We start from the raw sequence: 144,179 nt of genomic DNA on the forward strand, positions 1-144,179 counted from the left end.
TCGACATCTGGCTCTCTCCTACTTGAGTGAGCATATATATGTATGTATGTATATGCGCATATGTATATAAATTCACATATTTGCATTTGCATATGCCTTCTTCCTCTGTGCATGGTAATGAACCATTTCTCTGTTGAGAATAGGACGATGATAGGGAAAGTAGGAAATGAAAGGGGGTGTTTCGAATGTAATGTGTCTTGAAAAAGTCAAATCGAGGATGCTGCCTCTTAGTGTTGATGACTTATTAACGTCTGATGCACAATCCAAATTGAACATATCTTTCATGAATTTGATAAATGTTTCGTCATTTTTCACGTTTGTGTAAATGTAACTTGACCTATTCCATTGCGATTCCATTTACCGCTCCTCTATATCCATACAAAATATCTATCAAACAAATAAAATTAAAATTTTGTTTTGAAAAATGCAACCATTCCATCAGTATTTTCTTATGACGTTGTCACGTTAAACTATCGTCAGTAAACTGACTTTACAGACAATCTCTTTTTTTCTGAGAGCCACGGCTTCTTTCGGGTTTTGCATCCTTTTAAATCTGCTTCCAGAAGCCTTCTTCTAGCTGTTCGAGCGCACTAATGGATATTTCAATTTCTTCCGACAGGGCAGCTGCAGGGGCAGAAGAGGATTTTATACGTTCCTTGAGAAGCTCGCGTATAAATTTTCGGTCTTCCCGTACACGAGTGAGGCGTTTTCTTCCCATCAAGAAGCAGTGTAAAATTGAAACACGAAATTCTTTTGTATCCGTTGTTTTGAAAATGGATGGCAAAAGTAGTGTCACTCTTAGCACAAAAACTGAGAGCTGCTCCAGTGCTAGTTTACTAGCCGGCAGCCCTTGGTCGGGGTTAGCCCGAGACATTCCGGTACGTAGAACCAGCTACTATGTACCATTTTTGCAGTAGATACTATTGGCTTCTTGTAATTATTATTTTTTTTTTTTTTGATAAATGAAAGATTTTTATTGAGATATGAATTGTTCATTTCAACATATGAAAAAGAAAAACTAGAAAAAAAAAATGATAGAAATTCAACATAGTTAGTCTGAGACTTAAAATAAACCAAAATTATATTCAACTAAATAATATTAAACATATGGCACGAGTAAATGCTTCGCTTATCCTGCGCTTATTGTTGAACAGCATACAATTTTGTACTCCATCACTTTATTTTGAGGTGGGGGAATACCGTGGACTAGTGGAACTGACGGTTCTGTGAGGCGAATATATAGGACTCGTAGGCTGGGATGAATCATTATTAGGACGACTAAGTGGTGAAGGAGCCACCTCCGAGGGCGAGTTGGCTGAATAATTGGGACTGGAGGGTGAGTAACGATTCGAATGTGAATATGCTGGGGATGTGGGAAAATATGTTGGGGATGCGGGAAAATATGTTGGGGATGTTCGTGAATATGATGGGAATGCGGGAATATATTGTGGCGAATATCCACAATTTGTTCGGACCCAAACAACTCTCGAGTGATTGGGACTAGAGTTAAGTGTCGAAGGTGAATAACGCGCAGTTTGTGCAACAAAGTTTGGACTGGATGGCGAATAGAGAGTGTAGTTTGGACTTCTGGGTGAGTAGTGAGTGTAGTTGGGACTTCTAGGTGAGTAGTGAGCGTAGTTGGGACTTCTGGGTGAGTTGTTGTTGTTGTTGTTGTTGTTGTTGTCGTCGTCGTCGTCGTCGCATAAACATCGCCCGTATACTATGCGTGTGCATGTTGCATTGCTTGAAGGGTTAGCATTATTTTCAGGGCTAGCATTATTTTCAGGGCTAGCATTATTTTCAGGGCTAGCATTATTTTCAGGGCTAGCATTATTTTCAGGGCTAGCATTATTTTCAGGGCTAGCATTATTTTCAGGGCTAGCATTATTTTCAGGGCTAGCATTATTTTCAGGGCTAGCATTATTTCCATTTTCACATTTGGAACCACTAGTAGATGCTGTTAATACGTCTTCAACTAAAGAATCGGGGGTGTCCACTGGTGAATAAAGCGAGCCATTGTTGCTTGCTATCGAATTCGGTGAAAAGCTACTGCCGGCCTTATTTGAATCCATAACGAATAGGAGGGTGAAGTAGGTGAATAATTAGTTTGTGGCGAGTAACCAGGCGAGGTTGGTGAGTAACGCGAAGAACCGGTAACGCTGCTATACGAAATTGCAGGACTGGCTGGCGAATAAAAGGTGGTGCTATTATTTGACAATTATTGTGGTGAATATACTTGATAGTTTGGTGGGAATTCCGGTGAGCTTGTCGAATACTTGTGAGACCCGCATTAGGGTAGTTAGTAAATCATTGCCACACGGCGACTAAGCACTACCACTCAAAGAATTTGGCAAATTAACCATACCTTTGCCATTGAAATAGCAAAAAATGCTTTGTTCTATTTTTGGTTTGTATCGAACAGCTGTAAGGAGGAGACTTAATTAATGTTTTTGTTTTACACACATACATACACACATACTTACTTTGATATTTTATTCCAAGATTAATTGCAAAATTTATGATTCACAATATCTCTGCTTGGCTTTAGATTGTTTCGCTTGTTTATTTGATGACGTCGTTTTTGGCAGAAATGTTTAATTTGGAATTCTTGCTTTGACGCCAACTCATTGAATATGAATATGAAGCAATGATACTGTGGGGACACGAATGTGCCACACATAACTTCTTTATTCAAATAAAAGATACAAACTATAAATTCAGTAATAAAAATGCTTTGCGTGTTAATCGGTTCAAGGTTCTGAAATTATCTATGGCTGTATGTCGTTGATTTCAACGGGGAGTCCCCTTTTTATTTTCAATGTTCATATTTCATGTCATAGATGACTAGATGTGAAACTCTTTTTCTCGTGAGAGCGCTGAAAAATGTGCATTTTTTATAACATTTTCCAATATTTCCACACCGGTAGAAACATGAATTGGGTATTTTTGAACCAAAGGTCTGGAATATTCAGTTCCCACACCACCATTGAGGTTAGTATTTAGTGTGCAGCTGCCCAATAGCCTTATATCAGTCGTAAGTACCTACATATACTAAAAATAAGCACTATCCGTATGAAATATGTACATAAATAAGCCAAAAATTTAAAAATTTATGTGTATATTAAATTATTTAAAACTGATATACATAAGTAATTTAATAATAATAAAGTTATGAACCCGAAAAAAATAAGTTATAATTAAAAACATGACTTATTGCGATTTTTTAATATAACACAGAAAGTGGGTAACAAAAAACAAAAATTCCCAAACAACGAACAGAATAAGTTAAAGAAGATTACCTTTAATTTTTGTAAAATATCTCAAACTCAAATTCAATTCCCTTGCCTACGCTTTTCAACCATAGAATATTTACGTATATACAAATTTACATAAACCAACACACAGTTTTCAATAAAATTACATTAAGTACATAAGACTAATTAAAAGTAGAAGTCGAAAAGGATATAACGAGCTTTGGATTCTACAACTTACATTTCAGTTGAATTAATTTTAAGACAAATAATTATGAACATTTCAACACGTCATTTCTCCATTAAGCAAAAACGAACTGTTTTCGTCTGTTATTTTTGGCGCGTTTCTTCTGGCAGTCTGCCATTTCGCCTACCAGCTGTTCAAAATCCAATAATGTGTGAGTGCTGCCAAGTTTTGAAACGTCCTCATGGGCGCGCTCACTCTCAAAATGAATAAGTTTCACATCTAGTTATTTATGGTTCTGAAATCTCTGGTGTCAGTTAAGAAAAATTATTATTCAAAAAGTTCTTGCAAAAAAACTGCGAAGAAGAAAACAAAAAGGAATTCGTGAGAACTTCCTTTCGAATACTGGTGTTGCCACATTGGATTGTTCAGTGTGTTCCAAAAATACTATTTTTGACTGCGACTGGCATAGATGACTAGATGCGAAACTCTTTTTCTCGTGACAGCGCTGAAAAATGAGTATTTTTTATAACATTCGACAGTAATGCCACACCGGAAGAAACTTTGAATGGGTATTTTTTTAACAAAAATTGGGAGTTTTTAGTTTCCACACCGCCAATGAGGTTAGTATATAGTGCCCGGTTGCCCAGTGGCCCATTATCACCCATATACACCTACATATAATAAAAATAAGTGCAATCACCATAAAATACATAAATAGGCTAAAAAATCAAAAATATTAAAAAGCATTTATTCAAAATTGAAATACAAATGCTATATAATAATAATAAAGTAATGAACTCGAAATGTATAAATAAATACATAAAATATTGCAATGCTTTAATGTAAGAAGCAGATACCTTTAATTTTTTATTACTTAAAAATAGTTAAGTATGTTTGCAAAATATTTCAAACTCAAATTCAATTCCCTTACCTACACTTTTTAACCATAAAATGCTTACATATATACAATACTAGACATAAACCAACACACAGTTTTCAATAAAATTACATGAATGTAAAATGTATTCAGATATGTACACAAGGCGAATTAAAAGTAGAAGCCGAAAAAGATATAAAAGCTTTGGAAAATTCTGCAAACTCCCTTCTAATTAAATTATTATGTTGCAATTAAATTAATTCTAAGACAAATAATTATAAACATTTCAATCGCGTAATTTCTCCATTGAGTAAAAACGAAGTGTTTTCGTCAGTTATTCTTGGCGCGTTTTCTCTGGCAGTCCGCCATTTCGCCTATCAGCTCTTCAAAATCCCGTAATATGTGAATGCTGCCAAGTTTGAAACGTCCTCATGGGCGCGCTCTCTCTCAACATGAAAAAGTTTCGCATCTTATTATCATCCAAGGTGGATTTATTAAGGTGACAGCAAGGCGAATTTATTACAGGTGACAGCAAACACATATAAGTAAAACCCTACATGTATTTGTTGTTGCGTTTAGTCCAAGCATCACGTCAAAATCAGTAATCAAATGTAAACATACGAATGTAAACATACCAATACATACAAACAAAGCATATCATTACGACGTAAGCCATACCTACGGCGAAAATTCAGCTGGGTGAATGCTGTCACCTTAATAAATCCACCTTGGGTGACAGCATTCAGCCAGCTGAATTTTTCGCCGTAGGTATGGCTTACGTCAAAATGATATGCTTTGTTTGTATGTATTGGTATGTTTACATTCGTATGTTTACATTTGATTACTGATTTTGACGTGATGCTTGGACCAAACGCAACAACAAATAAATGTAGGGCTTTTTTTATATGTGTTTGCTGTCACCTGTAATAAATTCACCTTGTTATCATCGGATTAATCCTTCTTCTTCTTAATTGGCGCGATAACCGCTTACGCGATTTTGGCCGAGTTTAGCAAAGCGCGCCAGTCGGCACCAGTTGGACACACCAAATGAAGCCAAGTCCTTCTCCATCTGATCTTTCCAGCGCAAAGGAGGCCTTCCTCTTCCTCTGCTACCACCAGCTGGTACCGCATCAAATACTTTCATAGCCGGAGCGTTTGTATCCATTCGGACGACATGACCCAGCCAACGTAGCCGCTGGATCTTTATTCGCTGCGCTATGTCTATGTCGTCGTAAAGCTCATACAGCTCATCGATCCATCGCCCGCGATATTCGCCGTTGCCAACGTGCAAAGGTCTAAAATTCTTGCGCAGAATCTTTCGCTCAAACACTCCAACCGTCGCTTCATCGGATGTTGTCATCGTCCACGCTTCTGCGCCATATCAATATCATCGGCATACGCCAACAATTACACTCTTATAATATATTGTACCTGAGCGATTAAATTCTGCTCGTACGATCCTACCCAACATCAGGTTAAAGAAGTCACACGACAGCGAATCACCCTGTCTGAAACCTCGTTTGGTATCAAACGGCTCGGAGAGGTCCTTCCCAATTCTGACGGCGCTGCTGGTGTTGAGCAACGCGATCTTGCATAGCCGTATTAGTTTTGCGGGGATATCAAAGTCAGACATCGTGGCATATAGAAAACTCCTTTTCGTACTGTCGAATGCAGCTTTGAAGTCGACAAAAAGATGGTGTGTGTCGATTCTCCTTTCATGGGTCTTTTCCAAGATTTGGGGTATTGCACATATTTGGTCGATGGTAGACTTTCCAGGTCTAAAGCCTCACTGATAAGGTCCAATCAGTTGGTGGACGGTGGGGTTCAGCCTTTCACACAATACGCTCGCTAGAACCTTATAGGCGATATTTAGAATACTAATCCCGGGGTGATTGCCACAGATTGCAGGATCGCCCTTCTTATAGATTGGGCAGAGCAAACTTAAATTCCAATCGGCAGTCATACTTTCATCCAACCATATTTTGCATAGGAGCTGATACATGCATCTTACCAGCTCCTCGCCGCCACGTTATCATTATTCTCCCCTCGTCATGGTCGGGTACCGGAACGACAATTTCGTCGACGACGATTGGGGTATCGGGATCTTCACATTCTCTGGGACATGCGCAGCTGTCACTATTTAACAGGTTCGAGAAGTGCTCCCTCCATAATTTAAGTATGCTCTGGATGCTAGTCACCAGTTCGCCGTCTTTGTTCTTACAGGAAACGCCCCGGTCTTAAAACCTTCTGTAAGCCGCCGAACTTTCTGGTAGATATTTCGGGCGTTGTTCCTGTTGGCCAGCATCTCAAGCTCTTCGCACTCACGTATTTCGGCCTCTCGTTTCTTCTTTCGGATAATACGTCTCTCTTCCTTTTTTAGCTCTCTGTAGCGATCCCACATGGATCGCGTTGCGCCCGATCGCAGCGTGGCCCTATTGGCGGCATCTTTTCTTTTTGCGGCAGCATGACATTCCTCGTCGTACCAACTGTTTTTTCGGGTTCGCCGGAATCCGATTTCTTCTTCGGCGGCGGTACGTAGGGAACGAGAAATGTTGCTCCATTGCTCGTGCATGCAGGTTTGTTGGGCAGTGCTCTCTGAGAGCAGGAGTGAGAGTCGAGTGGCGAATCTTCTGGCTGTCTGTTGTGATTGCAGCTTTTCGATGTTGAACATTCTTTGCGTAGGTAGATGTACGTTTTTTGCTGCACAGAGGCGTGTGCGCAGTTTAGCTGCAACAAGGTAATGATCCGAGTCGATGTTGGGTCCTCGGATCGTACGTACATCTAATGCCCTAGAAGCGTGTCTTCCATCTATCACAACATGATCGATCTGGTTTCGCGTTTTTCGATCAGGGGCCAGCCAGGTAGCTTGGTGTATCTTTTTATGCTGGAAGCTGGTGCTGCAGACTACCATATTTCGGGCCCCGGCGAAGTTGATCAGCATCTGTCCGTTACCGGATGTTTCGTTGTGCAGGCTGAATTTTCCGACTGTGGGACCAAAAATTCCCTCCTTGCCCACCGTGGCCTTGAAGTCACCAAGCACGCTTTTTATGTCATAGAAGGAATCTTTTATTCGCATCGTCTTTCTTTTCAGTCGCGGCGTGGGCGCAAATTAACGAGATGTTAAAAAAACGGGCTTTGATGCGGATTATTGCGAGACGCTCGTCCACCGGAATGAACGACAGTACTTGGCGACGAAGACTCCTTCCCACAAAAAATTCGGCACCGAATTTGCGCTCTTTTACATGGTAGCTGTAGTAGACGTCGCAAGGTCCTATGGTTTTCTTACCTTGCCCCGTCCATCGCATCTCTTGAATGGCAGTGATGCCACTCTTTACTCTCCCGAGGACATGAACCAGCTGGGCAGAGACACCTTCACCATTAAAAGGACCGGACATTCCAGGGGTTTGCCCTCAAATCAGTTGGCCAAGATGTCTCAACCTTCTCCATGTTATAGCGCTGCATTCCAGGAGAAGATGCATTGGAGTATCTTGAGATTAGTCACAGAAACAACAAGAGTCCGTAAACCAAATCCCGATCATGTGTAGATGACTACGCAGTCTGCAGTGGCCTGAGAGAATACCCGTGAGCATTCTCAGTTTATCTTTGGGGATGGTTAAGAGTTTTTCAAACTTCTTTTGGTTGTACCCTCCCAGTAAGGATTTCGCCAGGCGTAGCCTCATAGTTTGGTGCCAGCAAACCTCCCTTCGCCTTAGCTCTTCCCCCTTAAGCTTCTCCTTGATGGAAATGTGTTGTCCCATAGAATGGTCAGGATCGGGTCCAATTAAAGGTGATGTCGCAGCCTCTCCAGCCAATTCGTTCGCTATTCCGTTCCCAGTTATACCCCTGTCTCCTGGGACCCAAATTAGCCGGATGCAATTATGAGCTTGGCGTTCGAACGACCGGGATTTATATTCGACCAAGGCTTGCCACTCCAGCAGCATTCCCCAGATACATTTGAATGGGGAATGTTTCATCATCATTCACAGCATTACAACGCGGGGTGCGTCAATGCTTCCTTCAGAAAGCTCCTCCAAAGTGTTCTATCGCTTGCTTTTCTAGTTGCGAATTCCCATTGCTGTGAAATCGCTTCCTACTGCGTCTATCCATCGGTTTCTCGGTCTTCGCTTCGCCTTCGCACCAATTATCTTTCCAGTCATGGCTTTCCTTACAGCGGATTCAGCAGGCATGCGGAGCACGTGACCTAGCCACCGCATACGCTGCGCCTTTACAAAACGCACAGCTGTCTCGTCTTGGATAAGTTCGTTCAATTCCGAGTTGTACCTAATTCTGTAGCTGCCATCTTCATTTTTAATGGGTCCGAACACTTTCCTTAAAATTTTGCTTTCGAAGTTAGCAACAAGCGCACTGTCATTAATTTTCATAGTCCACACCTCGTAACCATATGTCAAAATTGGTCGTATAAGAGTTTTATGCATGGTCAGCTTCGCAGATCTAGATAAAAGACGAGACCTGAACAAACTAAGGTGTGAATAGTACGCTCTATTGGCGGCGTTGAGGCGATCTTTGATTGCGCGTGTTGAGTTACCGCTACAAGTGAACATAACACCTAGATATTTAAATTGTTGCACCGCTTCAAAAGCGGTATGTTTATGCTGCTACAACAACAACAACATGAGCTCGGCTTAACACCCAAAAATGGTGTTAGCGCCAATTATATGTATACGAGGTGTGTTCAAAAAGTATCGAAAATTTTGCGTTTTTTCAAAAAATATTTCATTTCATTAATATCTATTTTGTCCCCTTCAAAGTAATCCCCATGAGATATTATGACTTGTGCCAACGTTTTTTCCAATATTCGAAACACTTCAAAAAATCATTTTTTTTCTCTTGTTCAGCTCCTCCTTCGATGCCAAGAAAAAGTCACAGGGGGTCAGATCTGGGGAATACGGTGGCTGTGGCATCATTAGTGTGTTGTTTTTGGCCAAAAAGTCGCGCACAAGCAACGATATGTGAGCAGGGGCGTTTTCGTGACGCAAGAGCCAATTTGGGTTCTTCCACAAATCCGGGCGTTTCTGGCGGATTGATTCGCGCAAATTGCGCATAACTTGCAGGTAATATTCCTTATTGACCGTTTTACTCTGTGGCAAGAACTCATGATGCACAACGCCCCTGCAATCGAAGAAAACGGTAAGCAAAACTTTTACATTCGACCGAACTTGTCGCGCTTTTTTCGATCTTGGTTCGTGCGGCAGCCTCCATTGAGATGATTGAGCTTTAGTTTCCACGTCATAACCATAAACCCACCTCCCGTCACCAGTTATGACCCTCTGGAGCAAATTTGGGTTGTCGCGGACAGAGTCCAACATCTCATTAGCAATGTTCATGCGATGCTGCTTTTGGTACGAATTTTGCGGCAACCCGTCTCATTGCCACGAGCCAATCGATATGTCTAGGTCCTCAGTAACTTCTCTAATGGTGATTCGACGATTGGTCAATACCATTTTCTTCACTTCAACAATTTTTTCTTCTGTTGTTGAAGTGCTCGGGCGTCCGGCACGTTTTACATCTTCTCGGCCTTCTGAGAACATTTTGTACCACCGATACTGTTGCTTTGGTCCAAAGTAGCTTCTCCGTATGACACAGTCAACGTTCGGAATGCATCCGCGCACTTAATTTCGTTTTTCACACAAAATTTGATTCAGGTTTTTTGATCCATCTGTTTGAATAGGTAAAAATCGAAGACGAGCCGAAACACGTGCAAGCAAAGCAACTATCAACAATTAACTTAACATTCAAAATGGCCGAACTCGTCGGCATGAGTGAGAGACATGAGTACCAACATACCGCCACAAAAAAATCGAAATCGCGATACTTTTTGAACACACCTCGAATATAATTGTGCGTTCCTAGTAGATTAAGTTGCTCGATACACTCAAGGACCAGTGAGGAGTTGATCTCACAGGAAGATAGGGCTTTCAGCGCTCCCCAACTGTCGCTCAGAATGGCAATTCGGTCATTCCGGAAATTTCTGTTTAAATTTAATTCTGCACATAGACAGATGTCATTCATCTCCGCTTGGAAGATGCTTGGAAAACTACTCATCGGCACAGAGCGTTTGGTTCTGCGGCCTTCGAGCCATCTGTGTACTGGTGCAGGTTAAACCCATGGAGCTTCCTTTCGAATGCAGTTCCACTCTAGTTTAACTTACCGGCCAGTTCATTTGTTTCTTCTTTGAATCCACAAGCTACAATCAACTATTTTACTATATCAACAATAACCAACTGAAATACTCGAAAATTTTCAAAAAAAAAAAAAAAAAATAGTGTTTTTACAATTAACTTAAATTCTTGAAAGTTTTAACAAAAACAAGAATTTTTCTACAATACCCTGGTCAAAGGGGGTGCCTGCATTAATTACAAAATTTTTAATTTTAAAATATGAATCAATGATATTTTATTAATAAATGAAATAAAATAAAAGGAATTAGTGGTAGATACATTAATATTTAGTACCTTAACCCTTTGCTTCTCTGGGCCATATTGCGTAGAAGCTTTGCACATTCGGATGCACTTACGGCATTCCACTCGTGAATTAAAGAATGTTTCGGGGTTGCTTGCGATGTTACGCTGTGTTCCTTTACCTTACGTTTTGAACAAGCACATGTGCGTTGCTCTATGGGGTTTGGATTTGGAGACTGTGTTGGCCAACTCTATCTAATTTAGTGTCGCCGAAAATGCGCATTAACTTTTGACTGTTCATGCGACCCTCGCAAAAGAATATTTCGCCGACATTATCAGCTGCCAAACAGCCCCAGATCATAATGCTGGCTCCCTGCATGCTTAGCGCAATGTGGATGGTATTCCTCGGCAATCCTCATGCCGCCTCACGAATGCCACTCCAGGTATTCCAAATACCTGTAGGAAGGGAAACAAAATTGTTTTATAAGATTTGTGTTATTTCCTTGAAATTCGACTAGGGTAAGCAGCTATGGTTCTTGATATTTTTAAATGATGTAAACTAAGCCTCCATCGAAGTTCGATTCATCAGACCACAAAACATTCGACCAATCTTCCTGCATAAAATGTTGTTATCGGTGAGCTCATTCCAAAAATCTTCCCCGTTTTTGATGTGATAAAGTCTCATAATTCGATTTAGCCGGCTACACGGACGAAAAAATGTGTCGTTATCTTGCTCAATCGTCGTGACCTTGCTTGAACTGCAAGCAAAAGCGCGGAATGAACAACAAAGAGCACAATCGGCCCCCGCGTTCGGCAACGTTCGACATCTGGCTCTCTCCTACTTGAGTGAGCATATACATATATGTATGTAAAGGGTCCGCCATATAACTGTACGGAATTAAAAATGCTATAAAAAAGAAACTACTCATTATTTTTCCAAACTGTTTTTTTTTATTTTGAAGCACAATCCTTCCGGTTAATGACGGAACACAACTTCATTCATATGGCTGTCTCGGCTAGCCATGCACCATCCCATACGGTCGGTCCAATTTTTCAACACATTTTTCGATTGTATGCGGCTGTATTTCAGCTATGACATCGCGTATGTTGGTCTTCAGTGCATCAATTGTTGCTGGTTTGTTGGCATAACACTTGTCTTTGACGGCACCCCAAAGATAATAATCCAACGGCGTCAAATCGCAGCTTCGAGGCGGCCAAACGATATCAGAATTTCGGCTGATAATGCGATCTTCGGAGACAGTGCGCAAAAGATTGATCGTAGCATTCGCTGTGTGGCAAGTAGCGCCATTTTGTTGGAACCAAATGCCACCAATATCCTCCTTTTCAATTTCTCGGAACAAAAATTCGTTCAACATGGCCCGGTAACGCTCTCCATTGACGGTTACGGCCACTCCTCGCTTATTTTCGAAGAAAAATGGACCAATGATGCCTCTCGACCAAAATCCGAACCAAACAGTGACTCGTTGTAAATGCATCGGCTTTTCTTCGAGTGCGTGCGGACTTTCTGAGCCCCAATTGCGGCAATTTTGCTTGTGAACATACCCGCCGAGATGGAAATGAGCTTCGTCGCACATACACTTCATTCGGTGCTTTTCTTCTTCCCATTGCCGCACATAATTTTCGTACACATTCTGCAACATTACCATGAGTTTCAAAGTAATGTCGCAATATTTCCCAGCGTTCTTTGAGCGTATACACAACCATTTTCGTTCAGCGGAAGACTACAACTAATTTTCTGTCAAATCAGATGACAGCTAAGTGTTACCATTCTTCAAATAATACCTAGTTCAAATCCGTAACGATAGATGGCGGGCCCTGTATATGCGCATTTGTATATAAATTCACATATTTGTATTTGCATATGCCTTCTTCCTCTGTGCATGGTAATGAACCATTTCTCTGTTGAGAATAGGATGATGATAGGGAAAGTAGGAAATGAAAGGGGGTGTTTCCAATGTAATGTGTCTTGAAAAAGTCAAATCGAGGATGCTGCCTCTTAGTGTTGATGACTTATTAACGTCTGATCCACAATCCAAATGGAACATATCTTTCATGTATTTGATAAATGTTTCGTCATTTTTCACGTTTGTGTAAATGTAACTTGATCAATTTCATTACGATTCCATTTACCCCTCCTCTATATCCATACAAAATATCTATCAAACAAATAAAATTAAAATTTTGTTTTGAAAAATGCAACCATTCCATCAGTATTTTCTTATGACGTTGTCACGTTAAACTATCGTCAGTAAACCGACTTTACAGACAACCTCTTTTTTTCTGAAAGCCACGGCTTCTTTCGGGCTTTGCATCCTTTTAGACCTGCTTCCAGAAGCCTTCTTCTAGCTGTTCGAGCGCACTAATGGATATTTCAATTTCTTCCGACAGGGCAGCTGCATGGGCAGAAGAGGATTTTATACGTTCCTTGAGAAGCTCGCGTATAAATTTTCGGTCTTCCCGTACACGAGTGAGGCGTTTTCTTCCCATCAAGAAGCAGTGTAAAATTGAAACACGAAATTCTTTTGTATCCGTTGTTTTGAAAATGGATGGCAAAAGTAGTGTCACTCTTAGCACAAAAACTGAGAGCTGCTCCAGTGCTAGTTTACTAGCCGGCAGCCCTTGGTCGGGGTTAGCCCGAGACATTCCGGTACGTAGAACCAGCTGCTATGTACCATTTTTGCAGTAGATACTATTGGCTTCTTGTAATTATTATTATTTTTCTTTTTGATAAATGAAAGATTTTTATTGAGATATGAACATTAACGGTCGAGTTCTATTGAACAGAAGAAAATAATAAATAAATACATTTAAACTCAGAAAAATTAAAAAAAATTGTTCATTTCAACATATGAAAAAGAAAAAATAGAAAAAAAATGATAGAAATTTAACATAGTTAGTCTGAGATTTAAAATACACCAAAATTATATTAAACTAAATAATATTAAACATATGGCACGAGTAAATGCTTCGCTTATCCTGCGCTTATTGTTGAACAGAATACAATTTTGTATTCCATCACTTTAATTTGAGGTGGGGGAATACCGTGGACTAGCGGGACTGTCGGTGCTCTGAGGCGACATTGGCGATTCACTGTGACTATAAATAGGACTCAAAGGCGAGGATGAATAATTATTAGGACTAAGTGGTGAAGGAGCCACCTCTGAGGGGGAGTTGGCTGAATAAATGGGACTGGCGGGTGAGTATTGTGGACTGGAGGGTGAGTAACGATTCGAATTGGGTGAATTTGGTGAATATGTTGGGGATGTTGGTGAATAGGTTGCTGAGGAGCCACTTGAATAGCGTGGGCTTAGTAAAGATGCTAAATATTGTTGTGGCGAACGTGGTGGAATATAACGTGGCAAAGAGATGGTGGGTGAGTAACTGATTGTCGGGCTTAACGGCGAATATTGAGGAGAATTTGTTGAGAATGACGGGCTAACGGGTGTGTAACTGGGACTAGAGGGATTGTAGCTAAGTGTTGAGGGTGAATAACGCGGAGTTTGTGCAACAAAGTTTGGACTGGATGGTGAGTAGTGCGTGTAGATGGGACTTGTAGGTGAGTATGTTGCATTGCTTGAAGGGCTGGCGTTATTTTCAGGGAAGAAATATGGCGTGACACGATATTTTTTAGGCTCTACACATTTGGAACCACTAGTAGATGCTGTTAATACGTCTTCAACTAAAGAATCGGGGGTGTCCAGTGGTGAAGATGGTGAATAGAGCGAGTCATTGTTGCTTGTTAGCGAATTCGGTGAAAAGCTACTGCCGCCCTTCTTTGAATTCATAACCATCGGTGAATAGGAGGGTGAAGTAGGTGAATAATTAGTTTGTGGCGAGTAACTAGGCGAGGTTGGTGAGTAACGCGAAGAACCGGTAACGCTGCTATACGAAATTGCAGGACTGGCTGGCGAATAAAAGGTGGTGCTATTATTTGACAATGATTGTGGTGAATAAACTTGATAGTTTGGTGAGAATTCCGGTGAGCTTGGCGAATACTTGTGTGACCGCATCAGGGTAGTTAGTAAATCATTGCCACATGGCGACTGAGCACAACCACTCGAAGCATTTGGGAAATTAGCCATGGCTTTCTCATATACTGGTGATATGGGCGAATAGTACGAAGCGCCACCATAGTACGATTTGAGCGACGATGATGATGGCGATAAATACGGTGAGCAACTGAAATCATCGGCTGTCAAGGTGGGCGAACTCATATTCGATAGAGGCGAGAAGCAGGCGGAGCGTGTAGATTGTGGCGTCAGATCATCGCTCAAACCAGGCAAAAACTCGATTATGCCACTACGTCCACTGCCTGGCAATATATTTGGCGTAAACATTGAACCGTAAAACAATGCATTATTATTATTGATTGAATCGACTTCCATAGCGGATTTGCATTTAGTAGCATCGAGTATCATATCGAAACAACCGGTACCAATGCGCGGAATTTCACCCATGATAATGTTTTCCGACACACCACGCAAAGCGTCGCGTTCACCATGTGCGGCAGCGTCCAATAAGATATCAACCGTTTCTTCGAAAGAGCAACGCATCAACGGACCAGTTTGTTGTCGATTAATGCCATGACGAGTGATGGCCATGATGTGTCCTTTGGCCGTCATAATATCGCAGAGTAACGCCAAGTGGCGATAGTTGACATACAAACCTGGAAGATTTTGATTTTTAATATTTTTTTGATTTTAAAAATAATGTTGAGGAATAAGTTCAAAGCATTTTTATATTTTCTTTTATTTTACTACGATTCGTTTGCTGTTTGGCAAAAGGTAAGTATTCATTCGGTAGAACTCTTTCTACTCTACATGCTAATTGTATTTTTGAGTTATTTAATTTTTTATTAGTTTTGAGGCTTAGAAATGGAGTACCCAGGAAGCAAAAATCAACATTTTCGGCACCTGCTCTTCTTCGCTTCTCATCGAGGCCAAAAAGCTGCCCAAGCCGAAGCAGCCCGTGATATTCGGTGTCATAGGCGAGTTTACAGCACGAAAATGATTTGCAAAGTTCAAAACTGGCGAAGGAAGGCCTTTTGAATTCGATGAAGAACGTCTCAAATCACTTTTGAAAGAGAACGCTCGCCAAACCAGTCGTGAGTTGGCGGAAAAAATGAACTGCGATCATAAAACTATTCTCAATCACCTACCATTGAATGCGGTTTACCGAAAAATAGAGAGCCTGGGGGCCTCACGATCTCAACGAGAAAAACAAAGAAAGTCGCCTTCAAATTGCTTCTCCGCATCTCGTCCGCCATAGAGCAACACGCGTTCATAAACACCACTTTTTGTACCGAATCGTCACGGGAGATGAGATGTCTATACATCAATATGAAGCAGAGAAAGAAGTGGGTGGCTCCAGGAGATACGCCAAAGCCGAGAGTCAGGCCGGATCTTCATCTAAAAGAAGGTCATGGCATGTACATATTTGGTGGGACTGGGAGGGCATGGTGCACTGTGAAATGCTCGAAAAGTGTGCCACGGTCAACAAGGAGCCCTACATTGCTACAAGCTACACCGCGTGAATGAGGCTATTCGACTGAAAAGACCTGATTGACATGGTCAAACCATACTCCTTCACGACAACGCCAGACCCCATGTTACACAAGTCGTCAAAGCCGCACTCCACGAGCTCGAATGGGAGGTCCTTCAGCATTCACCGTATTTTCCGGACCTTGCACCCACCGATTACCATTTTTTCTGCTCCCTGTCAAACTATATGAAGGGCGTACCTTCGATAATAAGGAGGTTCTTAAAAATGGGTTCAACCACTTCTTTGGTACCAGACCAGGTGATTTTTTGCGGAAGGGCATCAACAAATTGGTCGAGGGAAGAGGTTGTAAACAGCAACGGCGCATATATGTATATATTTGATTAACTTATTGATATAATTATTGCTTCTTTGTTTAAATAAAAGTCTTCGATAAAAATGCTATGAACTTATTCCCCACCCTAATACATATACACTATGATCAAAAAGTACCGGGAAGGTGATGTTGACTGTTTTCTTCGATTACCAAGGCATAGTGCATATACATTCCATCGGGCCAGACAGTCAATAAAGAATATTATTTACCCGTTTTGAGGCGATTGGGAGATGCTGTACGTCGCAAATGGCCGGAAATGTGGGCAACCGATTCTTGGATTTAGCATGATGAAAACGCGCCATCGCACCGAGCCCAAATTGCGCTGGATTATATGACGAAATACCAAGTAAATACCATCGTGCAAGCACCGCCTTCACCTGATATGGCCCCGTGCGACTTCTTTTTGTTTCCCAAGTTGAAGTTACCACTTCGTGGAAGGAGATTTCACTCGATAGAGAAAATCTAAAAGAATGCGACGAAGGAGCTGAAGGCTATCCCTTCACCGGCCTACCAGGGGTGCAAGGAGGACTGGGCTAAATGTTGGCAGATATGTGTTGTTTCAGACGGGTCATATTTTGAAGGGGATAAAATAAATTTGCCTGAAATTTAACTCTGTTTTGTTTTGTTTAAACATTCCCGGTACTTTCTGATCATAGGGTATATATAATATATGCACATTTGTACACATTCGTAAGAAAAGTTAGGTGTATACACCTATTTAGCAAGAAGTTTAAAACTAACCGTAAAATTGTAGCACATTATTCATTTCTTTCTCAATGGACTTGCGCACCGCCTCTATGCCCAACACAGTGAACATTTCACAAATGTCATTGCTGCATGTACGTGTTTCGTCGACATTTCGTTCGCTTAACACGCGCATGAGCGCTGTACCATCGGTTTCCAGCAGCCACTCGGCCACCGATTTGAATTCACCCGTTTCGGTGATGTAGATGCGCTTCTTATTTGTCTGTTGCGGCAAATGCATGTACACTTTCGATATAGATTCGATACCCTGCAGTGTCATGTCGGACAACATATTGCTCTCGATGCAGCGCAAAAACATATTGTCATCCAAACGAGTGAGCGAGGCTTCCTCTTCGTCCAACTCGTTACCTTGGAATTTATTCTCGTGATTCGAGGTGTTCATAATGCGTATGCGCATTATCAGACGTGGTGCATTGTCGTCGTTGAAAATACACTTCAAGTCATCACCGAAAGAGGCGGCGATGCGTTCTGCAATATGTTCCATGGTGAGCTTCTTTTCAGTCATATGCTTGCGATCGAGTTCTATGCGTAAGAGCCACGGTGAAATTTCACCTGCAAAGAAAAATCAAAGCAGTAGTAAAACGAAAAAAATATTGTACAAAATTTAATAATAATAAAAATGATCAGATTGGATCAAGGCGAATCTATTAAAGGTGATAAATCAGCTGATTTATTTTTTTTTTATCGCCGTGCTCATGTGGCTGTCAGCACAGAATGAAACAAGGCGAATTCATTCTTTTTTTCTACTTTCCCAATACTTTGCTTTGACAATCAAACGTACAAAACATTGTTGTTGGTCTAGTGCCACCATATTTAATGAATGTGCCTTGGATTGGAGGCACTTTTTCCAATAGGCTTTTTTTTTGACAGATCACGCGTGGCTACTGTCAAACTAAATACATAATTTTTTTTCAGTATTCATTGACATTTCATCATGGAAAGACTTACGCCTCAACAACGTTTACAAATCGTACATTTGTATTATGAAAAACAACGCTCTCTGAAAAGTGTTCATCGTGCGCTCAGTGCAACTTATGGTCCACTTATAGCGGCCCATTTTTTGCCTTAACGGCTACGTCAATAAACAAAATCGTCCTATTTGGGCTGAAGACCAACTCGAAGCCATTCAAGAACAGCCATTGCGTCTATTGGAAATAACCGCTTGGTGTGGCTTATAGGCTGGACGAATCATCGGCCCATTTTTTTTCAAAGACGAGGCTGCCACCAATGTAAAAGTGAAAGCGAACACTATCCCGCCATGTTAAGCGACTTTGTGACGCCGGAAATTGAGGCCCGTGATCTCCAAAAAATGTGGTTCATTGGTTCCAGCAAGACGGCGCCACTTGCCACACAGCTCGTGAGACTATGGATTTATTGCATCGTCATTTCGGTGGGAAATTTATCTCTCATCTCGGACCGGTGCACAGTGCGGCCGATTCCCAAAAAGCTGGCCAAAAGTCGAAAAAAAAAGTTTCTAGATAAAGTTTTTTTGTCTTTGGGTTGGCTACAGTAATGCCTTGAGTAGTGAAAACCGTTCATAGCAACGTCCTGTACCCTAAGTATCCTCTGTATTTTCAGTCGCAACGTGGCCTTCGTTTGAGCATCGTATTACTGTCGATGAATAGTGAAAGTTGTACACATTTGAAAGATTTTGTAATGGAGTAAATTGAACAAAACCAAATGGAATCATCTTCGGAAGGTTAGTAAAATACGAGAAATCTTTAGTACATATCAATACCTCGACACAAAATTTTTAGCTGCAGCAATACGTAGATACATTTTTTGCAATTTTTTTATAAAATTTGAGTTTTCAAACTGTATAGTAATACAACGCCGTCATATGCTGCTTTGAAACCTATTAAAGCTAATCAAAAAAGTAATGGTTACTGAATAAAACAAGATTCAGCTGCTACCACTTGCTAATCAGCGACCCCGAAAACATATAAATTTACATGCATCTTGATTATGTTCTAGAATATACGCTTTTTCACGTGAGGGGGTGGCCAATAGGGGTGGAAGGGGGTGGATTTTCAAAATTTTAAGATCAAATTCGTAATCAGCGACCCTGAAAACATAAATTAACATGCATCTTGATTATGTTCTAGAATATACGCTATTTCACGTGAGGGGGTGGCCAATAGGGGTGGAAGGGGGTGGATTTTCAAAATTTTAAGATCAAATTCGTAATCAGCGACCCCGACAACCCCCGAGTAAGAAATTTTGAGTCAAATACTTAATTTTTTGAGTTTTGGCCAGCTTTTCGGGAATCGGCCGCACTGTGCGGTGGATTGGCCACCAAGATCGTGTGATACGACACCTTTGGACTTTTATTTGGCCGGGGGGTATGTAAAGTCTAATTGCTTTGTGGATAAACTATCTTCGATTGAGGTACTGGAAGCCAACATTACTAAAGTTATTCACGAGATACCGAACGAACTACTCAATCGAGTCATTCAATTCATTTGGTGTTTATGGATAGCCGAATTACATCGCTGTTGCTTCCAACATTCGATCAAATTTTCTTTAAAAATAAATGTCATGGCTAGTTCTTTACAAAAATAATAAAGATTGCCCAATCAAATTGAATTTTCGTAGTTTTTTTTTTAATTTAAAATCCGATATCTCTGAACTGATCACCCTTTATAAATGAAAACAATACGCACCCGGGTCAAAATCTGGTATTTCATAGTAAATATTAACGAATTCTTGATCTTCCTGCACTACGGTGTTCATCGGATCGGGATCATAATAGATGGCTGTATTAGCGGTAACCTTTCTAAGCGTTGTATGCTCCAAACGACATAAAACATCTTTGGCCTTCTCGACATCACGCGCTGGCTTGCCTCTTAAGAAAACTGTCAACGATGGTGAACGCGGTCGTTTGGATACGTTGATGATCTCCTTCAAGCGCGGCACACCTAAAGTAACATTTTTTGCCGAAACGCCAGCGAAATGGAAAGTGTTGAGTGTCATTTGTGTGGCTGGTTCACCCAGCGATTGGGCAGAGAGTGCGCCCACCATTTCGCCAGGACAAATTTGTGAGAGTTGAAAACGTGTAGCGATTTCGCCAAGTAACATCTCAAATGACTCTGGCGTTAAATGATGATCTTCGGCCACTACCTTGGAACAAAGCATGGAGCGTACCAAGCATTGAAAAAGGAAAGTGGCGTTGTCGTTGGCCTGCTGTGAAATGTGATCAGAGCCGGCTACAATAACACATTGTTTGAGCAGTTCGCGCACGCCTAAAGAAAAATTGATAATTCTTAGTAAGATAATTAGTTTTCTTTTTAAAAGGTAATAGCGGCGGCACCTTTCATCACGTCCAATGGATTGAGTGTAGTGGTGGCGCGTTTGTCAACATGAAAGACTTTCTGCACATTCCAAATCATGCGCTGTAAATTGCATGGCAACACTACTTTTGAGTCGCCGGTGGGAAAAATCTCACGCAAAGCTTCGCGATCACGACACAATTGGTCCCATTCTACCTCCAACTGTGCAATAATCTCCGTGGATTCGGTTATATCGCGCACTGTCTCTTCGCTAAAGTATTTACGTAAATTGCGTGTCTGTGTAACATCGAATTTGAATTGCTTCTCAAATGCTTTGTTGGACAATTGTATAGTTGGGAGTGTTTGAAATTCCACCGACTCACCGCAGAGTCCGTCTTCGCCATATCGTAATTGAATAATTTGACCTTCAGCATTGCGTACAGTGCCATCGTATTGCACCATTACCGATTCCATGGCCTTGATGAGACGTCGTTGTATATAACCGGTTTCTGCAGTCTTAACCGCAGTGTCGATGAGTCCCTCGCGTCCACCCATTGCATGAAAGTAAAACTCGCTAGGCGTTAACCCTGCCAGGTAAGAGTTCTCGACAAAACCGCGCGCTTCCGGGCCATAATCGTCCTTTATGAAGTGCGGCATTGTGCGCTTACGAAAGCCGTAAGGTATACGTTTGCCCTCTACATTTTGTTGACCAACGCAAGCAATCACCTGGGAAATATTGATGTTAGAACCCTTGGAACCAGCGATTACCATGGCCTGCGACACATTAACGCATAAATCATTGTTATTGTGGATTATTATTTTAATTCTACACCCTGTTTTTACCTTCAAATTATTGTACTCTGTGAGTGATTTCTTTGCTGAGCCTCCTGTCTTATCGCGCGCATCGTTCAGTATGCGATTGACTTGATTCTCGAAAGTTTGGCGCAATGTGTTGCCCGGTGTTGGCTCCAATTGCATGTGATGTGCCTTCTGTATGACCAGCATGACATCATTTTTTGCTTTGGCAATAGCATTTTGAATCTCCTTGTAAGTGGCTGGATCGGCAATGGTGTCGTCAATACCAATGCTATGACCTTCGATTAACAGCCAAGCATTGACAACCTTTTGTATATTTGCATAAAATTCGCCAGCAATTTGATGGCCGAGCTCGATGTAAGCGATGTGAAGGAGTGACCCAGCGGTGGCACCCAGAGTGCGTTTACATAGAATACCCATAATTAGTTCGCTGTATTCGACCATGACCTGGGAATAGTGAGATAAATTGAGAATTTTGTTAAGATCTTATTTTGTTTATACTCAAGCTTAAGAATTTTTAGAAACTTTTTTCAAATAACAAGGTTCCAGGAACCTTACAGCTTACGTCTGTATTATTTTTGGAGTGGGGTCATCATTTACCACTTCTTAGAATGAGACGGCATACCAAATCATGCACCTTAGGTGCGAGATTGTCTCTTCCTTCTCCTCATCTAGACAACTTCTATAGCAGTCCATCCTTTGGGTGTGTCTATCTATTGGGCTTAGGTGTGTCTACCTTAGACTATGCTTATTTTGGCTTAGCAGAGATTTTGTATGTTTAGCATTGAGAGTCGGCCACAGTCGTCGGACGATTCTGCAAGTGGTTTCATTACTCCATCTTACGTTCGCTGCTCTTACGCTTTCTTCAAGGATAAGTAGCTTGCATGTTTGTAAGGGTATCCCTATGTCAATGACATGTACTCATCGGTCAATATGGGGCCGAGTCTCGCTTTGATCAGTAATGGGGGAACTTCAAAGAATTTTCATAAAAATGCTACTCTTGTAAAAAGTTGGGCTTATATTTAAGTATGGAGGAAATCGGCCATTAACGTATTTTTCAAATAAAGGTAAGTTTTACACATGCGAAGTTGTACTATTTAAAATATTTTAAAAGAAATAATCTTAATATGAAATAATAGAAATTATTAGAAATGATGGTACCAACTGGTTGCAGGTAAGGGGGCGTCCATAAATTACGTGAGATCTTTAAGGGGGGAGGGGGTCGAGTCAAATCTCATCTAATCTTACGTTGGAGAGAGGGGGGGTCTCGGCAAATATCACGCAATTTTTTTTCTGATTGAAACAAAAAAAAAAACACCAGTCTAACGGTTAGACGCGATAGAAGTGAAACCTTCCGTAAAACAAACTGAGAGAGAATAAGACGAAAGCAGCATTAGGAGCAAGATAATTATAGGTTCATTATAATATTGCTATAAAGTTCATATTTTATTTTCTTCATTTTATTATTATTCATCCTCAATGTTTTCAATTTCAACAAATGATATGAGTGGCTTATGATAGCTAAAATATGATACAAATGCTTTGGTTTCGATGTTGTCAACATGTCTTTGAAATACCGCGTCAATGGTTGTTTTTGATCGTGTTGTCGATTCAGTGCGATTGTTACACATTTTTAAATTGAATGTTGTATTGAGAACGTCAATTAAAGGAACCGCTGTGTCCAATGCAAAATTTACGTTAAAATCGCCACTTAAAATCATTGGAACTTTATCGTTGTCTTTTCTAAGTGTCCGCGATACTTCTGGTGTATACTTTATTAAATTTTCGTGAATGAATTCCGTGATGCTATTTATTGATTTTTTTTTCTGTCGATATTCACGACACTTTTCTGCATTATTTTTCGGCATAATTGCGGTAAATATTTAAAAATGAAAATATTTACGAATATAAAAATACACACGCGGTTGCTATTATGAGCGTCCCCAGCAAAACCTGCGTGACCGAAACTCTAACACAATTACATTTTTTTGAATGTTACAAACACATATGCACGCAGGTTTTGCTGGGGCGTGACCGAAACTCTAACACAATTACACATATGCACTCGTAGTTGTTTGAAAATCGACTTTTTTTTTTTGGTTCTCCGTCACCTTTGGAAAATGTGTAAACAGTAAGCAAACTTTATTCATATATTTTTCCTCATTTTTGCATCAGTAAAATTAAACAAACGCCGTTGCCGGATGGGTTGGTGCGTGACTACTATTCAGAATTCACAGAGAGAACGTCAGTTCGAATCTCGCTGAAAACACCAAAATTAAGGAAAACTATTTTTTTTCTAATAGCGCTCACCCCTCAGCAGGCAATGGCAAAACACCGAGTGTATTTCTGCCATGAAAAAAAGCTCCTCATAAACATATCATAAAATAAAAAAATAAAATAACTGTATAAAAAAAAATTTTTTCTTGTGATTCGAACCAAGGATTTTGGATCGGAAGCTCACATTGCTAGCCGCTCGGCTATCGCGCCATGCTGTCGGCGCTGGCCTAAAAGTTATTTAGTTCGTCGCTACGTGTATATGTAATATTCGTAGCCAAGAGTGTCGCTTTTTTCGTTTCACTTTTTCTCAAATCACTCCCAACGATTCTAAAGAAGTTTTCACTTCAAAAAGTATACTATTTTGGTCCATTATCCAGATTGTACATGCTTAAGATTTAATCTTAAGCGTAATAGTACAATAGTATGATTAAGATCATTCACTAATTCGTTCGAAAGAAAATAATTTATACTTCGACGTTATATGTACATTACTACTGTCAAACCACCATATTTGTTTTATACCAAATAGCTCAATTTAATCTGAATTTACGGTACAGTGTAGCCCGTCGTTTGTTTTCGCGCCACTATCAGCCGAACGCGCGACTCAATGAACAAGAGCGTACGAGCTGAGTGGCAGCGACACACGGACAGGTTCCAACCTTCTTTGTTTATTCTTGTAAATGTTTTACTCGACTCAGTTCTTGCTCTTACTAATTTAAAATGAGTTATCAAGATTTTTATAACGCATACGTCAAAAGATACGCCTATAAGGCGAAGAAGTCCTGCCACGACGATGTGATAAAATAATGAAGTACTGCGAAGCAAAAATTCCCGAAGAAAGAAGAGTTAATACATCACATTAAACATGAGATTGAACGGTTTCTCAGTGAATCCACTGAGAGAAAAGTTCGGTCTACTTTAGCATTCCTTCAAAATGTAGGTTAAATATATATTTTTTTAAGAAAATACTTTTTTTTATATAAAATTTATTGTTACAATTAACTGCTTAAAAAAAACTTAAACAGTGAAATTCTTGATAAAATATGCTAAAATCATAACTACAAAATATTAGCGCGGTCATTTCGTTCACTGTTTTCACATAATTCAAAATCAGCTTCTTGTGATCAGCGATGATGTGGATGAAGCTATGTCGAACACTACACCATCTAACGTACGTCCCACTCCAGCACAAGATACTATGAAGAAACAGATTGCTAAGCTGAATATGGAGCTTGACCTAAGTGCTGCAGCGCACGCCGGAGTGATCTGCATATGATTCTTCACGACCGTTTTCTGCCACCTCCATACCCTATCACTCAGGTTGATGGACGTTTGACAATTTCGGACTTTAAAGAACATGACGGAAAGTCATTCGCTCCATTTCGAATACGCCTACCGATTCAACCGCTGAATGCCTTCATCAGCACGCCTTATGATCTCTATTGCCCAAGTATACGTGATAATTTAGAGAAAAGATGCTGCAGTACATGCGGTATTTACTTCGCATGCGGTATTAGCTCGCATTGCACCAGCTAAGCAAGCGCGTATGTTCCGCAAAAGTGCGACCCTCACAGATTGTCACAAGACGAGCTAATGAGTTACTGTGCGCAAGCGTCAACGGCTTAGAGTGGCTAGATTAGAACGAAGTTGAAGGAGCACATGATTTTACTGAAAATCATATGGACATGTTGGTCCCAATAGTCTCCCTTGAAACCGCGCATGATTCTCCATGGACTGAATTAGAGTAGATATTCTTTTTTTAATCGCAGTAGTTACGATTTAAGTCTTCTATTGTTAACTTTTTATTACACTTATAGCTCTCAGCAATATTGATTACTAGTCTTAACTAATTGTATTTTTTCTCTCTTTTTACAATAACAATACAACGCGTTTACATAAGAAACCCACATTTTGAAAAATCTCACGTGAGATTGGGGGTTGGGGTTGAATAAAATCTCACGACATCTCACCAGGGGGGAGGGAGGTATAGAAAATTAAAAAAAACACCTCACGTAATTTATGGACGCCCCCTAACTAGGTTTGTGAACAGCATATAAATCACTAAATACAGATATCTTTCATCACGCTTTGTTGTCCATTAAAAACTTCTAATATACTTCAGGTTACTCTCTCCCTAGTCTCGTTGCATTGAAAGTGCTACCTTCCTTCAATATAAATATGTAGCTTAGGCCTTCGGTCATTCAACCTTGGCCTTGTGCGCTTCCATCTCTGTTTAGCCACAATGAATACAGGGGAAAGGAGAAGGGAAGGAAGAAGAAGTCTTGGGAATAGGGAATGATGGCCATGCACTTATGATGACGCCGACGGTGGCTGATTTACGTTCGTAATTAACCGCATCAAGCTACTGATGAACTTCACCATATGTATGACTTATAGACTCACTATATCCGCCGGCGTAGCGAAAAAATGAGAGCCCAGATGTCCAAATCTTTGGCAGCCGAGAGCAGGGCAGCTGAGAAGAAGGTGTCGATATGATTTCACCTCGACCTCAAGACAGCTTCTGCAGAACGCACTTTAGGTAATCCTGGTAATCCCAAGTCTCACCGCATGGCCACCTAACGAACAATGTCCGGTAAGGATACCCACCAAACTCGAGAGCTGGGGCTTTGCTAGTCTTAGGAGTTCCCTCGATCATCCCCAATCTACCCGTGGCCAGAAGGACCTCGTGACCTTGCACGTTTGTGCGCTAGCGCTCGCTGAGTTAACTCGAGGTCCATCTTTCCAGGAGCAGCCCACACGTTCTTAAGGAAACCCCAATCCTCCCATTTTGCGACGAAACCGTCTCCAAGTTTCCTGTCTAGCCAGCTCATACGCCCAGCAGTTTCCCTCTATGCCGCTATGACTGGGAACCCAAATGAGCCTGATATCAAAGTATTCGGATGGAATCGAGAAAGAAGCCAGACATTCCCCGACCAATCTCAAATGCACAAACAACGAGCCTAAGGCCCTAATTGCCGCTTGGCTATCGGAGTAAATATTTACTTCCTCAACGGTAATTACCGAAGTAAGCAACCAATCCCCTGCTTCCTTAATTGCGTTTATTGTGAGTGGGTCTACTTAGTCTTGCAATAAATTCTGTGACAAATTTTTTAATGCATATGGCCAGAACCATTATTGCCGTTATTTTTGTTTTTGTTCGTATACATTTTCTACTCATAAATTATACTGCTTCGTGGAAAATTTCGCTTGTTAACTATGGAGTTGGGAGCTAAGGAAAATCGCATTGCAGTGATTGCAATACAGAAGTGTGGTAAAAGTCCAAGTGAGATTTACAAATTACTGAAAAAACTTAATATTTCAAGACTTTTCGTTTACCGCACGATCAATCGTTTTTCCGAAACATCGGAAGTGACAGACGGAAAAGCAGTGGTCCTCCTCGCGTGGTTCGAACTAGTACAGCCATAAAAACTGTTCGAGAAAGAATTCGCAAAAATCCCCGTAGAAAGCAGAAAATCGTGTCCAGGGAAATGGATGTATCGACCAGATCCATGTCAATGCGAATTAGAGATTATCTCCACACGAAAGCCTTCCGTCGCTCAATTGGTCATCTTTTAACAACGCGCGTGAAGAAAATTATAGTCGACAGATGCAGCTTCTTCGGTGGCACGCGGTCAATGGCCATTAAAATATTCTTTTCACAGATGAGAAGATTTTCACTGTTGAAGAAGTAAAGACGAAAAAAATGTTGTTCCGAGGGTTTAGCGTGGCCACCAACCAGCCTCCATAATGGTTTGGTGGGGAGTGTCTTTTAAAGGGGTTACATCTCTTCATTTCAACGAAAAAGGGGGTAAGACCGTGGCAAAATTGTACCAGGAGTATATTTTAGAAGACGTGGTGAATCAATTATTTTTGGCTCCCTATTTCGGGCAGTGATAGTAAATGGTTTTTTGAAAAATCCCTACACAACCCAAAAAAATTCCCTACTTTTCCCTACGCTTACAACAAATTTTCCCTACGAAATTCCCTACATTTTTTTCTCCTGTGTTTACACTATAATGAGGCAATTGCAAAGTCCAAATTGAATTGTTTGCTTAAGATTTTTTAAAAATTACGTACAGAGCTTCTGCAGTGTATTCAGTTCTTATTGGAATTAGATCCAGCAGCTTAACCACAAGCGGCTCGCTTTCCTCGCCGAAAAATCTCACCATGAGACACATAAGCTTATTGAGTCCGATATCTGTGCTCTCATCGATCATTATGGAAAATTTGTTTACTTTTAATTTTTTAACTAATATAAATTGTCTTTTTCTTCTTTTGCCCATTCATTTTTTATTATGTTGGTGCACTTCTTTCTTCCGAGCTCAGAGTTTTTTATTATTTCAGAATCAGGCACGATTTCTTTTAAGAGTGGGATTAAATGGTCCATCACTTGCAGCGCAACATTATGCTCAGCGAAGAACTTGCTAAGTCTTATTTCGAAATTTCTGGAACCATTTGGTTTACTCGCCTTTTCTAAAAAAAGCTGTTTATTTTAGATGTCTTTTTAATTGCCTTCATATTTTTTGGTGCATTTTTGTTTCGGCGTGCTTCTGTTAATCAGACTTGCTCGTTAGCCACAGCTTCAAACTAACCACTAAAATTTCGTCGTCAAGCCACTTGTTATTGAACTTTTGTTTCCGATACTTGTATTGTTTTTCCTGGTGTTCCTCCGGAGAGTCAGTCGAAGAGGAGGAGCTCATTTCTGTAAAATATATGCATTTTAAATATAAAAACAACCAAAACTAAAATAATTTTAAACTTACTTCACCAGAAAACGTAGGACAACTAACAATTTCCGCGCAAAGAAAAAATCGTGCTAGCTTTAACGAAGAAAAACACGGCAATGTTGCCATATTAACGCTTTTTAAAGTATGCTGCCATAAGGAAAAGAAGTCTGGCATGAAATCTTATTGCGGATTTTTATTTTAAATGAACTTTTTTAATTTTACCCCGCTATTTAAAAATTGTTTCTGCCCTTCTTGAAAATTCCCTACATTTACAGAATTTAAAAAAATCTGTCCTTCTTTTCCCTACACCCACATTTTTCGACAAAAATCCCTACATGTAGGGAATTTTCCCTAAATTTACCATCACTGATTTCTGGACGCCCGCTATTTTGTCTATCAGCTGTTCCTCAGCCTAGGGATTGGCAGTGCTGCCACGTACTCAAATGAGTTACAGAGCGCGCTCTCACATAAAGTGAGAGAATTTCGCGTCTAGTTATTCATGCTATTCAGGCTAGACTTTAGACTTCACCTAAGTATTGATGCTAATAACGTTATCTATGCTAATAACGCTTGCACAAATAACTGCCATTTCGGATGGTCCTTATATGAATGTGAAAGTTGAAAAATTAATTTACTTGTATACATATGTGTATATAATTGGCGCGTACACCCTTTTTGGGTGTTTGGCCGAGCGCCTCCTAATATTTGTGGCGTGCGTCTTGATGTTGTTCCACAAATGGAGGAACATACAGCTTTAAGCCGACTCCGAACCTCAAATAGTTTTTATGAGGAGCTTTTTCATGGCAGAAATATACTCTGAGGCTTGCCATTGCCTGCCGACGGGCGGCAATTAATTTTGGTGTTTCACCAAGATTCGAATCTACGTTCTCTCTGAATTCCGAATGGTAGTCACGCACCTACCCATTCGGCTACGGCGGCCGCCTAATTAATTTACTTACGTATTCTATAATAACATGAATGGGATTTTATGGAAAAATATTTATTTATTTCTTGAACAAAGCCGAAAACTTTAACTGCATATCGCAACACTTTTTATAAACCGGCTAAAATACTTCGAACAGCTACGAACGCCTAAATTCTTCACTATATATAAGTAGTACATACCAAAATTAAACGTATTTTGGCGCAGTAAAGTAAAATTTGATTTAGAGGGAACAAAATTTTAGTTCCTATAATCTGTGAATGGTAAAACGGGATGCATCCTGAAGGAGATGAGAAAAGAAGTCGTTTCAATCAAATGCATGAAATACAAATAAAATGTTTTACACCGTCATGACGCGTCAGTCTCGTGATATAATAGTCACACCGTGCAAACGCAGTGTTTATATTCTCCATACTAACAAAGCAATCATACAAAGGTATACAAAGAACATAGACAAAAATACATACTTTTGTATCACCTGGCGAAATCCAACGATATTGACTCTCATCTTCTTCATCAGGATGAGTCGAATGTGTGCGTATCATATTCAAATTTCCAGGAATGATCAACGAAAAAAGTTGCTTGCCCGACCACAAAATAGCCGGTTTCAAAATACACGGCTTTGGCATGACACCATCCCAGCACGGCATGTGCATCAACAAATTCATCAATTGTTCGTGTGTTATGAAGATATCACGTTTCGTCATCTTGCACACTCCCGTCAAGCAATCCTGCACTATGCCCATTACCGGCTTATTAGTTTGCGGTGTGACAATTTGTCGCGGTGTCAAATGGATATTTTCAACTTCGGCACGTGTTTCCATGCTCTGTGGCACATGTAAATTCATTTCATCACCATCGAAGTCGGCGTTATAAGGACTGGTACAAGAGAGATTCATGCGGAATGTGGACCAAGGCAGTACTTTGACACGATGACCCATCATTGACATTTTGTGTAATGTTGGCTGACGATTGAAAATCACTAAATCATTATCGTGCAAATGGCGCTCCACTTTGTAGCCAAGTTCTAGATGTAAGTCACTGGATTTGGGGTGGAATCGCAAATCGATACGTTCACCATTGTTTCGTATTATATACTTGGCACCGGGAAATTGGGTATTGCCGCGTTTTACAAGTGTTTGCATGAGCTGCGGATAGATAAGTGTTTGATGTAAACTATTTTGATAAATATATTAAAGTTATAGAAATGTTTGGGTCTTGGTCTGAAAATGTCGATTCTGGTTGATCGATCACGGAAAAATTCAATGACATTAAGGAAGGCTAACGAAATACCAATACGTAAGTATATAGTCATGACGTTGATAGGAAACTAAATTATCATCTTCAAACCGTTTGGAGCCATTCGAAAAGGACTAGAAATAGAGAGAAGCTCGATTTGTGAATGTCATATGAATTAGAAGTGAAATGCACCAAGTCTACAACTGTGAAGCGTGGAGCAAAATAGAGCTATTTTTAGCACACTTTTTTATTATTTTTTTTTTTTATTTATTTTTTTTTATTGACAATTGTATTTATAGTTAACTATAAAATACAAAAAAAGCTATGGCTACTGTGGCCTTAAGCTAATATACTGGGTATATATATATATATGTGTATATAGGGTGTTAGCTAAATTTCATTTAAGATATTACAATATTTTAAATAGTTTATAAGTTTAATATTGTTCTCTGTAGAATTGTTTAAAAGTAGATCAGTAGGTTTTGTGTTGTTTAGTGATTTTCTGTGGTTTGTAAAATGTGTACAGTCGTCTAGGATGTGTTTGATGTTTGGAGCTGAGGTATTGCAGTATTTGCAGATATTTAGGTCTTTCTTTATTAAATATTCGTGTGTTAGTCGTGTGTGCCCAAGTCGTAGTCTAATTATTTTTGTTATTTCCCTTCTAGTTATGTTAGTATTATGTGTAAATGTGTGTTCATTGATTGATTGCTTCTTTGGGTTAACAAATTTGTACCAACTTGTTGTTTGTTCGAATGTGGAGTGTTGTGTATTTTTGAATATTTTTGTTATATGTTTTTTAATATCTGTGTGTAGGAGGTTCAGAGACATAGTTAGGGGGCGGTTTTGTGCTTCTTTTGCTGCTAAATCTGCTAGTTCGTTGCCCTTGATTTTAGCGTGTCCTGGTATCCATATGAGTTCGATTTTATTTTTGAATTTTAGTAAGCAGTTTCTTATGTAGTCTGTATAATAATTATTATTGTTTATATGTTTTACCATCTCTAATGAGGCTAAGGAATCGGAACAAATTGCAAATTTTCCAGGTGTTTGGCTAGCATATTGTACTGCTTCAAATATGGCTATCGTTTCTGCAGCAAAATTTGTGCTTTTTTATTATATTTTATTAGCTTTGAGCTTAATTTTCACTGACTTCTAAAAATTATTTTATTATTAGGATTGTCAGGATTAATATTTTCTTTTTTTACCTGTGGGCAAAAAGTAAAGTGAATTTGGTTGTAAAATGAAAAATCTTTATTTTAACACACTTTTATTAGCTCGGGTTGTATGTATGTATGAATGAATGTAACGGAATCTTTGAGCTTAATTTTCACTGGCTTCTAAAAATCTAATCGGCTTGGAATTTTGCACATTTATCAAGGACCGATGACAATGCAATAATTTGATAAAAGTTTTCCATTATTCTTATTAGGATTGCCAGGATTAATATTTTCTTTTTTTAGATCTTCTGTAGAAGAGTAAGAAAGACAGCGCTAACGCGCGGTCTGCGCATGCCTGCACTCTCCGAGTTACTCTTACTTATTTCGGGAGTCCACGACTTACTCTTTCGAATTCGAACTTGCTGGGGCACGCGGCACTGTAATACGAATAGAAGGCTAAAACGTTTTCAGGGTAGTTGCATTCTCACTTTGTATAGTCTTTACACATGCGTACATACTACAAGTCTCATACACGCAAATTTACTCTATTCAATGTTCATATAAGATAAAATAATTTTCATATAAGATGTAATTTTGTTAATTACAATAAAATAATCAAAACATAAATTTTGAAATTATTTTACGGAACAAAATTTTGGCAAATAAAGAAGGAATTTATCATTACCATAATTTCATTTATAAAATTTTATCGATTAAAGTACAATTCACAACAAAAATTAACTAAAAAAAACCAAACTGGAACTTTACATCTCGTTTTGATTGTGTCAATATAATCCACGGTCTCCTTTTTCTGTGCTGAGAGTATCTATTCTGTGTCAAGGCCAATGCTGGCCTTTCTTTGGACACATTGTCGGTAAAGAAGAAATTAAATATAACACAATTAAATCGGACTATAAATCACTGACTAAATGAAAACAATAATTTTCTTTCAGAAAAACAAGGCTCGACCTTCAATCAATGATCTATATGGGTAGTATGTAACATATTGATTATGTCAGTATATTTTGTTGTTACCTCTCCGTTTCAGGAGTGGGGTAGCCGTTTCTCAGGCTCCCTCCACGAAAAAAGTTCTTCATCCCGATTACTTCTTTATCACAGCCGATAACTGCATAGTTTTAGACTCACAGTCGATAAGAAAGGAATTAAATATAATATAACACGAATATATTGAATCATTAATTCACTGAATGCAATGATAACAATAATTTTCATTCATAATAAAAAATAGTTAAAAAAAAACTAAAAAACACGCTTTTTTTGCTAATCGAACTAAAAAGTAGAAAATAAATTTTAATGACAAAGAGACCTATAATGAAGTAATAGCAAATCGAACGATCAGTCATAGTCAACTACCTCAGAACAGAATTATAACAAAAATTAAGATACAAATAGAATAATTCAAATTAGAGTTAAAAGCGTGGGATGCATTTTGCTTCACTTTCATAACCCTCTGTACATAGGTAGTTAGTTGCCAATAGAATTATTGTAATATTTACTATGTCAACCGGGCGACCTATTGCCTTAAATGTCGATAGCAACATTTCTTTGCCTTTGCTCCAAGTGCTGCTGGCAAGCGATTTGAGGATCTTGTTGCTATTCTGGACTTTAATGGCAATTGCGGTTGTGTGCGAAGAGAAAGAAAGTAAACTGTCGAAGGTAACTCCCAAGATTTTGGGGTTGTTAACAGTTTGTATTGGTGTGCCATCGAATTTTATCTTAAGTTGCAGATTGACTTCCTTTGTCCAGGTGGTGAAGAGGGTCGCCGTGGACTTCGTATGTTGTCGCAGTGTTGTAGGTTCCTCGTAGTGAAGAAGCGAGAAAAGCAGGCGAGGTAGTCGTTTACCTTGGCACACAGGCCATCAATGTCATTGCCCGACGTCAGTATCGTGCAGTCGTCGGCGTAGGAGACCAGGGAGACTCTCTCTGGTGGCGGGGGGAGTTTCTAAATATAGAGATTAAAAAGCAAGGGTGAAAGGACACCACCCTGCGAACTTATTTTCCTCTGTTTTGCGATTTGCTCTCGAAATTACACCGACGAATGACCGAATGACGACCACTCAGGTAGTTTGCGGGCCACCTCTTCAGCCCTGGCGTGAGTGTCGACTGTAAAATATCATCGAGTAGCGTAGCACGGCTGACTGTGTCGAAAGCCTTTTTTAGGTCCAACGCTAATAGACAGTTCTCTCGCAGGGGCGGTTTTGGTTGAGCTCGCGGTTATCTGAGTGTTAATGACGGTGAGGGCTGCGGTGGTACTGTGCACTCTTCGGAAGCCATGATGGTGTGAGGCTGGAGTCAGATTTTTCGTGTAGAGTGGGAGTAGAAGGGCTTCAAGAGCCTTCACTACTAGAGAAAGGAGAGTTATCGGACGATGAGAGTCCCCTTGGTTGGCAGGTTTCCCAAGTTTCAGTAGTGAGACCACTCTCCCTGATTTCCACTTGTCAGGAATAATGAGAGTGGCCGAAAGAATTATTTTTATTTTTTACTCTTTTCAGATAGGACATAGACGACTACAACTTAAATCAAGATACGAAGAGAAATGCAGTTTTCGTCGCTAAATGTGCAAATCATACCGATTTAAAATCTCTAATTTACTTAATTGCGTCCGTTCATAAGGTTCGCCGTGAATTGGTAGCAGTCGACAGCGATGCAGAATCTGGTGCAAAACGAGAAAAACACAAGGAGCATTCTCACACTGTGAGATCTGCAGGATTTATTCAATAAGTGGAAGTTATCATTGACGAGGACCCTTTAAAATTAATGATGGCATTTGCGAGGGAGCTTGCACCAATGCTTCTGAGGATCTTGTCCGTCGAGTTGCCCATGAAGATCTCCGGCACAAATCCTACAGAAGCCAGTTTGGGTCGGAGCAAACACAAGCAAACAGCGAGTTCTACAAAATGAAAATTAAACACTCTGAACCGCCTGTGATGTTATGGAGTTTTTCTGGCGAAATAAATTTTAACCAAGACCCGCAACAAAGCCCAACCGCAGAAATTACAGCTACATATGTGCACACGAAGTTTGCAGCCACTGCTGTGGTTTTAGGTGTTGTGAGCAACAAAGGACATGCCGTGACAACCACACTTCTTTACTCAAGGATTTCAAGTGAATTCTGATGCATATATCGGGGTCCTGGATTAATAGTGTATGCGGTGACAGCCAATACAAATCTCAGCAAGAATCTGCTCCTTCACACAAAGCGACGGCGATATAAGTTCGGATGGCGCAAAACACCGAACTTAAAACCGCTTAATTTCCCAGACTTTAATACCCTGGATTACTAAGTATGGGGCCAATACGCATTCTCATAACACCATTTCTTCTCTAAAGGCTGCAACTAATACCGTTATGCTCAATATGAATAAGCAGCATTTGATTCGGTCGAGCAATCGATTGGTGTAGATTATTTCAACTGATGGAAATTTTATTGAATGATTTTTCAGATATTTAATAAGTTAATGTTGTGTAAAAAATTAGTGAAGTTTCATTCAATTTTGAAAGCTAATTAGGTTTATTCTCAAATATTTACGGGAGCGGAGCAAAATTAATCACCCTATTTGAAGAAATATAATTTTTGCAAATGGCGTCGTACGTCAATCGTATTTAACACTTGTGAAAAAGACAGCTGCCGTATATAGACAAGCAATGAAGCGCGTAACGGTCAAAATAAAGATTTTCAACACTCAAAATCATTTTTGTATTTAGTAAAAAAGTTGTTCAAAAACCAAATTGGATTACTAATCATTTAATTATTGCTCAAACAATTGATTCTAACCTCTATCGACAGCAAGCAGTTGCCTGGAAGATATTAATTGCAGAGAGAGCTTGGCTAGGAAGCTCTAATGCATCTAGCACATAGTTCTGGCCATGAATGCGTTTCGGTCTCTGCAAAACTGCCTTAATGGAATAAAATTCAATTCAATACAGCTTTGCACAAATGATTCTGAACAAATTTTTTGCTAAGAAAACTTGAAGACAATACTCTTGGTTAAACTTTACTTATATTTACCTCAATATTAAAAGGTGTCACCACTTCAGGGTACGTCAGATTCTGTGCAATAGAGCGTGGCACACCCACTTGATCGATATTTAAATTTGGATCTGGCGTTATAACGGTACGAGCCGAGAAATCAACACGTTTGCCCATCAAATTGCCACGTATACGTCCTTCTTTACCTTTCAATCGGGATTTTATGCTTTTCAGTGGGCGCCCAGATTTTTGGAGAGCACGCGGTAATCCAGGCATTTCATTGTCAATCAGAGTAACCACGTGAAATTGCAATAGAGACGAACATTCTCGAATCAAGTGATCGGCGGCGCCTGTTTCAATGCATTTCTTCAGCTCATTATTTGCCTTGATTACATCTGCTAATTTGTGTGTTACGTCATCGTGAGAGCGAGAGCTACCATATATTAGCACTGATGGACGCACGGAGAGCGGGGGAACTGGCAATACCGAAATGAGCAACCAATCGGGGCGACAGTGATGTGGATCCATACCTAAATAGAGGCAATCTTCATCGGAAATATTGCGAAAAATTTCTAATACACGATCTGCTGTTAAAATAATTTGACGCTCTTTTCGATGTTCGGTTATACGCTGCCAAGTGGCATGCAGCTCCAGCTTGTGACGCGTAATGCGCGGCTGGTGGTGACCGCAACCACCATGGTCTGAAATTTTACGTTGGCTAGTGCAATTGATAGCAATATCCATATTTTCCCCACCCTCGCATATTGTCTTGGACTTGCATAGTTCGCGCATAAGACTGAGCCGCATGCGTGGTCGGGCTCTAGTACGTTGTAGTACTTCCTTCACCTGTATGAAAATTAAATTAAATGTTTCCATATGTGTTTATATTTTTAAATGATTAGTATTTGCAAGCTTTCATGCTTTCTGTTTCCGCACCTTTGGATTAGATGGTGATACCAATAACTTGGAGCAGGAAAAGCATACACAATGTAATATTTTAATAGTTTTCAATAGGAAGCCAATGTGAAAAACTGGTAAACTCAATTCAATATGGCCGAAATGGCCGGGACAGTCGACAATATTGCCGGCACATGTAAGGCAACGCGAATTTCGATCGACAACGCCTTGGCGCGGATCCATCAAACCACCTAATGCTGGTCGACCATCTTTTACAATAACCGCGCGTGTAATGCCGCCCTCCGTAACGGACATACGCTTGATTTCATCCGGTGAAAGCACACCGAATTGTATGGCTCGCAATTTCCGTGAGACGCAGCCGTTATTCATACCTAATTCGGATGGCTGAATACTCACGTAAAAGTTAAATAAAAACTGATTTTACTTATGTATTTTATATTAGAAAAATTCAAAGAAAATGAACTACATATTTCTATAAATTACATCCGGGCCGCACACAATTTTAATTTAATTTTCGCAGAATTAGAAATAACGAAGCGGAAATTTGCTTTTAAACTAGCTGTACTGTTACGTGTGGTGTGTTCAGTGCGCGCGGTCACTAAATTGATAATGGTGGGCCTTTTTTGACGTTTCATATTTTTACAAACTTCAGTTATTGAACCGTCAAACCGTCGCAGAAGTATGCAATCAGATGTTTTAGTTGTTTGATTATTTTGTGCCATAATTTGTATAAAATCATGTATACGACATAGAATGAAGCGTTTCACAGAAAAAGTGCATCATGAGCAGCAAAAAGAAGTGGTGTGGGTGATGCGCGATGAAGATGATAGGCAAAAAGAGCAACTGCCAGGGAAGCGGAAATCAAATGCGGAAGAGGAAGATGCAACTTTTAAACTACCAATTGTTTACTCAAATAGATATGGCGTCAAATTTTGTGGGATGGAAAAACTGCATCCGTTCGATGCCGCTAAAGGGGCACATGTACTGAAAGTAAGTGCATACCATACCTATTTTAAGTTTTGTTTTAAATCAATAAATTACAAATACACTTTACTCAGTTCTTATTGCAAAGCGAAGTATTGTGGCCGGGACAATTTTATGAACCAGCTGAGATTACAAAGGCAGAGCTACAAAAAGTGCATACACGCAAATATTTACGCGGCTTAAAGGTGCAATATTCTAATAAGACTTTTGATTGTGCTTGTATTAATTTCATTATTATTACTATTAAGTGGAGTTTGAATGCAGCCAAAATATCCGAAATCCCTTTACTAGTTTTCGTGCCTAATACATTTGTGCAGCGCGGCTACTTGCGTCCCATGCGTTTTCAAACTGCTGGTTCTATATTAGCTGGTAGCTTGGCCTTGCGCTACGGTTGGGCTATTAATTTGGGTGGTGGATTTCATCATTGCTGTGCTTATAAAGGCGGCGGTTTCTGTCCCTATGCTGACATTACTTTGTTAGTCACAAAAACATTGGAGGAGGAGCATGATGTCGAGACAGCAATGATTGTTGACTTGGATGCGCATCAGGGAAATGGACACGAACGTGATTTTTACGAAAATGACAAAGTTTTCATATTGGATATGTACAATGCGGCAATATATCCACGCGATCACGAAGCGAAATTGGCTATACGTTGTGCAGTGGAGCTAAGGCCACGCACTGCGGATGAGACTTACTTGAAGAAATTGAAAAGGTATGTATGTGCATGTGTGCGAGAGTAGTTCATATAAATGCGGGTTTGTAAATCATTATTATTTCGCTGATTATTTGTAACATTGAAAATATGAGTTTCTCTAGTAGTTTTAATGCGCCACCTTTTATAAGTTTCTTGAAATTAACTTATTGCATTACGTCACGACAGGTCGCTGAAACATTCTTTGAATGAGTTTCGTCCCGATTTATTGGTATATAATGCTGGCACCGATGTTCTTATGGGCGATCCACTAGGACTACTCTCTATCACGCCCGAGGTATGTGTATATAATCGGAAATCGTTTGATTTTTCTGCTTACTTTTATGTAACCACTGTAGGGCGTCATGGAGCGTGATCAATTTGTTTTTGCCACTTGTCGTGAGCAACGCATTCCAATTGTTATGCTACTTAGCGGCGGTTATTTGAAGTCGTCAGCAAAAGTTATTGCCGAATCTATTATAAACTTGAAAGCTAAAGGTCTGCTTGTCTGCTGAATGACTTGCTTTGCGCCATTTAGAGTGATGAATTAATATGGATTAGAGGCTTAGTATTAATGAAACCAAAGTCTTTCAACATTTGCAACTTGTGCATTAGCGTCGAAAGCTCGATAAACTGCAAATCTATTACACTACTTCAATGGCATATTACGAAGTAAAATAGATATGGATAAAATTCATTAAGTGTTCCTGCAGATTAGTGTATTTACAAAATTTGCTTAGATGTGCTGTATCCATATTTTTAATATTTATCGATATACACAACGCTGTAACTGATTGTAACTAAATTTTGTGATGTAATATTAGAAATGCAACTTTACATTCCATTAATAAAAAGAAATTATTTATGAAATAATAATAAAAAAATAAAATAAAAAATAAGAAAACCATAAATAAAAAGTTCTGCTCGTTTTTTTTGTATTTGTTTGTTGACTTATAGAAAGTTTTTTCTAATAGCGGTCACCCCTCGGCAGGCAATGGAAAGTCTTCGAGTGTATTTCTGCCATGAAAAAGCTCCTCATAAAAAATTATGTGCCGTTCTGAGTCGACTTAAAGCCTTAGGCCCCACCATTTGTGGAACAATATCAAGATGCACGCCACAAACCGGAGAAGAAACTCGCACTTTATCAGAGGCCAATTATTTTTATTTTTTTTTAGTAAGTACTTCCGCAAGCTATATTTGAAAGGCATCGGATTCAGGTTGTGAAAATGTACATAAATAAAAAGATGCTCTATGATATCTTGATTTAAACGGCTTGTCAGCATGTATTCCATATCGTTTTGACGCTAGACATACCGAGTAAGTTCTTGCTCATAAGCAAACCCGTTTGAAAACGAAATGTTTCCCCAAAAGTTTTACTTTTTCTCCACTTTTACTCAAAATTTCTAGGTTTAAGGGAGCCGATTTGTCAATAGGCTAGTTATCAAGACGAATCTATTAAAGGTGGTGTTGGTGAATCAGCTGAGTTGTTTTTTATTCTTTCGCCGGGTCCACGTGGCTGTCAGCTCAGAATGAAACAAGGCGAAATCATTATTTGCTTTCTAGTTTCTCAATACTTTCCTTTGACAATAAAACGTACAGAACAGTATTGTTGGTCTAGTGCCACCACTTTAAAGATTTTTATCAGAAATAGGCTTTGCATTCTAAAGAAAAAAGTGCGTAGTACAGATAACAGAAGTGAAACTCTCAAGGCAGACAAAGAAAGAGGGAGAGACCCGAGAGAGAATGAGAGCGAGAGAGAGAGACCCGAGGGAGAATGAGAGAGAGACCCGAGAGAGAATGAGAGAGAGAGAGAGACGGAGAGAAAGAATATATATCTAAATAAATTCACAACATTTGCAGAGAATTCAAATAGACACAATTTACAAAAAACGGAGAAGGGTCGACCGGTGTAGGTAAACGCCGGACACAAACCGTGGCACCAACGCGCACTACTCCAAGTGTTTATCACTCGCACAAACGCAGCGATTCCAGGACCGCAGCAACGGTACAAATTACCGCAATACAGTAGGTTCTGTTTTTATGCGGCTTTTTTTAATGCGGTTTTGAAATAGTGCGGTTTTTTTTTAATTACAAAATGCATGTCGACCTATCGGGAATTGTACATATAAACAAGATTCTAAACCAGCTAAGCAAAAACTCATCGCAGATTACATCAGAAATGCTAACCCTACAAGTATGGAACCGCCTGCATAACTATCTAGATCAGACGTGTACCTTTCCTCAAGTGACGAAAGTGATTTTACGCCAAATCCTAAACGAACGCACAACATGTGGGTATTGTCCGATTCTATTTCTGACTTAAATTTATTTTTCGATTCTGACGTTTCTTAAATAAAGATATAATTTTCAAAAATACAATATTTTGTTTATGCGATTTTATTTAATTATTTCAGATTCATGCGGTCTATGGAACGTATCTATAGTTATAATATGGGACTAGTGCCCTTTTTTATGCGATTTTATTACATTATTTCAGATTTATGCGGTTTTAGCACTTTTGAAACGTATCTATAGTTTTACTATAGAACTAGTAGCTTTTTTTATGCTGTTTTTTATTATGCTGCTTCTTGCGGAACGTATCTACCGCATAAAAACAGAACCTATTGTACAATACCAATAAATCCGAGTCCCCGAAAAAATTAGGACCAAAAAACGCTCCAAACAATAGGCACCAAGATAATATAACGCCAAAAAGTAGGCACCAAAAATATATTTCCTACAAGTTTGCAGCAACAAAGAACCGCCAGAAAGTAGGCAGTGTTATTTCTTACTAGAAATTAGCAACCACAAGGAAAAACTCGGGAAAAATAGCCTCAAGCGTATCTAAGATATATTTAAGCTATATCTCTCCCTCTCCTTTTCCTCTACGTTATATATTTTTTCTCTCTCGCGTAACGAAAATGCCCAAAACGTTGCATGACCTTGAAATTTTACTCTCCATTCTCGTTCGTCCATCGACGCCTAAGAAGTTTCGCTTCAAAAAATCGAAATTTTTGATAAAAAAAATTCTCAGGCACGAGCTTTTTATGTTGTTCAAAAGCAATATAAATTTTATTGAAATTTACCAAGGGTTTTTAAGATGCAGTGCTCAAAGCATAGCCCAGTTCAAAAAACATGTTGTTGTTGTTGTTGAGGTGGTTGAACATTTCTGAACTGAAATGCTCCTAATTAGTGATCAGCACCGTTTTACTATCACTATCTCATGTGATGATGATGTTTTTTTTTTTTCCAAGTCAGATCCATTTAGTGAGGTCCAATTATAGCAGCAAATCCTTTATCTCGATGTCTGAGATCTCCTTCATTTGCTGTAGGAAAGGCTTACCGAAGGATCGTAGTCGTGCCCTGGTTAGTCCCGGACATTCACATAAATAGTGGAAAAGCCTTTGGATTTTGTATGACGGCCATGTGTTTTTTGTTGTAATACATGTAAGCATTTGCTTCCATCTTCTTTCGGCTAAAGCATGATAGTGTGAAGCAATGGATGCTTTTAGTGTGTTCAGTGGGGTGGAGACTGCCATGTCTAGTGTCGATCCCTTTCTTGCTGGCTCATCCGCTATCTCATTGCCTCGTATGTTCCTATGACCGGGAACACATATCAGAGTAATTTCAAGCCAATGGCTGAGCAGTTTCAGCTCCTCTACACTGTAGGACCAGTTTGGATGAAATGTAGTTGGAGTCTAAGGCCTTAATAGCTGCTTGACTGTCTGAGAAGATAGCTACTCTTGCACCAACTTCCTTGTAGAGTTCTAGGTTCTGATCGCTAAAAGTTCTGCCTGGAACACGGTGGCATAATCAGGAAGACGAATTGATTGAGATAGGTTGAGTGGCTCCGAATGGAAGCCAGCTCCCACACCACAGTTCATCTTAGAACCATCGGTATAAATTTCGATATCGTGTCTTCCAATCACCTCTCCTTTGCTCCACACGGTTCTCGGTGGAAAACGTACCGTAAAGCCTTTCTTGAAGTTGAGGTCGGGGACTGTGTAGTCTGATCCGTTTTTGAGCAGCGAGGTTCCCTGTAGGAGAATCTTACTGTGACCGTACGACCTTGTTGTCCAGCCAAAAAACATAGTTTTGAGAAAAACGTATTTAAAGTTTTTGTTTTTGTTTATTTTCGCCCGAGCGCCCTTTTGTTAATTGTTGAATAACACGAAAAGCATTTGTCGCGTTCACTTCAAATTTTCACACAATATTTTTAAGATATTATACTTTAAGAAAATGAAATTTCTTGAAAATTCTGACTACACCTAACCCCTTAATTTCATCTTTGTTAGAATATGAGTTAATCACGCTCACATCTCGTTTCAAACCCGCTTTGTGTTTTTTCTTCAATATTTTTATTTATAAAAAATGAAATCATCGGTTATTAATATTTTGACTTTATTATGTATTCTAGTAAATGTCTGTATACAATATTATTGTTCATACAAGAAACATACATATTTGCATTAATGCATTTCAAAAGAATTTCAAAAACACACTCGAAACTTACTTGACAAACTGCGTTTGTTTCTGCGAAATTACGTTTTTACACGCATTTATAAATAAATGAATGACACTTTCGTAACATTCGCTGAATAAAAATAATTTTTTTTTCCATAAAGCACTTATAATTACGATATTTTTGTTTTTCTTATATTTATATATATACAAAAAATAGTATATAACTTTGACTTACTGTCTATAGAATAGTAAATTTAGAAATATATAATTTATTTGAAAAATAAGAAAGTAATTGCTATAAGTAAACTTTACAATTTATAAGTAAACCAGAGTATCGTTAAAATTTATTTGATTAATTTTTTTAATATTCATACACAATTATTTGCCAATACTGCGATTGCTTAACTATAATGCACTATACGAATATCTGGAAACATATTGAGTAATACAAAGTTAATTAGTAATGAAATTGAATATCAACTTGTCTTTTATAGCATATATTAGTATGTACCAATGTGTTATTGAGTTAAAAAATGAGATTACAAAACGAATTGCATGAAGATGTCGCATGGGTATATGACACACACAAAGTCCACATTATTGATGATTAAAAATTTAGTACTTATTACGTTTGCGCTAAACAATTAGTTCAAAATGTATGCAAAGCAAGAATTTATAGTAAGACGCTTTTAAATGGCGAGTGCAATCAATCCAAGGAACACCCTTAAACTCGTGTCTGCAGTACTACTACAATAGCATATTTACGGATTGTATTTATAATTTCATTTTATTTATTATTTTTGTTTTTTTTTTACCTTAGTTTAACTACTTTATTTTATGGTATCGTGGTTTTTATTTTGGTAAAAATGTAACAACTTGGCAGCAGTCTTTAAGTGTAGTACGTACGGCAACTGGAGTGTGTGCGTCTCTGTTTGCATCAGCTTGTGTCGAGTTGTACATATATTTTGTTACCAATTAACGAGTGCTCTAGTGTATGCTGATTGTGAACTATTTTATAACGGTTAGTTGAAACAGACGGTGTGTTGGTGGAGAATGGTTTTCGTGTGGCTGATGATTATGAAGATATTGGATGAGTAGACAGTACAATTATTGTTTTGTTGTTGTTGTTGAGTGTGTATGTTGTATATTTTGGCATTTCCAATTAAATTTTAATTAGAGAGAGACGGTCCTGTCATTTATGTTTACAACACATTGTTTTGTATTATTATTATTATTATTATTAACAAGCAGTTGGAGCGGTTAACCTAGAAGAAGGCAACAAATGTTACTTCGCTGTTTACATATATAGAACTTTTAAAATACGTATACATATATTTATATAAATGGATATACACAATGCATGCCAGTTTCGATGACAACCACTTAGTGAACATCCCTGTATGACATATTTGCACAAAAAATGCTGACAGTTGCGAATTCCTGCATAACACGCATGCAAACGATCTAACATACTGAACATACTGCACATAACTGAATATACAAAATTTCATAATGTATTATACGTAACGGAACTTGAAAATGTGATATTGTTGAAATTTGATAACTTTCACTTTGATTAGGACTGAGTTTTCCAAAAATTTTCGCTAGTAAAAACCTCGGCCTAAGTTAGCATATTTCAACAATATTTAACACATTTCAATACAAACTTTAAACTGTGTGTATGTGTGATTGGTTGTGAGTTTTAAACATGCCGAATGAGCTGTTATTCCCGAGAAGCAATGCTAAAACTACTTACGCATCGGAACTTGTCGTTGCGCCTTCGAAAAGCACTTCCGAGCGACTGCTAATGATGTAAACCAAACAAAACGATATTATCAGCACAACAATGCCAATGGAGAGTGTGATGATTTCATGTATTCTGGACGGCCGTAGGAACATGCGTGCACTGAACTGTGTCCAAGTCGACTCAGTCCAGGTTGAGTATTCACCAGATTTCCAATCATAGTCTAGCGTAGAAAATATTTAGTTATGTTATTAGTGGGTTATAGAATATGAAATAATTTACTATAAATTTAAAAAAAATTATAATAATAATACTTATACTGCCATAAGTTCTGTTACAAGTTAAGACCGTTATAGATATGAAATTATAATATTTTTTTTTTATTGAAGTTAGCTTTTTTTAATCATGTAAATATTAAAAAAAAAATGTATTTTCATAAGGAATGACCACCATTTGCTTCGAACGATTAGCCTTTTTAGCTATTGCAGCACGCACGGTTTCCTGCAACGTTCGGCTCGAACCGAAATTTTTTGAGACCCTCCAAATTTCTGTGAGGTCCTCGACAGGCCATGTTCTGAATTCTGACCACAATCTATAGTCCAGGAATATTGTTTTTAGCCACTGCTGGGTTGTTTTTGCTTTATGGACTCGAGCGGAATATTGCTGGCAGATCCGACGCTCTCCAGGACAGAAAGTACTGCTCAACTGCTTCACCGCGCCTTCTTAGACATCCTTCTGGTACACTTTGCCCTGGCATTAACCCATTTTTCGCAAAAATTAAGAGATGCATCACCTTTACAAGACACTTTGCCCCCAAACCATTAAGGAGGCCACGCTGAATCCTTGGAAGAACATTTTTGCGTCTTTACAAGTTTCAGCATAGATTTTGTAAAGTCGGTTTACTGACGATAGTTTAACGTGACAACGTCATAAGAAAATACTGATGTAATGGTTGCAATTTTCAAAACAAAATTTTACTTTTATTAGTTTGATAGATATTTTGTATGAATATAGAGAAGGAGGTAAATGGAATCGCAATGGAATAGGTCAAATTACATTTACACAAACGTGAAAAATTACGAAACAGTTATCAAACTCATGAAAGGTACATATGTTCAATTTGGATTGTGCATCAGACGTTAATAAGTCATCAACACTAAGAGGCAGCATCCTCGATTTGACTTTTTCAAGACACATTACATTCGAAACACCCCCTTTCATTTCCTACTTTCCCTATCATCATCCTATTCTCAACAGAGAAATGGTTCATTACCATGCACACAGGAAGAAGGCATATGCAAATGCAAATATGTGAATTTATATACATATGCGCATATACATACATACATATATATGCTCACTCAAGTAGGAGAGAGCCAGATGTCGAACGTTGCTGAATGCGGGGGCCGATTGTGCTCTTTGTCGTTCGCTTCGCGCTCTCGCTTGCAGTTCAAGCAAGGTAACGCCGCATGAGCAAGATAACGACGCATGAGCAAGATAACGACGCATGAGTAAGATAACGACACATTTCTTCGTGTGTGCAGCCGGCTAAATCGAATTATAAGACGTTATCATGACAAAACTTCTTTAACAGTGAACATTTTCTCATCTATGAAAAGAATATTTTCATGGCCGTTGACTACGCTAGCAAAGAAGCTGCTTGCATCTGTCGAGCATAATTTTCTTCGCGCGCGTTGTCAAAAGATGACCAGTTGAGCTACGGAAGGCTTTCATGTGGAGATCATCTCTAATTAGTCTTGATGTGGAGCTGGTCGATACACTCAATTTCCTGGACATGATTTTCTGCTTTCTTCTTACTCGCAGACAGCTTTTATGGTTGCACTGAGGAGGACCACTTCTTTTTCTGTCTGTCACTTCCGATGTTTAGGACAAACGATTGATCGTGCGGTAAACAAACATTCGCGAAATTTAAAGTTCTTTCAGTAATTTGTAAATCTCACTTGGACTTTTACCACACTTCTTAATTGCAATCACTGCAATGGGATTTTCCTTAGCTCCCCACTCCATTCTTAACAATCGAAATTTGCCACGAAGCAGTATAATTTATGAGTAGAAAATGCATACGAACAAAAACAAAAATAACTACACTTTTTTCTGCGAATTTGTTCTCGCCGTATGCATTGTAAAATTTGTCACAGAATTTATGGCAAGACTAAATATATGCAAGTAGTTTGTTTACTTACTCTCGATTAAAAATGCGGGACTCAAGGCGGGGCTATAGTTATGCGTAGTCCGTCGACATTCGCCTACACCTTTTTGACCGGTAATCCATTGTAGCGGTAATGGTTTACAATTTGCTTCGGTAATATCTGGTTCTTCCGATGACAACAATAAGCCGAGTAAGCGATAAGTCCAACCGGCAGACTCGGCCGGGCTGCCAGCAACACTGATATAACTGCAAATAGTAGAAGTGTAATGATGTGTCCACATATAATAAAATTTTACATTCGCGATTTACCGCATTGGTGGAAATGGCAAGCCAGGCAGGCTATTCACAGGCGAAGCGTCTTTGAAAAGCCGACAATCAGACGCTTGTAGAAAACAATGCAAAATCTCATCCACTAACAAAGGACTCGCATATTGCTTATCTGTACGCTCTTGACTTAAGAGTAATTGTGCCAATGTCAATGCCACACTTGTTGACACATTGCGTATCTTCATTTGTAATGAATCGGCAGTGAAAAAGCGTAGTGCCTCCTCTGTGGACATGAGCTTAGTGTAGTTTTGTTCAGTGTAGTTACCGTAGGTGAAGTTCACGTTTGCCGCATTGTCATAGATGGAGTGATAGTATCTATTCTGCGGCTTCGCGTTTAATATAAATGCAGGGAATGTTTGTATTTTACGTAAGAATGATTGTGCTGAAGTAGGCGGCAAACTTTTGCCCACATTTAACTCAAATTGTATATTGAAATTTTGTCCATGCGAACTCAAAAGCATTGCGAATGCCTTCACTTCATCGGTTGCATTTAATGCATGCACATTTATTGTCGAGATATCATCTAATGAGCCAATATCGATCATTAATTCAACATTTTCGAAAGAGATCGGTGCTGTTTGGGTTGAGCTTAAGGGGAACTCTAAATTTTCCATATCATAGACTAATCGTTGTGAGCCGATATAATCGTACGATTCGCCATTAAATATAACAAAGAGTATATTGCTTTTCGTGGTTAAATCCGCATAGTTCTTTGGAAGGTATTGTTTTAAAGTTGCCGCTAAACTCATTAATGTCGCATAACCCATTAACGAATCCATAGCACCCAGACCTAAAAATTATTTAATTAATAGATTTGTATTGCTTATATTTGATGTATCTAAACGTACTCGAGCAGATTTTATATTACTCACCTAATCCTTCAAACATTGACGTAGTATCCATTCTACAACTGATTAAAATAAATTTTTCACTTGGGTCAACTTTGCGTACTTGAGAACTCTCTTCGGACACTGTACTTCCTACAAAGTTACGTGGGTAAAGTGTGCCATAAACATTGCTGCCCTCTAAGGGATCGCAGAACTTAGTGGGCCCCAAATTGTTGATGAAATTCGTTCGACGCATGCAAACTTCTGAATTAACCGCAGCCGACATAAATGTAGTTACTTCTACAGCGCAAAGACTTCGTGTAGCATGTCCTTCGTAATCGAAATTGTTAAATTTGTCAAAACATGACTTCAGCTTATAGACCTCCTCTTCGTCTGCTATGTAATATATGGGGAAGGGGAAGTCTTCATGTAGCAGTCCAGTACCCCAAGGATTCCACGAATTCGCCGCATTTTGCGTATCGCATGTCGCTGTTTCCTTGCTGCCAGGCAATAATAAGCCACTATATTGATTTGGGCATGTAAGTTCATGTGAGAATTGAATCATCTTATCGACATCGTTGATGAGCAACACTACAGATATATTATTTTTGCCTTCGTTCTTCAAACGCAGCATATTTTGGCGTGTGAAGAGGCGAGGTGGTATCATTGGTGCATATGGAGGCGCAGGTGGGTTTCGCAGTAAAAATTCAAAATCTTCTACAACTTGTATTAGATGCAGCGCACCAACGGAGCCGAATTGTTTTGCTGTTGCAGGAAATAAACGAAGATTAGTATATATGCACAATTAGGTGTGCGTGTGTATGTATGTGTATGCACACAGAAATCAAAATATTAACTCACAAGAGCAACCTGTCTGATGCGTGCCATTGAGGCGTCTGAAACAGCTGGCACCGCTAATGCTTGTGTATATTTGGTCGCGTGTTCGCTGACTGTCGCCGGCTACTTGATGCAGTGATGGAGAGATGAAGTATGCACAAAATATATGAAAATATATCAATATTTATGAGTCACTGATAACAATCAACTGGAGCAGCAGGAAAATCAAACTATCAAAAGTTGATTTTACTGCTGAGGACTTTTTCGCAATGCCCGCAACACAAGCGCAATATGGTTAAACGAAAAATATTGATGTTATTAGACAAATGTAAAGAGTATTAAATTTACTCCAAATCTAAAACGTCCACAGTGCAATGGAATGACACACGTCTGCGGTTATGGGGGCGTTAGCGACTTACCCAATACGCCGTTCAAGCCGATCAGTTGCAGGATTAGCAAAGAAATTCTCGTTTTTAACTGAAGCCACATTATTCGCTGTAGCCTGCTAAATTTTTAATGAAGTCTTAAATTTGTGTATAAAAGAATGCAACTTTATCTGCTGCAGCTGATGACCGTTTTCGTTTGCGATTAATGCTACGCGGTGTGTTCAGTGTATGCTACATTTATCCAAAAGTATGTTAAGTGAGTTGAAACAACATTAACCCGTGCAGGGACAAAGGTGAAATAGCAACTGTATGAAAAACATATATTTTTTTATTATAATGAAATTATACGGCTTTCGAAACCTATGCAATGTGAAAAAAAACGAAAATAGTATTGGGTAAATTTTTTTTTATTATTATTATTATTATTTATTAGAATAATATAAAATATTACTCAAACTTGAAAACAAAAAGAGAGCACACTAGCTGCTTGGGCATTCTGTTTTTTATTAATAATATGTTTTTCAACAAAATAAACAATTTGCAAATATATAAATATTAGTTCTTGGGCGGATAAAAGATGCTAGGAGGGATAGAAATTGGGACCATCGCAATAGCATAGACCTGGCTACTGTATAAAATTGTTTTTAATTTAAATTTTGAAGCTTTTACCAAGGATTTTTTTAACTATACTTTAAATGGCAGGATGTAAATCCATAAAATGTCTGGATATTCCACTTTGTTTTAATTTCTTTATCATAAAACTGAAATGTTACTGTTGTTGTAGCAGCATAAACATTCCTCATATGTAAATGTACGGTGAATGCTGCTGGAATGACAGTCCTTGAACAGACTGTGGTGGGAACGATAAACTGTAATCGTTCGTTCCGTTATTAAGGCGGCTTATTTTTCTCTGTACCGTTACTACGGTAGTTTCTTTACTCATTTACACAATTTACACGTTTACACTTTTGGTTTATTCCAACTTTACTCCTTAGATCTATGCGACCTTCTTATCGAGGGGCCATTTTGCGATTGTGCCAAGAATTCAAGTCTGAAGTAGCGCACAAAGAAGTATTAATAACTTGATATGTGACATTTAAAGAATGTAAAAATCAGGGATTAAATTGCTCCGCTATTTCCTAGTTTTCATTTTTGTTCACGCTATTGCTTTGAACTTGAACAGATATGTACATAAGTAGTGAAGCACTTAGTGGGAAACACGGGGTTAACTGTTTTGCTCCGCTCCAAGCTACGGTTCGTTACTGCTATTAGTAGGTTATGTTAGATTAGACTTGGTTGTTAGTAGCTAAGAGCAATAATAAAAAAAAAAACGTCAGTGCTCTCTGTAGTTGGAATAGTGAGAGCACCGCAATTGTTTTGTTGGTATTGCTGCTGCAGAGTAGTTAATGCAAACACAAATACTAATAACACAAATCACCCTTTGAACGTAAAATCCTAAAACGAAAGGTACCTCCGAGTGTATTTCTGTCAAAAGCCATTTGCCATTCAGAGTCGGCTTAAAACTGTAGGTCCCTCCATTTGTGGAACAGCAACAAGCCGTACACCACAAATAGGAGAAGGAACTCGGCCAAATACCTAACAGAAGTGTACGCGACATTTATTAATTTTATTTTATATTTTCTTTACTTTATTTGATAAACTGTAGGACTGTAATTTTTTTGAATGCAAATTAAAACTAGCATATCGTCTATTCAATGACGCACACATATAAAATGATCATTGTTTTTTCGCACTTCGTTTGAAGTCTATTGGACAACCATGAGACGCGGTGCAATATTCATCGACATAAGTTCCTGGAATAACAGCTTGGCGGCGTACGGCAAGCGGACTTGCGATATTTGTGTTTTATTTTTGCAACCTTTGCACTCAAAAGTATTATTGCGCAAATTAGCAATAGCGATGAGACCGCAGAAATTGCAAATGTGCACGCGATAAGGATCGGAGACTTCGAAGAGACGTTCGCGCAGGAATTGCGCGGCACCGTGCGATATCTGACAATCACGTTCCATCTCACCGAAACGTAGACCACCATCACGCGCCCTACCCTCCATAGGTTGGCGCACCAAAATCTGTACGGGACCGCGAGCACGGGAGTGAATTTTATCATCCACCATGTGCTTGAGACGTTGATAATAGGTAGGCCCTAAAAATACTTGGGCATTGATTTTGCGACCTGTATGGCCGTTGTACATCACTTCGTTGCCGCGGAGATGATAGCCATACTCTTGCAGGAAAGTGGAGATTTTTTGTACGTTGACAGCATCGTTGAAGGGTGTAGCGTCACCGATTTCGCCTTTGTTTGAGCCCAATTTTCCTATAAAAAAAAAAATATAAAATTATTTGCTTGTAAATCTTTTGAAAAATCAAATCACTTATTGTGGCGTATAGCTACCTTGCAGACATTCGATTAAATGGCCAATGGTCATACGAGATGGAATGGCGTGAGGGTTAATTATAATATCGGGGGCCAGTCCCTCACATGTAAACGCCATGTCTTCCTGGCGATATTGGATACCGCAAGTACCCTTCTGCCCGTGACGTGAGGCAAACTTGTCACCAATTTGTGGTATGCGCACTGAACGCACACGAATCTTACAGAACTTATAGCCCTCACTATTTAGCGTTAACATAACCTGATCCACAATACCAGTTTCGGAATTACGTAGAAAAGTGGAAGCATCTCGCTTAGTGAAGCGTTTTGTAGTGCCATCGAGCTGAAAGCAAAGAAACATTTTGGTTTTTTTTTTTTATGAATTCAACAAATTGCTTCTAAACTATTTTACCTCGTCATCATTTTCGGGCAAAGTAATCGTTTTACCTATGACCACATCATCACCGGACACACGAATACCAGGGGCGATAATACCATCGTCATCCAACTTGTCATAGTGAGCATTACGCATGCCTTGGCAAGTTTGACGATTTGGCTTTTCAAAGTTTTCTTCCTGATCGCCAATGCGCTTGTTTTCAGAATCTTTATATGAACGGTAGAAAACGGAACGGAAGAAGCCACGCTCCACAGCTGAGGCATTCAAGATGACAGAATCTTCCTGATTGTAACCAGTGTAACACAAAATGGCTACTATTGAATTAATGCCAGCTGGCAACTCTCTGAAACGTAGATACTCCATGGAACGTGTAGTGACCAAAGGCTTCATGGGATAGTAGAGTACGTGCGCCAAAGTGTCCATCCGCACGTGGAAGTTAGTGATGTAAACACCCATAGCTTGTTTACCTACAAAAACAAAAAAAAGAAGCTATTCGTTAAGAAATATTTCTTCAGATATGAATGTTGTTTGGTAATAATACCCATAGCGCTTTGATAGGTGTTACGTGGACTCTGGTTGTGATCGGGGAATGGAATAATAGATGCGCATACACCTAGAATCATAGCCGGATGGATTTCGCAATGCGTGTAAGTCGTACAATAGGCATAATCTTTATCCTGTTTCAAATCGTATGGCGACATGGCAATCATCACAGTCTCCTCTTCCAGTGTATCGATATACTCCACCACACCCGAAGCGACCAAAACTTGCCAACTATAATTATTGTAATCACGTTCCTTTAACATGTCCACATGCGTCTTCTTAAGCAGTAGCGAACCATTTTCTACAATCAACAGCGGACGACAAATGCGTCCCGCATCTGTGTAAATTCTTATTTCACGATCACGAATATCGCGAATCATTGACACTTCCGAGACGATGATATCCATTTGACGACGCAATTTGCGCAGAGTTGCCATCAATTGTTCGGGGTCACGATGTATGCCAACCCAACAACCGTTGACGAAAATTTTCGTTGCATCGGCGATGGCAGAGGGTGCGATTTCCTCCAAATTTTCCATAGACCATTCCTCCAAGAACTCTAGAATGGGCGAAGGCTGCGAACCAACAGAAATGTACGCCATAAGCGCCAAATTCTTTACCAGACCGACAGCGGCACCTTCCGGTGTCTCGGCAGGACATAACATGCCCCACAAAGTATTGTGTAGCTGACGTGGTTTGGCCAGTTTACCATCACGTCCAATTGGTGAATTGACACGCCGTAAATGTGACAACGTCGAAGCGAAAGTGAGGCGATTTAACACCTGAGAGACGCCAGCACGGGCCTGATGTGCCTTCTTCTGATCACCCCAGTTGCCAGTGGCCAAAGAGTAACGCAAACCATCAGTAATGATATTCGTTTTGATGGCCAACTCCAAGTTGAAGTCCTTTCCACGATCGATGAATTTCTGTGTGTACATGCGCACCTCTTTCATCAAATTTTTGAATAGCCCACGGAAGAGGAAGGCCAATAGCGGACCGGCTAGATCCAAACGCTTGTTACCTTAAAAAAAAAAAATTAAACATTTTAATGTACGCAATAATAAAATTAAGAAATGCTTATCCTACCGTAGTGATCACGATCATCCAACTCGCGTCGTCCTAAAGACGCCAAGAGCAGTCGATGCACCATATAGCCCAAAAAGTATGCTTTCTTGGTTTCACAGAAATCGGACACGCCTACATGTGGCAACATTTCTTTTTGTAAAATTTCCTTTGCGTATTTAATACGTTTATCTTTTGTTACACCTGGTCGTGCACCGCGCGCGCCAATAAAATTGAGCGCCACATTCTGTTCTTGCACAACGAAGGCTTCGTCAAGTGATGGTTTTACCATTTCCATCATTTCGGGATCATCAAAGTCATATATGATGTGTTCCAAAATGTCACGATCTGCTACGAAACCCAAAGCACGGAAAACAATCATAATTGGAATTTCTTGTTTGATGTACGGTAAAATGGCGATTATGCGTTGACCAATGGCCGATTTTTTGATATTTTGTGAACCACGCGCCATCATATTAACCCACAACGTGGACGTCGGTCTGGAGCTGTGTTCGAGACACGAACGAATTTCCGATTTGTATGCATATTTTCCATCTTTCATGCTGAATACATAGACAGTATTGGTGGCCATTTTCTCTTGAGCAATCAGCACTTTTTCCGAACCGTTAATGATGAAATAACCGCCTGGATCTAGCGGGCATTCATTTAACTCTGTCAAATCACGATCCGTGAGCTGTGAGAGCAGACAGTATGTGGAACGCAACATAATGGGAATTTTGCCAATGAACGTTTTCTGATGTTGTGTCTCCACTGGGTCGGCCCCTTCGACTATTTTAGTTTTTGTAATGTCCACATAGAGTGGTGCCGAGTATGTAAGGTTGCGCAAACGTGCTTCGTTCGGCATCATAGGGCTTGGAGAACCATCCTTTTCCCAATGTGTGGGCTTGGATAGGTAAATTTGCTCGAATTTGAGTAGAAAACGCGGCTATTTGACAGATTTTTGACGTGCATAAAATAACTTCAAGAAAATTTGTAAGAAAAAAAATTAATCAAGTACTCACAGGTGTCTCGATTTCACCAGAAGTGTGTTGCGCTTCGGCTTGCAAATCAATTGCTGGCGAGTCTTCTACAATACGCTGGACGGACATTTGTATAAATTCGTCAAAACTGTCCAATTGCTGACGCACCAAACCCTTTTCGTCGAAATATGCGTTAATAACAATCCAGCAAGCTTCCTGCCACAACTCATGGGAGATTTCCTCCGCATTTTCTTCCTCGTACATTTCTGCAGAAAATTAAATTTATTAATGGCGACGCAGCACCCAGGTGGTGTAGCAGAGCTTAGCCAAAAAAAAAACTCAATTTACTTACCATCATCTTCGTACATCATTTTTTCTGTTTATGAATTCCTTAGGAGGAATTCTTTGAGATTAAATTACTGCAAATTGCCTTTTTATATTAAAAAAAAACAATACTTTATCAGAAAAATTAAAAAATCCGCACCGAGAATGTCACAAAAAAATGCCTCTTAGTGAACTGTCAAAACGAAACAATGACAGCCGGGTTGACAGCTGTACTGGAGAGAAGCGCCGCCTATTATTTATAATAACGGCGTTAAAAATGGAATTACAACGGCTTGTTATTTAATGAGAAATTTTGAAATAATAGCCGAAAGTAAATTGCGGTGGATACGTTTGAACAATATTATATTCGGTTGAAATTTGGCTTCAAATCTGGGTTTGTTGTTGTTATTGTAGCGTCATAAAACATTTTCTATTTTGGGTATTATATGCTGTTACGAAATTGTTACGTTTTAATCCAAATAAAACGTCTCTCTGAGTTCGACCACTGGATTGTTAAATAAAATTCACAAACTATTGTAGTAGGAGCTGCATCACAGCCCTCCTAAAAGTGTCTGATGACATAAGGCTCAACATTGACAAAAAGCATGTGACTTTTCTAACTCTACTTGACTCCGTAGACCATAAACTCTTAATCTTGAAGCTTAAAAACTTATTTAGCTTTTCAACGTCGGCTTTGACTCTTATAGAAACGTATCTTAGTGACCGATTACAAGCCGTATGTGGTGATAATACCATGTCAAACTTTCTCCCTGTAACCAGAGGTGTACCTCAAGGCTCTATCCTTGGCCCTCTTTTATTTGTCTTGTACATTAACGATTTGTTCGGTGTGATTAAATATAGTGATGCCCATGTATATGCTGATGACGTTCAATTACATGTTAGTTGTCCCATTAGCTGTATTTATATTTGCATAAGTAATAGGAATTCTGACTTGAGCCTCACAAGCAAGTGGGCTTCTGACAACGGATTAATTCTTAATCCTGATAAGTCCCAATGTATCGTTATTTACAAAAAATATATCAAGCTCGATGGCTATACACATGTCAAACTAAATGACGCTGTGATTAAATATGTGGACAATGTTAAAAATTTAGGGGTTACATTTAATAGAACTTTGACATGGAGCAACCACATCTTTACTGTCTTAGGCAAAGTTTATGGTATGCTCCGAAATTTATGGACAACTCAATATTTTACACCAATAAACATTCGACTGCTACTAGCTAAAACGTATTTGTTACCAACCGGTTACTGTATGGTTGTGAGTTATATACTCCTTGTGATAGTGTGTGTCGTAGTAAGCTTAATGTTTTGTGTAACAACATTGCAAGATACGTGTACTGTAAAAAACGTTATGTCCATATTTCTGTTTTTGCGAAAAAAATTGCTTCCGTATCCTTTTAGGACTTGCTTAGGTTTAAATGTCTAGTTTTACTCTACAAGATCATAAACACTCAGAAACCCAGATACCTCAAAGATCGACTTATGCTTTCAAAGTCCTGCCATTCGTTAAACGTAGTCCCAATGAAATACAGTTGTTTGGTGACTGAACGTCAATACTTTGTTTTCTCTGTCCGTCTTTGGAATACCTTACCTTACAAAATTAAACGTATAAAAGAAAGCTCGTGTTTCAAAAATAAATTGCTTCGCTACCTTGCCGAAAATTGCTGAATGTACTCAAATGGTTCCACATTATTTAAATCTCTTCCAATTAATCCCTGCTTTTAATACTTTCTCCAACTTATACTGTATTACTATCTGTATTTTAATTTTAATTTTGATTTTACTGTTAATCCTTTTATGTAAACTATTCTTAAGGTCAATCATTGTAAAAATAACCTATGGTTGTATGTTTGACTTTAATAATAATAAAATAAATAAATAAATAAAATAATGGCAACAAAACTTGCTTTATTTAATTTCAGTACTTAATCGTTTTATTTTACGTTTCGCATACATGCACCGGGCATGCTGCTGGAGTGACAGTCCTTGGCCGGATATAAATTCGGATCGTTCCGGTAAGGTAAAACCGACTTCCGTGGGAACATCTTGTGTTTGGTAGTTTCTATTTCTTTCACCTACTCTTCCTCTTCATAGACAATCAATTCTCCTTCCTTTTGTTTGCTTATACATGCAGCCTGACGACACAGCGAATTCGGAAGGCGCTACCTTGTATTCTATTATATTGTTGTTGTTGTAGCAGCATAAACATCCACCGTGCATATGCGAGTAATGCTGCTGAAGTGACAGTCCTTGGCCGGACATAAATTTGGGTCGTTCCGATTACGTAGAACCGACTGTCGTCGTAACGTATTCTATCATCCTTGCCTCTGCTTCGCTTGCTTCCACTTGAGTTCATCTTTGGTTGGCGGTGTGGTATACTGCAATTGTGTGCAATATGTCCAGTCTTACCGCAGTTGCATCATTTGCGAAGAGGGTTCTAGTTTTATTCTCCTTATTGTTCCTTCCCGCGAGGTAGGCTCTTCAACTCTAACCCGACGGACTTTGTGCACTATCATGCTCAAGAGGGCTGGCTTTTTCTGTGTCAGTGCAAAAGACACTGTCTCAACAAAAGTCCCCTTCGCTGATGAATATGATGCCCGTTTCGAGTCTGGTTCTCGTATACCTCTTATACTTTAAATATAAACCTTCACCCTTTCGACTTCCCAAATCAAACAACCACGTTCTCCAGCTTTCATCGGAAGTATCATGGAGTGATTCTTGACTCCAAGTTCCATTGGAAGCTACATATTGAAAATCGGGTAAAGGAGGCCAGTATAGCCTTCTACTCCTGCAAATCTATGTTCGGTAAAAAATGGGGACTCAAGCCACAGGTCGTGCCACCACTGTGCTGGTTGTGCCAATTTTAACGTATGGATGCCTGGTTTGGTGCGAAGCTTTTCGGAAGGGCTATAATATCACTGAACGGGGGAGGGTGCAAAGGACTGCATGCATTGGCATCATCGGAGCATGTAAAACTTGCCATAATGCTGCCCTGAATGTCGTTTTGCACTTACTTCCCATCAACTTTTAGGTTATTTCCATCGCAGCCCGAAGTGCAATCAAGTTAAAGGAGGTTGGACTCTGGAGGCAATCTCTCAAAGGACATGGTAGCATTTTCGGGCAGCTAACACCGTATTTTTCCGAACTTTTTTGAGGGTCGTGATAGGGCAATTTTTCCGAATGGGCAGGATTGGATCGAGGGGAAAATCTGCACCGAAGCTTGCCCCTCTGTCTTCACGGACGGTTCCAAGATGGAATCGGGAGGCGGATCAGGGGTTTTAAATCAGCCAATTTATCTATCTCCTTTAAAGTGACGAATACTGCTAATGTTTTTCAAACAGAAGTCTTTGCAATCCTGCAAGCATGCAAAATGCTTAGGAAACGCGGAAGCGAGGGAGATATTAACATTTTCTCCGATAGTCAAGCCACGATCAAGACTCGGCCGACGCCATAGTGCAGAACGAAACTAGTCAACTCCCGGTAAGGAGAAGATCAAATCTCTTGGGTGTGCAAGTAACATTTCTCTGATCTGGGTTCCAGGACATAGAAACATAGAGGGAAATGAAATTACTGATGAGCTTGCCAGGAAGGGGACTGAATTGGCCTCAGAGACCTCCTACGCGGTCATCGGCATCCCCCTGATAGTTGTTAAAAGGGAACTGTACAAATTTTTTCTCAGGAAAGCGCAGAAAAGATGAAGCTCCATTTCTCCATGTGCTATTTCGAAAACTCTTTGGCCCCAGTACAATATACGACAAACTCAGAAAGTCCTTTGGACTCCTCGCCATTCAATTTCTAAACTCGTAGTGACTGTGTTTACCGATCACTGGACAAACGGCACACTCGCGGAAAAGCTAGGGCTACCATTTAACCCCCTTTGCAGAAGCAGTGAGGACCTTTCAGAGAAGGAGACTGTTGAGTACTTTCTCTGTAAATGTCCGGGTTTGGCAGCTAAACGATTAAGGTCACTGGGTGCTCCTTTCTTCGATAGCCTGGGGCAGTGCGCCAACCTAAATCCCATTAATCCTCTCCATTATATCAACAGCTCAGCTTGTTGGAGGTCTCATAATGGTATCAAAACCGCGCTTTAATGCTACTTGAGGAGTGCCAGACTGGCACTTCAACCATTTCACATACCTACCATACTTCTTATGAATGATTGGCATTTCAGCTTTTCCACGAAATCTGTTGTTTCTTTCGCATACGCCAAATCTGCCATCCTTTCAATCTCTAGCGCGTATTTCGGAAAGGTCTTATTTGTCCTCTGGCAGCGATTTGTTAGTTCCATCTGGAACATTTGCTACCTGTGGTCGCTCCCGTAATATCTCTCTGTTGCCGCCATCCGACGCTCATAGTTACCCCATCGGCTTCTGGAACTGCCAGCAGTACTTCGGAGGTGGAACTCTTAGAGAGAAACCACCAGCCCAGCGACTTTATCCGGCTCCAGTTATTTGTTGTTGCTGTTGTTTCAAGCTGGAGGTCAAAGGTTAGGAATGGAATGGAGCTTTTACTATGGGACCACTGGTTGAAATATTCGGACGATTCAATCGTAGTTCAGAGAGGCGAGTCTTTATTGCATCTACCTACGCTTCAATCCTTTCCAATTGCGACGTTATATGTGTCTTCCCTGCTTCTAACTCTCTATCTCGAACTTCTATGGTTCTAACATGTTTCTCCAGCTACGCATTCAGTTTCGACGTTGAATCTGCTGACATTTGTGACATACGGGATGATATTTGTGCCAACTGCAATGACGTTTCCGATAATATTTTCGCTGGAATTTGAGATATTGCAACCATAATCCCATTCATGTCTATTCCTGGCAAAGATCCAGGATACTCTGCTTTCTCTTTCAGTTTGGTCGATGATTCTTCAACTTCTAGCAGGCACACATATGTATTCGTCAACATCGACGTCCTCTGCCCCCATATCATCGCATAACAGTGATTGTAACTCTGCTTTGTTTCCAAAAGCTCCGTTTGGTCATTTATAGATACAAGGTGGGCCAAAATTAATCATCCAGTTTTGTTTATGAATAAGTTTTTTAAGGGTGATCTTGCAATCTGTGTCAATTAGGGCGGAATTAGTCTTCTAAATATCGCCTATAAGGTTCTAGCGAGCGTATTGTGTGAAAGACTGAAGCCCACCGTCAACCAATTGATTGGACCTTATCAGTGTGGCTTTAGACCTGGAAAGTCTACCATCGGCTAAATATTCATAATACGCCAAATCTTGGAAAAGACTCATGAAAGGACACCATCCAGGGCACACACCATCTTTTCGTCGACTTCAAAGCTGCATTCGACAGTACGAAAAGGAGTTTCCTGTATGCCGCGGTGTCTGAATTTGGTATCCGCGCAAAATTAATACGGCTATGCAAGATGACGTTGCTCAACACCAGCAGCGTTGTCAGAATTGGGAAGAACCTCTCCGAGCCGTTTGATACCAAACGAGGTTTCAGAAAGGGTGACTCACTGACGTGCGACTTCTTTAACCTGATGGTGGAGAGGATCGTACGAGCTGCAGAATTTAATCGCTTAGGCACAATTTTTTATAAGAGCGTACAATTGTTGGTGTATGCCGATGATATCGACACCATCGGCCTTAACAACAGCGCTGTTAATTCTGCCTTTTCCAAACTGGATAAAGAGGTAAAGCGAATGGGACTGGTGGTGAACGAGGACAAAACGAAGTACCTCCTGTCATCAAACAAACAGTCGGTGCACTCGCGTATCTGCACCCACGTTTCTGTTGACAGTTATAATTTCGAGGTTGAAAAAGACTTTGTATACTTAGGAACCATCATTAACACCGATAACAATGTCAGCCTTGAAATCCAACGTAGAATCTCTCTTGCCAACAAGTGTTACTTTGGGCTAAGTAGGCAAATGAGTAGTAAAATCCTCTCTCGATGAACAAAACTAACACTCTACAAGGCTCTCATCATGCCTGACCTAACGTATGGCGCAGAAGCGTGGACGATGACAACATCCGATAAAGCGACGCTTGGAGTGTTTGAGAGAAAGATTAAGATAAGATTTTTGGACCTTTGCACGTTGGCAACGGCGAATATCGCAGGCGATGGAACGATGAGCTGTATGAGCTTTACGACGACATAGACATAGCGCAGCGAATAAAGATCCAGCGGCTACGTTGGCTGGGTCATGTCATCCGAATGGATACAAACGCTCAGGCTCTCAAAGTATTCGATGCGGTACCAGCTGGTGGTAGCAGAGGAAGCGGAAGGCCTCCTCTGCTTTGGAAAGATCAGGTGGAGAAGGACTTGGCTTCACTTGGTGTGCCCAATTGGCGCCGGTTAGCACGAGAAGGAAACGACTGGCGCGCTTTGTTAAACTCGGCCAAAATCGCGTAAGCGGTTGGCGTACCAATTAAGAAGAAGAAGAACTTTCTTAATAAATAAAAACAAAATGGTTTTGAGTGATGGAAATCTTTATTTTGACGTTTACGCACTCCATTGCCTGTCTGCCTGTATGCTGTAGCTGTCTAGTTCGCAGGTGTCGAATATGATTGACATATGACACCACAAATTATAAATCGTTTAGTAGGGTGATTAATTCGGCGCCACATTGTATAGAGGTACCTGTACAATCGACGTTCGATAAACGCACTAGCTGAATTCCCTATTTATACATTCAAAATACAAAAACAAATCAATAAACCCAGTCGACAGTGAATTTTAATTGACCATTTACTCAATAATTATCTTGTTTGCTTATTTAAGTTTCTATTTATTTTCTCTTTACTTCGCTATTATCTCGGACTTTCTTTAAAAGTGCTAATAATCACAGGTTAGACATGAAATGAACAATGAAGAAAGCATCGAAATGTGCGCCAAACATCACATCAAACGAGGTTGTTAACATATTAACATATTGCATATTACAAAAACAAAAAAAAATATATATATATAGTAAGAATGAGCCATCATATTTTTGATAGCATCTAAAATTAAAAATTATTATCAAATTGCTAAAAGTTAAAAAAAAAATCCATCGCGTCTGTATTTGTTTTCGTTTCGAGTGCAGAGCAAAAGTCGATGGGGCGCCGGCAAAGGTGTTTGAACTGCGAAAAGCTAAACAGACCAGTTTTGACCAGCTGCAAACATAAATAATAATTTCAGCATTCTTAGCATGTTTCAGCATACCAGCGTCACAATGAGTGCATACTCGTATAAAGTGGCACGGAAAAAACTCTACAAACCACCCAGTCCCAACCTGCTCCGAGCAACTTGTAAAGGGTGTTGTATGTTTGCTTCTCTTTCAATCACGTGTTATTTTTACACTGTCGTTTAAAGTTTGCTCTGATTTTCTGGTCTTTCAAAAATGATGCCTAGATGTTAGTAGTGAATAATTCCTAGACGGCATCTGTTTTATCTTTGATATTTGTTAAGTGGAAAATTTGGCACGATAGAAAAACGCGTTAAAATTAGCGCGGCAGAGTGGGCGGCATCTCCATCCGCCGGCAGGTGCACTCCGCAATGTGTGGTGTTCTCTCACCATTTCTGTGGGTTGTTGTTGTGAGTGACTTGCTGGAGGAGCTGGTGAGAGGGGGCTGCAGGGTAATTGCGGATGACGTGGCACTAATTGTTAGAGGAAAATTTTGTGAACAGACCAAATGGAGCGATAGTGGGAAGGAAAGAACCACTTTCACTATGATCCCCGACAAACAGAAATGGATACGGAGAACAAATGGAAACTTTACCTTCATGCTGACACAGTTTTTAACTGGGCATGGCTTTTTCAGGCAGTATTTGTACAAATATAAGCACACAGACTCCCCATTTTGCCTATACTGCCAAGAAAAACACGAAACGCTTGAGCATGCCCTGAGGGAGTGCTCTAGATTTGATGGGGAACGAAGCATGTGGCGCTCAAATATCGGCGAGAGGATGACAACTGCTAACCTAGTACAATATATGCTAGACACTGAAGAAACGTGGAACTATGGTTGTAACGTAGCCTCAACAATTATGCGAAGGCTGAGACATAATGACAACGAACGCAGACAAATGAGTGTATAAACACTTCCTGCCCCCTCGAAGGAATATCTCAACTGCTAATACCGAGGGGGAAAAAGCAGAACAGCGAGGCGATGGGATGGTTTAGTCCGCAGGCACTACGAAACGCAGTTCAAAAGAGCCGGGGAATATCGCATGTGAATCGGGCATACGTATGAGTCGGCTCATACGTATCTTTAGAAGATTCTACCTCCAAGGTTCGCATACCAAAAAACAAGAAAAAAACCCAGTCCTCCATGCACCCCTGGTAGGCCGACGAAGGGATGACCTTCAGCTCCTTGATCGACTGAAATCTCCTTCCACGAAGTGGTAACTTCAACTTGGGAAACAAAAAGAAGTCGCACGGGGCCATATCAGGTGAATACGGTGCTTGCACGATCGTATTTACTTGGTGTTGGGTCAAATAATCCAGCACAATTTGGGCTCGGTGCGATGGCGCCTTATCATCGAGTAAAATCCAAGAATTGTTTGCCCTTTTCCGGCTGTTTGCGACAAACGCTTCAAAACGGATAAATAATATTCTTTATTAGCTGTCTGGCCCGATGAAAGGTACTCATGGTGCACTACGCCTTGGCAAATGAAGAAAACAGTCAACATCACCTTCCCGGTACTTTTTGATCATAGGGTATGTCGTCGTAGTTTTGGGGAGCAATTTATTTCTGAGGATCCTCAGGACATAACCTTCTCTCATGCCGATTTAAATTAACTTTTCCTAAAACCACTTTTTGTTTGGTCTGACCCCTCGTTTCCTGATCCGACTTTTAATCGGCATTGATTACTTTACTTGATTAATACATCGATTTCAGCAGCGTTTAGTTTAGTTATACTAAAGTGAGATGCTCTTCATCGAATTAATTGTCACCAATCGACAATAATTGGCTTTGCATTTTTAATGTTTCAGCAAGAATTTAGCACGAAATTCATCTAATTGCCAACTTTCTCTTCCACGGCGCTTCTTTAAGACAATATTTAATTAAGTTCACAAAATTACGCAAAAATTACCATTAATTACCGCAAAATCTACCGACACACCATAAAAGCTCCTAACCTACAACGAGCACAGTAGCCTCTAACCATAATGGGACTAATAGCTAATTAAACATATAATAAATTAATTGGCCTACTGTTAACACCTGGTAAAGCTGTTGGCGCTGGTGTATAAATAAATGCAAAGGGAAGGAAAAGGGGGGGGGGGGGGGGGGGGGGGGCAATGACAAAAGAAGTATCAGATAAAAGCGAAACAGCAAAACAACAAAAAACTTTAAGCCTAACAAATTAGTATTCAGTTAATTGTTTTCTCTGGTAATATTGCGGCAACATTATCAATTGTTGTGGTCATGTTGGTGTACCTATGTATGTGTGTGTGTGTGTTGTACATACATATCATTCATATATATGTATACTTCGGTGTCGAAATTCATATGCTTAATTACACTCCATTGATGACCTCTTATATTTATATTTGCTGCGTAAAATACACATTCACACACCACAGCCCAAACGCTGGTATTGAGAAAATGAAAAAAAAAATAAGTAAATAAAAAAAATAATAATAAAAATATATGATAATAATAAATCTCTGTACTTGGCTGCGGCCACTCAACGTCCACTCGACGGCTACTTCCACTCATGCCGCCAAGATTGATGGCTTCATTATGATTATCAATTAACACACCCACCTTTCCGCGCAACCCATTAAAACCAGCTATGAAATAGCACACTTGTTGTTGTTGTTGCTCGAATACTAAATATACATATTACACTATGCATAAACATTTTTTTATTTATAACTATTTAAACACACACAAGAAATCAATCACAATAAGCCATACAATATTTTGTATCTAAGCAGTAAGCAGCACTTAACCTAATCACCTACAAAAAAAAAACACAATACAACAAATGAGCTGAAGATATTCCATTGAAATATTGTTTATAATTAATTTTTCAATTTACCACTATGCACCTACACGTACACACGCACACACCCACGTAAGTGCGTACGTGCATTTCAATAACTGTTCACAGTTTGACTCCCTTGCGAAACACAGTTATCGCATAAAATTCCGGTAGTCGATACAATTTGAGGCGCTGATGACTAAATTGACCATTGGCCAGCGCCTTAACATAGAAGATATCCTTCATCGTAAGTTCACGTGGCACATTGCTCGCATCATTCAATTCATTCGAGTGCTGGTTTGTCGGGCGGTAGGCTTTACGCTTCAATAGTTTCACAAAAATAATTTCATTGTCATCATCCTCCAGTTCGCGACCTTGGAGTTGCAAATTGCGTGACGTCGGATAGAGTAGTAAAGGTTGAATGGGCAACACTTCGTTCGGCCGTTGTGCATAGTCCAATGCTTCAAGTGCACCGAGCGCTTCGATTTTCGGCAGAGGTGTGCTGGAGGCGGTGAGGAAGTGTGCGAATAAAAATATGATGGCGCCGGTAATTTGGTAAGTGGTGAGCTGTTTAGTGGAGGTGAAGAAAAATAAGAGATTAATGATGCATTTGGTTTTTCTGGATTAGTGTAGTTAGTTTTGACAAAAAATTGTTTAGTTGGTGTAATGAAAGGAGTTAAGGCATAATTCGAACAGACCTGGTTCAAGTTTAGTAAATAACTTTTCACGGGGATTTGTTAACGTGTATAATTTAGAGTTGTGCTCCTAATTACCTTCAACCACAACGTCAAACATTTCAAATGCTCGTGGGAAAATCGAAAAAAAAAAAAAATCAAATCAAGTTCTTACAGTTTTATGCCGCCTCCAGGTATTCAAGATTGTCCACGGAGTGACATTAACCCACCGTTGCACACTTTTTTTAAAACCTTCGGTTGGGTATCCGAGTCTGACCTTTTTTTCGTCCTGTTCGAGGATACTTCTTAAAAAGGTTATATCCATAAGTCGATGAACATTTTTATTTTAGGAAGCTACCTGGAAGCTTATAGCTAAGAACGCTATAATATAAATTTGTTCAATTTAAGACTTTTATGTCCAAAGTAGGCGAGCAAAGTAGGTACAAGTGGGTTCAAGACCAGCGCTTGAACTAGTGCACGAGGAATGGCGAGGTTGCCCAAAGAGTGGGCACACTTGGACGAAAAAATCAAATTAATTCTTTTTGATACCATCGCAATGGAAGTAAGGTGGAGGAAGACCGATAGGACGAAAGGAGTGACAGGAGGGGGGTAAAGTATTTGAGGATTACGAACGATGGCTGAGTTGGGCTGGTTTTAACCTCTTTATGCTGCTGATTTTTATTATCAAGGCCTGCTTTATAAGCAGAAGTGAGAACCAAGATACTTATACGTAGCGCTGTCTTGTTGAAAATAAACGTTGTCCAAATCAATACCATCCAATTCCGGCCATAAAAATTCGTTAATCATCTCTCGACAGCGCAATCCATTTACCGTAACTGTTGCTCCAAGTAACTGTTGCGAAAAAGTAAGGTCCAATGACAAACAGTCACAGGTTGAGGATAGAGAGGCTTTTCAACAATAACTCTTGGATTTTCTGAGCCCCAGATCTGACAATTTTGCTTGTTGACGAAGCCACCGAGGTGGAAATGGGTTTCATCACTCAAGATGATTTTTCGATGGAATTTCAACGACCCAATCAGCAATGACACGACGTTGTTGATGATCGGCCGGCTTGAGTTCTTGTGCTAGCTGGACTTTATAAGCCTTAAGAATGCCTAATGCCTAAGAACGACAAGGAATGGACAAATCTGAGTTTTCTTCAACACTTTCGGCTACAACAGCAATATTTTCGGTTGTTCTTGAGCGACGTGCTCGGGTTTTATTTTTCACATCACTAACAGCTCGAAGTTTTACACCAATTTCTTCACGATGACCTAAAAATGTTCGAGTTTTACGAACCGTCTTTGCTAAATTTTCACAATTTTTATAGGGAATTTTGATAATTTCAATGCGTTGTTTAAGCGCGTATCGTTCCATTTTTATTAATGCGGTAATTTCTACTTGCCAAATATCAAAAAAATGACAGCTTCAAAAGTGACATCTACCGAAATAGCGGGCTATTCAAAATAACCCCTTGAAAACCCTTTAGTTTGTCCTGCCAATTTTTTTATAAATTCCTTCGTAAATACGTTGACGAATGGAATTGTACAAATCTTCCAGATAGCCTAATGAAATTTCAGACCAGGCTGTTTTAATGATTCGTATTAAACCATTTTTGTCTTCAAATTGCAGCCCCGTATCATAAACCTTGCTAGGATTTTCAAAAATGTTCAGATCTAGATACGGTGGCCATGCTAAAGATGAAACGTTTTATGACGCAATCCAAGCTTTGACCGCGCTTGATGTCTGTGCTAGTGCTTTATTCTGTTGAAAGACCCAATTTATAAAACCGAATATTTCACGAATCTCAGGAAAAGATGAATCCAACAGGGCTTTATAGCTGTTTTCCGTCATTTTGTAGTTTACATTTTCGAATCGAATGCGTTATGGCACGATATTGCTCCACATACCTTAACATGCTATCAAGTCTCAAGTACCTTTCGTTCTTAAGTCATGAGAGTAGTGATTGCATCCATCTGGCCCATCCAGATTGGACTTCTTTCGCCACTAAATTCTACATTTTTGCATTCACCGGGATCGTTATTTGGAACAGAACTCCATGCCACGTCGTTCGCTCGGTTCTTTTGTAATTTTTATATTTCAGATATGGCGCTTTTAGAATAGCCCTTTGAACAGTGGATTTGCTGGCTGCAATATTTGCCATTTCCTAATTTTTTTCCATAGCTTCGGATTCTACATAATACTCTAATAAAATAAATTGAGTGATTTTTATTTTGACCTTTACGCTGCCCATTGCGTATACTGCAGCCGTTCACAAGTGTCAAATATGATCGACGCTATTTGCAAAAATTGTAAATATTTCCATTGGGTGATTAATTTTGCGCAACCTCGCTTGCGTTTATAAAGCAGATTGGATAAGGTAAAAAGGTATACGAGGATTGATAAGCTGTATAATTTTAATATATAATATGCTACAGATCAAACATTTATGCTTGATTAATTAGACCCAACTACGACGACATGGCACGAAAACTCGAATCAATATCGGCATCCAAAGTGGGACTCAATATCAAAGTCTCTAAATCTAAGGTCATGCGTATAAATACAAGCAGCACCCGCCCATTTCTATTAAACTTAATACCTATAGAGGAAGTTCAAAGTTTTTGCTATGCACGATGCATATAGTAATTTCGACTACTGGCGGCTGTGTCGAAGGCATGAGAAACAGAATAAAAAAGCCGCAGCAAGCATTCGGGCAATTAAAAAACATTAGAAGCTCGCGTGGAGCTATCATGAATTAAAAATATTTAATTTCAACGTCATATCCATTTTACTATAGCTACGCCACGGCTAATAAAACGAGTGTAATCTTATATGTGTACTTATATTTATATATTTGGGCGCACACGCTTTCTCGGTGTTTGGCCTAGCTCCTCCTTCTATTTGTGGCGTGCGTCTTGATGTTGTTCCACAAATGGAGGGACCTACAGTTTCAACCTGACTCCGAACGATAGATATTTTTTGTGAGGAGCTTTTTCATAGCAGAAATACACTCGAAGGTTTGCCATTGAGTGCCGAGGGGCGACCGCTATTTGAAAAAAAAACGATTTCTTCATTTTGGTGTTTTACCGAGATTCGAACCTACGTTCTCTCTCTGAATTCCGAATGGTAGTGACGAACCAAACAATCTTTACTGGAAGGCATTTGAGGATGAGGGTGATGCTCAGCCCATCGCACCTAAGTTGAAGTAACAGCCAAGGCTTAAATATCGGTAAATTTTTGGTATTTGCGCGACTAAATGCCCATTGATTGAAAAACACTAAAGAAACATGTTATGATATTTTTGATTTTTTTTTATCGAGCTATATATCTTATGTAATTATATTTGTTTATATGCATGCAAGCTGAAATGAATTCATGCATATGCACTTAAAGTAGCCACTAACAACACATTTGGAGGACAGCAGCTTGGCTATTCCGATTTTGCATTGAAATTTGTTCGATTAAGCAAACGAGTGAATTTGCGGTGCTGAAAAATCTTTACGTTTAACACGTTCGTGGCTAGAGTACAAGAATGTCTGCGTATAAGTGAGAGCATATATGGGAATAGGTTTTTAACACCTGCCATGATATTAGAGAGCCATATTATGAAAGAGAGCGAGAGAGGTAAATCTGGAATATGTTATAGTTAGCTGTCATTGCTATGCGTGTAGATTTAATCAATACGAATTAATCAAAAAGTAACTCAATGATATCGAAAAAATAAAGAAAATATGTGGCAGGAGTAGCAGCTGCAGCTTCTCCAACGAGAAAAAAATCACAACACCAAGAAAAAAATGAAAATAAAAACACCCTTAGAATTAAGCGGGTGGTTAAATTTCAAGGGCCAAAGTTGAATGTAAACCACATCTAAACGTCAAGGTTTTTTCTATATTTGATTTAACGTTTTTCAATTTCAGACTAACTCAATTTGAATCATGGAAAGATACACAATCGAGCAACGCGTTAAAGTTATTCAGGCTTATTATGAAAACGGGCGTTCAAATCAAAATGCATATCGCGCACTTCAACTTCAGTGATGAGGCACATTTTCACCTCAGTGGGTTCATCAATAAGCAGAATTGCCGCATTTGAGCGAATCATAATCCAACAGTGATTGCCGAAAAACCAAAGCACCCACAAAGAGTGACTGTTTGGTGCGGTTTATGGGCCGGCGGCATCATTGAGCTGTATTTTTTTCCAAAATGAGGCCGGTCAGACAGTTACTGTGAATAGGGTTCGCTATCGTGAGATGATAACGAACTTTTTATGACCCGAATTGGAAGATATGGATGTGGACAATATATGGTTTCAACAGGACGGTGCCACTTGTCATACAGCTAACGAAACAATGGCTCTTTTGGGCGAAAAATTTGATGGCCGAATAATCTTACGCCGCGGCGATGTCAATTGGCCGCCAAGATCATGTGATTTGACACCGTTGGACTTCTTTCTTTGGGGTTATTTGAAAGAAAAGGTGTACGTCGATAAGCCAGCAACAATTCAAGAGCTAAAGGATGAGATAATTCGGCACATAAACGGCATAAAACCTCAATTATGCCTCAGCGACATCGAAAATTTGGACCATCGGATGAAGGTGCGGCGCCGAAGCCGCGGCGACCATTTGGCTGATATTTTGTTCCATACGTAATTGAGCCATACCAATGTTATCGTAATAAAGAGAAATGACAATAATTTCTTAAAAAGTTGTACTTGATTTAAAATCAACACCGGCTCTTGAAACTTAACCAGCCTTTACAAAACAAGTATACAGCTGCGCATATTTTCATAAGCAACTGAAATGAAATTATTTTCATAATTTTGTTTTGATATCAAGGAAACGAAATTTTTTAAACGAAAGTAAGAAATTCATTTTATTATATATTGAAGTTATCAGATCTGATTACCACAATTTTGCCCCTCTTACAACAGGATTTGAAGAGATTAATCGGCTTTCTAGAAGTTTTGATCTTGATTTTGCGATGCCAGGGTCTCTGTTTAAGGGGTTACATACGTCCAGAATTTTCAAAAATCGATTTTTTTACAGACTATTTTATAGCTTTAGGCGTATTTCGGTGGAAGTGGATTGTAAAAATTCCCCATAGTTACAAAGTTAATGTAAAGGGTTTTTCAATTGGCGCGGGTCGATTTTGGCACTCTGTGGCAGCCATTTTGTTCTGGTGACATCTGTCAAATCTTTTGTTTATTATTCAGTTGTTCATGCCAAATCATCATTGCAAGTTACACGATTGAACAGCACGTTCACATGATAAAACTTTATTATCAAAATGAGTGTTCATTAACGCAAACGTTGCGCGCATTGCGCCCATTTTTCGGTAGACGTGGTGGCCCTTCAAAGTCGACTCTTCAACGTTTGGTGGCCAAATTTGAGACGACCGGGTCAGTAAACAATCAGCCAACACCCGTACGTTTAAGGAACGCAAGATAAGCCGAGAACAATGCCGCGGTCCGTGAAAGTCTACAGCAGAACCCGAGGCAGTCTATTCCTCGCCGTGCACAAGAACTTGGCCTTTCGCAGATTTCAACTTGGCGAATTTTGCATCGGGACTTGAGCCTACACCCGTACAATCCAACTGACCCAGGAGCTCAACGATGATGACCATAGACAACGCCGTTTGTTCGCTGACTGGGCGTCGAATCGTTTGGAAGAGAACCCCAGTTTTGGGCGAAAAATCATCTTTAGTGACGAGTCGCATTTTTGGATGAATGGCTGTGTTAACAAACAAAATTGCCGTATATGGGACGATACCAATTCACACGAGGTTCACCAGGTGATAATGCATCCTCAAAAAGTTACCGTTTGGTGTGGATTTTGGGCCGGCGGCGTCATTGGTCCGTACTTTTTTGAAAACGACATTGGTGAGGCGGTCACCGTCAACAGCGAGCGCTACACAACGATGATAACCAATTTCTTATGGCCCATATTGAACCATATGGACCTAGACGACATGTGGCGCCGCACAACAAGCGCCACGATTGACGATTTCAACATCTACCCGCCCTTATTGAAAAACCCTTTAGAAAATGTAACTGCCCGATGAGAGTTTGATGCGCACAGGTAGGTGTCCTGCGTTGGAGGCAGCTGGCCGTTACTTCTCGTTTTTCTCAAAACTACTTTTTTCGGCACGGTCTGCATGATAACTCATACATTTTTTAATATTTTTTGGTGCGGTTTTTTTAAATATTCGAAAGTATTTTCTCTATAGATTCAATTTTAATATCTTTATTAAAAAAATTTATAAGCATAATTAAAGTGTGACATTTATGACGTAAAACGCATATTTTTTTTTTTAAATGCCGTGAATTGCAAAATTTTTCGAACATCGTAAATCGAAAATCCGGCTTGACAGCCTATAAATGCAACTTTATTTAACAAGAATTTTTTTTACTTTTTACAGATATATAAACATTTCAAGAAGAAAAGATGCAGACCGTGGAGCAACTTTTTTTTCATTGTACTTTGGTCACATGATTTTTTATATACTAATTTTTGTAAAGAAAAATTAAAATCAATTTTTTTATAAAGTTTAAGTACTAATGGGTTGGTTGGTTGGTTTAAGGGTGACCCCGCATCGGAGTGCCACATAGACCGCAAGTTGGGTCCGTTGTGTTACCCTAGATCTCATTATGTTATATGATTTCCCCACCTAACCGAGATTTTTATTGTAGATTTTGGTCAAAGATATTAATTCGTTTCGAAAATTTGATGAGAGATTCGATTTTCAGGTCCGAGAGTACTGAAAGATTGTCAATTGTTGGAGAGCCAAGAAGAGCGAGTCGACTTCTGGCTAGACCGAGACAACTGCACAGCAAATGTCTGCTCGATACTTCCTCATCTTCGTCCTCGCAGTATCGTTTTGAGGAACCCCGAGCCGACGTGCGTGAGTGCCCAAAAGGCAGTGGCCGGTGATAAGAGGTATTATATGCCTTAGTTCGTGTTTCGAAAGACTTATAAGGGGTTTTGTCTGTTTCAGATTTTAGGATGGCCAGATTTGTCTGGTCGTAACGCAAGTAGTTTCCACTCGCCACCTCCGATCAGCAATGCTGTGAAATTCTCGATCAATGAGCAATTTACATGTTGAGAGCGGAATGTGGATTGTGGGTAAGTTACTAACATTTGATTGCGCAGCTCCAGCTCTTGCGAGCTCATCAGCTTTGCAGTTACCTTCGAATCCACTGTGACCCGGTATCCAGATAACTTGGACAGAATTCTGAACACTTATCTCGTTAAGAGATAAGAGACAGGATCGAACCACATCTGAGTGGGTATAAGAGGAGCTGTGTGCTCGAACGGCCGCTTGACTGTCGGTGAAAAAGCGGATATCCTCTAGTGATATTCTATTTTCTAAGAGAGTTTTCGCAGCATACCAGATAGCGCATACTTCCGCTTGGAATACGCTACAGTAGTCGGGTAATCTAAATGATAGATTGATATGAGGGGAATTGGAAAAGATTCCAAATCCCACTTTGCCGTCTGGTTTTGAACAATCTGTATATATAATCGTAGGGCCATCGATTTCGGTTAGATTTGTCTTCCATTCTTCCCTAGTTGGGAGTGAACAGGAGAATAGCAAGGGTGGTGATGGAAGACTTACATGATAGTCTATGTCGGAAGAGATAACAGTGTTCCTGTTCAGTATGGCCAAATGGCCAAGATACTTATTCCATTTCGATATAGCATTCATGCGAGTCGCTGCTTTCGCTGCAATCGCTTTGCCAGCCAGATCGATAGGGAACAAGTGAAGCAACGTATTTAGAGCCTTAGTAGGTGTTGTACTTAAGCATCCTGTTATCAGGAGGCAGGCTGTTCTTTGTACTCGATCAATTGTGGCTACTCTACACCGTTTTTCGAGTGCTGTCCACCATACAACCACACCGTAGAAGAGTATCGGTTTGATGATCGAGGTATATATCCAATAAATAATCCGAGGTGAAAAACCCCAGGTTTTGCCTATAGCTTTCTTACAAGTATAATGAGCTATGAAAGCTTTTTTACATCTGTTTTCGATGTTCAATTTCCAACTCAACTTACTATCTAGAATAACTCCTAGATATTTAGCTGAATCAGATAGAAGTAATGATTCCCCTTTTAAAGTTATTGTTTGCAGTGGAGGAGATTGTTGTTTCCTATTGAAGAGAACAAGATCTGTCTTTGCTGGATTCGCATTTAGTCCGCATTCGGTGCACCATTTTGACAGAATATTGATTGAGCGTTGCATGAGCTCAGTGAGGGTATTCAGGTGTTTGCCTGGCATGCAGAGAGCAATATCATCTGCCTTGCAGCCTGCTTTTTCGAGATTTCGAAGCAAACTGTTTACAGCGAGATTCCAGAGAAGGGGTGAAAGTACTCCGCCTTGAGGAGTGCCTTTGACGGCGTACATTCTCATGCGGCTTAACCCAAGCTCTGAAGTGATTATTCTATTTTGGAGCATTTGTTCGATCATCTTTCGGATGGAGTAATTAATACCCAATTTGGCAATTTCAGACAAAATAGCGTTGGGTTCAATATTATTAAAAGCACCTTCTATGTCCATAAATGCGACCAGAGAGTACTCCTTATTGTGAAGGGAAGTTTCCACTGTTTGCACCAGTGAATGAAGTGCCGTTTCAGTCGACTTCCCTTTAGTGTAGGCATGTTGTGCCTCAGAGATCAACTTAGTATCAAGTTGGGTTTTGATTTGCTCATCTAAGACTTTTTCAAAAGCCTTTAAGTAAAAAGAGGTTAGGCTAATGGGCCTGAAGTCGTTTGGTTTGCAGTGTGAAGGCTTCCCCGTTTTCGGAATGAATACTACCTTCGATTTCTTCCAAATTGTCGGAAGGTAAGAGAGATTTAAACACTTGTTAAAGATCCTTGTTAACCCAGGCAGTAGAATTTCCAGTCCTTCTTGAAGCTCTGCTGGAATGATGTTGTCAGGACCTGGTGATTTAAATTTTTTAAAACTTAGTATTGCTGTAGAGATGCTATTAGAGCTGATTAGATCTGATCTATTCCCATAATTACTCTTAAGAGTGCTGGGAAGTGCAGGTAAGTTGGCAACACAGCCTGGAAAGTGAGATTCTAGAAGAATTCTAAGAGTGTGGTCAGTTGAAGTAGTCCAAGTTCCATCTTGAGTCATGATAAAACTGGGAGAGACTGGGTTTGATGCAAGAATCTTGCGTAGTCTGCTTGCTTCTGAAGTGTTCTCTAATTCTTGAGTGTATGATCACCAGGATGTGCGTTTTGCACTTCTGACATCTTTCTTAAAGTCTTTGAGACATTGTCGATATTCTTCCCATTCGTCTGTTATTTTAGATTGGTTAAAGAGTTTCCGAGTTCGATTGCGAAGTTCTGAGATTTCTGGAGTCCACCAAAAAGGTTTATGCTTACCTCCTGTTTTTGTCAGGGGACAAGACTGTCGTGCTGCGCTTTGACACGTCTTCGTTATCATGTTGACTGCGTTTTCGATATCGTTTTAAGTACTAATAAACAATGTATAATTTTTTTATAATTATTTCTATTGCTATCCCTTCTAAATACAGTTTTTCTTTTAGCGCAATTTCGGCGCTGCTGGACGTATGTAACCCCTTAAGTCACTCATTCAGTTTTATTGTTTATAAAATATACTATCAATTTAATTCAGTTCTTAAATTCTTGTTAATTAATCTTGACTTAAATAAATAAAAAAATATAGAAATTGTTTACATATTTTGTGCTGTTAATCATCAACAAAACAAAGTAAATGTATCGGTTATTGGCTATAAATAACAGCTATTAGATAATTTATTAGTATTCGGCTTAGTTGGCTTTTTGTTATTGTGGCGAAACTAATACGCAACAGCTGAGTCACAGCAATTTTACGCACTTACAAATGTATATGCGAACAGCTGATCACTACTACGGAAATTATTTAGCGCACCGACAGTAAAACAGTTTTATAAAAACCAAATATTCGCAATTTGCGAAATTGATTATTGAAGCACGAATTTGTGAATGCGAACACTATTCATATTTAGAGCGAACGTAGTGTTGTCATGCTGATTAAAAGTAGTTAAAAAAAAAAAAAAATAAAAAAATAGTTGAACACGTTGAAGGACAAGTAAAGTTGCCATTGCTCCAAAACAAGCATGCCGAACTGTGTCCTATCACCTGTACTCTTTAACATTGTTTTGGACGTCGTGATGAGCAAAGCTACACGCGAAACTAAAGCAATAATATGGGGATTGATTACCCTGACGATACTTGACTTATGAGACTTGATTATGCTGACGTTTCCCAACACTTTTGTATCCATGTCTAAAACTGTCGCAGAAGTAGGTCTAAAAATAGTAGGCTATGGGGAAAATTTTTGCCATCCTAAAAGTAGCTGATTGGATAATCGAGAGGAGATGGGGCGGGAAACAGATTGGAGTTTTCAGTGACAGTCAGGCTGTACTGAAGGCCCTGGAGAACGCGAAGCAATGTTCACGAATGTAAGAAGAAGCTCATTTCTGTCGTAAGACAAAACTTGTACTTATATGGGTTCCAGAACACTCCGGTGTTCAAGGAAACGAAACTGCCGATGAATTGGCCAACCGTGGGTCAACGGTTCCCCCACAAGGGCCAGAGCCAATAATTGGAATCAGTGCCGCAGGAATCATGAATTGGAAAATCAATTATGTATGCAATCTGCATACAGAGCGATGGTCCGGTCTGGAACGCTGCAGAACTGAACGTGTTTTGTGACAAGTCCGAACAGAAAAGTGTCAAAACTTCTACTACAGAGCGATGGTCCGGTCTGGAACGCTGCAGAACTGAAAGTGTTTTGTGACAAATCCGAACAGAAAAGTGTCAAAACTTCTACTAAGCCTTAGAAGGAAAGACATTCGGTTGATGGTCGGTATCATTACAGGACACAGCCCATATGACCACCATAAGAAACATTGAGGACCCAATGTGCCTGTCCAAGCAAGATGCGGATATCACTGAGCACTTTCCCTGTGAGTGTCCTGCCTTTGCTAAAGCAACGCTACGAGTTTTGGGTTCCGATGTCTTGAGAATCAGTAATATTCGTTCTCTAAAACTGGAGGATATTTACAGATTTGTCAAAGAATCTGGAAAATTCTCACAGGATTAACTACCTCTATCTCTGTCTATATTCTTTCCTATCTCTTTCTCTGATACTTTTCTCCTTCCCTCCTACCCTCTTTCCAGAGCTCTAAATACAATGGGCTTTTTAGTCTGCGTGTTTTAGGATCCCCCAAATCTCTTGGTGCTCCTTAGCTCGACCTACTCAAATTTCAATTTCATTTCAGGCCTAAAAATAAAAATTGCCAAAACAAAGATTGTCCATGTAAGCACTAACTGCACGCAAAAATTCGAAATCAGTAAAGCTGAGCTCGAAAGCTGAACTGCCTTTGCTATTTGGAGAGTATTACATCTGCTACTGGTGGCTCAAGAGAAGACATCGAAAACCGCATAAAAAAGCGAAGCAAGCTTTCGTGCTCTTATGTACGTTTGCGAAACCTGGGACTTTGCAGCCTCGGACCTCCAAACGCTGGAGGTTTTCACCAATCGTTGTGTGCGCAAAATATTCAATTTTTTTTGGGCTGACATGCTTTCAAACACTGACCTGTGGAATTGTTGTAACCAGCCACCAATGCGCCTGAGAATCCTGAAAAGGAAATGCAACTGGCTTGTTAAGAAGATACCAAACCGACTTCACCCGCAGCGCAATCGACTGGAACCTTCAGGACAGGCTCAATTACCTCTCAGCTCAGGCTCAGCAGAGAGGAGGCATATGCAAAAACTCTGTTCCCCATGCCCGCAAGGAAGACAGATGACATTTAGCCAGGTCCAAAACGGCAGAGGTCGTCGGAACAGACACCACCAGAGGCTACTTCGAATAGGCGGGCTAAAGATAATAAACCGTCTACATCCAAGACCGCAGCAATAACAGCAACAGCAGCTGCAAAACAAGCAGCAAACAGCACCACCACATCCGTGAAGAGGCAGCCCTCTGCCTGCTACAATGATGTAGTAACACGTGCCAAACTGGCAGTGCTCTCAAGGGACTACCCCAATACGCCCCTAACAACAGAGCAAATGGAATCCATCCAGATTCTTGGGAAAATACTGGTGGAAAAAGACCAGACCATAAAACCGGCATATTTGGGTGCGGTCTACAAAGCAGGCTACATGGTCCTGCATTGTATGAGTGGCACTTCCACGGACTGGTTAAAAGCGGCTATCACAGACGCGATACCATGGGAGGGTGTTTAACTGTGGACCACAGAGGAATCAAAGATACCTCACGTACGGATCGCAGTGGGGTACTTTCCCAATTCCCAGTCCTTGGAAACCCCGAAGATACAAGCGAAATCAAAGGGTTTGTACATGACAAGGCCCTTTTCTCCTCCGCCGAGGTATAGGATCATGTCTGTGCCGAGCTGGGCGAAATTACAGCAAATGTCACTCTACGATCTCTTCTATGTATGAGACTAATGTGACAGGTATTTGTGGACAGCTCACTTATGATGACACAACATTTTTTTTTAATTTTTGCATTTTTTTTCAGAGTTTTTAAAAAAATATGTAAAATAATATTCAAAATACGACTCTTTATAATTATATGTGAAAATTAATATCATTTAAATGTCCACTATGTCTTTGTACAATCCGCCAAAAAGTCGATTCAGGACTGCCTAATTGTTGAGAACGTCGAGAAATCAACATCAGTTGAAGGTTGTTCAGCAACACTTTGCGCTACAGCAGCGATATTTGCAATAGAATGCCCAGTTTTTGGTCTGCCAGTCCTTTTTTTATGCTCCACAGAACCAGTTTCTTGAAATTTTTCTACAAACTTTTGAATGGTCGAGTCTTTTGGACGACTATTTTCATCAAAAGTATCGCGAGTTTTGCAAAGACCGAATATTTTCATAATAAGAACTTTTTATGAAAAGCATCGACCTTTAAGCTTTTCATAAAAAGTTTCAATAATTTTAACGTGTTGTTCTATCGTGTAAAATTGTACATCTCTCTCTTTGATAAATTTTGATAAATGTCAAAATTGACGTAAAACAACAGCACCGTCTAGGAAATATTCACTACTGGCATCTAAGCGTCACTTTTGAAAGATCCTTGATTTTATTAAAAAACATAATTTTTTCAAGGCAATCTAAATTTCTTTGACTCCATCCATTGCCGCTAGGTTTTTTTCCGTAACGTACATATGAACAAGGTGGCGCAAAATTAATCACCCCATCAGAAGATTTATAATTTTATCAAATGGCGTCGTACGGCAATCATATTTGACACTTGTGAACACAAACATACAAGAAATGGAGCATTTAAATGTCAAAATAACGATTTTCATCACTCAAAATTATTTTTTGTTTTTTAAAAAAAGGTATTAAAAAAAATTGGATGATTAATTTTGCGCCACCTAGAACTTAGATATTTATGTATCACTAGAAAATTTAAAGATAAGCGTACCATTTTTGTTTGATTTTTCATAGTTGTTTTTTTTTTTGCAACCAATTGTTGTTGCTAGTTTTAAGTTTACACTCTCTTCTTATTTCGTAAAATTTCACTTCACTTCTCTCGTAAAATTCGCGCGTCCTTTCGATATACTTCTTCAATTTTCTTTTCGTAAAATCAATTAATACCCGATTGGCAAAGTTGCGACAACTTGTGTGAGGTGCGCGCCAAAGTCAAACGATGACTGACGCTTTACGCAAGGCCGTTGTAACTTCATTTACCGCAAAGCGCCTGCGCAGCGTCACACAGAAATCATCGCATAAGCAAACTTAAAAATGCTTACGCACATACGTACACGCGCACGTATAAGCAGCAAAGCATATGAAAAGTAGTTGAAATTGTAAAAAGAAAACAACAAACAGCAAATAGTGATCAAGTGTTTGCAAATTGGCGATGCCAATCGTCATAGAAGGTGGGTATAATTCCACGTACGTATGCATGTGTGTATGTATGCAAGCACACTGAGATTTGTGTAAACTTTATTTACACATTCGTATGATAGTATTTATGTTTAAGTGCGAGTCAGTAGCGCAGAATAATAATAGAAGATCAACACAAGAGTTCATCATTAAGAAAAGCAGTCGCAGTCGCAGACGCACGAGTATTTGTTTTTGTTTGATCTTTGAATATTTTCCATATTATTTTGATTTTTACTCCGCCAGCATTTTGCTAAACATTTCACAGGTGTGAGCATTTAATGTTGAGGAGGAATGACCAAAACAATATTTATTGAAAAGTAAAAAAAAAAAACGAAAATATTAATAATAATGAAAAACATGAATACTTATAAAAATAATCATAGGAAAATAAGAAGACGTAGAAAATAAAAATAGTTAATGAAAAATATTGTTTTTACTAATTTCTAGTGCGCATACTTGTTGACACAAATACATCGTTACATATGTACATGCAGACATGCATACATACATATATATATTAAATATAGCGAAAATCCCGAGACTCGCTTGAATTATAACGCCGGGATCCCGAAAAATTAGAATTATCAAACTGAAAGAAGTATACACTTTTTCAATACGAAATTTTATAACAAACTAGCGAAAACCCGCCCGTTGCGCTGGTCGTCTTTAAAAAAATCTAGATTAATTAATTAAATTAAGCCGAAAAATACTGTGTGTTTTTTATAAAATTTCTCGAGCATGAATAGTAATGAACGAAGTTTTGAATAGTAGTAGCAATTAAAAAACGTTTGATGCGATTTACTTTATTACTTTTTTTATTGTAATGCTCTTTGGTATACAATATTCTTCGTTTTCCCATGCGTTGTTGAATAAATGAACAATACCGATGGCTTACCAACTCTTCAGCATGAAATATAAAGTTGGCCATGAGAAAAACATGGGTATTCTAAATCAATACCACAAATTGATAAAGTTTGGCCTTGTGACTTATTAATAGTAATCGCGAATGTAAGGCGAACAGGAAATTGAAGACGTTTGAATTCAAACGGCATATCCGAACGGTATCCCATCAAACGGGGAAAAAATTTGATGAAAATACCAACACTATTTGTCCACTGTACTCGGTTCTATGCGCACTTTCTTCTTAAATGATCACGGCTAAATGACGTCACTATTGAACAAATTTTGAAGAAAATTGATTTTATTTCTTTGTTTAAAATAAATTTCATATTTTGTTGTCCTTTTTTCCATCCAGAAAATCTTAAGTATATACTCACGCAAATTTACCGCTATACTGTTTTTTTCTCGGAACGCATTACTTTGAAGAGCATGTGATAAATACAATTTGTCCGTGGTACAGTTAGTAGTCGACGCGATGACGCTCAAAAAATCACTTTAATTTTCTTCTTTTGTAACCACAATATGACGTCACTATTGAATAAATGTTGATCAACATTGATTTTATTTCTTTGTTTTAAATAATTTCCATATTTCGTTATCTTTTTGGCAATTAAGAAAAACTTGCGTATATACTCACGTAAATTTACCACTGTTCACTTTGCACTAACAAAATAAAATTTCTTTCTTTTCCGGCTTTATCGTGGAATATAATATTTTGAAACAATTTTGAGTGAAAAATTTTAAATATTTCAGTAAATCTTCGTTTCCTATCAAACAGATGCAAAATATTCTAAATATTTACTCAAATGGTTGTTTTTATCAGAAAACAGTTTTAAAATTGGAGAAAATATACTCACTTGCTGTTTGCTTGAAAATCAGATCAGAAAGAAAGTTTGAGCGCGTCGTTGTTCCGTTCTGCATTTGCATAGATGCGCTCCCCTTTACACATATACAACAAAATCAGTCGTATGATACATACACTTCGTCGTGTACGAAAAAGGGGAGAAGGAGAAGAGAACTGTTCTATTCCCCTCCGCTTTAACCCAGCTATGTGTTCAGGTGCAAATGACTTTTTTGCGTGAAGTCTGATATAAAATAAGTTCTATTTACTCTTCTTAAATTTATATAAACCTGGAAAATAAAAAAACTGACATATATTTGCTTCAACCGTATATTTGTGAGTACACAGGTAATACGTAAATATATGAATGATATAGGTAATATCTCATATTAGCATAACCTTTCTGCAAAAAATTAAGGAAACGATCACCAATCACGCCGGCAATGATACAATGAATTTTTCACTATAACTGACTTCAGATTAACGTTTATATAATAAGCGTATATGTAAAATTTTAAAATTTTTTAATAATTTTATTTTTTATTTTTAATAATAAGTGGTCTTTCTCTTCCTCTTCCTCTTCCCCTTCCTTTTCCTCTTCCATCTCCAGCTCCATCTCCTTTCTTTATCTCTGACGACGCCACGGTGCATATCCAAACTGGTTAAATCCTGTAATGAGGGGATAAAATCTCTTGGGTGTGCAGGGTTCGATTACATCGGAACAGAGAGAGAAATGCAATTGCTAATGAGCTTGTTAGGCCTTAGAGTCCTCCTACCCGGTCATCGGCATCCCCTTGACTGTTGTTAAAGGGGGATTGCACAAATTATTTCTCAGGAAAGCGCAGAAAAGATGGAACTCTCTTTCTTCATGTGCTATTTCGAAAACTCTATGGCCTCAGTACAATAAACGGAGTCCCCAGGGCGATCGACACACACGCGGAAAATCTAGGCTTACGATTTAACCCCCATTGCAGAAGCTGTGGGGACCTTTCAGAGCAACAGACTGTTGATCACTTTCTCTGTAAATGTCCAGGATTGGCAGCTAGACGATTAAGGTCACTGGATGCTCCTTTCTTTGACAGCCTAGGGCAGTGCATCGACCTAAATCCCATTAATCTTCTCCATTACCTCAACAGCTCTGGCAGGCTGCAGATATCTGCCTCTTGGTGGTCTGATAATGAGATCAAAATGCCGCTCTAGTGGTACTTGGGGAGTGACAGGTACTTCAACCACTTCACATACCTACCTACCCACCTATCTTACTTATAAAATATGATGGGTCAACTACCGAGACAAATAGAGACTTATTTATTTAACTAAGGAATACAAATAAATTCTTACCAGCTAATCAATTAGAGGTAAGCGCCACTCCAGTAAATGGGAGGTTCCCTTCAAGTTTCGCAATGGGTTCATTCATAGCACAGCTGAATTTATTCAATTGCACATGAGGCATGCAAAATGTCCCTAATTAAGAGGTAATATTCGCAAGAAATCAGTACAATCAATTTCACTTGCAGTCGACAACCTCCAAGGTAGTCCTGAAATGGCGCACATCGCAGTGAACGAGATGGCTGAGTCATTTCACCCAAAAGTAACATGGATTCCTGCTCATTGTGACATTGAGGCTAACTGCAAGGCCGATGAACTTGGCCGAGACTGACGAGTTTACAGACAAAGACATAGGCATACACTTACAGATATGTAAGCTACTTATTTTGAGGAAATTGTAAGAGCAGTGAATGAAATATGGCGTAATGAAACCATACGCAGAATCACCCGACAATTGTGACGGACGCCACCATAAATACCAAACGCACATAATCTTTGCTAAGCCAAATTAAGCATAGTCTTCTTAGCACATTGATTTCCGTTATACGAGACACTCTTTAATAGGTAGACATGCCCAGATTTTCTGAAGAAATAGTCCGTCAGAGAGCGATTTATTTAAAAATAACGTTGATGGCTCTGTGAGCGCGAAGTAGTTTTTGAGGAGAACAGATGATAGACCATCAGCATCGGTTATGGGTGAAGGAATCAGAGTTACAGCCCTTTATTGCACCGAAGTAGAACCTGAAAAAGCCCAATAGCTTAGATCAATCTTCGAATCGATGCAAGATTTGCACTAAAAATTTAAATGCTTTGCGTCATTCAAAAATTATTTTCCCAACTAAATTTCGGGACGAGTCCCGAAAAACTATAAAAATATCCCAAGATTCTGGAATCACAATTTTTATTGAACTTGTGCTCATATTACAATACCGAGTCCCGAAATGCCGGGACTGCTTTGCAAAACTACCCCGAAATCTTGAGACCAAATTTCTATTGAATTTTTACTTATATTAAAAAGGTTATGCAACGAATCCCGAAATGGCGGGATTACTTTGAAAATAACCCGAAATCCCGGAATGAGATTTTTTATTGAATTTTTACTCATATTAATAAAGTTATGTTCCACACAAAATTTCGGGATAAGTCCATACTCTAAAAATATCCCGACATGCCGAGACAAAATATTTGCATACAAAGCTTAAGCAGTTAACGTGAGTTGAAATCAAAGTACTGCATAGCTATAATACATTAAAAATAAATATAATATTTAAAAGCCAAAAAAGTCTGAAACCCAGTCCTTCCTGTAGCTGCAGTTACCCAAAAGTGTAGTACCTGCTATAAAAAACGCACACAATTCGCAAATATTAGCTCTTGGATAATTGCTTATGCAAATTATTCTGTATTTGAGATTTCAAAATCATTAATGCTTGCGTTTATGCTCAGAGGTAATTGCACACATACGCACATACATATTTACCTACATGGCTCACGAAGGTAAACGTACGAGTATCTATGTAATTACCGCTTTTTCTAATGTCCCCGCGTTAATATAAAAACTTGTCTATGCATGCCTGTGATATTTATTGTCCATAAAATCTGTTTTCTGAAAATGACCAACAAATACTTAGCGCTTGTCTTAATGGAATTCATACTTTAGTTCTTCAATTTAAGTGCTTTCGTACTTTCTGACATTACTTACATATGCAAACAGTTGATATTTGTATGTACGAGTATGTTTTAATTTTATTATTATTAAAATTTATATTCTTCCACTGAATTTTTGCTTTTAGCAGCTAGTTTTAGTTTGCTATGATGTCATATTTCAAACCTAGGAAAGTAAAAATAATTAAAATATGAAATTCGCCTTTTTTTCATAAGCATTAAAATGTCTTTCAATGCATGCACTTTATAAAATGTCTTTTCCGTATGGCTACTTTGGCGCTGCTAGAGAAGAAGTATGCCCACGCGAAACGCCTGTGACCATCAACAAGCGCTAGCTGTTTAGTGTGACGCTTTCTCTTTCAAACGCAGTTCATCTCACTTCTGCGTAGGATGTAATATAAACGACGTCTTGTTGTTTTTTATTTCACCTAACTTGCCCGAATACAACGCCGTATTTGATATGGGGATGCACTGAGATTCATCTATACTAATATTATAAAGAGGAAAACTTTGTTTGTTTGTTTGTTTGTTTGTTTGTAACGAATAGGCTCAAAAACTACTGGACCGATTTTAAAAATTCTTTCACCATTCGAAAGCTACATCATCCACGAGTAACACGGCTTACATTTTATTTTGGAAAAAAATAGGGTTCCGTAAGATATTTGGATTTTTCGGACACAAACTGAAAAAAATCTTATATATAAAATAAAGTCAACTTTTTGTGTGTGTTCGCTAACCGGCCGTGTCTGCACCGAATTAAACCAAACTTACACACATTGTTAAGAAGGTATTAAAGATGGTTTCCGTATAGTTTGGATACCTATTGGTGGATAGGGCTCGAGATATAGGTCAAAACGTGGACCCGGGTAACCTTCGGATGTGTATGTACAATATGGGTATCAAATTGAAGCTGTTGGTGAATGCTTTAGTACAAAGTATTTTTCATGCCGCTCCGTGACTGGGGTCTCGAGATATAGGTCAAAACGTGGACCCGGGTAACCTTTGGGTGTGTATGTACAATATGGGTATCAAATGAAAGCTGTTGATAAGTGCTTTAATACGGGGTAATTTTCATACCTATTGATGACTAGGGTCTCAAAATATATGCCAAAACGTAGACCCGCCGTGTCTTTGCACCGAGTTAAACCAAACTTACGCACATTGTTAAGTAAGTATTGAAAATGGTTTTCGTAAAGTTTGGTTGTAATTCGGAGCACTGGCAACGGGTACAGCGTTCTTTTGAACCAGCCATAATGTCGCTTACTTTTTTAACGCTTGCGGCGGAACTGAACTGTCAAATTGACAGTATGAGTTACAATGGGTCTATATTTCTTTCTGATTTGGATGCCATAAGGAAAAAACGTAAGTGCAACATGTAAAAATTGTTTGTGAATTTTTTTGGAGTGGATTTTGTAACAGTGAAGAATTTCTTACGAAATTTGAGAATTTAATGTGAAATCCGAATGAAATTATGTGTTCGTGAAAAAAAAAAATTTTTCGTTTTTTTTTTGAAAAATATAAATGGATAATGGTTAAAAAAGCTCCAATGCTTAATAAAACATATAAATTGAAACGAAAAATTCATGGATGATCAGGAAAAAAGACGATTGTTTAATCATATGCGTTGATTTGAAATTTAAAAACAATCTTCTTTTTTCCTGATTTTCAATTTATATTTTATATTTACTCAAAAACAAATAGAAAAACAAAAAATATTGTTTATGCCAAAGCGCTTGAATAAAGAATAAAGAAATAAATAATATGAAAATCATATTTTTTCTGTTCTAAACCATATCTATTCTATTTTAGTGTGCCCAGCGAAGGGGGCCGGGTTTGCTAGTATTTCTATATTCGTGCAGGCAGCAGCATCATCCAGAGAGTTAGAATACGAATATTTGACTCAGCAATACTTAAAAATAGTTGAAACAAATATTCTGATTTCTCAGAAGAGAAGGAGGGACTATTTTAGTGGCCACACCACTCAACCCAGTAGACGACGGTCGCTGTAAGTACGAAGGCTTCTTAAACCCTACCACATCAAAAAAAAAAAGCAAAAAAATATGGCAAGAGAAATCTGGTAAATGTTATTTAACGATTAATGAAAACGGAACGGAACAGCTTAAATATATATGTCCATTGGTACACTGATGAAAAAACGGGATCATATATGTATTTACAGATCCAACTATCCACCCAGAACCAGCTTAATGAAAAATATTTGAGTACGCGTTTATTGCTACTTTTTAATATAATCAAGCATCCATCAAGGCTTTCTCGATTTGGATGCTGCCAAGTAAGCTTGTCCAGGAGCAGAACGATACGCTGAACAAACAACATCACAGTGATGTTGTGCTGGGGACTTGACCACAAGCCTCGAAGTAATCTAATCTCATCTCTGACATCTCTTTGAGAGACTGAAGAACTATTAGCTATTCGAGAATAGGGAGGGTTGCTAATTATATTTCTGGCCTAACAAAGGAAACATGAGTATTGGTGATTGAAAATAGTTTTATTGTTTTTAAAAATATTCTCCATGATGATTGATTTACCTCTGCATTCGTCTGAACCAATTTTCGAAGCACATTGTCCAGTTACGATTTCATGGCCTCTTTTGAAATATGTGGAATCCTTTTTATCGCATGGAGATCCTGCAAATTCTTATATTTATGCTCATCATACTAATACCCAAAAATGCCTCAATCTCACTCAATCACTGGCGTTCAATCAGTGTCAATATTTTCTGGCACAACTGATTTTGGACGACCTGCCGAGAATTCCGCGGTGAGCGAACAGCGAGCACCAGTTTTTTAAAGAGGAAAGAATGGTGTTTCTTCTCTTCTTGATTAGCGCGATAACCGTTTACGTGACTTTGGCCGAGTTTAACAAAGCGCGCCAGTCGTTTCTTTCTCGTGCTAACCGGCGCCAGTTGGACATACCAAGTGAAGTCAAGTCTTTCCCCACCTGATCTTTCCAACGCAGAGGAGGCCTTCCTTTTTCTCTGCTACCACCAGCTGGTACCGCATCGAATATCAGTGTAGGTAGTTCTCATACGAGGCTTTGTTTTAGTTTTCATTGAGGGATACTTGGGCGAGGGCCGGACGTTGTGAGCTGCTTGGACCATATTCAGAAGAATTGTACGGGCCACTCCCAAGTGAATGACTTTCAGGTACTTCTACATGTGAAACCATCCCCCGAAGTAAAGAATGGTGACTGTTTGCCGTATAATCATCGATTGTATTCTTGACTTGTTCATCGACTTCGAAAATTGTGAAAAATAAGAGCACGGAAATGTACACGGTTTAATTCCATTTTTTTGCCACGATGAATTTTTAAAGGCAATAATACCTAATACAATAATGCTAAAATGGCTCACACATCAATGCGTTCTGAGTGCGTTTATGGTAGAATGGAACCGTCAGATGACGCCTGACAGTACTAGAAATGCTCTAGACCAGAAATGTAAATAGTTGCCCTCGTTCTTAAACTAACGAAGTTAAGCTCGTTTATAAAAGCTGCAGGATGGCTTAAAAGGGATTCCATAGTGTAAGGAAGAAGTTTTAGTGGCAACACAACGGATCTACTACAGGTCAGTGTGTCAGATTGGCAGCCACCAGACGTACCTACCTCTCTAAGTCCCTGTTTGGCTGGCAGTTCTTCTTTGCTGTGGTACATCTAAATATTCATTCATAAATCTTATCTTTGCAACAAAATTGAAATGCTCGAAGCGCTAGAGTTTTGTTGTCGAATATACAGTTACTTCTGATAAAAGGTTAAACTGTACTTTGACCGCCTATTAACTATTCTTCTCTTCTCTTTTAGAAAGCACTTTAATTTCTGAACAACTATAGTGCATTGCTTTATGGTAGTAGTCTGGTCAAATACTCATTTTAGGAGTTTTTTTTTAAGAATTTTTTTTGAAAAGTAACTAAATGGCGGACTTTTGAAAATACAATGGAAAATATTTTCAATAGATATTTTCAAAAGTCCGTCATTTTGTTATTTTTCGAAAAAATATTTTCCATTGTAGCACCTGCTAGAATGACAAGACTACAGAATAATAATCCGTTTAATTTTATTGTTTCGGATGTCCTGAAGAGCCAAAATCCTGTTGACAAGCCACCTATCTTTTTTTTTTAAGTAGTAGGCCACTGGGCCGGGTTCAAAAAACCGATTTTTTTTTACATTTTTCGGAAGAAAAACATCTTAAAAATATACTATAAAAATTTCAGACAGAAATTTTAATTATTTTTAAAGTTATAGCTACAGAAGTCGCATAATATACAAATTATTCAGCGATTCCACTCATATTCTTCACCATGAAATTCGTTTACTGAATAAAAGAAGAAGACCACTTTCACATAAATCAACATTATGCGAGGTAAAAGAGCTTGAAGATATCTCCAATGAGAATACCTCAAACCAAGCTACCACCCTGGGCTCTAAACTCTGAAAGCTTTATCGAAGACTTATGCTACTTACGTAAACAGTGCACGAACAACACAACATATCAGCAAATTTTCTGGAGCATAGTGCACCCTCTGAAACGAAGTGGTTGGAGTCTCCTTTTCACTGATGGCACCAAACAAGTCAATGGCATCGCATTTGCTGTTACAAATGAAGCTGGGCAAACCCTTTCTCATGGACTACTACCGCAGGACGCCAATATCTTTGAAGCTGAATTACAGGGCATAATTTCAGCATTAAATCTTGTAAAGATTAGACAAAAGGTTTTAATATGCACTGATAGCGATTCAGTGCTCAATGCTGCAAGAAACATTCGAATGGATGTAGGCCCAATATATCACATGCAACAATTGTTAATTAAGAAAGCGTCAAACACAAAACTAATGTGGATACCTGGACATTCGGGCATATTCGGCAATCATCATGCTGACTATGCCGCAAATCTTGCCTTAAAATCGTGTTTGCACTTGTATAACCCATTTAGTACAACACCAATTAAAACCATATACTCCAGAGCTTTAAAGTCTCAGCTGGGTGCCAATTCGTATATCTACCAGCATGAATACAAATAAGTAAATCCACACGGTTCCGCTACCATACTGCCAACTTCGACTACTACTTGGATGAACCGATGCTTTGTACGTTTAAGGCTAGGACATACTCTTTTAACACACCAATACCATTTAACAAAGAGTCCACCGCCAATGTGTAACTTTTGCAACGCGAACCGCTTAACCGTACGCCACATTCTCCTACATTGTCCATCTATCTCCGCCTTACGCATCACAACACTGGATAATGCAGATCCAATCAACAGTCTCTCCATCTCTTCTGAAGCAAATATAATAAAAATGTCAAATTTTCTTAAAGCTATAAACGTATTTCAACTTATTTAGTCTTATAATCTTTATTTACTTACATTTACTATCACTTGACTAAGCCGATAGCCCTGGTAGCTAGAGCTTTTATCTTAGATTAATCTATAATTTTAATTATATTTTAATAAATAATAATAATAATAATAAAGTTATAGCTAAAATAAGAAAGCGCGCCGTAGTGTGTATGAAAGCTTGTGACACGCAGCTGCTCTAAAACTTTAAACGCGTTTTTCTCAAAACCATGTTTTCGAAATTTCGGGGAATCACTGACTCAAAACTATTCAACCGATTTGGATAAAAATTTAACACGTTATTCTAGAAACACATATCTAGATCACGGACCTTTAAAACATTTAATTTTTTAATAATAAACTATTTAATTTAAACAATTTAAACTTTTTTCATAAGTCCGCCATTTTGCTTTTGTTTTTTTTATTTTTATGCATATTTTAGGTTCGCGACCTAAAAGAAAGCCTACAGAATAATAATCTCTTTGAATTTTTTATTTCAGATGATTTTGGAAGGCTGTGTGTTTCCCCGAACCAACTCATCTTTTTTTTAAGGACTCCACTTTGATGTCAAAAATTTTAAACAAATTAATATAAAATTAACTTTAAAAACATTTTTTTATATACTTCAAAACACCAATAAAAACATGTAAAAACTTTAAAACGATCGCATTTTATCTTCTTTTTAAAAAAGGTTCATGAAAAAAAGTCGAAATTTCGGTCGTTACACCGGACTACTATCTTAAGGCACTTTGGTGCCATACTACTACAAAAAAAGTGTTTTTGTATACTATTTGATGACAATAATAACATACTAAAAAAAACGATCGTATTTTATTTTCTTTAAAAAAAAAATTCCAAAAAAATATCTACAAAAAATTAGTATTTGACCAGACCTTATATTATTCCCGCATGACGACTTTTTATGATCAACTTTTTGATAGTGTCTATTATCAACTCTGACTGCCAATTCTAGTCACTTCAAAACCACACAACTGTTTTCGGTTTTTGCTTCATGGAAAGCAAGTCACGCCGAATTTCAGCGACCAATACTTTCACTACTTGTTGCTTCCTTTCTACTCTCACCTTCAAAGATATTTTTAATGTTTTGCAAATTGTGTATTTACGTCTCTACTTGAAATTCTACACGATTCTGTAGCCTGGTAAATACTCAATATTTGTTTACATGAATACATTTTGTAATAATATACACCAAAATCGCACAAAAATTTACTGCACGTCCTCAGAGCCCACTTTCAGATAAGCCAGCAGCGCACAGTAGCGGTGAGTAAATATACAGATATGCACAAGTGTTCTCGCCGAAATACCGCCGTGCATAACAAATATACTAAAAGTGCCATCAAACACCAAAACATTAAAGCTAACAAAACAAAAGAAAAAAAAAACTAATAGCCTCAAAGCGAAAGTGAATTTCGGCTGCTAGCATTTAAAATAAATCGTACCTGCTTTGGTGCAACGCAAGTAAGACGACCCAACCCATCTGACGACCTGCACGCAAGGCGACTGTAAATTTGAATAGGAAATCATTTAATCGCCCACGATCTAGAGTTTTTAGGTGAATTATCTACGAAATCGAATGTTTTCGTTTGGAAATGTTTGCATTATTCACAAAATCTCTTTTGCTTGCGTTGAGGTGCGTGCTTGAGCTGCATGAAGTAGGCGTGAGTTGAGTGAGGTTGACATCAACTTTGGTAGCAATGAGAGGCATTCATTGGCGTTAGCCTTTAATTTCTCTTTGTTCGAAATCTGTAAAGATCGCGCATGCGTAGCGCCCTGGTGAATTACCGATACGAGTGTGAGCAAAATATATTTAGCAAGGCAAGTGCTTTCTTTTTGCGTTCTTCTTGACCGTTTTTTCTTAAATAGATTTCTTCTATTTACTCTTTTTGCTATCTCTATATGGGTATTCAAGTCAAGTGTGGCACTTACACGTTTTTTTGCGTTACTTCTCCATCAAAATAAAATTAAAATTAATCAAGTAAAACGAACTTTATATACCCGACGCATGTTTTCACTGATAAGCCATAGTCAAATAATATAAGGATTATGTATATCATCTTCTTATTCTTAATTGGCGCGATAATCACTTACGCGATTTTGGCCAAGTTTGACAAAGCGCGTCAGTCGTTTCTTTCTCGTGCTAAACAGCGCCAGTTGGACACACCAAGTGAAGTAAAGTTCTTCTTTATTTGACCTTTCCAATGCAGAGGAGGACTTTCTCTTCCTCTACTATCACCAGCTGGGACCGCATCGAATACTTTCATTGCCGGAGTGTTTGTATCCATTCGGACGACATGACCCACCCAGCGTAGGCGCTTGATCTTTATTCGCTGCGCTATGTCTATGTCGTCGTAAAGCTCATACAGCTCATCTTTCCATCGCCTGCGATATTCGCCGTTACCAACGTGCAAAGGTCCAAAAATCTGTTATTAGCCACGCCCATTTTCTATATAATAGTCTTTTCAATTTCAAAATCCTACTATGCCACTAACTCAGGAGAATGCATTAAGCCTTTGCGGTCGTATGTCTACTCTCAGCCACCAAAGCTTGTTTACCATTCCGGTCGTGTCTCAACTTTCCGCCACCACAAGAAGGAACCATACCAACTTTATACTGTTATTGTTTATTGAATAAATAAATCTTGTTTATCCTCCATAATCTTACATGTAGTGCAGCTCTTTCAACGGTTAAGATCCACCGGCTACGCTGGCTGGGTCATGTAGTCCGAATAGATACAAACGCTGCGGCTGTGAAAGTACTTGATGCGGTACCAGCTGGTGGTAGCAGAGGAAGGGGAAGGCCTCCTCTGTGTTGGAAAGATCAGGGGAGAAGGACTTGGTTTCACTTGGTGTGTCCAATTGGCGCCGGTTAGCACAAGAAAGACACGACTGGCGCGCTTTGTTGAAATCGCGTAAGCGGTTATCGCGCCAATTAAGAAGAAGAAGATTTACTGAAAGTTTTTGCATTTTTGAAAATTACCGTTACATTGAAAGTAGGCGTAGTGAGTGGCCGATTTGCTGCTCATTTCAATACTCAGACACCTCATATTACACTAGAGTTTCATGCGTGCGGTACGGATAGACATACAGACAACCATTACTAAATCATCACTTTGACCATTTGGTATATATTTGCAAACAACCGTTATGTGAACGAGTTACAATACCCTACTGCTTTACTAGTGCGCTCGGTTATCAAAAAAAAAAAAAAAAAACAGGTAAACTGCTATAAATAATAAATTTTTTGTTGAAGTGATTGTGAATGTGACTCATGTTTATCCAAAAATTTCATATGAGGCCAAAATTTGCATATTTAATTGTTTGCTCAAAGTGAATGAGTAAATGTTTTACGAGTATTTGTTTCGCTGTTTAGTACTCGGGTGATTATGTTGGGTTCGTAAGGGAGAAAACAAAAATTATAATTTTTTTATTATTTATTTTTATTATTATGATTTTTGGGAAACAAGTTAAAATTTGAAGCCTACATTTTGATAATATTTTCAATTTTGCAATTTTATGATTTAATAAAATAAATTTCAAATAAATAATTAGTTGCTAGTAAATTTTTATAAAAAAACATTTTTTTATACAATAAAATAATAAATATTTGCATTTTATAAAATAATTTATATTTTTTGTATAGTAAAACACCCATCGGAGTTAAATGAAAAAAATATATATAAAATATATTGTAATAATAAAATAATACATCTTTTCTACATATATAATGGAGATTTACTCAATATAGTTTATAAAAATGTGTCTCTACTTCAATGATGTCATGACAATATGAATTTTGATAGTTTCAAAAATTTAGCATCGAAGCTTCCAGAATAAGTTTTTGCTTTAATGTAATCTTGCCAAGGCTCTAAAGAATTGAAAGCAGCGGGGGTCAAGTTCCACCATTGACATATCAGTTATCTTTTGAGCTTGGCTAATGCTTCACTAGTTCCCGGTAAGATAATCTGCCTCATCAGAGTCCTTTACGAGAATCCCGAACAGGAAGTGCTTCACAACGACAACATCAGCGATCAATTCACCATCAACGCAGGTCTAAGGCAAGGACGCTTCTGCCGACCATTCTGTTCACCATTGTCCTAGATAACGTCATAAGCCAATTGACCTTGCACACAAGAGGCTTCGTATGGAGTTTTATCAGATATTTAGAGGACGTGTAGTTCGCCGATGATGCCTCCTTTCTCACAAACTCACTGACATGAAAGCGAAGGCGGGCAGGCCGGCACGCACTGTCGGACTGGAGACCAACATCGCCCAGACGATGGCTATGAGAGTCAACTACAATAAAGCAAGACACATAATAGTTGACGGGTGCCCGGTGGAATTTGTCGAAAGCTTCTGCTACCCGGCAGACGGCGGAGCAGATGAAGATGTCAACTGCAGGCTAAACAAAGCAACGGTGGTGTTCGGGCGAATGCTTACAGTATTGACGAGTTGGCAAATCTCTAGGCGCTCTGAACTGCGAATACTCAGCTCATGGGTGAAGTCAGTATTGTTGTACAGCAGTGAAACATGGCTGATCTCTAACACCATCACACAGAGGCTACCCCAGATAGCAACAAGAGGGGTACTGGACTGGAACCCACAAAGGAGCAGGGGTCTGGGTCGGCCAAAAAATATTTGGAGAAGCCCGATGTTGCACGAGCTTGCAGTTTCAGACATTCCATGGGACGCGCAAAAACAACAGCCAGAACTGTGTACGATGGAAGAGTCTTGTTGAGGCACGAAGCTCCTGCGCGGAGAGAGAAAAAAGAATACCTCAGTCTAAGAAAAAAAAAATACCTCACTCCGATTACACTTGGCCTGGAGGTAAACTACTCTATATCTGAATTGATTTTTTTTTCACTACAAATACAGTTACCCAGGGGACATCACGCTAATGTTAGTGAGGCAAATTATCTGAGCTTGATTCTGAATAGGAATGGTTAAGTGGTTAAGACCTGGGCAAAACTGTACCAGGAGGATGTCTTAGAAAGCGTGGTGAAGCAGTTGAGCAGTGAAGAGCGATGGATCTTCCAGCAAGATTCCGGCAAGGATAAGGCAAAAATCACCCAGCAGTGGTTAAAAAAAAAGATTAGTGGGTTCATAGCCGCAGAAGATTGGTCGTTTGGAAGTCCAGATTTGGATCGATTGGAAAAGAGTTTGTGGTCAGAATTGGACGTCAATATCCATGGAAACCGTGCATGCTGCAAAAGCTGATTGAACCATTTCGAATGAAAATTAAACATTTTTTTAATATTGCTCACATCGGTGATTAACATTCCTACCAACATTCACCATTGCTTGTCATTGCGATTTATACAGTTTTAAAAGTTAATTTGAATTCGTCCCAAAGGACCTTCATTTCAGCGAAAAAGGCACCGCGTAGATACCGCCAAAACATGATTTCGACGGCTTAATATTCATCAGGCGACCCAACGCCCATCAAAATTTTTATTATAAGAGATGAGACGTGGGATTATGAGTACGACACGCATTCCAGACATCAGGCGAATGAGTGAAGAGCTGCGAACGAACCAAGACCAAAAAAACCACGTTGTTTTTAGTTAAAAAAGTAAACGATGCTCAGGGTTTTTATGGATTTCAATGATATTTTACAGCACGAAGTTTTGCAAGAAGGTTAGACAGTTAATAGTTGGGTGTTATGCGACGTTGACGTTTGGCAATTCGCACAAAAAGAAAATGATTTGTGGGAACACAACTCGTGTATTTCGTACCAAGATAACGCACCGACGCACAGTGCCATTATTATCCGTGAATTTTTAACCAAGAACGAAATGACTAACAGCCATTCCTCATTAAATTCACCTGATATGGCTGTCTGTGATGTTGTTTTCTGTTGGATTCAGTCAAGAAACCACCACAAGGAATGCGTTTTAACAGCCGAAATGAGATAATAGATAATTCGAAGACGACTCTGATGGCTATACTGAAAATAGAGTGCCAGAAATGTTTCGAGAGCTGGATCAAACACTGGTATAAATGCGGGGGAGTACTTTGAAAGCGATAATATTACTTTTGAGGAATAAACTTTTGTATTTTCTGATTCTATTCCGGGAACTTCTTGATCAAGGTGGTCTATAAGCAGAAAATTCGTAGTTTTTACAATTTTTAAATTTACTGGGCGGGCCATATAGCGTTGGCTTTTTGAACCACCTATTTTTTTGAGAATGGTAACACAAATGACATGTCAAATGTGTTCATAATTTACTTAAAGATTTGACATTTACGAAATGGGACGCTATACGCTTGAACAAAATTGGGAAATATTGAAAACCTATTTCCAAAGTGGTGAGTCTTCTTCTTCTTTTCTGATTTTCACATCGGTTGCTACGTCAATAAAAAAAATTGTCGCATTTGGGGCTCAGAAAATACACACGTTACTGTAGAGAAGCAAATGCATCCACAACGAGTCACTGTTTGGTGCGGTTTTTGGTCTGGCGGCATCATCGGGCCATTTTTTTTCGAAAATGAGCGAGGAGCCGCGGTTACAGTAAATGGTGAGCGTTACCGTGACATGCTCAACGAGTTTTTGTTTCCAAAAATTGAAAAGGATGACATGGACGACATTCGGTTTCAACAGGACGGTGCAACTTGTCACACTGCCAAAGTTACACTCGAATTTTTGGCTACCGCTTTTGAAACCCGAATAATCAGCAGAAATTCCGATATCAATTGGCCGCCTCGGAGCTGTGATTTAAGCCCGTTGGACTATTTTTTGTGGGGAGCCGTTAAGGACAAATGCTATGCGAACCATACAGAGACGATGGATGCTTTCAAACACGAAATCGAAGTTGCCATTCATGAAATTGAAACATTTAGAACTTTTGCTCAAGTTATCCGCTGTATAAACAGATGGCCGGATAGGAAGACAGGTCCAAATCAAATCGCTTTTTCTCATAAAAAATTTCAAGCAGTAACTGCCTTTATCAATTTGTGTTTAGGAACCTCAGTAATGAAGTTTCTAAAGAGTATTACACAGTTGCATAAACATAAATACCATAAAATGTAGAATAAATTGTGCTTATTTGAGTGAGAATAAGTAAAAGTAAAGAAAAACTTTGCAAGCATCCAAATACCAAAGCATCTTAAGTTTACCCAATTCAATAAAGCGAAGTTTCTTCTTTTACAAAAATAAAGCCGGAAAAAAGATTCTAAATCTTTAAGTTGCTGGGCATTGCATAAACAAATAGGAAACATATTTGTTGTGCTTCGGTAAATTGAAATGGAAATTATTTTGCTTTAAGCCGATTACATATCTTTTGATAAGCATATTTTTCAATTTTTTGGTGTACTTTATATAGTGCATAAGTGTGTATGTATGCACACATATACATATAAATATAAATGTTTCACTTGTTAGGTGTTGGGTTGATCCTCTTCTTCAGTTTGTATGTTTCATGCTATCTTACACCCTGTTATCTTACACCCTCTTATACTTGGAGGGACCTACAGCTTTGTGCCACCTCGAAATAATGGCAGGTATTTTATGAGAAGCTACCTTCCTTTCAGAAATACACTCGCTTGATTTCATTGAACGCTGTTTCTTTCATTTTAATTTTCCCGTCCACTGTGCGCATTCAGTCCGGCACCAAGCAAATGATTGTCACACACACAAGCCCACTCCCATACGGTGAACATTTTCTTTTGGATCCTTAAATATGCATCGTTTGCTTGGCGATGCTTTTATGGAGAGCTTCTACTACCAGCCAACTTTGAGGTGACCAACAAAAGCATGCTTTAAATTAATGAAGAAGGCGTAAGTTGCATAACAGGATGCAGAGGATTTAAATAAAAATATGGAAATTGCATAAGTATTAGTCTCTATGTATATGTGCACACAAATACACTTGTATAGACTCGCGTATTCAAACTGGCGGGACAACGAGCTCCATCAGTCGTATTTCCAGTTATGCTTAATCGAATTGCAATGACGCTATTTCCCCAAGGACCGAGTATAGATAGATTAGAATCTGCAGATACCGTAAACCCCCAGCAGATTCCAGTCGTATCTGCACTAGAGATAATGGAAGCATGCAAGAAAATCGGCGACCGAAAAGCACCGGGGCCGCATGGCATACCAAATGTGCCCTTAAGGCGGCTATTCGCTTGCGTCCCGAAATATTTGTTGTGGTACTACAAAAATGCTTAGACGAAGGTGTTTTTCCTACACAGTGGAAATTGCCACGACTTGTGTTGATACCAAAAGGAAAAGGAGCAGCCGATGATCCGTCCTCGTACCGGCCGATTTGCGTACTGGATACAACAGGCAAAATACTCGAACGTATTATTTGCAATAGACTATTGCCTATACTAGAGAAGAAGGGAGCATTGAGTACCGTGCAGTTTGGCTTCCGGAGAAACCGTTCGACGATTGATGCAATTACTACGGTTGTCAAAACGGCTATTAAGGCAATAGAAGGAAAGCGGTGGCGTTAGGGCACCAAAGAATATTGTGCTGTAAACACATTGGATGTCAAAAACGCCTTTAATTCGGCAAGTTGGTCGCATATCTTGTATCTTCTCAGGATATTAAGGTGTTACTTCTCTGATAGAGAACTGATGTATAGTATGAAAGCAGTGCTGGAACAAAAATGTACAAAGTTACTGCTGGCGTGCCGCAGGGATCGTTCCTAGGTCCTGTCCTCTGGAATATCATGTACGACAAAGTCCTTCGCTTACCAGTATCCAGAGAGGTAAGAATAATAGGCTTTGCGGATGATATAGCGATAGTGACGGTGGCTAAGCACATATACATAGGAAGTGGAACAGATTACAAATGAAAAGCGAAAGATTGGCTTGAACAGGCAGGACTCAAATTGGCAGAGCAAAAAACGGAGGCGGTTCTGATAACAAGTCGGAAAAAAGTCGAGCATATGAGAATCAGAGTGGGTGAGCAAATTGTTCACTCCCAACCGGCACTGAAATACCTCGGAGTAATGATCGATTGTAGGTTAAATTTTAAGGCCCATATTGACTGCGCGGTAGAGAAAACCGCTATCATACAAGCGGCACTCTCAAGGATCTTACCTAACATAGGTGCTGGCAAATGTGACCACTTCAGTCCTCCTGTATGCAGCCCCAGTTTGGGCAAATGCGGCGAAACTGAAGGATAACAAAAGGAAACTATTGTCTGTATATCGGCTAAGTGCCCTAAGGGCATGTTGCGGATACAGAACAATATCGAATGTCGCGGCGTTTGTTATAGCTGGTTTGATACCAGCGGATATTCTCGCGAGTGAAATGAAGCGAGCCTATGACAGATGTGTAGCGGATGCCGAAATAAATAAAAAAGCGGTGAGAGAAGAAGAGCGGCTTGTGTCATTAGCAAGGTGGCAAGACCGATGGAATACCTCCAGTAAAGGGCGATGGACTTATAAACTGATTCCCGATTTGCGACCATGGCTAAATCGGAGTCTAGGAGATACAACCTACCATGTGACACAGTTCCTTTCTGGATATGTAGGTTTTAGGAAATATCTGCATAGGTTCGGGCACGATGACAGCCCCTACTGCCCTGTGTGCACCAATGTAGAGGAAGACGTGGAACATGCCAGTTTCCACTGCCCACGTTTTATAACAGGAAGAATAATGCCAAGTGCAACTGACGTAGTCGAGTTCATGTTGCAATCGGAAGAAAAGTGGGAGAAGGTAGGTGCATACGCTACTAGAATTCAAAAAGAGCTCAGATACATTGAGCAAATGAGACGCATTAGCCGATAGACATTGGCGAAGCTATATAGCTAACCAGCCCTGCGAAGTAATACCTTGAAGCAGAGTCGCAGAGAGAGTGGTGGAGAAGACGGAGTTCAAGGGTTTAGTACGTAGGTGTACTGTTTTGCAAGTCCAGACAGTATAAAAATTACTGACTGGGCGTGGTCCCGAATGAGGTGTACCTTTAGCAAGCAGTATGAATCGTGCATGCCGTCTAAGTTGACGGTATCTATGAAAGATTCCCCCTTCGTTAACAAAAAAAAAGACTCGCGTATTCCTTAAAAAACGAGACTACCGCTCCAAAATATTTTCTTTTTCATCTCTCACATACAGGAGCATATACTGATAATATGCGCGGCGAGTTTTCCACCAACTCAACAACAACCAGCTTAGCACCAATTTTGTTGGACGCCAACCCGCTAAATAAGGTTCCATATTTAAATACTTAAGGCTCCGTTATAACAAATACTGGAGAAGTTAATGAATAGATGCATCATAGCGCTAACTCTGCATGGTTAAAATTGAAGACTCTAACCGCGATGCTATGTGCCAAAGAATACCACTTCACCAAAAAGGCAAAATATATAAAATCACCGTGCGTCCCACTTTTTTATATGGCGCCGAATGTTGGCCTATAAGAAAGTCACACGAAAGAAAACTTCAAACGGCAAAAATGAAAATGAGATGGTGAGCCTCGGTCGCAATGTTGGACAAAGAGCCTAAAATCGCGCCGATTAAGCAAAAAATACAAGGAAGTCGTCTTCGTTGGTATGGGGATGCCCAGAGGAAGCCTAAATCAGATATGACAAAAAACGTGTTAAACATCGTCACGACGCCGGGGACTCCAGGTCGACCACAACATACGAGAACATGGACGAACCAAATAGAAAGTGATGTGAAACGTGCGAAGTTAAGTACCGAGACACGCCAGGATCGAAGAATATGGAGATTACGTACTAGAAGAGCTGACCCCAAGTGAAATGGGAAGAAGAAGCTCCAAAGTGCACCGCTTGAAAGTCTTCGTCTTTAATTTTAACGAACTTCTCCAAATTTAGGTTAGCCAATGCATATTTTACTTAAGAAAACAGTTTTTTTGTAGAGGTGGCACAAAGTATTGATACCCGAAATATGGGACTGCCTTTCGGCTCACCGTGGAACTACCGTTAGGTATTGCTTTGGGGAGGAGGAGCGCCTACTGCCATTTCATGAAAATTTGCGGAGACGCTTCGAGCAACGCAACTTTGTGTTGATTTTATTTGTTACAGGCAAACAGTGGCCCAGTTTTCTTTTGACTCAAGCATAATATCATCAAGTACCTTAGTGCTTTTGCTTGACCCCGAGCTCCGTGAGAAGCTGCATATAGAAAATCGAGTTAAGAAGGCCAGTTTAGCTTTCTACGCCTGTAAATCTATATTCAGCAAAAAATGTGGTCTCAAGTCACGTGTCGTACTCAGGCTGCAAAACGTACTTTGGTGGTTAGCTCCTTGAAAGGGTTATAACACCACTAAATTAGAGAGAGTGCAGAGGACTGCATGTATGGGCATCACTGGGGCATGTCGGGCATATCCCACTGCTGCCCTTAATGTCATTCTGCTCTTATTTCCCGTTGAGCTTAAAGTTTAATCCATTACCGCTCAGAGCGCTGTAAGGTTGAAGGAGCATTTCCTCTAGAAGCAATCTCCTGTAGGTCATAGTTGCGGTTTGACGTAGATTTCTTCTTTCTTCTCTGTACTTCGTACAGATTTTTCCATCCGCAAACTGGGTTTCGGGGGTAGTGCTAGGGCTTTTCAGCCAGACTGGATTGGAAGGAGAGGAATGTCTGCGCGGATATAGGTACCTCAGTGTTCATCGACGGTTCCAAGATGGAATTTGGAGTTAGAGCGGGAGCTATCACTAGAACAGCCAATATTTCAGTAGTTTAATGGAAAACTGCTGAAAACCAGTAATGCTTTTCAAGCAGGGCGGTTTGCGATCCTGCAACCATACTAAATGCTTAGGGATCGCTGTTGGGAGGGCGACATAAATATCTTTTCAAGTTGCGATCAAGGCCCTGTCGTCGTCATATTGCAGCTCCCTTCTGGTCGATTCCGTTAAGGAGGAGATCAAATGTCTCGAACGTGCAGAAAACATTTCTCTTACCTCTCTTTCAGGGCATGAGAATATAGGAAAGGGTTCATAGCGCTAGACAGATGCAGTTCTATCTTATCGAGCTTTTATCTAGCGCATCAGATCAGATAGGTGCACCATACAAAAGAACACTTATTACCCTGCTTGTGTATAGCAGCCTGTGTTATTTTGTGTGGGCCCTCACGAGTTCACCATGAGCCGTGATAGCGCCACTGTCACTTTTTCAGCTTTCTCTATGGTCTACTCAAAATGAGGCTTGAACGTTAGCTTAGCATCAAACATAATATCTAGTTATTTGAGGCAGCTTTTGAAAAGATTTCATGATATTAACGTCCTCACTTACCTTTCTGCTGTTTATTAATACTGCCTCTGTTTTATGTTGCCCTAACTCGAGGCCCGCTTCTATCAGTCATGTCTGGATTTGTGAATTGCTAACAACTGTCACCTCCTTTATACACTTTCCTACGACTACAACAGTTATGTCGTCTGAAAAGCCAATGGCTTTTGTACGTTTAGGGCGTTCAGCATTTTTTTGCCATTTGTTTCAACGGCATAACCGCATCTACTGTAGACCGTCTGTTCCTAAAACCAAACTGTGTCTCTGCACGATTATCGTCTGCCTCGATTTCTATTGTTAATCTATATATTTACTATTATGCGTTCCAGTAGTTTTCCCGACATGCCCAGCATACATATTGGATGAGATGCAGTAAGGTCTCATGGTGTCTTCTCTGCCTTAGGTAGGAGGACTAGTTGTAGGCATTTCTAGATGGATGGGAAAAGGCCGTAGTTAAAATATTCGTTGTATGTTTGAACAAAAGCTTCGAGTTTCACGCTATTAGCTAGATTTAGGATACGATTTTGGACAAGATCTGGGCCTAATGACTTTCCGTTAACTTTAGAAAACAAATAAAAGTAACACATTGCAAAATTTAGCAAATAGAAACCTACTAACAGACAATGCGGAATGAGCTGGCAATTTATGATATAGAAGAATTCATGAATTGTCCTTTCGCAATCTGCATACCTTTATCATTCCAGGAGTCCAGCAAGAACGGTAAGATAGGAAAGCTGACTAAAAGCTTCGGTTTCAGTAGCCGTTTTTCCAAGGTTCATCTGAAATTTCGCAACAATTTGACTACAGCACTAGGACTTATTGACCATTTATTTGTCTTCTATTTAATTTTAATAATTTTTTTATGAGAATGTGGTTCATTCTTCTACAAAGCCTTTTAAAATCTTCTGCCAATTAAAAAAAAAAAAACACAAAATCAAAACATTTTTATCGAAATTTCAAACTTTTTAATCAGAATTTTCAGAAAAATGTTGAGTATGCAGTTTTATAGCCCATTGAATTCTGATTCAACAAAATGCAAGTTTTATCTGGCTCAAAATTTGCGTTAATTGTTTTGATGTTTTTTTTTATTCATATGTCGAATCCTCGATATATTTCTTATATATAAAAAAAACTTCCAACACCATCAGCAAAAGAAAAGTAATTTTTAGACGCTTGATATTTGCATAGGTTATAGAATTCTTGAATTTTTTAAATTTGCACAAAGTTTGAAACTTGGATTTAAAGATTTTATTGGAGAATTAACTATATTTTCATAAAAAAGTTATTAAAATGAAATTGAATAATAAAATAAATAAATAAATTATCAAAACTTGTCAATGAGTCCTTTCGCCTCGCAGTTATTTTTTGTGAATGTGAAGCTTCTATTCGTTGCGTTCGAGCTCCGCTTGTATTGTAGACGTACAAATTCGATGAACTGAGAACTGAGCACGGCCAAAGAAACTCCTTGAATCGTCTTGAAAAGGTGAGTTTATCGAGTCTGCCGAAAGACTTTAGCGCTGGAGTTGCTAATACATAAATCGAAGAATCACTAAAGTCGTCGAATTCATGGCAAATGACAAATCGGAAAATTTATAATTTGTGCAAACAGCGACGTACGTCAATCATATTTGACACTTGTGCGCTAAACAGCTGCATTACACAAACAGATATGCAATGGAATGGTTCAAAGACAAAATAAAGATTTTCAACACTCAAAATATTTTTATTTCGTAAAAAGTTATTCAAAAACCAAATGAAGTTTTTCCACCTTTCAATGAAAGTGCGCAAAGCCTTCTGCTTCAATTCGATGACTTTCGTTCGTTTGCTTGTAAGAAATAAATAACAATTTACGCTGTTACTTTGTTTATCTCTTAGTCAACTATTTATGTCTCACTTTATTACAACAAACAGCCAAACAAATACAAAATTTATTGCATCGGAAGCATCCGCTGCGGAAGGAAGCTGAGCTGGGCAAAGTAATTTATGATTTGAAATCGGCACATTAAATGTTAATGTATTTGATATCAAAAGGTAAATTTACGTCCATTAGCAGGTGGAAAGGCCAAAGCCACTAAGAAGGCCAACCATTGAGCTATTCAATGATTATGCCGAGACTAATGAATAGTACAAAAATATTGATGATACTGACTCAATTACCACACTTCCGAAACCGAGTGTGCGTGGGCATGAAATTAACTCTGGAAATTCAATAACAGGCTGACATTTTAATCAAATATTAAATAAAAATTAGGTATAATAATAGATTTGTACAAAACACTAAGCTAAATAAACGTCATGAGTTAAATGCTAGGTTTGGCAGAACAAAAAAATTTTGGTCAGTTTGAGGCTTGCTTTTAAAGTTAGCATACAGGTTGGTTGGAAAGTATTGTGCTCATGAATCATATTTTATTAAATATATTGCATATATTGGGTAGTCGAAAAAGTCTTTTCGTATTTTGTCAATAGATGTCGTTTGAGTCATCTATCTCCAGTGCTACCAATCACATTGTGTCATATCATATGGTGTTAGAAAGGTGACAATTTAAGCTTCATTTAACAAAAAAAAAATTAAATTCGGAGAAATTGTAAAAAGTTATAGCTGCTCAAAAATGAGTGAAAATAATGAAAAAATTCGCTATATTTTGAAATTTTTTTATTGTATAAAAAAGGAAGAATGCCACGCAAGCCACCAATGAAATTTGTGAAGTGTAGGGAGACGATGCTGTATCAGTTCGTGTAGCACAACAATGGTTCACTCGCTTCCGTTCTGGAAATTTCGATGTGAAAGATGCACCTCGCTCCGGTCGACCTATCGTTGAAAAAGTCGATGAAATTATGGAGAAGATTGACCAGGACTGTCACATAAGGTGCCATGACATCGCCAAGGCACTAAACATTCATCATCAAATGGTTTTGAACCATTGAAAAAAGGCTGGTTACAAAAAGAAGCTCGATGTTTGGGTACCACATGAATTGTCTGTGAAAAATTTAATGGACCGCGATTCTTTGCTGAAACGAAATGAAATTGAACCATTTCTGAAGCGAATGGTAACAGGAGACGAAAAGTGGATCAAATACGACAATAATGTGCGAAAAAGATCATGGAACAAGGGTGGTTAAGCTCAACAAATGGTCGCAAAGCCAGGATTGACGCCCCGAACGGTTATGCTGTGTGTTTGGTGGGATTGGAAAGGAATCATCCACTATGAGCTGCTCCAGCCTGCTCGAACGATTGATTCTACACTTTACTGTCAACAACTGATGAGATTGAAGCAAGCAATCGAAAAAAAACGGCCAGACCTTGCACCATCGGACTACCATTTGTTTCGGTCAATGCAGAACTCCCTTAATGGAGTAAAGTTGGCTTCAAGAGAAGCCTGTGAAAATTACTTGTCGCAGTTTTTCGCCGAGAAACCACAAAAGTTTTACACTGATGGAATAATGTCTCTAGAAGAGAAATGGCAAAAGGTGGTCGACCAAAATGGTATATATTTGGTTTAATAAAGTTCATTATAAATATTAAAAAAAATGAGTTGAAGTTTGATTAGAAATACGAAAAGACTTTTTCGACTACCAATAATAAGTATCAACATATAAGCCCATAAAATTAAGTTTATTAAAATCTAATTGGTCAAATCGTTTCTAAGCTATGGCGGTCACGCTTCTATTAGACAGACTGTACATGCAGTGAGATTGAGGTATGCTTTGGCCTTACTTGCACTTGCATACATTCATTATTGAGATTTTTTCTCATCCGGTTTAGCATAATGTGACAATTGGTTGAGAAAGATATAGTGAAAAATAAGTAATAGGGCCATTTTCGATTATAATTTTTACATTATGTTTTTATATATTTTTACTATTGTAATACCCATCATACAAAGAAATTTCAGGCCAAATGTGTATTCATATTTTCGTACTAATCAAAAATATCGTATCGTACATACGAGCATATCAAAATTGTGTGAATTTATAAGAAAACAAGGATGCTATCCAATATAACTTCATTTGATTGAGTCCTAAGCCCTGGCAGCAAGTTTTCTATCAAGCTTTATTACTGTATATTAAAGCTAATAAATAAATAAATAGAACATTAGATATCAATCACATCAACTAATATCCGATTATATGACAAAACATCATATCATATCACATCACATCACATCACATCACATCACATCACATCACATCACATCACATCACATCACAGCACAGCACATCACAACCCATCGCATCATAAGACACCATATTTTTACTTTTATTTTGTATTAACGCATCTTAAAATAAAGGGTCCGCCATATAACTTTACGGAATTAAAAATGCTATAAAAAAGAAACTACTCAATATTTTTCCAAACAGTTTTTTTTATTTTGAAGTACAATCCTTAATGTTAATGTGGCGCTAAAGTAATCCTCCTATCAGAAAATGCTATAAATTTTGCGATTGGCCCCTAATGTCAGTTCTGTTTTGACATTTGTGATCGCCTGATTTTACCGCTCCAGACTTCTTTTTGTGAGGCTTTTTGAAGTCGCGGGTTTATGTCAACAAGCCTCAGACTCTTGCAACTCTTAAAGACAATATCCGTCAAGTATGTGAGGACCTATCGCCGGAAGTTTTGGCCAAAGTGATGGGAAATACCATAAAAAGGGCTCAAATGGCAATCAACTGTGGCGGCGGCCATTTCCATGACATCATATTCTCGACTTGATGTCAAAAAAAAATTAAAAGACCAAATAAAAATAATCCACAAGAAGAATCAAGGTTACTTTTGCGCCACCTTGTATAAGGTACAGCTGCTACTGGGTGCCCATCTGATTGCAATTTCGTCGTTGCAGTCTCGATTAATTCTCCAACTGCTAGGATAGCCGTGCCATCTGCAAAGGTTGCGGTAACGTGTTGCTCGTGAACCGGTAAGTCATGCGTATACAAGAGGTATAGGAGAGAGCCAAGGATGCTTCCTTGAGGTACCTCCGCGCTTACTTTTTGCAATGAAGAATAGGCGTTGTCAAGCTTGACACGAAAGTATCTGCCATCAAGGTAGGAAGAAAGGATTTCGCAAAAATTCCTGGGCAAAATCAATTTTAGTTCGTGGAGTAAGCCCGTATGCCAAACTTTGTCAAACGCCAGCGAGATGTCAAGGAACACCGCTGCGCAAAGTTTATTTTCCACTATCGCACACTCTGTGGTTCTAACAATCCAGTGAATGTGGTCGGATGCTGAGTGGTTTTTGCGAAAGCCAAATTGGTGCCTCCTGTTTTCTATAATCGGCAACATACGAGTCAGTAACAGTCGTTCAAAAAGTTTGGACAGCATTGGTAGCAGAGAAATGGATCGGTTTGAAGACACATCATCTGGCGATTCTCCGGCTTTCAGAATCATAATTACTTCTGCTGTCTTTTAGTACATAGGGACATATTTCAACAAAAACCACAAATTGATATATTGAGACAGGCAAGTAGCACAATTATTGGGCAATCTCTAAAGAATTTCTGCAGTTATGAGGTCGAAACCAGGCGATTTTTTGGCTTTCATTTTGAAAATGTCGCTCATTATTACTTCGCCACTTTCAACTCAATTTGACGCGATGTCAATATCTTCAGATCCATCATTGGCAGAGAAGGTTTTACGAAGATTCTCTGCAAATAAATTTGCTTTTTGCTCATTGGTTTTTGCCCATTGGGTATCGTTTATTTTGATGGTTGCTACGTGTTTTATCGGTCGAGTGAATGACTTTGCTGCCTTCCATAAGGAGTATTCTGCGGATTTATTAGATGTGAGGCCATTAAGAAATCGATTGAAATTATCATTTTCGAATGTTGTTATTGTTTTGTAGTTTGATTGAGTTTCAATTTGTCCAGGAGGATATCTGGTTTGCTGCCAACGACGTCTAAGTTTTAGTTTTTTATTTTTCAGTATCTTGATATATGATAGGTATATTTTCTCTTTTGCTGTGACATCTTGCTGTGAGTTGAAGCACGGCATCATCAAGACCATCAATGGTCAGGATACGGTCGGTGTCTACTACTACAGCTTCTAATTGCAGTTGAAAGTACTCATATGAGTAGGCAAATTTTTCACATATTTTTATGAGATTTTCATGAGATTCAGGAAATGCTAAATTGAATAGTTTTTCTAAACGCTGAAGTTCATCTAAGAAATTTAGTGTTTTTTCAAAGCAATGTGGTTGGATTTACTGGTTTACTCCACAATGTACCGGATATATTATTGTAACAGGTACTTCGAAGGATTTGGGACTATCGAGTGGCTCCAAATATCGATAATTTTGTAACTAGTATGAAAACTATCGACAACAATGGTTTGACATCTGAGAAAGGCAAGCTGTGTTGACACTACTGTCCAATAAGGCTTGGCAAGTCAAAATGAATCGTTTAACGACAGAAAAACGCATCGAAATTGTGGAAATTTAGTTAAAAAAAAATTAGTTCGCGAAGTGTTGAAGAATACCCCGAAATGTCGAATCGTCGTCGTTTCCAACTTGTGGGCCTTCATTCTTCGATTACGTGAAAAATTTTACGCAAGGATCTTGGATCGAATAGACCATGCAGACAATCCTTGGAAGGAGGAAAGTCCAGGTCATTACGATAACGTTGAATCGACTGTTGAGGGAATAAAAAATAGAAGAAAAATAGCAAGAATATTTCATCTTCATTTTGAGCCATTTTGCTCATTCAAATATAGAGTCGTTTGAAAGCGAGTGAGCTAGTCGAAGTATCAGTGAAATGTAATTGAGAAGTAGTTGATTTAGAGTGAACTTAAAATTGATTGAGTTCCCTAAAGGGCATTTTGGGCAGAATTAACGATGCTGCATATTTCAAGGGGTACTATTTGCTAGGTGTTGGATCACCCGAATGGCATTCACAACGAATATTAAAATACTCAAATATTCACTCATAATGTAAACTGAAAGAGTATGTGACATTTGTGAGTTATACACTTTAAGGTTTATCAGCACTTGTTATTTGTTAAAATAAGTAGGCTCTGTTTTTCTGTGAAATAAGTAGGCTTTGATTGAAATATTTTTTGTATATAAAGGGGAACATTTCTGTAAATGGCTGGTAAAAATTGTAAATCGTAATTTGTAGTGAATAAATTAACTGATATTTTTTGCCGTCGTTTCGTCTGTAGCTGCAGGATTTTAGTTTCCTTAAGGATTTTGGCAAGAACCGGTACAACGCTCGATCTCGAACCGGATAAGGCGCTGATACCCATGCCCATAGCCACTTGTAAATTGCTTATAGACAGGGAAACCATCAAAAAGGTACATACAAGCTGGCAAAACCTCACAACATGCGAACTAAGCAGACAGACATGGCCGAACTGGAACAGCGGTCGATCGAAGATCTTGCCAAGATTCAACAGAGAATATATAAGAAAAATGATAGGTGTATTAACAGGTCATTGTTTAAGGGGGTAGTATGGTTAATTCGGTGTAAAACAAGCATATTTTTCGAAATTTTTTTTGTCGACACAGTTGATTTATTCAAAATTTTAAAATTACTTCATTATAAAGTCATATTTAAAGAATATTGTGTGAAATTTTCATTGATTTTTATGAAGAAATGAGTTGGTGGCAGCGAATCTTCGCGGACGTCTCATAAAAAAGTTTTATTGCGGTGTCCCTCAGAACTCATTACTGGATCAACTAAAATCAAAAAACCAAATTGATTTCATCAGCTAATAAAGTTTCGCAGGTAACAATGTCGAATTTTTTTTTTTTTTTTTTTTTTTTTTTATTTTTTAAAGCGCTTTGAAGTCAAAACACCGATTTTTCATAAAAAAAACTTGAAAACTTTGTTGTTTTAAAATATGACAAAATTTAAAAAAAAAAAGACTCGACGTCATTACCTCGTGAATAAAGTAAAGAAACAAAAAAACCAAATTTGAAAAGAATCGGTGCAGTAGATATGAATCTACAGTGGACACCGACCGTAAAAAAGGCAAGTGTGAGAAAAACGCGTTTAAAGATTTGTGAAGATTGTGAAATCCGGTTGGAGAGGTAGATACTTAATCCTTTGTGTCTTTGTCAATTTTACTCTAATGCACTTCAAACTTTCACACAATAATCTTAAGATGTTATAGAATAATTTAAAAAAAAAAAAAAAAAAAAAAAATGAAAAAAAAAAAAATACCATACTACCCCCTTAATAGGCAGCCACGCTAGAAGGTTAGGACTCCCGTGCTTCGATTTCTGTAGAAGCTGTCTTAATACAGAAGAAGAGGAAACAGTCAGACACCTTTTATGTAAGTGTAAAAGCCTAGCTATGAGAAGGCTGCGCACTTTTGATACAGCATTTCTAAGCGATGTAGCGGATATATCCCATCTAAAACTAACGAAGCTCTGCTCGTTTATTAAAGCTACCGGATGGTTTGAAAAGGAACACGTAGAGTAAGGATAAGCTCCAGTGGTATCACAATGGACCTGCGGAAGGTCTAAGTGTGTTTTATGACAACCACCCTACCTACCTACCTACCTAAGGATTTTGTCTTTGTACTCATTACGTCTCAGGCTACAGGATTTTGTCGTCTTTTCATCGCAAACAACAGGATTTTGGTTCAACAGCAAGATTCTGACTTCCTTACCGCAGAATTGTCGCTTCTCTGGTCAACATTTGGGCAACCCCACTACCTAAGATTTGCGCTGCCTTGCTAAGCTATGCATAAAATTAAAGTTTTATAAAGGGTGGTTAAGTTTCAAGGGCCGGTGTGGATTTTGAATAAAATGCAATTTTTTTAGGAAATTATTGTCATGTATCTTTATTATGATAATATTGGTATGGCTCAATTACGCATGGAATAAAATATTGGCCAAATGGCCGCCGCGGCCTCGGCGGCACACCTCTATCCGACGGTCCAAATTTTCGATGACACTGAGGCATAATTGAGGTTCTATGCCGTTAATGTGCCGAATTATCTCTTCCTTTAGCTCTTGAATTGTTGTTGGCTTATCGACGTACACCTTTTCTTTCAAATAACCCCAAAGAAAGAAGTTCAACGGTGTCAAATCACATGATCTTGGCGGCCAATTGACATCGCCGCGTCATGAGATTATTCGGCCATCAAATTTTTCGCCACAGATCGCGCACATTCATATCTTCCAATTCGGGCCATAAAAAGTTCGTTATCATCTCTCGATAGCGAACACTATTCCCAGTAACTGACTGACCGGCCTCATTTTGGAAAAAATTACGGCCCAATGATGCCGCCGGCCCATAAACCGCACCAAACAGTCACTATTTGTGGGTGCATTGGTTTTTCGGCAATCACTCTTGGATTATCATTCGCCCAAATGCGGCAATTTTGCTTATTGACGAATCCACTGAGGTGAAAATGTGGCTCATCGCTGAATCACGAAGTGCGCGATATGCATTTTGATTTGAACGCCTGTTTTCATAATAAGTCTGAATAACTTTAACGCGTTGCTCGATTGTGTATTTTTCCATGTTTCAAATTGAGTTAGTCTGAAATTGAAAAATATGAAATAGAATGCCAAAAGAAATTTGACCTTTAGGTGTGGTTCACATTCAACATCGGCCCTTAAAATTTAACCACCCTTTATAACAAAAACAAAAAAAAAAATCTAGTTGCACTTCAACAAATCTTTAATTTAAGTATACCCAAAATATTAAGATTTTTTGTACTCGAAAATTAACCAAATTCATCAAAAGGCGATAAAAGTTGACAAAAGTCTTTATTTGCCGGTGCAAAAAAAAAAACTTGTCACAGCTACAAATTTTATTATGACACAATTTACAATTTAACTACATTTTCGAGCAGATCTGCATATTTCACGGGCCGCAGTAGTGGACTGTGTTTAATGGGTGCGCTATTATGTTAATTAAACTGTATTTACACAAGTTTTTATTATCTCGCAAACAATCAAATACTTGTTTATGCTTAAAAAATTAGAAACAACAAATCAACAATAGCAGTTACAGTTGACCCTTGCTGACCCGCAATGACCGCACGCCAACGCCAAACAAAGCTAAATTATGCCATGTTGTTGGTGTAGTGCCCCCCACTTTGTTGGACAATGTGGACTGAATTGGTTAATGGACTATAAAGTTTCACCATTTAAATTTTGTACTCTTATTTTCGTTGCTGGCCTGAAGTTTATTCATTCGGCACTTGTTGTTTTTAAATGAACGCCTTTTTGCTTGTCTGGCCGGCTTTGACGTTGTTAGTTGGCATATTTTTTGGATAGGAAGCTCTACAGACAAGAATTTGCATTTCGAGGCAGAATGAGTGAAAAGTGCAAAATGAGAAATGAAAAATGATTTTACAAGCAGCAATCGCGTGAGTTAGTTTGCAGGATTTTATGGGCTGCCGCGTACATTTTCATACATTTCTAGGTATTTGTGGTATGTTCGGGTATGTCGGGTGGGTCAAATTGTATGCGCCGTAACACGTATGCATTGCCTGCTTGCATGCTGATACGCATCCACATACATACGTATTAAGGTGGAGCGAAGGTATATGGAAAATAAAAATTTTCAGCACCAATGTAAAGTCAGTACTTCAATACTGCTGTTAGACGTGAATGGAGGAGGGTGATGGATTGGCTACGTCCTGCGTAGACCAATGGGCGACGTAACGAAAATGGCTTTCGAATGCAATTCGCAGGGCAGCTGTAGGCCAGAACGCCCAGCACATACCTAGAGAAGGCAGACCGAGCTCGAAATTGCAGCCTAAGGCAAGAGCTGGAGAGGTCAAATCACTAACTTCAGGTAGCGTGAAATGGAATATTTTTATAACGGCCCCATGTTCGTTGTAGAAATAATGGGAAAATATATATATATACATTCGGCCGATAACTCTCCTTTCCCCAGTAGTGAAGACACTTGAAGCCCTCCTACTCCCACTCTTCACGAAACATCTGGCCACAGCTACACATCAGCATGGTTTCCGACGAGTGTAAAGCACCACCACAGCCTGAAGAGGTGGTCCGCCAACTATCTGAGCGGTCGTCACTCGTCAGTGGTTTTTCGAGACCCAACATCCAAACAGAGGAAGATCAAGCAAGGAGTTTCGCAGGGGCATCCTTTTACCCTTGCTGTTCAACTTCTATCTATCGAAGATCCTCCAGCCACCACAGGGAGTCTCCCTGGTGTCATACGCTGACGACTACATGATAACGGCGTCGGGCAATACCATCGATGGCCTGTGCTGCAAAGTGAACAACTACCTCGCCTGCCTTTCACGCTTCTTCACTGCGAGGAACTTACAACTTTCCCCCATTAAATCTACAGCGAGCCTCTTCACCCCCTGGACAAAGGAGGTCAAACTGTAAATCAAGGTAAAAGTCGATGACACATCAATTCCGACTGTAAAAAATCTCAAAAATTGGGTGTCACCTTCGACAGTTTGCTCTCCTTCTCTGCACACACAACCGCAATTGCCGTCAGCACATAGGACAAAGACAAAGAATTGCTGCTATCGACATTTACCGGGCGGTTCTATACTAGGCTGCGCTTGTCTGGTCGCGTGGAACCAGTGACACGCAGTAGATAAAAATCCAGACTTGCCAAAACACTGCCATTCGGACCGCGGTGGGTTGCCTCCTGATGCCCCCTCTTCAACACTTTCACAATGAGGTACAGATGCTCCCTGTAATGGAGCACAAGAAACTGCTCGGCAAGCAGTTCCTGTTAGGGTGCTTCAGCAGGTTTCGCCCTTGCAGACACCTGCTAGAGCCAGCTCCGCCTCCTACGTACGTCAGGAGACACCTTCTAAATTACGCAGACGAGATCCAGGGCAAAACTAAGATATATTTACTGGACTAGACAGTGTTTAGACAAACAATAAATGACATTCATCGGGAGACCGTCACCACCTTCTTAAGCTCCCGACCACTGAATGCCGTAATCTGAGTCCCACCACCACCTACAGTAGATGAAGAGCTCCAGCTTCCCTGTGAGACCCGCGTAACACTGGCACAATGACGTTCTGGATATTGTAGCAGGTTAAACTCCTAATTATCCAGAATTGACCCCGATATACCAAACATATGATCTGCATCTAAAAGCACCCCGCACGACACTAACCACATTTTTACATGCCCCTTAAAACCCACTCATCTAACACACCTCTCCGTCTGGACCCAACCTGTCGAAACAGCTAGTTTCCTGGACCTACCTTTAGATGAGCTAGACGAAGACGACCGGTGATATACACTACACTGACAGTGCTTGTATTACTGCTACCACAACAACAAAATCTTCCTAAAAAACAAATGAAGAGATGTAACACCTTTACAAGACCCTCTCCACCAATCCATTACGGAGGTTGGTTGGTCGCCACGCTGAACCCTCGGAACCAAATTTTTTGCGTCTTTAGAAGTTTTAGCATAGATTTTGTTGATTTTTGCTTATTAGAAACTTCTTCAACAGTGAACATTTTCTCATCTGTGAAAATAATATTTTCATGGCCGTTGACCGCATGCTACCGAAGAAGCTGCTTGCATTTGTCGAACATAAATTTCTTCAAGCGCGTTGTCAAAAGATGACCAGTTGAGCAACGGAAAGCTTTCATGTGGGGCTCATCTCTAATTAGGATTGACATGGATCGATACATTCATTCCCCTGGACATGCTTTTCTGCATTCTAAGGAATCCCATATACATATACCTGATAGAATACGACAAGCCTGCTCGTCTTTGGTTAGTTGATCTCAATAAAGCCTTTGAGGAGGTTGTCTTGGAAAACGTGATTGGAATTCTGAAAAAACGGAAAACAGACAACCGAATCGTATCAGCTCTCTTGGCCAAAAATCTTAACACCAAAAATTCATCAGTAACCTCTGGGATAAGGAAAGGTGACAGCTTAAGGACTATACTATTTAACTTAGTTAAGGATGAGATAATGACAAAGGTAAAAAATGCAGCTATGGGATTAAAATTGAAAGTGGAAGCATAAATAATTTACTATGCGGATGACGCAATACTAATATCCGACAATGAAGACGATTTACAACGCCTCCTTGTAGAAAGTTTTAATATGAAAATATCCGCATCAAAAACAAAATCGTTTACAACTTCAAGACATCCGCTAAGATGCAAGCTTGCGATGTATGGCGCACCAATTGAGCAGATTATGGCGTTGAACTACCTCGGTGCCAAAATAATTTCTTCTAAAGGCCTCAGTTCTAAAGTCATCGTGCACACATACAAAGCTACGCGCACTGCTGGGATGGCTTAGAGGCATTGCATGGCACAATAAACAGCTCAGCATCAAAGGAAAAATCAGAATACCCTATGATCAGAAAGTACCGTAAATGTTTAAATAAAACAAAACAGAATTAAATTTTAGGCAAATTTATTTTATCTCCTTCAAAATATGACCAGTCTGAAGCAACACACATGTGCCAACGCTTAACCCATTCCTCCAAGCACCCCTAGTAGGCCGACGAAGGGATGGCCTTCAGCTCCTTCGACACATTCTCTTTGATCTCTTCTATCGACTGAAATCTCCTTCCACGAAGTGGTAACTTCAACTTGGGAAACAAAAAGAAGTCACACGGGGTCATATCAGGTGAATATGATGCTTGCACGATGGTATTTACTTGGTGTTTGGTCAAATAATCCAGCAAAATTTAGGCTCGGTGCGATGGCGCGTTACCATCATGCAAAATCCAAGAATTATTTGCCCACATTTCCGGCCATATGCGACATACAGCATCTCTGAAACTCCTCAAAACGGCTAAATAGTAATCTTGATTGACTGTATGGCCCGCTGAAATGTACTCACGGTACATTACGCCTTGGCAATCGAAGAAAACAGCCAACATCATCTTCACTTTTGAGCGGCTTTGGCGCGATTTTTCGGTTTCGGCTCGTCTTCGAAGCGCCTCTCAGACGATTTTTGCTTGATTTCCATGTAAATTTGAAGACGTATGTCTCGACTTCAGTAATTATCCATTTCATGAAGGTTAGATCACTTTGGGCTTCAAAAATCATCTCCTCAGCAACTGTCTTTCGGTGGTGTTTTTGCTCGAAATTCAGGTCCTTCGGAACAAACCTAACTGCAACGCGTCTCATACCCAAAACATCAACCTCAATGTATTGTGCCATTCCATCTGAAATGCCAAGTTTACTAGAAACCTTTCTTAAGCTAGTATGACCATTTTTAAGCATAATTTCTTTCACTTTTTTCACGTTTTCATCGGTGTTCGACGCCGATGGGCGTCCGGAACGAGGCAAATCTTCCACCACTATACGACCACTTTGAAAGTCTTTATACGACTCGTATGCTCTTGTTCTCGATAGACCAGATTTGCCAAATGATTTTTGTAACATTTTCAGTGTACACAAACTCTTTGTTCAACAAAATTATCCATGGTAAAATGTGACAAATTGAAAAAAGTTGACTGATGTAAGAAAAAAATATGGACCGGTTCCCAAGTGCGCGGTTCGTTTAGATTTAACATTCCCAGTACTTTTTGACCATAGGGTATACAAAAAATGCATGAGCCCTATACTGACATATGCTATTGAGACGAGAGCGGATATGAAAACCACCGAGCAGGTAATATCAAGAGCTGAAATGCACACATTCCGCGCTATAGCAGACATCAATCATCGGGACTTGATGCGACATGAAGAGATACGACAAAAAAGAAAGAGAGTGGATACGATTTTATGTATAAATGAATGCTCGCAAGCACCTACATAATTTTGGGAAATGAAAATTACAAGGTTGAATTTAACGTTTTTTCAAAAACTAACGATGTCGGTGGCAGCTTTTAACATCCAATGACGCAATTAACATTTTGCATCCTTATTTCTTTCGTTAGAGAGCCAATTATCTGCAGGTCTATCAACAGCAATTAAAAAAAAAGAAAAACAGAAAAATCCCTCCACCCTAATGCATGTATGCTAGCCGTTTTTTATTTCCTTGCTTAATTACAGCTACTTGGCTTCCGGTCCTATTTTCTTTCCTTTCGCCTTCACCGGGCTTCCTTTTGTGCTGTTGTTTTCGTTTTTTATCTAGTTTGCCGTTTTTCTATTTTGCTGCTTCTGCTTCTTCTTCTGCCTATAAACTACTCGGTGCTTTAATTAATCATAAACGAAGCGCCCTCATAACATAGAATATGGCAAACATATAAAAAGGAAGTTTAAGTCTATTGACCAGGTCGTGACCTGGGTAAAACAGGACGCTCTTTAGTAAGAATGAATGGTGGCACCCATCAACTCGGGGGGCATAAAATATTGGAGCAGAAGGGTAATTACTAACAAGGAGTGTTGATGTGGCCATTGGTGTTGTAGGTTGTATGTACACACATACATATGCAAAGTAGGTCACTTCGGTGAGAACTACAAATATTTGTATGTAACTGAAAACAAGTCCATATTTGAAAAAGGCATCTTAAGTTGTCTGCATAAGCATACAAAAAGTTCAAAAATGCAATATTTGTGTGGCACAGAAAAGTCAAAAAATCACAGAAAAGTCAAAACAAAAATCTTTAAAATATTTGTGGATTTTTGATAAACAATTGAATAAATTTTGATTAGAAAACTGATATTTCGTAGGGAAATTTAATATTTTCTGTCCTCTTTCTTCACAAAGTATTTTGTTATATTAGAACTCTATTGGCTTTAAAACTGCATGCCCAGGGGAATTCTAAAAAATGTTCTTAAAAGTTAAAAATATGGATGTAATTGTGTAACATTTTTTACAAAATTTGTAATTTTACGTTATATGTATAGTTTTTGTTGTAGATGAACTATATTTTTATAAAAAAATAGTGGTGCGTTTATAATTTTGCAACGAGAATATATGTATCTGAGAAGACATCGTTCGAGTACGAATTAATAGTGGCCAGGGGGTGAAAACGTGAAATGAAAAGTTTTTTTCCCATTTTCATTAGACTTTCGATTCACGTTCCACGAAAATGTTTTACAAAAAAATATCAAACGCAAATGAAACGAGATCTTTTCCCATTTTTTATTTTACATTTGATTTTTGTTGCGTGTTAAAGTGAAAACAACTATCGAAATATTTTTATATGAACATTTTTTTTCCCTGACAATTTCTTTGTGAAAAAAAGAGTAGGAGATTCGTGGCAACGTGAGTATATATGCGAAAATTTTCTAAGAATATTTATTAAAAATTGAAGAATCTGAGATGCTTTTAACTTGCGCAAAGAGTTATATAGTTTTTGCTGTAAAATGAACTCTACTTTCAAAAACAATTAGCGAAAACAAAAAATTGTACACGAAAAAGGTAGTAAAATACATGGGCTGAAAAGTCCAAGGGCTTAACACATAGATGGCATTAGTTTTATTGCATTCGCGTCTTTTTCAGTTAGTGCGAACCTTAAAAACACAACTGTTAAAATTCCATGAAACATGAATGAAACACATGATTTTCCATTAATTAATTTGGGAGTTATTCTGCAAAGAGTGACGCTACTTTTGTTATTTTCAAAATAATGGATGAAGAAGAATTTCGTACTTTAATTTTACACTGCTTCTTGATGGTAAAAAATACCGCTAAATAAAACGATGGTTTGCTGGCTTCAAACGTCGTCGCAGAGACATCGATGATGCACAACGCAGTGGACGACCAAATGAGACGGTAACAACAGAAAACATCAAAAAATGCACAAAACCGTTTTGAGTAACCGAAAAGTGAAGTTGCGTGAGTTAGCTGACATCGTAAAGATATCAAAAGAACGGGTTGGCTTTATGGGGTTAGAAGTTGTCAAAATTTTCAAAAAATTGGATTTCATTTACATTTTCTTAAAGTATAATATCTTTAAAATATTGTGTTGAAGTGAATCCGAAAAATACTTTTTGAGTTATTCCACAATTAATAAAGGGCGCTCCGGAATCGATAGCAAAACTTTAAATGCGTTTTTCTCAAAACTATGTTTTATGAACTGGCGATCACTGTAACTTAAAAACCGCTTGGTAGATAATAAAATATCTATATAAATAATAAAATTTCTAGTGCTTTTGAAAAACATAAAACACTCGGGCCTGACCGAAGGTTTTTTTTTTAAATTTCGATTTGTTTTAAACAAATAATTGCCGGTTTTTTCTCGAAAATCTGAAAATATTTCCTGGGCAACCATATTGTTGATTTTGAAAAATCTCCGAACAGGCACAGGATTATCTATTAATAAAACTTAAATACAACTTTTTCCTATCCGATTGATTTTAATTGAATTTCCAAGTACTTGTGATGACCACTGCAAGGGACTTCTGGAGAAACGGGCTCCACACAAACAGCGATAACTTTTGCAATTATTAAGTTTTTGTTTAAGTGAAACTTCTTAGGCGTCGATGGACGAGCGAGAATGGAGAGTAAAATTTCAAGGCCATGCAACGTTTTGGGCATTTTCGTTCCGCGAGAGAGAAAAAAGATATAACGTGGAGGAAAAGGATAGATAGAGAGCTATACCTTAAATTATCTAAGATACACTTTTGGCTATTTTTCCTGAGTTCTTCCTTGTGGTTGCTAATTTCTAGTGAGAAATAACGCTGCCTACTCTTTGGCGCTTGTTGGTGCAAACTTGTGGGAAATATTTTGTTGGGACATTTTTTGGTCCCACTTTTTTGGCGTTTTTTTTTGGTGCTTACTTTTTGGCATTTATTTCTATTTTCCTGACTAGTGCTTCCGGCGTCGGATTTTTTGGTATTGCCTTGTGGTAAAATGTGCCGTTGCTGCGGTCCTGGAATCGCTGCGTTTGTGCGGGTGATGAACGCCCGGAGTAGTGCGCGTTGTTGCCCCGGTTTGTGTCCGGCGTTTGCCTACACCGGTCGACCCTTCTCCGTTTTTTGTAAATTTTGTCTATTTGTATTCTCTGCAAATGTTGTGAATTTATTTAGATATATATTCTTTCTCTATCTCATTCTCTCTCGGGTCTCTCCCTCTTTCTTTGTCTGCCTTTAAAGTTCCACTTCTGTTATGTGTACTACGCTGCACGCACTTTTTTTTTTTTGAAATTTTGCTAAAGTCAAGTCGAAACATGATGTAGTAATGCTATGTTCTTATTTTGTCTAGCAAACACTAATTATTGAAAATCATCATTTTTCCGGGCCTCTGACTACCCCAACCCCTTATATTGCATGAGCATTCGACTATGAGAAAACTCTGTTCAAAGTGAGTGCCGCGTTTGCTCACTGCTTTGTTTCATCAAGACAACCCACCATCAATCAAGGCAATAGCAAAACTACACGAATGAATCTTCGAATTGCTTCCACATCCGAATGGAAGAAATTCATTGTTTCACACTGGAACTCTAGGAATTTATTCAGGTGAGTAGTAAACGGAAGATGGTGCCCTTTTGAAGTGTTCAAATTATCACGACTTGAAAGTATAGTACGAGGACTAACATGAACTTCAGCTTTTTTTAAGGCGTCTAAATAAACCACGTCGTTGCTGGATTTTGTCCATCGCGAAGCGAGCATCTCAGCACTCTCAACAAAGTCCAATAAATATTAAATTATTTTCAAAATAGGATTAAATTTACTAAAATTCGTTAACTTACCTTTCCTCATCGCGAGTATACCATTTCAAATTCCATTCCTTTGTTAGTTGCACGTAGAAACGGACGAGCAGAAAGCAATGCTGGACTAACTGAATAATGTGCAAGTGAATATAAAACTAATCAGCACTTATTTGCTTATACGTAAGTACTTCTTTCATCTTCCTCTCTTTTCAGCTAAACAACGAAAAAATATATAACCGACGTACAGGTAACATTTTTCAAGAGTTTGGCCGAGCTTTCCCCATATTTTTGGTGTCCGCTTAGAGTGCGCTAACGCTTCATGCGGGGATTTGACTGCATATATACTTTTTAGAAGAGCCCTTTTCATAGCAGAAATACACTCCAAGGTCAGCCATTGCCTATTGAGCTGCGACCGGCACTAGGCCAAACTTTGTCCATCTCTTGGAGTTTCATGTCCATAGTGAACATCGAAAACGTGCACAAGTGTATGGAAGCCAAGTACAAATCCACCCGTCAATGGCCGCCGCTTCAACTGTACCAACTTTCTCCTTTTAATTCAATAATCCAAAGCAAAAACACATTTGTGTGCAATTTTTTCGCGAATGTCAAATTATCTACATTTCCACTTAATGCAGCAGCTTGCATGTGAGCTACTTAAAATTAAACTTTTAATGAAAATAGTTTACTAATTAAAACTGTACATTTAATACATCACTGTCACTTTCTATACACTTATGCAGTACACCCAAACACACACACGCACATGTGTATATATATGTATATACATGAATATGCGCCCTCTCCTAACGACTCCTTTACGCTGCTGCTGATCATTAATTCCATTTCAACTTTCTACAGCTTTGAATTGGATGCTACTCTTACTTTTCTATAGAAAAAATTGGGTACTGTGATTAATACGGATTTATTGACGATTTTCTGATGAATATTTTTTTGTACTTTTCATTCACTTTAACTCAAACAATTTTAGTAGAAAGTAAGTAGTAAATAAAATAAAGCGAGTAGAGTAGGAAAAAGGATTTACAGCCATGGCCATATAAATAGCATATTAAGACTTTGAAAGCAAAGAGTTGGATATGTTTTTAAATAATTATTTCGTCCCCTTTCTGTGTTAACCTACATAGTATTTACAATACAAAATCATAATTTTCAGTAAATCGATAAAAATGTTACTTAACTTCTATGAAAAGTTATAACTTATTTGACACGATACTTATATAAGTTATAACTTAGTAGATACGAGGTTTTTGAATTCGAACATGTAGATACGAGAAAAATCGAAACGCTCTGAAAAAAATTCTATAATCATTATGAACATTGAATGTTTTGTTTTACATAACAGGAGTGCTAAGGAGTGTTTTTCACTAAAAATCTCAATTTCGAAAAAAATGATGTTACGAGGTTAACACAGAAAGGGGACGATTTTTTATTGGGGTAAAAGCAACATAAAAAATAAAAACCTTATTTACTTCTACTTTAAAACAAAAAATGGTCAAAAAGAATTTCAGTTCTGATTTGATTAACGAGAACGTTGATAACTCAGGAAACCTCCTGGACACATAAGTAGCACAACCTAAAAAATTGCAAATAAAAGCAGAAATAGTAAACAAATCATATAATTAAGTAATAATATTGTTTTACCAGATTCATATTTTGTACTATATCCACCGTTTTTGATTACTTCTTCAAGCCGTCGCTCCATGCTTTCTACAAGCTTGTGACATCTTTCTTTTGGAATCGAGTACCAATCCTCCTCAACTGCGGTCCACAAATCATACAAATTTTTAAAATTTTTGTTAGCGATTTTGACCTTAACGTCATTCCACAAATTTGCTATTGGATTGAGATCAGGGCTCTGCGCCGGCCAATTCAGTACATTAATTTTGTCTCTTCTGAGCCATTGCTTCACTGTCTTTGCAGTATGCTTTGAATCATTGTCCTGCATAAATGTTCCATCGAATGGCATAAACTCAAACAAAAATGGCGCCATTTTATTCTGGAGTATATCCAGATACTGAAATATATTCATTTTACCAACCACGCGAACAATTGGCCCAACACCATGCCAGGAAAAAGCCCGCCAAACCATGACGTTTCCGCCGCCGTGTTTAATCGTCTTTTTTGTGAATCTAGGACTTAGCGCTTGATATTTTTGACGGCGTACAATAGTTTTCCCATCTGGTCCCATCCTATTTATTTTGGTTTCGTCTATCCAAAGTACGTTTTTCCAAAACTGAATAGATTTGTCTTTGTGAGCTGTTGCAAAGGCAAGTCGTTGTTTGAAATGCCTCTTTGAGAGGAGTGGTTTTTTTCTGCTTATGCGGCCAAACAGCGGGACTTCGTTAAGTCGCCTTCCTACAATCTTTCTGGACACCTGTAGACCAGATTCTTGGTTTTTTTCAAGCACCATTTGCCGTGCCGACTTAAAAGGATCTGCTTTGCTCTTGCGTATTATAGTTCCATCCACATTCACATCAGTTTTTCGCGGCTTTGGTTTTCTTTACGTTTTTCGCTTAGATAGGATGAATCTTTCTTAACTAAATTAAGTGCATTATAAACCATTTTCCGAGAGCACATCATCTTTTCAGCTATTTCTGCATAGCTTATCCGTTTTGACTCTTACGGTATATACGAGTTCTTTTCTCCGGCGGGCAATGTTTTCCACGTCTCATTTTTAGTAATTACTTTAAAATTTTATTTAAGAAACAAAAATGTATACTAAAAATCGCTTAAACAATATTAAAGTTTTACTCTCCGCTGCACAAGTTAAAATGTGCTATTTTTGTGTCCACTTCAAAACAACAATAAACATTAATAAAATAGAACGCAAAAAATTCCATCAAAAAACGCTACATTCGTCGCATAAATGTACACTTAATAACGGTAATAAATATAAACAAACAAATTTATTTGATCAAAGCAGAGTTCGTACTAAAAACTTAACTCAACATATAAGGTTCACATGTGTGCTATTTATCTGTCCATGGCTGTATCTCATTTGCGAAAAATAATTGAGCGATTGAGTATTTAAAACCAGCTTTCAATGTAAAGTGGGAAGCATAACAGAGTGCGTGATGATTTTCTTGTTTTTAATGTTTATATTATTTTTTTTTTTACTTTTGCTTTGCTAATAAAGGGTTTCCCAATATTAGGGTTTATTTTTATATTCAAAGAAAAATGATATTTTTTAATATAAATTATCGGATGTTTATTTCATTATAAAGAGGAAGGTATGCCGTTAATAGTGGAAAATAACATCAGGCAAATGACCACCCCATCACGTGTTCAGGGCAACATCCTTTTCATGAAAATTTCCATAACCGAATTGCAAAGTGGCTGCCCTATGTCCTCGAAAGCCTCACGAATTCCACCTTAGAGGTCTGGAATCGAGCCTGTGCCGTTGGCGTAGACCTTTTCTTTCACGTGGCCCCAAAGAAAAAAGTCACAAGGTGTTAAATTGAAGATCTCTGTGGCCAATTGTGATCACCTCTTCGAGAGATAACACGGTCCGGAAACTTTTCCCGTAAAAGAGCAATGGTTTTGTTGCCTTTATTGGAAAACCCTTTTTTTACAATGTTTTCCTAGTTACTTTTTTTGTAATTTTTCTTAAATATTTACACGGTTTTGGAAGTGAAATTTTTTTTTAATACTTACAATGTTTTTCGAGTTAAAATTTTTGTTGTTGTTTTTGTTTTCTAATATTTACACTGTGTTCCGAGCTAAAATTTTTTTGTTAATAGGACTATGAATAAGTTCGTCCGGTTTTACAACAGATGGCGTAACTTGATTATTATTCCATCGATCCACATTTCCAAACATTCATTGGAGAGCTACTGTCGTAAGGCACAAACGTCAGTATAAGTTTTTTATTTGAAGCGTAAACAACAATATTTTTACCACACTTTTTTTAAAGCATTTACAATGCTTTTCGAATTAGAATTCTTTTTTTAATTTTCGCTAATATTTACAATGTTTCCCAAGTAAATACTTTTGTTTTCGATGTAAAGTGGGGAGCATAATAGAGTGCATGATGATGTTTTTTTCTAATATTTATATTATTTTTCGAATGCAATTTTGTTTTCCTATTTTTTTAATATTTACACTGTTTTTCGAGCTAAAGTTTTTTTGCTATTTTTTTCTGATGTTTACAATATTTTTCAAGTCAATTTTTTTGTTACTATTCTAAACTATTTACAAGGGTTTTCAAACAAAATTGTTTCGTTATTTTTTTTGTAAATATTTACACTGTTTTCGAGTTAAAATGTTTTGATATTTTTTTACAATGTTTCTTAAGTAAATATATTTTTTTTAATATAACAAGGTTCTTCAAGTTAAACTTTTTTGTTTTGTTTCAAATAATATACATTTTTTTTAATATTTACACTGTTTTTCGAGTTGAAGTTTTTTTTTTTTGTCTTCAATCACACCTAAATGAACTGTTCCCTACTCTCATGCCACCATTGCGTGTCTTTTTAAGGTTGAAAAGGAAAACACGGATCCAGCTTACCTATAAAATGTTAAATTTGTTTGCCAGAAAGGATATTTCAAGGAAAAATACCTTTAATACATAAATCAATGCCACTTTTTAAATGAACTCAAACATTTGTAAAGGCTCTTCTATGAATTTCCAATGTAGACAGAATAGAAAATAAAGTTTGATTAAAAAAAAATGTTTATCCATAATAAATGATACCTGCATTCTTTATACAAAATTTAAATAAATTCAACTAAGTTTCACATAAATTTTGAACTTTTTAGTTCGAGTTCTTGGAAGACGTTGATTTTTTTAAATTTTTTCTGTGAAGGCTCTTGTGGTTTTTTCTTAAACAAGCGCAATTAAAAAAAAATTTAGTTTTAAAAATTTTAATTAAAAAAGAAAATTAAAATATTAATTTCTTAAAAATATTAATTTCTTTCTTTTAAATATTAATTTTTTTTTACAAGAAATACATTTTTAAATAGTAGTAGTAGTGAGTAGTAGTAGTAGTAGTAGTATATATATTTATTTTTCAGATATTAAAAAGAATCTACAATTAATTTTGTTTATAATATAAAAATATGTATATATATATATTCATAAGACATGCAAATTTTTCCACTGTCATTTTCCTTTTATAAATACAAATAAAATAACTAAGTAGTTGAATTTCGCTATCAAATGACTTTTATGGCGTAAAGCTGTATACAAAAAACCTGAAATGTTTCACTAATTTTCGTCGTTCTCTCCATTTAATAGGCTTAAAATTTATTTTTTTGTTAATTCTGATTTTTTTAAATAAATATTTCTAAACTCAGCGAGTACAGGACATCTTCCAACAAGATGCTTCACATTTTATTCTTTGTTCAGATTGTAGAGGCTGCACGTTGCCGAATTTACATATTGGCATTTAACATAAGCAGACCGCATCGTGCTTTGAAAATCATTGAGGTACCTTCAATACGCATTCCTTCTGTTATGTAGGTTGAATCCTTTTTTGGGTCTAAGTATTTGTAGATGCGGGATGCACTTGCAAGTGCCTTTTCGCTAAGTTCTCTGGTGTGTTTGGCCTATAATTCTGTCAGCAAGTGTATGTAAAGTCTGTGTCATTGGGCCCTATTGTTGCATTCGCCCAAAGGTAATCTAATTCTGAGCCCATTTTATTTAGGTGTTTATACCAGAACATGTTTTTTCTGTGATAATTTATGCGGAAGTATGCTCCCCTTATATTCATAAGTTTTAAAAACATATTTAATGTGAATACCCAATGTAAAACAGTGGCTTTGTTCAGCTGCTATTCCCAGCGAAGTTGCACAGCTTGGCGTGAAGTCCGGTATTCTTAGGATCCATTTCTTTGCCGGTTGCCGACTTCATGTATAACCCTACACTTGTGTGGATCTGTAGACTGCTTGAAAAAGTTTCCATTTATTTGTTAGCGATACTGACGATTCAGGAAGAAATTCTTTCCAGGTGCAATTAATGCCTGCCTCAGCTATGTTGTTTCTGATTTTCAAATGTTTTGCGAATGACTTTTTTGGTGTTAGTATGACACGCCTTACATCTTCGCCATTGCACCACCACTTTTCTAACTTCGATATCGGACCGCGTTTTCTTAAAATCGTAATTTCCGATTTACTTGAATTAACTTTTATATTCCATTCGATGAAATATTTTTCGAGTCTATGCATCAAAGCTTCCATTATCCTTGGATTATTTGCTAAGAGCACAATATTGTTTTTAAATAGATTAAAGCCTTAAAAACACATCTACGCGGCTTTTACTCACTTAAACTCTGCGCGTATTTTACTAAAATTTCATGAGCAATGTTAGTACGCATCTGGAGACTATTAAAAAAAATCAGATTTAATAGTTAAAAATTTAGATTGAAATTTGTTTAATTTTTCTGAATTTTATTTAGAGTCTGAAAGTTTGATTTATTTGTTTTTCTTTAAATAATGAACATTATTTACAAAAAAAAATATAATAAAAAAATTCTACCACTAAAAACATTGCAAATATTAAAAAAAAAATCATCATGCCCTCAGTTATGTTTCTAATATATTTGCGCGATGCTGATTGATTAGTTTGAAATCATTGCAGAATAGGAAAATAATCTTATCTTTGCCTTTTATTTTCAATTTCATCCGTGCACTGTCCCGTGCTTTTTGAGAGGTTTTTCTGTAATATTCCGACCAAAACTCCTTGTAATTTGGAGCTTTTCTATGTTGGTCTCTCAGCTCGAAATGCTCCTATTGCTAGAGCCCTATTTGAGTTTAATCCCAGGCTTTGTATTGCGTTAGTTACGCTAATCAGAGAAATTACTGCTAGAGTAGGTGATTAGATTAGTCAGACTCAATGTATCGAACACACCTTAAGGAACGAACAAGCTGGATTTCACCCTTATCGAAGTTTTTTGACCAAGCCAACACTCTTGCATCATAGAGGAACAATCAGTTGACTGGTGCTCCCGGCTTTACATGTTGTTAATTGATTTAAGAAGGCATTTGACACAATCAAATGAGACTCAATATGGCTGGCCTTGAGTAAGAAAGGGAGTGCACGCTGGGATAATCCGCCTCATCAGATCCCTTCACGGGAACTCTGAACTGGCAGTGTTTCTCAACGGAAACATCACCGACTCACTAACGCAGGCGTAGACTCCGAAAAAAAGAGGCATCGTATAGAGTTTCCTCTGTCACAAACTCACTGACATGCAAGCGAAGGCGGACAAACTAGTCGCGCTGGCACACACTGTCGGACTGGAGGTCAACATGGCCAGTAAGAAGGTTATGAGAGTCAACCACAATAAAGCAAGAGATATAATGGTTGACGAGTGCTCTGTGGAATTTGATGAAAGTTTCTACTACTTCGGCTGCACTATCATGGCACACCGCGGTGCAGATGAAGATGTCAACTGCAGGCTAAACAAAGCCACGCCGGCGTTCGGGCGAATGCTTACAGTATTGACGAGTTCACAGATCTCCAGCCGCACTGAACTGCCAATACTAAGCTCATGTTTAAAGTCAGTATTGTTGTACGGAAGTACAATATGGCTCATCTCTAAAACCATCACACAGAGCCTAAAATCGTTCGTCAACAAATGCCCCCGCATCATCTTTAGAATATTCTAGCTGAACAGCATGAACAACGACGGGCTGTGGAGATCTACGAATGAGGAACCCATCCTATAGCAAATCAAACGTAGAAAGTGGCGATACATTCGTAACTCACTCAGAAAACCAGCAGATAGCATCATGAGAATGGCACTGGACTGGAAACCGCACGGGAGCAGAGGTCTCGGTCGGTCAAAGATTACTTGGGGCCCAGAACCGTGTACGATGGAAGAGTCCTGTCGAGACCTAGAGTCTATAGGAATTTATTGTATTGATTGGCATAATCACTACATATTATAAAACAAAGTCGCTTTTTCTGTCCCTATGTCCCCGTATACGCTTAAATCTTTAAAACTACGCAAGGGATTTTGATGCGGTTTTTTTTTAAAGATAGATTGATGGAAGAGGAAGGTTTATATCTATATAATGTGAAGAAATATATAAAAGGGGCGTGGCAATCGGTCAAAATGTGGCAAAAAAACATAATTTTTTTGTTTTCACGGCCATAAATCATAAACGAATCAACCAATTAAAATGAAACTTTCTTGAAGTTTAACTTTGAAATATTTACTTTCATTCTGTATCAAAAAAAATATTTGATTTATTTGTTATATAACCAAAATTGTTTAAACAAAAGCAGCTCTTTTTCCAAAAAAAGCTGTTTGTGTGTTTGTTCGCTGTCAACCGAATGAAGCAACAGGCGTTAAGCGATAATCTCACCACACCTCATTAATGTTGAATTACATCGTATGGTGACGTATGTATGTATGTATGTATTTACGAATCGCTCGCATTATTTCATTTCGGACGTATGTACATATGTATCTATGTATGTACTGAATTCCATGTAATTATATGTACATACAATTTTACAGCGAAATAAAACGCTATTTTCACGTTCTATATTAGTAAATCGCACATAATTAAAATACAGTTTTTGAATAGTTTTTATTGATTCGGAGCGCGTTTAGTTTGCTATCAATTCCATACAATAACATTTTTTGTCATTTACTTTTTACGACAACTAATAGCTTATTTTCGAAGCGATTTCAACAAATGGGTACAACATTAATCCTTATCCAATTAAATACCTTAAATACATTGTTGTTTTCATATAGATCTATGTATATGGCTCTTTACAGCATATAATTAAAAACAATATTTTTCAAGATATTACAACAGTAATTAGTAATTGAGATCTACCGGAAAAATTGCGTTAGCTGTTGCGTCATCCGGCATTGCCGCTACTCTTTTGGAAAGAGTCTTTTGGAAAGAGGCCGAACCACACACTCTACAATGAAGCACCCGCTGGAAATCGCCACCGATGATGATAACAGCGTCTGTAGTGTTTCTAGACAGAGCAATACAGGAAAATTGATGCGTGACTGCTCATTAATAGTCTGGGACGAAGCTATCATGTCAAACAAGACGTCTGTGGAAGCATTGGATAGGACAATGCCCGATTTGCGCAACAAAAATGCACCTATGGGTGGATGTACAATTCTGTTCTCAGGAGATTTCCGTCAAATCCTACCAGTTGTGACTCGAGGAACACGTGCTGACGAAATAAATGCTTCGCTAAAAAGATCCCACCTTTAGTCGTATGTCAATAAATTAGAGCTTAAAACTAATATGAGGATTTCGTCATCTTCACGTGAGAACAGGCTATTTCCAGAGATGCTGCTAAAAGTTGGCAATGGAGAATTAACACAAAGTGAGGGAAGGATTAACCTAGAAAACCTTTGTGTTTTGATAGACAACATCCAAGAGTTAGTCAACAATGTCTATCCAGACATTGATAACATATGTTATAAGACAATATCTTGGTTTAAAGAAAGAGCTATTCTGTCACCAACTAACGAACAAGTAGATAAAGTAAATAACTTGATTATTTCAAAGATTGATGCGCCGACGAAAATATACTACTCGGTCGATACTGTTCTCGATTTGGAAGAAGCTGTTCATTTTCCTACAGAATTTCTAAATTCGTTGAACCCGTCTGGACTCCCTCCTCACAAAATGGAGCTGAAAATAGGTTGCCCTGTTATTTTATTAAGAAACCTAAGTCCACCTAAACTTTGCAATGGCACGTGTTTGCTGGTATAATCACTGAAAACTTGCATAATAGAGTGCACAATACTCACAGGATGTGGTACCGGAGAAGATGTATTGATTCCCCGAATCCCTCTGATACCATCGGATCTACCATTCCAATTTAAACGCTCACAATTTCCGGTAAAGACATCTTTTGCAATGACCATTAATAAATCTCAGGGTCAAACCTTCAACGTTGCAGGCTTAGATTTGAGCGTTGACTGTTTTTCACATGGCCAACTGTATGTCGCTCTTTCAAGAGTAACCTCTAGAGAAAACATGTTTGTTTTGTCTAATGACAAGAAAGCTATGAACGTTGTATATAAAGACATTCTGTAATATATTAATTGTTGTAAAAATAAAATAAATACAATACATATGTGAAAATGCAAAAAGGAAATATGTTAAGGTGTAGGGTATGAATTTAGATATTCCACAGATTGCAGGAAATCTTCATGCTATAAAGAAAGGGGAATTGTTTTACTCCAAATTTAACGCGTGCGGGCCACGGGCACTAATGAATAAGCCAAAACTACTGGATCGATTTTAATCATTTTTTCAGTGAGTGACATATGGTATATATTTTATACCCGTGCGAAGCTGGGCGGGTTGCTAGTAAATAAATAAAAAACAAACAAATAAATAAATAAAATAATGCCAGAAGATTCGATAGGTGATATAGTTCCAGTGTTATCTTTTATTCCAATACCTTCGATAGAGCAAACAAAAAAACCGCACTTTACACCTAATTCAGGTTAATTTACATATCGGATCATAAATACGGTTCTTCCAAATAAGTCTTCTTTCGGAACACAATTTTTTTGCCGCTGTTTGAAGGCAGAAATAATTTGGTTCTTTATGAAGCGTTTTTTTTGGCGGAAATATACTCAGAGGTCTGCCAAGGAGCGACCGCTATTGGAAGAAAAATTGTTTATAATTTAGTGTTTCTTGCCCAGGATAAGTCACGCACCAACTCATTCGGTTAGAGCAGCCGCCGTTCAATAATGAAAATTAATTGATTTTTTTGTTTTAAAATCCTTACTTTAGACTAGAATGCACGCAATATGTCTTAAAAATAAATAATATTGTAAATAAATAATTGCCCCGTATACTTCTGCTAATTCTTCTCCTCCTATTTGTGGTGAGCGTATTAAGGTCTCCAGCGAAAAAAAAATCGATTTTTTTTTTTGCATAATTTTGTTGTATGTGTATGCGAGAATACGCCACAGAAAGGATTTTTTGAAAATCGCACTTTTTCACATTTTTCTGGGCACCGAAGTGTACCCTCCTCCGGCCGTTTTATCATAAACTTTATCTTTAAACGCGTTTCCCCGAAAATCGTGTTTTTTAAGCATTTTGGTCACACTTTTCATAGTAGTTATACTCCGATTTCAATGGTTTTGGTCTTAAAAGGTTCGGAAAACTTACCGCTAAGTTTCCCCGTGTACGATTTTTGAAATTTTTTTCATTCCATTTTTATAACCTTTTAAAGTTCAAAAAATGAGCAAAAAAAAATTTTTTTTGCAAATTGTTGCATAACTTTTGAAAAAAATTAAAAAAAAAAAATCTGTCACGGGAAAACTTAACCAGGGCAACTCTGAAGACAACGCATATCTAATTTTTGCTTTCTGATTACCCAAGTGGAAAAACCGTGACCAAAATGGAGACCTGTTTCGTTTGGAGGTGGACGTCTTCAGCGCCATTTCAAGGTCGCGGGTGTTAATTTTTTTCAAAGTCAAAACCATTTTTTAAAAGCCAAGACATGTACCTTTAAAATAAAAAAAATTTTTTTTTTAAATATTCACAGGATTTGCCACAATCAATCCCCAAAAAAACCCTTCATTTCAGGGCCTCGAGACCAGAAGACCCCCTTAATGTTGTTCCACAAATGGTCCCTCCATTTAAACCGACACCGAACGGCAAATTGTTTTTTAAGAATATTTCTTACCGATATTTATTCAGTACTCGGTACTTCGTTTCGATACCAGAAATAAGTAAATGTAGCGATATCAAGGCGGTATCGCGTGATCACTAAGTCCAATAGGTTTAAGTGTTAGAGACAAATTAGTGGTGCACGCAGTGCGCAGTTTTCGTCTACGCAGACCCCTTCTAAAATTTTCCGAGAAATATTTTTGTGGAACATTTAAACCCTCCGTCAACCTTACAAACTACGTATTTTTGGGATTTTTAAAAACAAGGGTCAAAATGACCAGTACGCGTAGAAAATATTGGGTTCAAATGTTCCACAAAAATATGCGCCAATAAATTTTCTTATAGACTCTCAAAGGCAATATTAATATTAACTGCAGTTTTCTATGAGTATTTTCAAATAATTTAGATCGAGTTGATACTAAATTAGGGGAACTTGAATATATTGTAAAAAAAATTGTGATTTTCAAAGACAAAAAGGCGGGTGGTGTAATATTCTGCAGATCTTCCTCTTTTTTGCTGCAGCATAGATTAACACAAAAAAAAAACGAAATACACCTGACAAATTACACACTGTAGGTTGTTTATATGGTCGAATAATGCATACAAATATTTTTGTTATATTTTTTATACCCTCCAATTTTTATTTATTTATAAAAAACCGTTTTTTCAGACTTTGCGCGGTAATCTACGGATATCTCAGTCATTTTTTCACCGATTTTCAATATTTTATATGTTTTGAAAATGATATTGTCACACCTTTCCAATGATGTACAACAAGTAATTATTCAAACTAGTTAGTTGTGATTTTTATTTGATTAAACCTGGAGAAAGTGCTTTTTTTATCATTTTTTTAACTTTAACAATTTTTCATTGCATAATTTTACAACAAAATTATAGATGTTTGTTAATATTCTTTGAGTGCATTTATTAACGAAGAAATTAATGTATTACTTTCAATACTCGGACAAAAATTGCGTAAACTACGCTAGTTTTTCGTTAATAGAAAATATGGGCCATCATGTGTATTGCAGTGTGTACAATGTATTGGTCATACATTTTTTGTCAACTTTGAAAATTGGGATGAAGTTGTTCTGACTTGGAGTCTTCTGGTCTGTGAATGACTTAATGATGCCAAACCATTGGGAACATATTATATAATATATAATACAATATATTCTGGTTCATACCAGCGACTTTCATTATAATTGTATTGTATTTGTTTTTAATTCACGGCGATGTTGTTTACCAACAAATAAACCGCAAACGTAGCAGAAATTATTGCGTTTGTCACACATCTTTAACTAACTTATAAACAATTTTAACAAAAAAACACATTTGAGAAAAACGCGATTTTGGAAGAAGGAGATAAAAAGGCACTGCCAACCAAAGACTGGTCTAATAGCTGTTTCAGACTAAGGTGCGTTTCATAACTATAGGACACATAACATGAATATTTAATCTTTACTCCAAAAATATGTAGGTACTCTGTAAAAATAAATGAATATATGGAATAATACCGTTATTCTTTTTAGTATCAATAAACTTTTGCCGTTTCATAACTATTGAACGCATTAGGAATTGAAGCTTTAAAGTGCATTTATGTGTTCGCTGAGTACAACTTTTAATTTAAATCGTTTTTTAAGTAAATAAATATCAATATGCCACGCGGTTCAAAACTTACCGAATTAGAGAGAGGTAAAATTACTGCGTGGGAGGAGGAGGGTCTCTGCGCCTCAGAAATCACGCGAAAATTATGTCGCAAAATTATGTAGAAACACGTAAACCTTTCATTTGTAATTTATGATAAATTGTCATTGTCAAACATTTATTGTCAATACATAAAGAATGCAGTGAAGTAAATAATCATTAAAGACAAAAACTATGGTTCCACAAATGGATAGATATTCAAGGCATTTTTTTCTATTTACGGAAAACTAGCGTAGTTTACGCAATTTTTGTCCGAGTATTGAAAGTAATACATTAATTTCTTCGTTAATAAATGCACTCAAAGAATATTAACAAACATCTTTAATTTTGTTGTAAAATTATGCAATAAAAAATTGTTAAAGTTAAAAAAATGATAAAAAAAGCACTTTCTCCAGGCTTAATCAAATAAAAATCAGAACTAACTAGTTTGAATAATTACTTGTTGTACATCATTTGAAAGGTGTGACAATATCATTTTCAAAACATATAAAATATTGAAAATCGGTGAAAAAATGACTGAGATATCCGTAGATTACCGCGCAAAGTCTGAAAAAACGGTTTTTTATAAATAAATAAAAATTGGAGGGTACAAGAAATATAACAAAAATATTTTTATGCATTATTCGACCATATAAACAACCTACAGTGTGTAATTTATCAGGTGTATTTTCAGTGTTACACCGTGTAATTAATAATTCAATAAATATATATGTATGTATATATGCCCATATATATGTTCATATGTATATGAGCTTACATAAAAAATAACTCTTCCTTAACGTTTGAATTTTCACCAATTCATAAATATGTACCTACATATGTGCAACAACATTTTCCCACAGCAAAATGGCCATTCATCTGGTTCACCAGATTTGTCAATATTTCATTTCATACTTTTTAATTTTTTTTTTAGTTTTTTTATTTTTTTCCCTTTACTATTTTTTGATACCAAACCTTGCATTCGAGACAGCAGTTTTGTTTTTCACAATTCACCTGCCTGACCGCCTTGATTTCATTTTGATTTTCAATTTGTCCAGCCAAAAACAAGAGTTGCTCGTCCATACGTACATTTATTCATTCAGCACTAACAACTCGAAATGCTATTTCGCTGACCCTTCATGTGGTTTGTTGTTTTTTTCTCTTTTTAGGATGTTTGTCAATATTGAGTGGGAATTTTAATTTATTGATGTACTAGTCAATATGAAAATGGAATACAAATACACATAAAAGTATTGCCTGCTGGTGGCAGAAGTTTTTCAAATGATAAAATGAAAAATATTTTTGCACCAAGATGGATGCTGTATGGATGGAGAGGGGACACATACGGAGAAATTTGTGCTTAAACAACTAAATTCGTACGCAGACAGAGTTTGAGGAGTTTGAGAATCCTGCCGGGGCAATCTTTCCAAGTAGGCAGGAACGGAATGCGGGGAAAATCTGTACCGATGCTATATTTACTGACGGTTCCTAAATAGAATCAGGAGTCTAAGCAGGAGTTTTTTCTTTAAATCAACCAATTCATCCATTTGGTTAAAACTGCAGACTGCTGCTAGTGTTTTTAACGGGCGAGGTAGACCTTCACATTTTTGCCGATATTCAAGCTGCGATCAAGGCACTGACGATGGCACGGTACAGTTCCAAGTTGGTCAACTCGCGTAAGAAGGAGATCAATGGTAAAATTTCTCTGCCCTGGGTTCCAGGACATAGGAACATAGAGGGAAATGAAATTGCTGATGTACTTGCGAAGAAGAGGACTAAATTTGTATCAGAGACCTCCTACCCGGTAATTGGCTTCCCCCTGGCAGTTTTTAAAGGAGACTTGCACAACTTATTTCCAAGAAAACCGCAGAACAGATAAAACTCAATTTCTTCATGAACTACTTCGAAAACCCTCCCTTGGCTCCCGTACAACAGACGCTGGATGCTCAATTTCTAACTCGTAGCTTTTTGTTTAGTTCTAGTTTCGGATCGATCAGAGAGTGATATGGCAATATTTTCGGGGCTTGAGTTTCTTATTGGTTCATCGAGCTTTGTGAAAAAGTGCAAAGAACACGTCACGAACTTAGCTCAAGCAGCTAGAAAATAATGAAAGCTTTTGAATTTGTTATTTTTAACTTCGAGTCCTGCAACATTAATACAAATAAGACGATAACTTTCTTACCTGATAGACATATTTTTACTCTGATATGGATGCTCAGCTATTGCAGCATTCACGTTCACGGAATTGTTGACAGGATAGCCCGAAATAGCTTTGCTATAGATACCCAGTGTCAGATGAGACTTTTAAGCCTTTGAGTAAAAATAATACGCAGAAATATCTATACTCTTTTTAAGGCTGTGGATTGGCTTGCACAAGGTTATAATTTTCTTACTGCTCCAAGCGATTTGCAACCAATTTTTATAGGCCAGTGCTTAGTTATGTCGACGTAGACAGACTGTGAATAGTGCACTTCATTTCCTGCAGGAGCTGTAACTTAGCAAGAGTTTAGAGAAGGTAGATCATCTTTTATAGACCTGCTCACCTTTATATAGAACCAAAATGAAATTTCATGGGTAATTTACTTCGGAAATTCAACGTAGGTTGGTAATGTGAATCCTGAAATTTGCTAAAGTTTGTAAAATCCAAGGGTTGGTTTAAATTTATTAATTTTAATAATCTACAGTACAAATTACCTCACAGTCTCAACAAAAATGTTAAGAAAAGCAAGCCAAATTTGGCAATTATATTCTTAGCAATCAATATAGGCATAAATTCATTACTAACTGAGTCCTTAACGGATGAGAAGGTTTTTAAATCATCCGCGAAGAGCAAGAAATTAGAAAAGGAAATACATTTGCTCATGGCATTCATAAAAATGATAAAAAACAGTAGCCTTGAGATGCTCCCACAAAATGTTTCGGTAAAATTCCATATATTTTTACCACTTCTCGTCTATCCGTCAAATATGCCTTAAGTCATTGCAGAAAGGTGCAGTAAGGCCCAAGAAAGGTAACTTGTTTACTAGAATCTTGTGTTCCACTTTGCCATATGCTTTAGAGAAGTCAGTGTAAACGCAATTATCTTGGAGTCTTTATGAAAAACGATGACATACAGAATCCATTAAAAACAGCAGGATTAGAGTGTCTAATTACAAAACCATGTTGGGTTGGGTTAATTAAAGACTTAACCGCAAAATAAAGTTAGTTCTTTACAATGAATTTAAACAGCTTAGAGATGCTTGATAACTTGGAAATTGGCCTATAATTACGAACATCATTTTTTCTTTCGCCTTTAAAAAAGTTGTGATGATTGATGCGCCACTAAGTTCTCGCTGTTTTTTTTGATGAAAATACAACTTTATTCTGAAAAAATGGTTACAAGTGAATCATTGAAAGTATTGCCCATCGCTGGCTACTACTTTTTTCCATCTTTCTGGTAGATCGCGTATACCGTCGCGGTAAAACTGTTCATTTTTTAAGACTATCCACTGATCAAGCCATTTTTCGATGTCTTCATATGAATGGAACTGCTGGCCAGCTAGACAATGTGCCATTGATCTAAACAGGTTATAATCGGACGGCGCAATATCTGGAGAATATGGCGGGTGGGGTAGGATTTCCCATTTCAATATTTCCAAGTCAGTTTTAACGGGGTTGGCAACGTGAGGCCAAGCGTTGTCATACTGTAGAATCACTTTTCATGCCTCTCCGCGTATTGCGGCCTGTTCTCGCGCAGTACTATGCACAATCGCATCAATTGAAGTCGATAACGATTCACAGTGATGGTTTCGCGTGGTTTTAATAGTTCATAATAAATAACACCATCTTGGTCCCACCAAATACATAGCATAACCTTCGCAGTGTGAATAGTCGGCCGAGGCGACGACGTAGAAGCATGACTGGGCAGTCCCCATGACTTTCTTTTCTTTGGATTGATGTAATGAATCCATTTTTCATCAGCCGTCACAATGCGATGAAGAAAACCCTTCCCTTTTTGCCGCTGGAGCAGTTGTTCACAGGCGAAAAAACGACGTTCAACATTCCGTGGTTTTAATGCATAAGGAACCCAAGTCCCCTGTTTCTGAATCATTCTTAAAGAATGCAATCGCTTGGGAATGGATTGGCGGGTAACTCCTAATACTGAAGCAAGCTCTTCTTGCATTTGACACGGATTCTCATTGAGTAATGCCTCCAAGTCAGCGTCTTCGATGGTTCTTGGCCTGCCTTTACGAGGACGGTTGCCAACATTAAAATCACCGTCTTCGAAGCGACGGAACCAATATCGACACGTTGTTTTACTTAAAGCAGCATCTCCATAAACTTCTTGTAGCTCTGGATGTGCTTCAGCCGCCGTTTTTTTCGAATGAAAGAGGAAAATCAACACTACCCGCAAATGACAATTTTTCGGCACACAATCAGACATTTTCACAAAATCAAAGGTATATGATACAAAAACAAAATCACTAATGTGTGAGGCAGTTTGTTTATCATATATCTAGGCTTGGTTTATGACGTTTAGATTATGTTAGAATCGACAAGCACACACTGCTGGCGGCATCAATTGATAAACAGCGAGAACTTAGTTGCGCACCTGATAATATTAAGGACATATTTATATTTATAATGCGTGGAGTTCTTCTCTACTTGGTTCAATTCCAAATATTTTTTTCCAGATTTTTTTTTTATTTTGATCACTTTCATAATATTGTATACTTTTCAATACGTCTTTTCGGGTGTAATTTTAAGTTGATATAAAAACTACTTATACTTAATTGTTTGGGGTAAACCTCTTTTATTTTTCGACATGATCTCTTTTTTCTGTTTACACACTTCGTCCAACCCTGTTGTAGTTTGTTAGTCTCTTCCCAATAATAAGATTTGTCCAAGCCTTTAAAATAACCATTCGTTTCTGCAATCACCTCCTCGATTGAATGAAATCGTTTTCTCACCAGCCATTCCTTGAAATTGGGGAATAAATAGTAGGTTGAGGAATCCGAGGGAACCAAGTCTCGAGAATAGGCGGGATGTGAAACTAGTGCCAATCCTATTTTCATTAATTCTGCGACCACAACTGCTGAGTTCTGAACTGAAGAGGACTTTTTTGAAAATCACTCGACTTCCTGGATTCAAACGAATGCCAAACACAAAGAAATATACCGATTTGGCTGAAACTGTATTTGTGTTCTTCAAAGAGATAAAAAAAAAAAAATTGGCGCGTACACTTCTGTTAGTTGTTTGGCCGAACTCCTCCTTATATTTGCTGCGTGCGTCTTGATGTTTTATGCCTCCTCCGAATAGCAGATGCTTATGAGTAGTTTTTTTTATCTCAGAAATACATTCGGAGGTTTGTCACGGCCTGCCGAGGGGTGACAGCTATTAGAAAAAACTTTTTCATTTTGCTGGTTCATGCACGAAGATTCAAACCTACGCACCAATCCATTCGGCTACGATGACCGCCAAGAGATGCTACTAACTAAACAAAGCCCCGATACGCGCCAGTAGTGTCATCTCTCTGACTTTGGATGGACTTTTCGCACGACTCTCGTAAATGAAGTTAGAAAACACTTTTCACATCAATCAACAAATTATCCCCTAAATGTTCTATATTTCAGAAGCTGCATAAAAATAGCACAAATGGATACGTCTATATCACACAAATTCTTAACACTGAGAGATTTAAGAATAAACTGAGCTTTTGGGGTATTGAAAAGTAGCTATTAGGTATTACATGTAGGCAATATAGTACCTACACATCTGTACACTAACACCCACGCCAGATAATTAGCATAATTTCGATAACTGATGCAGAAATCCGACTACACATTTCACGCACAAAAATTATTAAAACCAATTCACGCCTTCATGTGTCAATTCGTGACACAGAAATCATGCGACGCATTGGTGTCAAACCGCAAATGACTTAAAGCCATAAACACAATCACGTACAAGTAAAAGGATGATAAATGACAGCGGCATAAACTCATTTCACAAACACATGCACATGTCGGCCTAATTGCAAGCGGACGTAACAGCTGTGAAAGTGTTGCGAAGATGTTGACAAACCGCAGAGATTTAACCGCACAGTGACCTCTGCACAGCACACCTGCATGTTAAACCAATTTCTCTTTTCTTTCTGCTTAACAATCTCGGCACCTACGTGGACACTCAAGCTATATATCCTACAACTACTAGAACATATATAGCGATGTGCTACGTGTCGTATGAGTAATAAATAGCAAATGTGATTGGTGCGTATGCATGCGTGTGAGTGTAGAGGAGTTGCTACTTGGCATGCATGTGACACTTATGTGCAGTATTGTGGCTGGTCAATGTACCTGGTGGGTGGTCAGAAAATTGTGACGATTTTGGGTAGTTGTGGTATACATGAAATATTAACGAAGGAATTAAAACACTGTCGGCTACGCAAACTTTGGTATTTCTATGCGTGTGTGTGGGTGTGTGTGTAGTTTTATACATACAATGTCTCGCATAAACTATTGGGACAATCTGTTTGCTCAGGTTTCACACAAACCTCTGTGCTTTGACATACCCCAGTTAATGCTAAAAAGCACGCAGTCACCACCTGTGTCTTGGTGGGTTTGCATCTGAGTGGCGTAACAAAGAAGATTACGATTTCAACAGCAAGAAGCGCATACATATCCTTAATATTGTCTTCTTTTCATTGTCAGCTGTCAATTTTTAATCACATGTTTCCTTTTTGGTTTACATAGCAGTTGTGCCTTTCTTTTATTTTGGTGTGTGTACGAAAAATCTTACCAATGCCTGTCTAATACAGTTTTAGATTTTTGTTGTTTCGCTTTAAGCCCCGGAGTAAAACGGACTGTCTCATGGCTTACTGTTTATTTTGCAATGCTGGCAGTATAGGCTTAGGTCTTAAGTGCAACTTAAAATAAGTGCAAAGTGTTTTGTGACAAACCCGAACAGAAAACTGTCGGACTTTCTTCTAAAACATGGTGGAAAAGACGTTAGGTTGATGGTCGGTATTCGTACAGCACACAACTCGAGTCTATGTCTCTATCTCTACTGTTGTTGGCGTTATCACGCTGCTTTGGGGTGTTATGTCTTCGGCTCTTATTAGTTCTCTGGCAATGCATTTTACTAACGGCGTGCTGCATAGCTCCGGTTGCACTTGGGGCGCCCCTTTCAATTCCTCAGCAATAACTATTAGAGGATTGCTACGTACCGATTGTGCCTCCTCCGGGGATCTCCGAATAACCGAGCTCCTTCTAAAGGCTTCGATGCCAGCTGCTGTTGTTATTTCTTCGTTTTTATTTGTAGCTTTAAAATGTTTTTCCATGCTGTAAGGGTCCCAACTCACGACCGCTATCTCCGCTAGTATACGTAGCTTCCGTAAGTTCCATAGTTATCTATCTCTATCTCTATCTCTATCTCTATCTCTATCTCTATCTCTATCTCTATCTCTATCTCTATCTCTATCTCTATCTCTATCTCTATCTCTATCTCTATCTCTATCTCTATCTCTATCTCTATCTCTATCTCTATCTCTATCTCTATCTCTATCTCTATCTCTATCTCTATCTCTATCTCTATCTCTATCTCTATCTCTATCTCTATCTCTATCTCTATCTCTATCTCTATCTCTATCTCTATCTCTATCTCTATCTCTATCTCTATCTCTATCTCTATCTCTATCTCTATCTCTATCTCTATCTCTATCTCTATCTCTATCTCTATCTCTATCTCTATCTCTATCTCTATCTCTATCTCTATCTCTATCTCTATCTCTATCTCTATCTCTATCTCTATCTCTATCTCTATCTCTATCTCTATCTCTATCTCTATCTCTATCTCTATCTCTATCTCTATCTCTATCTCTATCTCTATCTCTATCTCTATCTCTATCTCTATCTCTATCTCTATCTCTATCTCTATCTCTATCTCTATCTCTATCTCTATCTCTATCTCTATCTCTATCTCTATCTCTATCTCTATCTCTATCTCTATCTCTATCTCTATCTCTATCTCTATCTCTATCTCTATCTCTATCTCTATCTCTATCTCTATCTCTATCTCTATCTCTATCTCTATCTCTATCTCTATCTCTATTTCTATCTCTATCTCTATCTCTATCTCTATCTCTATCTCTATCTCTATCTCTATCTCTATCTCTATCTCTATCTCTATCTCTATCTCCATCTCTATCTCTATCTCTATTTCTATCTCTCTCCTCTCCAACCAGATTTTAATCGCCTCTGCCTGTCATAGGCATGCCTTACAGTTATTTTCCCCGACTCGCTGTCTCTGTCTCTATTTTAGCCTGTCTCTTTCTCTCCGCCACTTCTCTCCCTCATTATTAATATATTATCAGAAAAGGCTTAAAAAGGCAGATTTTGTAAAATTATAAGTAGCTATAAGTGGGTCTTAAAAATTTCTCTCTTGGACACGTTAGTAAACAATACCCAGCGATTAAGTTTGTCATCACCCTTTTGTTAAATGATTATGGCCTCAATTTTCCCACACCTATTTCCCACTGAGACTCCCTGCATACAGTGAGTGTGAATTTGAAAGCAGTGACGAAATGGGCAATAAGAAACTAGCCGTTTTACGAGACAATTGTAATTTTTTATACATGGAGATATCTGTGGTAGCCTTAGCATAAATCTGTGTGCAAATGCAAGAAAACTTGGGGTCACGCACATTGTCCTTTCATATCCTTATTTAATATTTATAATATTCATGTGTAAATGCGTTTGAAGATGCTTTTATTCGCTTCTTGCTTACATTTCTCAAACCATAAACTTTCTCCGGGTGATTTTCGCACCAATGTCATATTAAATGATAATTAATTGAAGTTGTTAAGAAGTTGACGTGCATACATACACATACATATATAGTTAGTTATATATAGTTGTTAGCAACTTGACATGCATGCACTTATATACATAATATACATACAAATGCTGCGGACTAAGCTGCTGTCTACAAGATTTTGGGTCGATTATTTCAATGTTGTTGTGTTGCCCACTGAGATGTGTCAGTTGTTAAGCTGTGATGCCAATGTGCCAGTTTAATTATAATAATTGACGGGGATTACATATACACATACATTCATACTTACTCATGTAGGTATATATGTAGATCATTGGGGCATGAATCTCTAGTGCATGAATAACTTTTAAACAGAGATTAGGTGGTTAGTCAAGTACTCTGATGTTACCTTAAGACATTTGTGCGATTCTATGGAAAACTTCTAAACTACGGACACACAGGTATACAAAGTGGCGCAAAATTATTCATCCACTTTGTTTTGAGTAACTTTTTTACTAACTAAAAAAAATGATTTTGAGTAAGGGAAATCTTTATTTTGACTTTTATGAGCTCTATCGTTTATTTGTTTGTGTACTGCAACTGTCTAGTCTATAACTGTTAAATACAAGGTGAAGTGCAAAATAAACAAAGCTTTTCGAAAGAGTGTTTCAGATCATTGACCGGAATGCCCTTCAGGATGTAGGTGCAAGCCTTTTGGATGGCCCCTAAGGACACAAAACGTTTTTCTTTCATGGCCAAATGCAATTTTCCGAATAGGTAGAAGTCACAGGGAGCCATATCAGTCGAATACGGTGAGTGATGCGATTTTTAGTCAAAAAATCCGTCACAAGAGTGGATTGATGAGAAGGTGCATTATTATGCAATAAGCGCCAGCTTCCTTCCAAACGCTTCAAAACGCCTAGATACAAAATTGCATTGACGGTTTGGCCCGTTAGCACGAACTGCTTGTGGACAATTCCCTTGGAATCGTAAAAACAAATGAGCAACGACTTGATTTTTGACTTCTCCAAACACGATGTTTTGGGTAGTGGCTCGTTCGGGGCCTTCCATTCGGCACTTTGACGCTTAGTTTCAGGTTCATGTTGGAAACCCAACGTTTTGTCGCCAGTTACAACATTGTAAAGGAAGTTCTCGTCTTTTCTCGCCTCTTTAATGAAGTCTTTCGAATGTTGAATTCTGAGCAATTTTTGGTCCTCAGTTAACTTTTGCGGAATGAAATGTGCACAGACCTTTCGTAAGCCCAGTTAAAATGCAATAAATTGATACTTTGGAGATATTCAACTCCGATTCCATGAATTTCAACTATGATTTCCGTTCATTTTTGATAAATTTGCGTACAATTTCGATGGAGTTTTCGGTGATTATTGATTTTGGGCGGCCCATATGTTCATTGTCATTTATGTCCTCACAACCACCACTGAAACGTGTAAGCCACTCATGCACTCTGGCACGAGATGGACAATAATCGCCATAACCTTTTTCATGAATTCAAATGTTTCGGTAAACGTTTTACAGGTTTTAAAGCAAAATTTGATATAAGCTCTTTGTTCGAAACTCAAATATAAACATACTGACACTTAGACGCAATAACTTCGCTTCCACTGAACCGAATCTCACCAAGTCTTCACTAGAAGAAGTGCCTAACGAGGCACTAGCTCATTAAAAAAATAGCGCCATCAAAAATTATTTTATGACTCCGGTCTTGTTTATTATGGACTTCACCTTGTATAATTGACGTGTGACGCCATATGTAACAATCCTTCGTTAAGGTGATTAATTTGGCATTACCTTATATACCTTCAATGAGAGCCGTGGCAGCCTTATTCCTCGCAGTCAGGTATCATTAGTT

The 144,179-nt window shown here is 38.4% G+C and overlaps 5 protein-coding genes across 9 annotated transcripts; 1 reads left to right on the plus strand and 4 right to left on the minus strand.

Moving 5' to 3' along the window:
• Positions 1–13,660: 13,660 nt before the first annotated feature.
• Positions 13,661–37,187, minus strand: LOC128855765 (DNA-directed RNA polymerase II subunit RPB1-like). Its single transcript, XM_054090932.1, has 8 exons — positions 36,748–37,187; positions 35,851–36,657; positions 29,895–30,575; positions 21,508–21,927; positions 20,706–21,438; positions 20,059–20,637; positions 17,372–17,947; positions 13,661–15,421 (listed from the first exon to the last, which is right to left on the minus strand). The coding sequence occupies exons 1-8, from the start codon at positions 37,096–37,098 to the stop codon at positions 13,776–13,778; spliced, it is 5,793 nt and encodes a 1,930-aa protein (XP_053946907.1). The 5' UTR covers positions 37,099–37,187; the 3' UTR covers positions 13,661–13,775.
• Positions 37,188–37,228: 41 nt separating this feature from the next.
• LOC128855764 (histone deacetylase 11) lies at positions 37,229–39,282 on the plus strand. Its single transcript, XM_054090931.1, has 5 exons — positions 37,229–37,719; positions 37,788–37,898; positions 37,962–38,428; positions 38,597–38,705; positions 38,767–39,282. Exons 1-5 carry the CDS (start codon positions 37,483–37,485, stop codon positions 38,920–38,922), a joined length of 1,080 nt encoding a protein of 359 aa, XP_053946906.1. The 5' UTR covers positions 37,229–37,482; the 3' UTR covers positions 38,923–39,282.
• Positions 39,283–42,791: 3,509 nt separating this feature from the next.
• Positions 42,792–49,387, minus strand: LOC128855766 (nicastrin). Of its 5 annotated transcripts, none has more exons than XR_008453761.1 (8): positions 49,196–49,387; positions 48,801–48,902; positions 47,985–48,704; positions 47,095–47,902; positions 46,820–47,031; positions 44,628–44,838; positions 43,687–44,136; positions 42,792–43,298 (listed from the first exon to the last, which is right to left on the minus strand). XR_008453761.1 is itself a non-coding variant. In XM_054090934.1 (7 exons), the coding sequence occupies exons 1-7, from the start codon at positions 49,263–49,265 to the stop codon at positions 44,112–44,114; spliced, it is 2,145 nt and encodes a 714-aa protein (XP_053946909.1). In that variant the 5' UTR covers positions 49,266–49,387; the 3' UTR covers positions 42,792–44,111. The 5 variants fall into 5 exon arrangements, 3 of the variants coding, with proteins under 3 accessions (XP_053946909.1, XP_053946910.1, XP_053946908.1); XR_008453760.1 differs by having other exon boundaries at positions 42,792–43,618; XM_054090934.1 differs by having other exon boundaries at positions 42,792–44,136; positions 48,801–48,899.
• Positions 49,388–50,781: 1,394 nt separating this feature from the next.
• LOC128855767 (DNA-directed RNA polymerase II subunit RPB2) lies at positions 50,782–55,056 on the minus strand. Its single transcript, XM_054090936.1, has 7 exons — positions 54,889–55,056; positions 54,579–54,802; positions 53,581–54,502; positions 52,493–53,515; positions 51,967–52,418; positions 51,576–51,897; positions 50,782–51,497 (listed from the first exon to the last, which is right to left on the minus strand). The coding sequence occupies exons 1-7, from the start codon at positions 54,905–54,907 to the stop codon at positions 50,929–50,931; spliced, it is 3,531 nt and encodes a 1,176-aa protein (XP_053946911.1). The 5' UTR covers positions 54,908–55,056; the 3' UTR covers positions 50,782–50,928.
• Positions 55,057–64,705: 9,649 nt separating this feature from the next.
• Positions 64,706–79,178, minus strand: LOC128860351 (uncharacterized). The gene is made up of 2 exons (XM_054097835.1): positions 78,967–79,178; positions 64,706–65,388 (listed from the first exon to the last, which is right to left on the minus strand). Exons 1-2 carry the CDS (start codon positions 78,985–78,987, stop codon positions 64,945–64,947), a joined length of 465 nt encoding a protein of 154 aa, XP_053953810.1. The 5' UTR covers positions 78,988–79,178; the 3' UTR covers positions 64,706–64,944.
• Between the last annotated feature and the right edge of the window lie 65,001 nt (positions 79,179–144,179).

This window comes from Anastrepha ludens, chromosome 2 (genome assembly GCF_028408465.1).
Source record: "Anastrepha ludens isolate Willacy chromosome 2, idAnaLude1.1, whole genome shotgun sequence".
Lineage (NCBI taxonomy): Eukaryota > Metazoa > Arthropoda > Insecta > Diptera > Tephritidae > Anastrepha > Anastrepha ludens.

What these genes read in the sequence shown, in the direction of transcription:
- LOC128855765 (XM_054090932.1), bottom strand. Translation starts at nt 37,098, where the DNA reads ATGAATAACGGCTGCGTCTCACGGAAATTGCGAGCCATACAATTCGGT. An exon ending in TATCACCATCTAATCCAAAG is followed by an intron (nt 36,658 to 36,747) that starts GTGCGGAAACAG and finishes ATTTTCATACAG; the next exon opens with GTGAAGGAAGTACTACAACG. An exon ending in TGACACCTTTTAATATTGAG is followed by an intron (nt 30,576 to 35,850) that starts GTAAATATAAGT and finishes ATCTATCCGCAG; the next exon opens with CTCATGCAAACACTTGTAAA.
- LOC128855764 (XM_054090931.1), top strand. Translation starts at nt 37,483, where the DNA reads ATGAAGCGTTTCACAGAAAAAGTGCATCATGAGCAGCAAAAAGAAGTG. An exon ending in AAGGGGCACATGTACTGAAA is followed by an intron (nt 37,720 to 37,787) that starts GTAAGTGCATAC and finishes CACTTTACTCAG; the next exon opens with TTCTTATTGCAAAGCGAAGT. An exon ending in TACTTGAAGAAATTGAAAAG is followed by an intron (nt 38,429 to 38,596) that starts GTATGTATGTGC and finishes ACGTCACGACAG; the next exon opens with GTCGCTGAAACATTCTTTGA.
- LOC128855766 (XM_054090933.1), bottom strand. Translation starts at nt 49,265, where the DNA reads ATGTGGCTTCAGTTAAAAACGAGAATTTCTTTGCTAATCCTGCAACTG. An exon ending in GTCAATGTTTGAAGGATTAG is followed by an intron (nt 47,903 to 47,984) that starts GTGAGTAATATA and finishes AATAATTTTTAG; the next exon opens with GTCTGGGTGCTATGGATTCG. An exon ending in TCCCGCATTTTTAATCGAGA is followed by an intron (nt 44,839 to 46,819) that starts GTAAGTAAACAA and finishes TTTCTACGCTAG; the next exon opens with ACTATGATTGGAAATCTGGT.
- LOC128855767 (XM_054090936.1), bottom strand. An exon ending in GGATGATCGTGATCACTACG is followed by an intron (nt 53,516 to 53,580) that starts GTAGGATAAGCA and finishes TTTTTTTTTAAG; the next exon opens with GTAACAAGCGTTTGGATCTA. An exon ending in TTTAATCGAATGTCTGCAAG is followed by an intron (nt 51,498 to 51,575) that starts GTAGCTATACGC and finishes TTTTTTTTATAG; the next exon opens with GAAAATTGGGCTCAAACAAA.
- LOC128860351 (XM_054097835.1), bottom strand. Translation starts at nt 78,987, where the DNA reads ATGAAAAATCAAACAAAAATG. An exon ending in TGAAAAATCAAACAAAAATG is followed by an intron (nt 65,389 to 78,966) that starts GTACGCTTATCT and finishes TCCACTAAACAG; the next exon opens with CTCACCACTTACCAAATTAC.